The 119,226-nt window shown below is 36.9% G+C and overlaps 2 protein-coding genes across 2 annotated transcripts; one reads left to right on the top strand and one right to left on the bottom strand.

Moving 5' to 3' along the window:
- Window positions 1–20,714: 20,714 nt before the first annotated feature.
- Window positions 20,715–76,093, bottom strand: LOC140162703 (uncharacterized). The gene is made up of 27 exons (XM_072185975.1): window positions 76,001–76,093; window positions 65,097–65,158; window positions 63,853–63,936; window positions 61,647–61,722; window positions 60,191–60,310; window positions 57,633–57,734; window positions 56,200–56,301; window positions 51,631–51,732; window positions 50,052–50,153; window positions 49,081–49,182; window positions 48,495–48,596; window positions 48,233–48,340; window positions 44,865–44,966; window positions 44,244–44,345; window positions 42,856–42,957; window positions 40,931–41,032; window positions 39,369–39,446; window positions 33,952–34,068; window positions 33,180–33,407; window positions 32,488–32,599; window positions 31,572–31,732; window positions 28,824–29,003; window positions 28,458–28,693; window positions 26,010–26,593; window positions 24,620–25,059; window positions 23,461–23,628; window positions 20,715–21,109 (listed from the first exon to the last, which is right to left on the bottom strand). Exons 3-27 carry the CDS (start codon window positions 63,879–63,881, stop codon window positions 20,822–20,824), a joined length of 3,945 nt encoding a protein of 1,314 aa, XP_072042076.1. The 5' UTR covers window positions 63,882–63,936; window positions 65,097–65,158; window positions 76,001–76,093; the 3' UTR covers window positions 20,715–20,821.
- Window positions 76,094–95,788: 19,695 nt separating this feature from the next.
- On the top strand, window positions 95,789–111,116 carry LOC140162708 (uncharacterized). Its single transcript, XM_072185982.1, has 16 exons — window positions 95,789–95,981; window positions 97,284–97,391; window positions 98,104–98,265; window positions 99,045–99,186; window positions 100,076–100,258; window positions 100,777–100,899; window positions 101,529–101,645; window positions 102,533–102,661; window positions 104,281–104,394; window positions 104,702–104,875; window positions 105,908–106,012; window positions 106,869–107,117; window positions 107,509–107,613; window positions 109,410–109,442; window positions 110,111–110,155; window positions 110,416–111,116. Exons 1-16 carry the CDS (start codon window positions 95,949–95,951, stop codon window positions 110,802–110,804), a joined length of 2,211 nt encoding a protein of 736 aa, XP_072042083.1. The 5' UTR covers window positions 95,789–95,948; the 3' UTR covers window positions 110,805–111,116.
- The last annotated feature ends 8,110 nt before the right edge of the window (window positions 111,117–119,226 follow it).

Here is a 119,226-nt window from a genome sequence, read left to right as displayed (position 1 = left end):
CTATGACGCGTGAATGGTTCTTGTTATTAGTAAGTGTGTGCTATGAAAAGTAAAACTTATTCTATTTCCTATATTAACATTGTGTAAGTTACTATACCCAGAAAGGTTTATTATGTAAATCAAGTACCATGTTGTGACCTAATTCATGCCTGTGATGCTTAAGGGCTGGGGTATGAACGTTTGGACAGTATTTATTTTGGGACATTAGAGCACATCAGACATATCGAATTGCATTCTGAATACGAAGAATGTCATTCTGATATCAAATAAATTTATACACATTTTATGGCAAATCATTAAAATTGATATTTTGATATTTAACAGTACTTGAAGTAAACTTTATAAATCTGATGATTTATACTTAAAGTGTATGTAGGTGGGATGAAAAGTCGACGATCAATTGAAAATTTTGACCTTTCAGTATTGAAGATATGGATTTTTTTCCCAAAACACCAAAAAAAATTAGGTCTTTTTGGGAAAAAATCCATATCTTCAATACGAAAGGTCAACATTTTCAATTGACCGTAGGCTTTTCCTCCCTGCTACATACACTTTAAGAATATATCATTAGATTTATATAATTTACTTCGAGGACTGTTATATATCAAAAATTTGAAAAATATCAAATTTTTATAATTTGTCATAAAATTTGTATTATATTGTGATTTTCAAAAATGAAAATTATTTGATATCAGAAAGACATGCTTCAGATTCAGAATGCAATTCGACAGGTCTGAGTGCTCTCATGTCCCACAAAAAATACTGTCGAAAACGCAATAAATGCTCATTTTAGATCCCTTAAGTCACTCATGAAATGAAGTCCAAATTTGACATATTACAAATATAAACAAGTAATGTAAAAGTATATTGTATCTGAGGCCCTAATAATCATAAACTGGTTTAGATGGCAGTCTTAAACCAGGTTTTGATGGTAATCATATAATATTGGACATTTGACCAAATTCAGTTGTCAATGTGTACTGAAAACGGTCAAAAATGGCCTAAATTTGTATCATGGTGGCCAGCATCCTACAGGGGGCAAGATCTCCACCCTCTGGGTTACTGCTGATTTGTAGTTGAAAAAAATTACACCACCTGAAACAATGCAATTTAAGATCAGTTACTAACATAAGTCACACTGATCTAACACTGCCCACAGAATGTGTGAGTACATTAAGTTTACCTGTTCAACAGGAAAGGTACTGGCAGATGTTAAGCTATAGACCTGGCAAGCAGTTGTTTGTGTAATCAAAGAACAGGGTCATGATATTTGAGTTTGGCAGACTACCAAATATCGATTTGCCTCTTTTTAAAATTCATTTTACACATGAATTTTCTTGAATTTGTGAAAAGAGCACTGTTAGTTTCATGCCACCCTAAATCACAGTAAAATTATGGATATGCTGCTCTCTGGCTCTTGAACAAAGATCCCTTGTTTGCTAATTCAAGAGAATTTATGCATAATTTAACAAAGAGGCAAATCGCTATTGTATGGGCAGTCTGCCAATTGTGTAATGATATAGATGAGGTGACCTCAATGTTTATCAACAAAGGCAAGGGACTGGTAATATCGATATGCTTGAGTGAACACAATGCAACCACTACTGTTCAAAAGCCTTTTTGTGATGTGGCGGGAGTTTTAAAAACACAAGCCCTGAACAAAATATGATGTGCACGCATACTGCCAGGCAAAAACAATGGAAATTGTGATGATGCGTGTGCATACACTGACATCAGAAGTCACCTCATCTATATTTCATGACTAATTATGGGCCTTGCATGAGTCACCCAAGTAATTCTGTAATCTTGACGATATTGTATAAGTTAATCAACAATATCAGCAGATTTAAAATGCTTTTGTTTTGCTTCACAAATAAAACTGAAGGAAACGGTAAGAATGTATCTTGTTAAGTTGTTTTATTTTAAGTATCAACTGGTTCACTGATATGAAGTGATTAACTATTGAATCAATAAATTAATGAAGGGTTCTCAAATTGTTGGTTATTCAAGTTGAAATCCAGACACCCCTATGAAAGGCATGACCTTTATATTATGCACAGGGGCAGTAGTGTGAATTTCGAATGGGGTTAAGGGAACTGGAATGAGCGTTTCAACAGTATTTTTTGTGAGACATGAGGAAACATCAGACATCGAATTGCATTCTGAATACGAAGAATGTCTTTCTGATATCAAATAATTTTCTTTTTATGAAATTCACGATATAATACAAATTTTATGACAAATTAATAAAATTTGATATTTTTGATATTTTTAGATATAACGATCCTGAAAGTAAATTTTATAAATTTAATAATATATTCTTAAAGTGTATGTAGCAGGGAGGAAAAGCCGACGGTCAATTGAAAATTTTGACCTTTCATATTGAAGATATGGAAATAACAAAAAAAGACCTAATTTTTTTTTTGTGTTTTTGGAAAGGTCAAAATTTTCAATTGATCATCGGCTTTTCATCCCACCTACATACACTTAAAATATAAATCATCAGATTTATAAAGATTGCTTCGAGTACTGTTAAATATCAAAAATATCAATTTTTAATGATTTGCCATAAAATGTGTATTACATTGCAAATTTCAAAAATTCAAAATTATTTGATATCAGAAGTACATTCTTCATATTCAGAATGCAATTCGATACGTCTGATGTGCTCTAATGTCCCACAATAAATACTGTCCAAACGTTCATACCCCTTCCCATGCATGTCTTCCATGGTATATGGATTTCAACTGGAATAGCCCATTTTACGGCTGGTGTATGCCAGCCACCACTATGTCGAAGATCAGCTATGTTGAAACAAAATTGGTCAAATTGCTTTAGTTGATAGCTGAATCAAGATCTTGTCCACCCACAACTGTAAAATCACTGGCATGTGACCATTATTAAGGACATTGTGGCTATTTTTGTGAGCCTTGTAAAAATGTAATTTTATCACTTCCTTTACAGTAATTGACAGAACCCCTTGCTGACGACAGAGCTGCCAACATTGGAACATGTAAATGCAGAAGATTTTTGCGAAGTTTAAAAAAAGCTTATACTGTGATAAAGATCAGAATAAGGCCAGGGAATTCGGAAAACAATAATTAACAATAAATAAGTGACCAAAATTAATTATATTAAGCAGCAATCTACAGTTTGTGGGATAGGCTTTTACTACGGGAGTTCATAACAATTAGGAGTAGCTTTGATTTTTTCAGAACAAAGGCCTATCTAAGAATAATACATCAGCCGCCCCTTACCTACTGATGGCTCTGAAAAGAGCCGTTGTCTGAAGACCCCCCTTGTCAACAATCGCGCCCAATATCTGTGAATCTATGAAATTTAAGTTGAACAATAATGCCATGATCAATAGCATCAACAGCTTTCGATAAGTCCAAAAATATGTTTTTCTACTGTGTTGCACACTTTGGAAGAAGATGGTGATTAAAAAGTAATTAAGTAAGTAATAAAATAAATAAATAAAAAGAAGTATTGTATTGTATTGCCTTACCGTTTCGGGCTTGTCCACTGAATTCGTTCCAGGCAGAAAGTGATCAAAGATGAGCTGCAGGGTGTTTTATAATTTTTGACAACAATTGGAAGGGTCTGGCATCTAATCAACATGATAAGACAATCAGCAATGGATCACTTCACAAATGATCACTTCAATTTGAACATTTGCATCCAACCCCATACGATAGGCATACACTTTCTGACACATTCCGACAAAGACTGGAACATGTCAAAATTTTCTTTCTGAGATCGTGATTTAGAACCTTAAAAGGTTCTTAAGCTGTCTTATATAAGGAACCTTAAACAGATCTACAAAGAACTTTAAAAGTTCTGCAAAAGGTAGAAAACCCATTCTAGATATGAAAAAGGTTCTGTAAAAACCAGAAAGAAACACTTGGGGTTCTTGCAAACCCACACAACCCTAAATGACCTGTATCCACAAGAACGTTTTTTTCCAGGAATGTAGCAAATTATTGTGTCCTTGATTTCCATACTTTTTTGTACTATGGTGTGGATTGTAATTCACAAATGGGCGAAGCCATTTGAAACCTACAGCTTAAAGATTAAAGTCATGTCTTTCATAGGGGGTGAATGGATTTCAAATGGAATAGCACATTTTATCAATAATTTTGTGTGGTTCAAAATTAAGTTCAACCTCCGGAGTTCAACTAGAACATGTGCATCCCGTCTCACAGATAACCAAGCCATTGTTTTTTATCAATAATTATTTGCGTCAGTTGAGTTGTTTTACTAAGTTGTAATAATGTAGAATAGATAGGAGACAAGCCGATAAGATTAGATTAAAATTATGCCAATTCGCTGTTTTTTCTACAATGTACGAATCGCATCTTCTTACCCTTCCCACAATCCTTTGCAGCATGATACACCGCCTCATGTAAACCTACTGTGATGTAAACCGGAGGGTGTTTTTTTTCCAAATTTTTCTCGAAAAAGTGCCAATTTGTCATCGTTTTTAGCAAAATGTGCGAAAATTTCAGGCGTGTTCTTTGTTAAATTTGGTTTTAAGGAAAGTTAGATCAAGCCAGACAGTGGCCACACCCGGCCATGATTTTCAATATCTCACGGACGTCTAGAGTTAGGATTTAGGAGTCAGGTTTATGATCGTGTTAAAAGTTAGCTTTAGGTCTAGGCTAGGTTTAGGGTAAGAATCAGGTTTTATGAACAGATTCAGATTGGGATAAGAAAAAAACTTGATGTAGATGTTTAGAGTTGGGATCAGGGCTAAGATAAGACGTGTTATTCAGTTTGGATATATTGTATAATGTTATTTTTACATATTTTACAGGTTATTAAATGAATTCAATACAAATCGACATTATTTTTCTGTACAATTATACATTATCATAATAAACGAATCCATACTATTTTGAGATTTAAAAAAAATGTATTATCAACTTTTCCACCAAGTACTCGAAATTTCTAAATGGTCTAAATTTATTACAATTTTGGAATATTATACATCTTGGTAAATTTAGATTTTTACATCCACAACTGGAAACCATGGCAAACTAGTTATTATACATCATCAAACCTAAGATATTATCACCTATATGTACAATGTGCCATTTATATTGATCGTGATATGTTTGGATGGCTTCGTCAACAGTTTGTTTGTTTTATTTCTTCTTTACCCTGGGACACTCAATTAAATCAAAATAATAGACCCAGTTCATAGGAAAGGATTGTCTGATGCATTCACGTGTCAACGACATCTTGTAAAAGTGACGTCGTTTTTGCCCAGCGATATGTAAGAGGAAGTAAACGCTGATCATGCGTGAGAATCGCCATTGTGAAAAAGCGATCGATTATAAATTCAACTTTATGCAATGCCTCATTTCAAATGTTTAGTTTTGGTTTTGGTTTTGGTCACGTGGTTTCCTATTGTCCTGCCTAACCACTTGAATCATAAGATATCGAACTCATTGTTTCTACCTTTTGTTTAAAACCGAACATTTGTGTCAGTCAGTTTCGGTTTGGGTTTCAGTTTCTTATAAGTGGTGTGAATCGTAAAATTATTTGATTTGAAGCTACCTACTATAAGTATACAAAAGAAATGTTTAAATTTCGCAGTGCAATATTCACGAGGAGAGAAATCGAGCATGGTAATCTACATTGAAAGACGTAGCCTAGGCTAATTCACCTGTGAACAAAATAATATAGACCATCGAAATATTTGCATTCGACATTACAAAAGGGGCCACTATTGTAATTGTATAGGTGCTACAAACAAAATCGATTCATGTCCTTAATCCCATGTACCAGAATCGATGGAAGGCCATTATATGACCTCTAATAACCTAATGACTTTTACTGAAGCAATTTTTACTGCAAAAAGTAGAAGATAGAGGGGAGAAGAGATTGTGTGGGGTGTGTGTGTGTGTGTGTGGGGGGGGGGGGGGGGGCGGTGGTTGGAGGGCAAGGGGGGTATGGGCCGGGAGAGAGAGAAACAGATGGGAGAGAGCATTGGAAGTGAAAGAGAAGGAGGAGGAGAGCTCGAGATGAAGATATCGAATGTAGGGGAGGAGGAGGGTGAAAGGGGTAATTGAGGGAAGGGGTGGTTATATAGGGAGGGGAGCCCCCTCTTAAAGAGGTATGGGTTGTGCTTCCTGGGGATAATAAACTAATTCATAATCAAGTCATCTCCATGCATCGTTTATGTTTCATACAAACAAACAAATCCCCCACCCCGCCCCATCCTTCAATATACGCGCATGTATATGATTTCTAGGCCTAGAACTCGTGAGTGTAATATGCCACCTACCTTCGACAGAGAGCATCAACTGTCGTCCGCGGGATAGATTTCCGATATCAATCATGATAATAATTATGCTAGCACAATAGGCTATTGTATACTTCTGGTTATATAGCCTATACTGTGTCCTCCCAGCATAATAGTGTTATGATTGCAGACCAGATCAGCTCTACTTTTTAATCCCTTGATTTTTGGTTTCTGAACAAAAGAGAAACCAAAACTAAAGATTTGAAATGAGGGACTGTCTGAACAGTTCTATTAAGGGTAGACGAGGTATTGTTGGTCGAAGCAGCAAAACAAATAAAATTCGATTTTCATTATCTAAATCAATATATTATTGAAAAATAACTTTGATGTTTTGTAAAAGTTCATTCTACAAATCATACTTTGAAAACTTGCTTGATTTATTGTTGTTAATGAGTTATGTGCGTTTTACCAAAGTGTTAATTGATTCAGCCCTCTTTACCACATAACTCAAGAACCACAGGTCATACACAAGTATATCTGTGATATTTTAATTCTTCTACACACTCGCTATGAATGAAATGATCAAAGCAATTTTTGCCCAAGCTCACTACCATTCGCAAGATGATGTAAACTACCAAATTGCAACAGTTTAAAATAGTTGCTAATCTTAAATTTATTTATTACTTTAACATATGTGACCGTCCACGGCGAATGAGCCGTAAATTCCTCCCCCGGTCAATTTTGTTTTATTTCTTGTTTAAAAAATAAACATCATAAACTTAAAAATGGTATATCATTTGACTTCAAACGATATCCAGAAGCGGGGTTATGGTTTGTTAAACTTTGCTCCTTCAACAAAATTATATCTTTTTACGTGTTTACATGTGTCTCTTTTTCCACATTGTTGGCAATAAATATCAAACAGTCATAATTGGCGGTCATTTCAAATCATCCCCAAGTCAACGAGGTTTAAGAAAGTTCTCTCATTGTTAATTGTTGGTTATGCATACCTGTACAAAATACAATGCCTGGTAACCCACCACTTGAACAGGATTTAGCAATATAAGCAAACAAAGACCAGAGCTATTAAAAGTTCTATAGCCATCTAAGGTAGAAGCTTATTATCCACTTCAACAATAGGATTATTGATTAGTTTTGACTATCGAAATGAGACGGATGTCGGGCCAGCTTAAGTTACCGATGAATATGACCTTCGTACACATTTTACACCGTAATACAATTTAGGGAATTTACGGCTCATTTGTGCTGCCGGGTCACATATGCGGTTATTATGCCGGTCTTCATCCACCAGTCCTATAAGGTTCGCTAGTTAACATATTTACTAGTACTCCAACTTTTCCCTAACCTTAGGGGGGGGGGCCTACCCCTACCCTAACCTTTGGACTAGTGAACCTTACTTTTGGACTAGTGAAGCCTAAGACTAGGTCCTGCACACCATACTTGGAACAAATGCTTGTAAATTGGACATAATATCATGTTTACTAGTACTCCAACCTTTCCCTAACCTTACCCCTACCCTAACCTTTGGACCAGTGAACCTTATTTTTGGCCTAGTGAAGCCTAAGACTAGGTCCTGCACACCATACTTGGAACAAATGCTTGTAAAGTGGATCCACCTTGGTGTGGGGCGGACATTTTAAAAATGAATTTAGAAGAGCAGCAACGACATCACTTGCATTACATTCCAGATGTTAAATCTACATCATATGCAAACGTTGAGGAAATTCGCACGAGTCCGTTTTATTTTAGGGCCATTTGTCTATAACTGGTCTTTACATATAGCCCTATGGAGAGAGTGCCCGTTGAGGGCGCTATAACCCCCATTTTAAGAACAAAAATGTGATTAAAAAAAACGGACTCGTGCGAATTTTCTAAAATTTTCAATGTAGTATGAACATGTAGAAATATAATCAAGTAGTTGCCCTACCTGCTCTTCTCCGAAAAAATAAAAAGTCCTATACCTCAATGATAATGAAACCTAGCTATGGACATAATATCATAACCAAAAAATCTGTAAGTACACTGTAAAGGTTCTGTTTTCTGTTGTACTGTTTTCTGAAATAATTTTTTTGTCATGAATTTGTATGTTATTTCATTCTAATTGCTGAGTTGCTGTACGACATTTAGTATACAATCTAATTATGTGTAATATAGTACTTGTTTCAAAGTTTTACAAGTTCGTCTTTGGAATTTGGTTTTATAAAAACAAATAATGACATCGTATGATAGTGAAAGAAGTCGTAAAATATACAATATTAGACAAAGTTTCGAAGTACAACCAAAAAAATGGGGGAAATGCTTATTACTAATTACATACATATCAATGAATATCAATGAATCTTACTTTCAACAAAGTAATTCTTGAAACTAATAACAATCGATTTTGATAAAAAAATTCTAAATATAAAATGAACGTTACTAAATTCATCAGTGCAAAATGGTCATGAAGCCGACTACTTGCCTGTGATCTCGGAAATATTACAATTTTCATGACGTTATAATAATGATCAATTTTTTTTAATTGTTACTATCATTGATGAATGCTGAAGTGTTAACATGGGAGGGGGGATTAACCCGGGGAATTAAAGGATAAATTCAATATTTATTTATTTATTTATTTGGAAAACGCTTTTATAACAGCGGCACCCACCGTCTTGGTGGTGCATCCATATAAACAAAGTTAACAAGAATTAAAATATGATACTGAAAGTATTTACAAAAGTTAACAATACAAACAGAAATACTAAAAAGAATACTTAAAATACTAAAGTAAAAATACTAAAAAGAATACTAAGTTGGCTTGCATTCATCGTCCGCCCGTGGGTCAAATGAAGTGAGGAAAAAAGAATGAAGCAAATAAAGCCAACATCAAAAGCCAATTGGCCCCTGGGTTGGAAGCTGAGTGCCAGCCACTTAAAACTACATCAACTGGATATATACATTATACAATAGACAAGACTGTAGTCAGTGTGGTGAAGAATTAATTACTTGAGGAAATCATTACGTGCCTTCCATGTTCTTTTCAGTAAAGATTTACACGTGACATCAAAACAAACATTAGCAGTGTGAACTAAGTCACTAGGAAAAGTTGGTAAAAATTGGGTGCAGTCACCCCAAGCAAGATAAATAATTTCTCATCAATGTTGCTTGTAATAAATAATTCCCATACATATAATAGACCATTCCTTTCTAAACTTTCCTTCAATCTTTTGAACTCATTAGAACGAATATCATTGTACACTCGGCAAGAAAATATAAAATGCCTAATATTAGAGTCAAGCGGTAGCATGACCAGCAAGTTTTAAAAAAAACGACTGATAAAGAAGAATAAGCAGATGCACCGCGGGACTATATTTACAGTCAGACGGCAGGTCACGATCTATGCATTACGAGGTCACAGTTTCTATGCTCGCAATTTCTCAACCCAGTCACCGCGCTGATTTTTCCGAAGTTTGCCGAAGTAAAGGGCCATCTTAAAACCATTTTCTGATAGTTATGGAGTAGTCATCAGTTGTGTTAAAAGCCTCAAAAGTATGTTTGTAGGTTTTTCCTTGTCTTATCATGCAAAAAACTGGTATTCATAAAATATTTCTGGAAAATAATTGCGTTAAGATAATATGATAAATTTGAAGGTTTTATGAACTTTTATGAACTGTGCCCAAATAAACCGTGGACCTGACCGTTTACAACCTTCCCCTAGAAAATAACCATAGGTAAATTGCTCATAAAACATTGATCTGTCAGTTAATAACAAAATCAGAAGTGTTTAACGGGTTTTCATTAGGACAAAAATGGTAGTGAAAGTATATAAAATTACGACTAGATCGGCTTTTTACGCCATAGAATATTATGGAATCTGCACCCTCATAAACATGACAAAGTCGGGCAGTATCACAATGGGTTTTGTCTAATAAAGCCATTGCGACTTTATGCATGTTTTGTTGTAGCAGGTCTGATATTACACAGTTTTCCGAATACCACGAGTCAATCCGATCGGTTGAATTCACGCGCCTGTATAAACTCCACGCACGATTGGTTCTATGTCCTTGTCTACTACAAAAGCAATATTGATTGATTCCGTGGCTTCCACACAGACGAATTTTGACAAAATATTTTATATGCGTTTTTTTGGACTATTTTCGTGGATTTGACCAACGCTCTGCAGGGTCTATTGTTCTATTGTTTCCGATTAGAGCGCTGACATATTGGAAAATGTTGCCAATCAATATTCATGAGAGTGTACATTCAACGTCCAGTTTGCGAAATTGGGTGAGTTGTGTTTGGTAGGTGTGAAATACATTTGACTGGGCGTTTTAATTACGTAACGAATAAAGGTATTCACATCATCGAATGGCTGCCCAGTGCTGTTATGTGGTTATTATATAGGCCTAATAATTATTATTAGATGTATTCATCATTCCTTTTTTTCCCTTCTCTGTACTTATTCTTTCCTAGGCCTACACTTTATCACTCCCTCGCTCTCATTGTCCCCTCTTCGCTCTCACTCTCTCATTCCCATCATTTTCCTTATATTTCTATTTATCTACTTGTCTTTATTATATCTTTTATTTCTCCTTCCTCCAGCCCTCTCTCATTCTCCATATCCCTCCTCCCCTCTTCCTCCCTCCTCCACTCCCAAGACTTCTCACAGAGGTGAATCTGCCCCTCCCCAACCCCCTTCCCTCTTTGGGTACGCCACTATTTCTATACCAATCTCCTTCTTAAAATGATTAAATGGAAATTTCTTAAAAACAACCTTTATAGGCCTATACTTATACTTACATGTATACGTATAGCGATTACCATTATAGTGTAATATAGATATATGGACTGGAAATGGCAGCCTTCATACATTCTAATGTGTAATCGATCACCAAGAGCATTCAATTTATTTAAATGAAACACCTATCGTCAGGTGGGTGGTAAAGATGATTGCATCGACAGCTAAAGCCTCCTTATAGTCTTCAGACCCACACAAGCACACATTTGGGATACATTGAGTACAATGGTACCACTTTACACATGACTGCCCTTACACATGACTGTAGTGTGGTCACTTATTGATACTCGCCTGTTGTGTAGAGCGTTAATATGATGCCGGATCAGTGACCAATTTAATGGCGGAACCCTTTATTCAAAACAATGGTACCACTTTTATGAAGTGCCTGTCTCAGCTTCTAATCGGCATCAAACGAACAAAAGATTATATAATCTATTGCGACTCTATTTCTATTTAAAACCTCTTTGGATTTGACCGTTTGCAACGTTGATATGATATCATTTTCATGGCTTTTGGAAGGGAATGATGTAAAGTTTGTACACTGAAAAAACCAGAAGTATCTGTCTGCTGGAGGTATTCTTTAAGACAAAAAAACTACCCGACTTTGTACCCAAAAATTGAGCAATCTGTTTGTTCCAAAAATCACATTTCTTCACTCATTTTCGCTAAAGTGAAATCTGATAATGATAGATTGGACCCTTTACAACCAGAAAACGTTTAATATTTGTCATTCGAAAATTAATAGCATTGCAAAATTAAATAAATACAAGGTTATCTCCACATAATTTGTCATACTGCAGTTACTGTCCGTTTTCCTATACACAATACACAGTGCTCTCACCATTGACGCGTGACCCTACAAATGATGTATGTTGGGAGAATGGACACTTGCCTAGTTAACATCACTGTGTGAAAAATAACCAGCCAATATTTTATTTATTCTCCAAAACTTCTAGCAAATATATTTCTCTAACATGACCTAAAATTACAGCTAGGTTAGATGTTCAGAAATGGTCGTACTTTTGTAAAATATGAGTGAGGGCAAGGCATAGCTAGCCAACTCCCCGTGTTATTTGAATGGAGATTTGACCGAAAATATTGGTATCGGACCGCTCACTTCTGAAGGATGCAACAAAAAAACCGGTAAAAGCTACATTTAAATTATTCTAAATAGGTTCTAGAAAATAAAGTTTTGTAACATGTCCTAAATTTTTAGCTAATTTAGGTGTTTGGAGAGGTCGTACTTTTGTGTTTTAGGAAGGACATGTAAACGACAGATAACACCAAAAATATGAAGAAATTATTTCTAAACCGTGTTAAGTCAAAAATCATTATGTTGCTCATTTTCAAGAATGCTGGTTTACAAAAAGCACGGCATTGTCTGATTTCGTGAACAAAGCCACACATAACATTGTTTCCTTTCGTTTCCTTTATAATCGGTTACCCAACTGAAGCTATGAATACCAGTTTTATTGCGATATCGCACATGAAAACAGTCACTTGTGCACAACCAGAGAAGATCCGATTTAATCAGTTGAGCTGTTTCAATGAGTGTTATCTTGGTTTAATAGCTTTTAATGGGGTTAAGTCCTGCAAAGGTCGAGATGAATTCTACTGTAGACATGACTGCATCATGTGCAATTTCACAGAGGATAGACCAAGTCAGATGCACTCGGAAAAAAGAAACCAAGGCCTATATCTGTGACCGGCCGGTTGACTGTTTACACATTTACACGAAACAAAACGCTATTGTTCTATGATATTTTTCGCTGGGTACAAAATATATCTAAAACCATGCTAAATCTAATTTACTGTCCAAAGTGTAATATTTTAATAACTCATTAATTCAAAAAGTTACACCAATCTTACAGTCAATCCGATTGTTTGATAATAAACAAACATTCTTGCTTCATTTCACGCGGTATTTTATAGCCAAATTTAGTGGCAAATCATAGCTAATCATACTGATATCCAGAATCTTTCGTCACTGCTACAGCCATACATGGCTGGCACTGTCGCACTACTTTTTGATATTCACTTCCAAATATACCCTAGCATTTTCCTGGATACCCTCCATACAAATTCTGGATCCCATTCGCTAAAAAATCAAGTTTTTCACAATTCTTTTATTCTTTCCGGACCACAACATACATTCATATTAATAAATACTCCACTTTTACACGTCGTTATATCGAGACGTCCCCGTGGCGAAGCGGTTAAGGCCATGGACTTCTAATCCACTTATGAGTTTTTGCTCAAGTTCGAAACTTCCCACCACTTTTTTTTCAATGTTTTATTAACCAATTTATTGTCATAAATCAAGAATAACACCATTTTGAACACCAATTGCTATGGTGATATTATTTTTTTTCATCAAACAAACAATTTATCAGTGGCTCTGTTCACAGACCAGACTGAAATTATATTTGGAATAAATATTAAAAATTGTCACAAATTAAAATCACAAACCGCGAAAGGTAGCCAACAACTGCCGCTAAATATTGATATCCAACTAGATTGCCCCGCAGGTCTACAAAGAATCACACACCACGAAATATGGATATATCCAACAAGCTTAAATTATAAATTAGCTCCCGATAGAGGGCAGGGCTTGATAAGGGAAATTCAAATCACAAACCGCGAAAGATCGCCGACAACCGCCTTTTAATAGGGATATCCAACTAGATTACCCCGCAGGGCTACAAAGAACCACAAACCGCGAAATTTGGATATCCAACCAGATTGCCCGTAGGCCTATCGATTATAAAGAACCACAAACCGCGAAATATGGATATCCAACAAATTAAGAACACAAATCGCGAAAGATCGCCAACAACTGCCGCTCAATATTGATATCCAACTAGATTGCCCCGCATGGCTATAAAGAACCACAAACCGCGAAATTTGGATATGCAACTATTGCCCCACAGGGCTTCAAAGAACCACAAACCACGAAATATGGATATCCAACAAGCTTAAACTATAAATTAGCTCCCAATAGAGGGCAGGGCTTGATGAGGTAAATTAAAACCACAAACCACAAAAAGATCGCCGATAACCGCCGCTTAATAGGGATATCCAACTAGATTGCCCCGCAGGGCTACAAAGAACCACAAACCGCGAAATTTGGATATCCAACTAGATTGCCCGCAGGCCTGTCGATTATAAAGAACCACAAGCCGTGAAATATCGATATCCAACAAATTAAGACCACAAACCGCGAAAGATCAACAACAACTGCCGCTCAATATTGATATCCAACTAGATTGCCCCGCAAATCTACAAAGAACCACAAACCGCGAAATTTGGATATCCAACAAGCTTAAACTATAAATTAGCTCCCGATAGAGGGCAGGGCTTGGTGAAAACAACAAACCACGAAAGATCGCCGACAATCGCCGCTTAATAGGAATATCCAACTAGGTTACAAAGAACCACAAACCGCGAAATTCGGACTGCCAAGTAAATTGCCCCGCAGGGCTACAAAGAACCACTAACATTAAAACACGATTATCTTGCCTAGTCGGGGCATTTAGACGCTTCCGTAGTATAGGCTTAAATATATGCGCATTAACCAGTTCCGACTTGAAGTATGCCTAAATCGGACTTACTCGCTGTGTCTCTCTGGCATTGTCTACATTGGGTGTGTGTTGTTCATATTTATATTTTCTTTACATATTTACGTTGCCTTGAATAATTAAAGTGTATTAAAATGTATATTAACATTACAGTCACGCGTGACGAGCAAGTTTAAAAAATAAACGACTGATAAAGTTTAGTTAATTTATTTTTTATTGTCATAAATCAAGAATAGCAATCTCAAACATCTATTTTTCGTTATACGAGGGGCAGTCAGTATGTTTTAAGAGTTGACTCGTGACGTCATTTGTGGATCGTTTTCATGGCATTTCTCAATGATTACATAAACACTGTACCTTTGTCTTTCAAACAACACATGTACAAATTCTATCACACACATGATTACGTAACAGCATTAACATAAAATCAATGGTCTAGAGTCACCTGGTGAAATTGAGGCGTTTTTGTTAAGGGAAATAAGAGGCTGAAATGAGGTATTGTTGTATTTTCTATATTTTCTCGGGAATTAAAGAATGGAGAATGCTGCCTTTTGGAACAGTAATAGAACACAAACTACCAGTTCATTAAACCATGTTTTTTGGGCTGTAAATGTTTTAGGTTCTTTAAAATGCGTGGTAAAATATGTCTTATTTTTGACAAAAACAAGGCATTTCTTTCTTTAAAAATCTTGATATTGCCAAAAATAGCAAACGTGGAAATTTAAATTTTTTTGCCAGTTCTGTTGACTAATCTCCAAACATTTAAACGGGAGTCCCCCTAGAAAATATTTGAATCTGTGATTAAAATATAACTGTTATTGTACCATTTTTACATTTATACAAAAAGTAGTGGTACAAAGAGAGAGGCCATCGTTTGAATGAGAAATTTATTTTAAAAACTTTTCTGTTCATTTCAGGTTCAGATCATCTATAAAAATTCATATGAATATTTAAATTACAATTTTCATAGCATTTTGTTATATTTTAGGCCCTATTTACATGGATTTTAGCAATTTTCGTGCATTTCCACCATATTGTATCGGTCATCCCACCTGCGCATGCGCAGATTGTTGTTTCATTTGCACCAGTTATCATCGCACTGAGTACCAGCTCTCACACGTGACCAGTCATTATATTTTAGTCTGTTTCATTTTGGAGATAATTAATGTCATTTGTAATAACTGCTTTTTCATTTTTGCCATTTTTGCAGAATAATTTTGCTTCCATTCAAGCCCTAAAGTTGTTGAATTTTCCAGACGTCCCATTTCCACCAAAGTTTAATGGCAAGTCTCATATTTTACCAAATGCAAACGGAGGACCTAGTGTTTATTCCTGCCCAAAACTAGCCATATGCATCTTGTACTTTTGCTGTTTTCGGACATTGTAAACACGTGTTTTTTCTGTAATTTAAAAGGCCCGCCTTTTTGCATGATTTGGCAGTGTCCCTAGTATATTGATTTTATGCTAATGCTGTTACGTAATCATGTGTATGATACAATTTTTACATGTGTTGTTTGAAAGACAAAGGTACAGTGTTTATGCATCGAGATAAAATATTTTTATCTCGATGGTTTATGTAATCATTGAGAAATGCCATGAAAACAATCCACATATGACGTCACGAGTCAACTCTTAAAACATACTGACTGCCCCTCGTATTATTCGTTTTATGGAGCACTTCGTAACCTGATGACTTTCCAAGCTTGGAGCTGATTGGCTACATTCATAAAAAGAAAAGAAATCTACCAAAAAAACGTTGACAACGTAAAGAAATCAGCAAGTTTAAAAAACCCACCTCGGCTCACTTTTTGAAACTTGGTCCCATTTTGAACACCAACAGCAAATCAGTGTTTTTATTTTATTTCAACAGAATACAGCGTTTCCAACAAGATTACAAGCCTACTTGTTATTCGTTTAATTCAATCATTAATCATAATTATTATAAAACAAAACACAATAGGATATTGGTTTACCATGCAAGAACAAGATAATAACCTTTTAGGTCGTTTCAGAAAGCTTACAAATTAATATCGCATTTGCACATTAAAGATACATAACACTTCTGGAAATGTTTTAAATTTATATAAATATGATAAAGTTGAAATCAGTACCTTTTACAAATGGGACCAAGTTTCAAAAAGTGAGCCGAGGTGGGTTTTTTTTTTTTTTTTTATTTCTTTACGATGTCAACGTTTTTTGGTAGATCTTCTATATTACTATGACACAAATCACATAAACCAGAAGTTTTACTATTATGCCAAGAGGCAAGTCTACCGTTTAGAGGCAGTATGTTTGATCTTGCCTTAAACTTTAAGCTGGCACCATAAAAATCCAATTTATCTTGAAGATAATTCTCCAGGTTGGGCTTATTCTTAAAACGTATGTAATCACACAATTAGGATTTATTACAAGCTGTATTGTACCAACTTCTATTGTAATGATCTTGATTTGCATCTTGAAACAATCTAATCCACGATGGGTGAGGAATATACACAGACCGAAAGATTTGGTCAAAACAACTGTCATTAAAAGTCTCTTCAATGCAATCGATCCAATTCCATCTTAAGTGCTTGTTAGAATTGTGAATTGTAAAAATTGCATTGAAAAGAAGTTTAGGCCATCTATGAGAGTCCATATTAATTAGACGATCAAAGTACTTAACTTGACTAATCCTATGTGAATTTCCAATCGTATCCCAGCCTAAGTCTCCTAATAGGGTTACTGAGGGCGTATTTCGTGGGGCCCTAAGAATTGACCTAGCCATTTGAAGCTGAAGATTTTCAAGTCTCTTGTAATCACTCGTACTGTAAGAGGACACTGAGCATGCGTAATTGATGGCAGGTAGAGCTAGGGTTTTCCATAAAATATTACCATAGTACACTCTGTTGAAGTTATCTTGGCTATTGATAATTGATTTGATGTAGCCAATTAACCTGTTCCCTTTCTTGATCATTTCACTTGCATGAATATGGTCTGAAAGATTTCTTGAAATGTAAAACCCAAGGTACTTATAGTGGTCGACTTCTTGAATACGACTATTACCCAGGTTCCAAATTTTGTTTTCATCCTTACGTTTACCTACAATTAGAACATTAGATTTGGAGTGATTGAAATCAAGTTTCCAACGTTCCGAAAAATTACTCGCAAAATTAAGCATTTTCTGAAGATCTGTTTCATTATCTGCAATTAGAACTACATCATCAGCCCAGAAAAGACAATTTATTTTGACATTAAAAATACTTATACCAACATTTTCATCGTGATGAAACATTTTTGTCAACTCATTAATGTAAATACAAAATAAAACAGGGGACAAAACACAGCCTTGTTTCAGGCCTTCTTCAATATCAAATAAATCAGTTTCGATATCACCAAGCTTTACATTACACTAAACATTTTTATACAGGTTATCCAGAACATTCCAGACTTTGCCCCTTATACCAATATTCCAAGCGATTGAGAGAAGTCCTTCTCTCCAAACAGTGTCAAATGCCTTACGAAAGTCCAGGAAGGCTAGATATGTTGATTTCTTCCCCGCCGAACGTGTGGCAATAATGCTCTTAAGTGAGAAAATATGATCATCGCATCTGTGGTCTTTCCTAAAACCTCCCTGAACTTCCGTAAGGATGTCATTGTTTTCAATATAAACTGAGATTCTGTCACACACCAAATGGTTGAAAATTTTTGATACGCATGACGTTAAGGTAATGCCTCTATAGTTGTTCAAATCATTTTTGTTACCTTTCTTAAAAATTGGAACAATAATACCTTGATTCCAGTCAACTGGAGAATTTTCAAGGAAGAGAAATCTATTGAACATATCAGTCAAACTGTAAATAAGGTAATCACCACCATTTTTCAGTAATTCGTTTGTTATACAATCTATACCAGGAGCCTTATTGTTCTTAGCTCTGCAAATGCTATCTTTAACTTCTTTAAGGGGTACTACACCCCTCGATAAATTTGTGTCTATTTTTGCATTTTTCTAAAAAACTAAAAACACGCTGGTAACAAAAGTTATGTATATTATACGGGCAAGAAATCCAGTTACTACACTGACATTTCAGTGTCCCACGACAAGCGGTTTGTTATTTATGATAAGAAATAAGGTACCGCTAGGATGTACCTCATTTCCTGTCATATATACTGAACCACTTGTCTTGAATCACTGAAATTTCAGTGTAGTAATTGGATTCCTTGCCCCAATAATATACATAACTTTTGTTACCAGTGTGTTATTATTTTTGAGAAAAATGCAAAATAGTCACAAATTTACCACAGGGTGTAGTACCCCTTTAAAGTAAATTGCATATTATTCAAAACGTTTGGTGAATCAATATTATATACAATCATTGTTAAATTCCTTTCTTACGTTACTGACATGTGTCTTTATTGATATGTCGTTATCATTCAATTCTCTATTCATTTTTCCAATAATTCATAACAGAACTTTTTATCACCTATTTGTCCGTTGTAATTTCGTTGGAGTTAGGTATTTTTAAAGAATGAAATTCATCCCTTTTCTTTTTACCCCTTAAATCTCTACAAGAGGGACCCCCTGCCTGAGCGATTTTAACACTCCTGTCAAATCTCATTTCAGTAATTTTTTGCTTAATCAGATTTTTTGCATGAGTCTTCTTAAGTTTATAATCTTCCCAAAGGGCGTCTCCTCTTTCTTTGTCTTGCCGCTCATCCTTACACCACTTACGGTGTTCTTTACAAGCTCTTTTCCTTTCTTGAATTGCCGTATCAATTGATTTGTCCCACCATTGTTTACCCGTCTTGTTTCCTTGTTTACAACCAATAGTATCAAGTGCAATCCATGAATTCCAAAGAGTATTAGCATCATTGAAATTGGCAGCGTCCCATTGATCAAAATTATTGGAAATTGATTTTTGATAGGCTGACCAGTCTTGATCGTGAGAAATATCCCACGTTTTACAACCCAGGCCTACTCCGGATTCAGATCTATCGCAAGAATTCAATTTTAGGTGCAAAAACAAGACGTTATGATCGCTACCCAAGTGAGAGTTTCTTTCTTCATCCACAGTCATTTTTTCAATGTAATCGTTCAAAACATTTGAACACAGAAAGTATTATCAATGCAACTCGAATTAAGTGTGTCGAAACCAAGTTATTTTCCCGTGACACTTTTTTCAAAAAGAGGTTTTTAAAACAACATCAAGATTCAAATTACAAATAAGTTCTATAACAATATAATACAAAAGTAATAAACTACAATAGATAAAATCATACAACATGCTACACATAACCAAGGCAGTAATAACATCAAAACATTACTTAAAAAGTTATACCATAGAATAATATTTCTTTATCATTTCAATCAAAAACATATATAAGGCAAGCATATACATAAAGTTGTGTTTCTTCTTTCATTAAAAAGAGTGCTCGATTCTAGCCCTGTGAAGGCAAACATATATTATTGTAATAACAATTAATATACACTACTGGAAAATGATTATGCGAGGAAACGTTCACGTTTTCCTGACCCATGCAAAAACCCATCCGGGGACGATCAAAAACAAAAACCAGTGGCCGATGCATGCATCAGAAAAAAGCAAAACGTAAAAACATTAATCAAAATCAAGCCATAAAATTGTTTCTGAGTAGAAACAAGGGACAACAAACCAATGCCAAGGAGCAGACACCATGAACAAGGGAACAGAAGCATAATACAAACAAAGCAATACTGATAACTTAGCTGAGCAATCAACTTTCTAATATCATACAACTTTGGCATCACACGATTTACATTGTTAAACGCAATATTGACCATAATAGATGTACCCTTGTTGTTACCTTTTTTACATGACCTATTTTTACTGTTACCACGTCTAACATTCTTATGCTTACGTGAGTGTTTACGGTTGGATTTTGGAGAACAATTATGATCATTAAGAATACCATTACGTTTTTCACAAGCATCATGAACATTAAAAACACTAGTAATAGCACTATTATTATTACTACACTGATCATTTAGAACATTATAATTATTTGAAACATTGCAATAATAAAACTCCGGGATGAAACCAATAACACTTTCCTTGTTTTGCAGTACAAAATTAACGGGCTCACTATTTATGTGATATTGTGTATTTCCTTAATATTCTGAGAATTATGGTACAGCTTCAAACGGTCAACACCTTGTATACCTTACGGTGGTACGAATCACTGCCCTTTTTTTTGCTCAGCTAAAATAGTCTTGATGTCCGTCACGTCTTGCTTCATGTCCGTCACGTCTAGATTCAGGTCCGTCATGTCTTGATTCAGGTCCGTCATGTCTTGCTTCATGTCCGTTACGTTTTGATTCATGTCCGTCACGTCTTGCTTGATGTCCATTACGTCTTGCTTCAGATCTTTGAAGTGATCATCTTCCCAAATAGCTTCTGCAATTCCTTTCTTGTTCTCGTCCAGCCACTTGTCCTTCATTTCTCTTGTTACTGGTGATTGCCGTATCTGTAACAAAAACAAATACATGGACAGAGACTTACTTATTGCTGAAAACAACATATTTTCGGCGACAAAGGCGGCGGAAGCGGGGAAGGGGGTTCCCCTATTTTTTAAAAGGAGGACCGCCCATTCAAAATCATAATAGACCAAAATATATATCAATAATTGCCATGTGCATTTTCATTTTGTTGTCCAAAAAACACCGTGTTTTTGGCTTCGCATACACTGGCCCATCAAATAGCAATAATCGTCTTCATTTTGGGTTAAAACAGTCTGATATTGTAAATATTTCGCGCGCTTCGCTCGCAAATGTCCCAGTAAAACTAGAACAAGATATGTTCGTCTCCATTTTAATGCTTCCGCTGTCACTGTTTGGCGAGCATGAATAGTATATGTCTCTTGAAATTCCTACACCCCATATGGACGAAAGGTATTGTAGATTTCAAATGAAGGTTATGGGGCACCCATTCAGGTTAAGTCCATGTCTTCCATAGGGGGTGTATGAATTTTAACTGGAATTGCCCATTTTCTGTCCACTCAAGTAAGATACTGCCTTTTACTTTTTCAAAATAGTTGCCCATATTAATTGCTATGTTTTTTACATAACCTGACAATATGGCATTTTGTGATGACAAAACAGAAGAAAAACAGAGTATTTTTGATTTAATAGCCCAGGTCTGAATTCCGTTAAAACGGCTCGAAGGGATACATTTTTCCCCACATCCTTTTATCCCCAAATTCTTCCCTAACCGGAATCCAACAGAAATGGACCCAAACAGGAAAATTTTATGCTAGTTGCTATCTACATGTGACGTACTTTTCATTATCGTTTCTTTTTCACTCCCTTCCCTAACTGAATGTAAGTATTTGTCAGACCCGGGAACTTTTCGTCGTTGCTACTGTTACTGTACTCAGAGAAGATCTTCTCTGCCGTAATTAGTAACATCAAATTCTTCCCCAGATGGGACACTCTGAACACTAAATCATTGCGTCTAAGGACTAATGGTTCAAACTTGGAATATATTCTGCTGAATCGTGGTGCACTAGTTAGGCCTAGATTCTGCTGAATCGTGGTGCACTTGTTAGGCCTAAATGAATAAAAACATAATTAAATAAAATATCTGGACATCAAAAATTAAGCATCTTTAGTTATTAGTGTAAAGAGGTGTAATTACGACCCGCAACGTTGTAAAAATGTCCACAGTTGCTTTACTTCGCAGAAGTTTGCTACACTGCTCGCTCAAGTAAAATCAGGCCATTTATACGGGAACTTAACATGCTTAATATCCTCGGCATTGGAATCAGGACAAAACTTGGTTTCGCAAGATGAATTTGTGTACGTCATGAGCACACACAAAAGTATATACCAAGCTTGACGTTTGCAACAGAATTTTTTTAAACCTGTTTAAATCAGTAAATTTCAGCAGCATGTCGCATGTTTTTCGGACTGTCAAATTTACAAAACAAATGTAATCCAATTCCCATAATATATCCTTGCTACGGGCCTGCCTTCAACCGACACACCAAACTATAAAGTCACTACTAAAAATGCTCAGTATTCTCTGTAGTGGCGGACAACAAAATAAAGGAAGATCGAATGATTGTACCCTTTAGGGACTTCATTAAATTAGTATCCTTATGACTAGGGCCGTAGTCATGGGAGTGGGGTGTGCGACACCCCCTGGTGATCCCTAAAAAAGGAAAGAGAGAAAGGAAGAGAGAAGAGAAGGGATGGGAGCGAATAAGGGGAGTGAGGGAGAAGGGGTAGAGGTGGAAGAGGGGTGAGAGCATGAGACGTGTCTCGACGGCCCTACCTATGAAATACACCAGGCACAAAAAGAAACTCGTCAGTTATATTCATCCTTGCTGTTCAATAACTTGATAATTTTGGATTATTCTGAAATATACATTTTCCTTTCTCATTTGACACCCTGTTCGTGAACATTGAGCAAGAATTGACCAAGATATGCGCCTCCAAACTCTCAAACCCCAAAATGAAAAGTTGCAATTTTAACGATTCAATTATGCCTGTGACATCGTGTGCTTTATTGATTGGCCCGTGGTGCTTGTGTGCAATACAACGATGCGTTCCCATTGAAAATCGTTGAAAATGCAACTTTTGATTTCGGGGTTTCAGGCTTTGGAGGCGCATGTCTTGGTTAATTCTTGTTTGTTTTTCACGAACAGGGTGTCAAATGAGAAAGCAAAGTTCAATTAACAAAATGTATATTTCAGAATAATCCAAAATTATCAAGTTATTAAACAGCAAGGATGAATATAACTGACGAGTTTCTTTTTGTGCCTGGTGTAGATTGGTAACAGCTTCTTTATATAATTTAGATAACATATTATCATACCTGGGTGAGTCGCATTCTAATGTCTTTGGCTTTCAATCTTGGTTGGTGAGGCTCCAGCGATGTAACGAGATCATCAATGGTATCAAAATACTGATCTAGTTGCTTGTCCGATATGGCCATGTTATCCTCTACCTTCATGTGGGACAGACTGTTTCTAATGGCCAGAACCTTTGAATTAAAAATGGTATAATTGAATACCAGTGAACATTACCTCACATGGTGGTTGCTACGGTAAACGTTGAAAAGTGTACTTTTTAATTTGTACTTTTCATCGGTTTTCGTTTAATAACATCTGCATTATTTGTTTATAGTTACTGAAATTTCAGATTAGGCCGTATAAAATTAATGTTTTGGTTCTCGTCCAGAGGATTTTCATGAATTGATGAGGGAGGGAGGTGTTTTGTTTTTGTTTTTTTTAATGTAAAATTAGCATTGTCAGTAGTTTTCGGTCTTCTCCAACAGTGCTCGAGGAAACGATGAGGCCCTTTTTTTTTTTTCAAATGTGAGATTCTGAAGTATAAACCCCTAGAGTACCACAAAAAGACTTGGAAGTGATGCCTGTTCTCTAATAAACTTATCTATATGTATGAAGATTTCATAAATCATTCCAAAGTCTAAAAAATTGAAAAATCTAAAAAAAAAAAAATCTGACAAATCCCAGAAATTGAGGAGGGAGGGACGAGAACCAAAATATTAATTTTACACGGCCTTAAAGAAAATCTCACACACACTATGGATACATGGATTTTCTAAATCTACCTCACCAAGTCGACGGGGTCGTGTTCAAAAACTGGTATTATTGTACATTGTGCAGACTGCCTTTTTCTGATCCAATCACCATGTTAAATATTTTAATAGTTCATCGCTTAGATAAATTATGATTAGTGGCAAAATTGTCTTAGAGAGATTTCCTTATTTGGATTTTATATTATTTTCACTTCAAAACGGTGTCTACAAAATCAACACTTCTCTTACAAAAATGGTTAGGAATTACATAATGTCTGGTGATTTGTGATGTGTGTTTAAGTATTAAAATGTTTAGAGTTTGATGTTTATAAATCGATTACAAGATATGTGTATAATCTCCAGACACTCTTTTTGCAGTGTCGCTTTAGCTAATCATTAATCAATACTTAATTAAGTTTTCTTTTTTCATTACCTGTTCGATTTTGTTGTAACATGCTTGATCTCCTTTATGATAATAACGAAAGCTCATCATAAGCTTTAGAATGCCGCCGACGTCAAATTCACCAAACTTCGTAAATTTCAGACCATGCGGCATTTTGAACACAAAACCTTTGGCTACTTCCACAGGATCTGTGTGAAACAACGATGCATTCACATTTCTCCACTCGACGTCCTTTCCTATTGGATAGCACTCGTTTTTCACAGCATTTCCCCAATCAATGCAAGGTTGGCACGCCCCCGATTTGTCTGTTGGTTTCCTGCATGGTTGGCACTGAGCTGTTGCAAGGCATGGATGCATTAACTTCTGTTGCTTCTCATGCCATGTCTCAACACTTACTTGGACAGTAGGAAGGCTGACATAACACAGAACTTGAACTGCTTCACACACCTTTGCGTAATTGTCAGGTGCATCTAAAAAATCGAATAGACAATTTAGTAATTGACAAATTGACAAGTTAGGAATGTTCAAAAATACACACTGAAATTAAATCACGGTTGTTTGATAGCATGTAAAACTGTGCCATCTAAAAAATTGATGATGGCGCTATTTACCTTAAATCTTGTTTACATCTTTACAAGGGGTAAATACTTGTATAATGGAATTAGAACATAAAAAGACTGAAAAATGGGAAGTAAATGTTCAAAAACATTTTTTCCATGAAATGTAAGGAATAACTCATATTAATTAGCTAATTTAAATTTAAAATATATGTAAATAACGTCCTCAATTTGCACACAAATGTACAGAAATAACCACTTTTCCCAAAAATGACGGTTTCAGAAAGAGTTTTATTTTATGTGACAATAACTCAGTCACCCATGAAATCACCTTAGAGTATAAAACAATGATTCATTGACATGAATTTTTAACATGAATGTGGTATTCTTAGAACTTTTACAGCAGGTGTTTCAAAAATGGTAAAATCACTGGGGAGGAGACATAAGGTTTGCAACGCGATTCTTAGTTCTTTTGTAAATTTTATTAAACAGTTGTAAAGATCATTCCAGAGAGACGGCTCTCTTGGACAAAACGTACATGTCCAAGAAGTGACCATCAGAGATTGGTTGATTTAGAGGTTAGATCCAGCTTCCTATCTGTAACAAATTTCTTGTAGCCACATCATGATTGTTACACCTTTATCCAAGAAAGCCATTGTTAAAAACAATCGCTGATTAAAAACCAGACAGAAAACGTCATTCATGTGAAAATTAATTTCAGCGAATCATTATTTTTGAACTAAATAATGGTTGCATGGGTGACCGAGGGATCAGAGGCAAAAAGGTAAAAACTTAATATATGTATTCAATGTACTCGTATATGATACAGCTACTAATGATACATGAGATTATTGTGGCAATACCTGTTGCTTGGTTTTTCATGCTTGGATTTACATCGCGAACAGATTCTCGATCAAGTGTAGACGGATTGATAAGATCCTCACGATTCTTAATTGCATCTTGCACTGCTTCATCATTGTAGAATCTCACACCATCATCTAAGTTGCTGCTTTTCTTCAGGTCATCTGGACTCAGGTAGGATACAGACACTTCTGTTCCTCTTGATCGCTGTGTTATTTGGTCAAATACTAACGATTCCATCTCCTGCAGTTGGTTTATTCCTTTCTTCACCTCTGCTACGCCTTCCTTAACACGAACTGCTATATGGATTGCACGTTTGTCTCGGGTTTGTTGAACCATTCCTTCAACTGCACCGACAGCTTTCACGCAAGATCGTGACAACTTTGGTTTGACGTGTTTTGTTCTATAGCGATTCATCGCACTCACTTGTAGGCAAGGAAATGTGTCTATGGAGAACATGTCGCTCTCATCTCGGCATTCAATCCTGAGCCCAAAGTATCTCTGTGTCCTTGAATTGTCAGCCCATGCAATTTCGTCTGTACTGTCAGGCAACTTGGCAGGTATGATGAATGTTCCATCATCATTTCTGTTACCACGGGAAAGTAACAAAATATTTAAAAAGGTTAAAAGGACATGCCCCACATGCCAGTTCAAAATAACAGCATTCGCCAATGCAGGGACAACAGTGCAAAAATAAACAAACACGTACAAAATGCCAATAAGCAATGTTCTATTTGCAGTAGTCGATATATTCCAAATACTATACGAGCCCTACAAAGCTGATTTAGAAATTTCTTTTGTGACCTTTTTAGTGACTGTAGCTTTGCGAAATTTAGAACGCATACGAGAAACATCACTTTTGCTGACCAGGCCACGAGAACCAACCTAATTAGAAACAAGATTTGCATTCCTACCCCATGTTATGATCAGAAAGAAGATCGGTATATTTGTTTTGCTTACGATCATGAGCTTTTTTATATTTTGCTCAAAAGGAACAGTGAGTTCGGCAATCAAAGCTTTTTAGGCGGATTAATTATACAAAAATATGTCCGCGAGTTGACATGTAGGCAGAATATTAGGAGATACACCCGGAGGCGATCATGCCCTTGATTTGCGCAATAACATAGACATTGCTGTTTTCAGTCTATAGAGAGAACAAACACAAAACAATGTTTAGGAGGATATGGTGTAAAATATCTTTGTTTTTGCAGAGCGGACACCGCACATTACTCAACTACCCCAAGTTTTAAGTTGGAAAGAGTGGGCAAAAAGGCAATGGAGGAGCAAACAGCAAAACACGTTAGGCCTAAATGAATAAAATAAATAATTAAATAAAATATCTGGACATCAAAATTAAGCATCTTTAGTTATTGTATATAGAGGTGTAATTACGACACGCAACGTTGTAAAAATTGTTCACAGTTGCTTCACTTCACAGAAGTTTGCTACATTGCTCGCTCAAGTAAAATCAGGTCATTTATACGGGAAGTTAATATCCTCGGCGTTGGAGTCCTGACAAAACTTGGTTTCGCAAGATGAATTTATGTACGTCATGCGCACACACAAAAGTATATACCAAGCTTGACGTTTGCAACAGAATTTTTTTAAACCTGTTTAAATCAGTAAATTTCAGCAGCATGTCGCATGTTTTTTACCCAAACCGAATTAGATTTCCAATAATTGGCGTTTTAACTAGATAATACATAAACGGCAATTATGTAGTCAATGAGGAAATATGAAAGAAATATGAAAACTATTGTTCTTAAATTGACGTATTTTCATTCATAATTTACGGCCCATTGTTTTTCGCGTTCACCTCGACTTCCAGAGGCTTTAATGATAGAGAGGTTTTGAATACATAATCCTCTAGACGTTCCAGTTTGTGCTTTTGAACTGCATTTCACAAACTCTCTAGTGACAAATCTAACGTGTGTATAATTGTTATAATTAAAATGCACTTTTATTCATTATTATGTTTTGATGAATCAAAGTGTGTGAAAATATTGGATCCAACACATAATAATGACAAAATTGGATGCTTTACGCCCAATATTTACTGGTCTCGCTATGAGTTTCAAATATTGGACTCGACTAAGTCTCGTGACTCTCGTCCAATATTTTAAAACTCATAGCTAGACCAATAAATATGGGCTCAATCGATCCAATTTTATACGTATATCTCTGTATTATGCATCAACTAGGCGTGTTAACTAGGTCAGCAATATTTCAACTATCGGTAGTTTAATTTTCAGAGATCTTTTTGGAATGGTCGACATTGACTTTAAGAATGTAAGACATAATTACAATCGACCTTGATTGAGTCATGGAGTTAGTAGGGTTTTACACAATTATAGGCCTACTATGAAGGGTCTCCTACATGAAAATAATGTCGACGTTCACACAGTCATTGAATTCATAGGCACTATAGCATTAATAAACATCAATATTACCTGTATGCTAGCTCAAAATATTCCAAAAGATCTAGCAGGGTGTTCGGATCTTTAAGTTTAAAGTAGTCTTTCAAGTCGTCAATAGTATACTCTTGCTTCAACGGTAACCCAGAGAAGTCCTCTCGAAAATCTGGTGGAGCAAATACTGGGCCAAAAATGGTTGTTGTCAGCCAGTTAGGATGCACAATAATAATGTCGCCTTCGGGTTTGCGACCCCCCAATCGTGCATGATGTACCTGCAAAACGAAAAGTTCAGTACGTTTTGTGTAAATTTAAGTTGGAAGGGCGTAACAACCATGCTACTTTACTCGAAAGACTCCAAAGAGCATATTTTCATACTATTGAAAAATCATTTTAACAACATACCTGACCCATGTCATGCAGATAACCAAGTGCCAAATTCAAAGTCTCATGTTTGACCATACTGTCTATTTCCTGTCTAACTTTCTCTGTGAAGTCTTTGAAGTACATCAGCGGAAGCTCCGAGTTGCACCATGAGGATATTTGCTTCATGATTTTGTCACAGATCTTTGGAATAGGTGCACCCTGTTATGTTAAAAGATGACATAAAATATTGTGTTATAGCTCATGAATAGTAACATACCAAACACCCACCAGGACATCGACAACAGGAAAGCCTTTGAGAAATGTATCTATGATTGTGTATAATTCGCCGTAGAAGTGACGTAATCAATCGGATTAACTACCATAGCAATAGAGGAATACAATTTTGACTATATCGCCCTGTACTAAAAAGTTCACGCAGTACCGATGCATTGAACCATAGATGTCAAAAAAAGGCTGACCACTCGCACCTGTAAGATTAGTATCTTTGAAAAGAGCGGTATTGTATTCAATCTATGTTTGCTGACATTAGCAGGAGATTAGTGCAATCTGCTTGTAGTGCAGTACGATCTATTCACAAAAATTGTATTCCTCTATTGCTATGGTAGTTAATCCGATTATGACGTCACTTCTACGGCGAATTGGCAGACTAGTCGAGTCACCAAACTAGAGTCACCAGTCGAGTCAGTCATCGAGTATTGTGCATGGAAGCAATATGTAGATTACATTGTTAATTGCAATTAAACGGGAACTTATGAAAAACTGCGATTTGGCAGAATGATGGTATGAAATCGTAGTATTTTTCCTCACACAAAAACAAAACAAAACAAAAGAAAAAAAAACCTTTGTACCTGTGACTTAAAGGCCCATTCAGTGATTTGCTCATCCGGACGATCGTAAAAATCATCAAAATTCAATTTTGGTACCTTTGTCATTGTCATAGATGTGCTATCATAGCCTGCTAGTGGTTCAGCCGAAAGCCGTGTATTTAAGACAAAATAAGACATTTTACATGAATCTGTAGTTTATATACTGACAGTATATAAATTAGCTACATGTATTTGAACGGGGCTTCAACTTCGTCAATACTGCTGTTTTCTTCGTTCTTTGCCAATTTTTTTTCATTTCAAAAATACCGAATGACAATTTGAATGACTTATCTTTCACTTTTAGGCAATTTATAAACATTTATTTTTTTTACACTGCGCTGGGATCACTGAATGAGTCTTCAAGTAGGATTCAGTGAAATATTGTGCTATAATCATGGAAATTGGACTCTGCAACATCGATTGGTGGGGGCGGGGGAGTGGATGGGAACAAGAAGTAAAATTGACCACGTGTCCCAACACATTTTTTCCATGATTGTCTGAGCGATGTCGAAATATCATGGAAATAGGTCTTGGGACAGTTTAGAACCATGCACTGAACTTGACCCCCTTCACCCGTAACAATGTTGATCGAGGTCTTATCATCAGGATCAGTGTTGGACTCTGCAACATCGATTGGTGGGGGAAGGGGAGTGGATGGAAACAAGAAGTAAAATTGACCACGTGTCCCAACACATTTTTCCAAAAAGTCGAAAAAAAAAATCAAATCAATTTCATTTTTGTTTATTATTACTCCTATGCTATTGAAGCCATTTTTTCACCACATAGTGTTAATGGCCATGTGTCCTGAACTCGCCACCCTTAGCGTTACATCACAAATAGTATGAATTTTTACACCAATTGAGTTTCTAATTAGATTATCTCCACAATTATCAACCATAAACTAGCAAAAGTATACATTTTTGGAAAGCTGAAGGCATAAGCAATTCAAATATACAATTTTCAACTCATTATACAGGGTGACCTTCAAGTTATACAGGGTGGAATAAAAAAGATTCGGATAAAAAATGGGTTCCTTAATGCATTGCTTATTACCAGCTTGCAGTAACAAACTGGAAGTAAACAACATTCATTTGGTTAGAGGATAGGGGGAACCCACCGACTTTGGAAGAAACCAAAATTACAGCTGTTTTGTAATCTCGGAATACAGGGTGTCCCAAAGTATGTTAGAATTTTTTACAATTCAACATATTTTGAACTGAAACATTTTGCCCCTAACCCATACAGAAAAAGTAAGTCCATATTTAGATTCCTCATCAAATTTCCCTTCAGAAAATCTATACTTTGACTATGGTATGATAAATAATTACAGTTAGGCCTCCTTGTGCGCGTGCTTGGGCACATTGATAAGATAATCACATTAAAAACAATACATTTGATTTCGTCTTTTTTTCTTTAAGTTTAATGTGATTTAAAAGCTTGGAAAGTTGGAAATATAATCTAGCAAAAAATACAGGGAGCAGGGATGCAGCGAGTCTCGAACGCGGGATCTCTCGGGTGACAAGCGAGAATTCGAGCACTGAACTATTAAGGACGATCTATATGGGCACTGGAAAAGTAATGGCATAATGATATATTGTTGACATACATGATGGTTCCGCAAAGCTTAATTCGTCGAAGACCTCCCAGGCAAATCAAGGAATAAAATCCAAGCAATACCATTGGTAAAATCAGGAACCTGGCTGTACTGGTGTATATATTCGTCATGCCAATCTTTCCAATATAATATTTTCAATAGCCCCAATCCCCAAGTGCTGAATACTAAATTTCGGTACAGTACATCTCCTCTTAGGGGCATAAATTTCCAGCCCTCCATGCCACCAGGCCCCCTAAGAAGTATTTGTGAACGTTCCTTTGCATAATGTCATTTCTGTTCACTTACTCGCAATGGCTCAGCAAGCTTATTGAGGGCGTCTCGCAGGTTTTCCAATGGTTGTGATCTTACTTCACGACTGTTTAGCAGTATTACATGCTCATTCAGACAAAAGTGCTCATGAAATATGCGATGAAGGTACTCATAGTGTTTTTTTGATAAGGCCAACGCTGGGAGAAGAAGAAAGGGGAATACAAAAAATACATACTGAAAAGTTAACATCTATTATGGATGATATTATGTTCCTTATATTTGTTATTTAGAAATATTATAAACCTATCCTAAAAAGAAAGTATCTAGTTTGATTTTGGTCTATAAGTCAAAGCGGATGTGGTCTTAAATCAAGACTTACCAAAAGTATATGAGAAAGGTTTTTAACACAAGTCTCCACATACATAAATGACAGCCAGTGAAAAAATTTCACTGACCATCCAGGAGTTGAACCTGGTACCTTCGGATCACCGGACCGATGCTCTACCAACTGAGCTAATGAGTCAAAAGTATGTTACAGATAAATATTTATTCCGTACAGTGTGATACCATAAGTCTTGATTTAATACCCCATCTTTGACTTACGGAACAAAATTAAACTGGATACTTTCTTTTTTGGATGGGTTTATTTTTATTTCAAAATCAAAGAACACAAAGAACAATATTGAGAATAGAATATGCGGGAATTGCATTGCTGCATTATTCGAAAAACACAATCAAACTACTACTGACGAATTCACTTGATGCTTGTTATAAAACTAATTTAAAGGTAGTATTCGACATGTGGACGGTATGTACTGAATGGCCTCTACAAAAATAACTGCAGTCGTATCAACAGTATTTGTTTACATGATTCTGTCCAGTAGGCATATTAATGTACTGTCTTGTACTGGTTGTAGAAAGGGTAATGAACGTTACAAATTAGATAAAATACCCTTGTCAACATCTTCAGATTGGTCTACGTGTGTACCAACTATTTGGATCACTGGTTTTATGTCATCTGATGGGTCGTTGCAAGCTTTGATGAAGCAAAGCCAGTACTTGAGCTAGAAGAGGTAAAGATTGATACATTTGTCTAAAATGAGTAATGACAAATCAATATTATCAGTTATATCTCACAATTATTTTAAACACTTACCAAGTTCATGTTATGCTAATCAAATCGCTATTTACCGGTTTGAAGCAAACACGTTTATAGGTATTTTAAGTCCCGTTCCGGAATTCCATCTGACAATTGCAACGTGCCTGCGTATCATCAGGGAAGTGCACTTCCCTGTACCATCGAGGAGAAAACACTGCCTCCACATTTATAATTTAAATTCTTTTTCATTCATTTTTTCAACAAATACTCTTAGAAAGATTGTCGTTAAGAATTTGTAACAATAATTTGAAACAGACTTTTCAAATTAGAGATATGAAACTTTGAAATTGGGTAAAGTTGTTTTTGGACCACCCTGTATTGTTCCAATGTGTTATGGAACTAGTGTCAACCAGGCCAACGGACTTACAAGTCCAATATATACCGTCCAATCCGGTATTACTAAATATACACAAAAATAAGAGACGAATTCCCCGTCCCGCCGCGACTTGTTTAATTGAGACAAACTTATTATTAACGAATCTGACCTGTTTTTTCTGTTCCTCTTCTGGATCACAACAACTGTAGACAGCAATAAATATCCCTCGTCCTGTTCCCAGAAGCATAGCATGGGTTATATGGAACTCTATTTGACCAGCCGTGTCCCATATCATAAAATGTCCTGCTCCTCCAATTGTCTTCTCTTTTACCTTTATTCCGGGAGTGGGAATTCGATTATCATGCCGACGAATTGTGAATAGCGACTTCAATGCCCCCTGCGTATGGCATATAAGTTTATAAATATATCGATCGATCAATCAATCAAATTTTAATCAATACATACATATCAATAACAGATAGTGATATTCTCAGCTATTGTTGTTGATGCTGTTGTTATTGTTGTTGTTTAGATAAAATGCAAGCACACTTGAAAACAAACCTTCCCAGCCTAAGGAATACAAGGAATGTTCATCTGATATCAAAAAAATTGGATTTTTTTTTTAATACAAATTTTATGACAACTTATTAAAAATTGATTTTTTGATATTGAACAGTCCTCGAATTAAACTTTATAGATCTAACGATGTGTACTTAAAGTGTGTGTAGCTGTGAGGAAAGGCAGTCCATCATTTCAAAATTTTGACCTCTCGTGTTGAAGATATACCTTTGGTTTTTGCTAAAAAATTGGTAGGTCTGATGTGCTATCATGTCCCGCAAAAAATACTGTGCAAACGTTGCTATTCTATCACTTAAAAATGATCGATTTCAAGGCTATAGTTTACTTATATTGTTGAATTCCGATCAGTTAGCTCTATTTACCGTTGATAAAGATCCCTTCAATGTGGATTTTCCTTTTCCCGGATGTCCAACTAAAAACAACTTGATGGTTTCTAAAGGTGTGCTACCGGATTCCAACAAAGCAGATATCTGTGAAATCTTTTAATATTTTAAGAACATAATTACATTAAGAAGGGGTCGAACAAATGTGTTTCATTACACGTGCTTAACATAAGTTTTCCTTTAGAGAAACTTAAAAACAAACCAAGATCTTTATCTAATGATTGATAAAGAGGACACGTGTTTAAAGAAGGGGAACAATCAATCCATCAACCCCCAAAAAGTACTAAAGGGCAAACTTTAAATACAATGTTCAGTAATAGAACGCATGCAATGCATTCGTTTGACTATTAGTATTGTGCGCTATGTGGTGATATTTGAGTTAGCATTTTGTCTTGCTACATTAGCGGAACTAATGATTTTTGGCATCCTTACACCTCAAATGATAAAACTAGAATTGGTTCCATTTTTTCTATGCCCCACAAGGGGTCGAAGGTATAATGGGGGCCAAAATGTAAAACGTGTTCTATCGTGTTATAATATATCTCAAATAGTTCCTCTCATTGCTATGAATATAAAAGTCAATTGTCATATTACACTAGGGTGCTTACTTCAGAAGTTATATAGTAAATTAAGTCAAATGTCAAATATCTCATGCATAGAGACCATATTTTCAAAATGGCCCGATTCAATCGCGTTTTGTCTCAAATTACTCCTTTCGTCAAACGAATAATTTGTTTGAGAAATAATTAACCTCGGAATCGGATGAAATCATGGGTCAAAGGTAATTCATGTACATATTTATATTGGACTTTAACTGCATAAACTCTGAAGGGGGACAGAACAATTATTGCACCAAAATTGCAAATTGAGTATATGTTTGAAATTCCTTATGTTAAGGGGAGTAATTTGACACCAGTTTCGATGAACCTTATAACTCCTTAACCAAGCTCTGTAGAAAAATATGACAATTGACTTTTTTGTTCCCTCTGATGAGAGGAACAATTTGAGACTTTTTTTAAAGTTTTGACTCCGTGACCTTTGACTCCTCGTAGGAACCACATGGGGCATAGAAAAAATGGAACCAATCGAATTGTTATCCTTTCAGGTTTAAGGATGCCAAAAAACATTGGTTACACTAATGTAGCAAAAGCAAATCACAAACCCATAGCGCCATGTACGATATGGTATTTACTTTGGAAACTAGAGTCATATCTGGCACGCTTCAATTGCATACCTTTAAGTATCCGAAGTTGATTTCTCAACACTTTGAAACTTTGGTGAGTTCACGGAATCCCATAAAAGTTGAACAAAGTTAAAAAATCAACCTAGTTGCACTACACTCTGGAATGGGGCTTATGACTAAATTAAACTCAAACAAGAGGCATAAACTTTAAAATACTCGAATCGTTTCCACTCTTTGATTGAAAATTATGTTTGGTGGTTTTTAAAGGGACCTTTTGCCTGTTTTAAGGACAGTCAGAATTAATAGGTAAATTTTCACGGGAAAATTTTCTGGACACGTGACACCCATGGGCGCAGACATATTAGCATTATGGAATGTGACCCCGAGCACAGCGGGTGTTCTTCCAATGTATTTGAATAGGAAGAATTCCTTCTCTGATGCAAAATAAGTTACTTGTCGCAAGTTAATAATGTTATGGTAAGAGTTTCCGTAGATAAATATTTTTTTCCGTAGATAGATATTTTTGAAATTACGTTTTGATGATATTGTGAAAAAATTAAGATAACATAATATTTAATAAATTTGCAATGCACAAATTTCTATCAAAATTGCGATCAAAAATACTATTCCAATTCAAAATTACTAACACTTGAATAGCGAGGTCACCGCCGCGGGGGTCAGAGATCAGGCTCGAGGTTACACTCACATTGATACGCATTGGTCACGTGTCCAGAAAATTTTCCCGTGAAAATTTACCTATTAATGTTGACTGAAGGAGGGATCCAGTCTTCTTGTCCTACGAGAATATGGTCCTTCATAAGTGCCAGTAAAACAAACATCGAGTCTTGAAAGCTAGCGCCGTTCCTAGTCCAAAACAAGGCAAGTCTATAATTTAAACTTTAAGGAATTTTCAGTGACTCTGCAAAAAAAATGACCACATTTGGAAATGTTAATTATTAGAATTGCTTGCCCTCGAATGGATTTTAAAAATTGGGTCGGTCGTCCGGGAAAAGTTCTGTTTAGATGGTCTTTTTTCCAGGTACCAAACGTTGAATATTCCGGATTTACATGTATGTTATACAATCTGCCAGCAGCAAGACAAAAAAAAACACATACAAACATCTTTCGTTTCTTTTCCTGATTCTCTTTAAAAACAATAATAAACTTGCAGAAATAAAACAAAATAGAACAAAAAACCTGGAACTGTTGCCATGTTTCACCACCATGGCCAGCGCAATGTCGATCATTCGCGTCCGCCATGTGGCCTTGTCAACATCGACCGTATCATTTGTGCTTTATAGAAATAGCGTGTCAAAAATTCAGATTTACATAGAAATAAGCATCATTTGTATATCATGGACAACTAGATGTTTATAAAATTAATTTATAAACAATACAATAAAGGATTCGTAGTATTTTTTTTTCAGTCTAAATGAATTTATTTTATTCAATTTATTCTTGCATTGTCTGCACGGTCGAAAAATGTTTAGTTCCCATGCCGCTATGCGCCGTTCGGGGAGTTTTACATGGTTCAGTTGCCATTTGCAGAATGAGGCGCTGGGGATGATGTTAAAACTATACGTTTTACAAGGTCTGACAGAACGCGAAAGGTTTTGAATGCGGAAAAATCGTTTACGTGATCAGAATTTTGTAATATATGAGAAAAATTGAAAAAAAAACACCTTTTGCAAAAAAAAAAAGTTTTTGGGTCGCGGCGCGAGAGACGGTCGGTCGGTCCAGGGCAAGCAAACATATTTTTTTTGCCTAATCACTGCCCAGCCACGAGCAGAGCTCGTCGGCGATTGCGTCCTCGTGCCGTGCGTGTCACGTTGCGTGTGCCTCGTCGCGCTGACGCCGACGCGTTGCCTCTCATTTACGCTACGCGTTTTGTAAATATCCTTAGTTCATACTCTTATCGCTTGCCGCTGCGGCATGGCGTATCAGCTAATGACAAACCTTGATTGTATCCGTTTGTATGCAATTCGCATGCGTCATACAAGTCGCATGACAGTATGATACGAACGAACTGAAAGACAGGGGTTATGTACGGGTGCTCGTCGCACCTAAAAATATGCAGGTCATGACATAATGTTGGTGCTCTTCAAAATTTTGGAATTAAATTGAAAGCTTCTTTTGATCTAAAGTTATAATATCTATATTTAAGTAGGGATGACCAATGAACCATCAACTTGATTAGAACACTCCCATAGACATGTAGGGAGCTCAACTGTGCACTGCTCGCACAGACATTTCTAAATTGAGCTCATTCTTTTTTTTTCATAATCTTTCAATACAAATTGGGGATGTTAATGCCAATTATGTTTAGTAACCTGCAAATTACAGCAACATAACTTATTTGGTTTTCCTGTAAGTGTGAGTCAAAAGTGGTGCATCGCCACAATGCGCTTAATTGCCAGTGGCCAAGTACAGCACTGCTCAGAATGGCACAAAATATTCAGATCAATAAGATCAGGTGAAAAACTTGACCTCTATCATACCCTCTGTAAAAAGGTTAAAAAAATGCACAAGTAGATCTCGGGTTACAAATTAAATCACCAGCTTTCCTTTGGAATTTCTATACACCTTTCGAGTCATGTTAAATAGACACCTTTCTGAACATAAATGTGAAGTTTCGTGCTCATTTGATGTATTTTTCACCTGATCTCAGCCCTAAACATTTTCTAATATTTATACCATCTACACTGACTTGCTGCTATACACGCACAGGAGCTGTACTTTTAAAATCCGCGCCTAATCAATAATGAGACTTTCACTCCATTGTTAAAGTACTGTGCTCCCTGTAGCATTATGGAGTGACCAGGTCCGTCCTACAGTGTGATGTTTTGTAGCAGATGCCAGTGTTCATTCAAGCCTATCAAGGTCAGCATGGTCAGTTATTAGCCACTTGCTGAATGGCTGGGCATTATCAGCTATCAATGCAGCTGCCAATCACAGTAGAGGTTTGATAACATTTTGTTAAAAATCCAAAAGTGATATAAGGACAAAGCTGTGCATGTTGGTACTTGATTGTTTGGATTCCTATGTTGAAAATCCCTTGTAGTAGTATTTTTTATGTGTAGTGTATATTTTGATTTTGTGCCATTTTGGCCATTTTGGATGATTTTTGGCAAATGTTTTCTAAAAGCATGATTTCAGTGCCTCGGTTTGAAGAAATAATTTATGCTATTGACTAGTAAAGTGCCATTTCATAAGAAACCCTTTGATACTTTCACAATATGCTTGTTTAATGTTTGCATATATATTAAAATAAAGAAATATAAAAAGGTAAATATATGCTTGTACCAATTTTGCTCCCATTGCTATTTTTGGACTTTGTCATTTTATTTGGTTCCAATGACCGGTCAGAATGGGAAACTTTGAAAATTCATAATCGAAAAGTTTATGACCGATTTTGACCATTTAACCACCAAAATACTTCTGCTGATGAGTTATTTCCAGAAAACAATCTTTTGTAGCAATAGGGGCAACATGAAATTTTGATGGTCATCCCTAATTTAAGTAGAGATATTATACAGTAAGCCGAATAATTAAGGTACCAGTTACGTTCACCCCGTGTATATCCTAAATAAAGGCAGATCTGTCATAATTGGAACCAACAGCCAATAGCTGCCTATTTGAGCTCGAATTTAAGACCTCATTTGTTGAAATTGTTCAAGAAATAAAGACACGACGATCCAAAAACCCAAGGAAGATGCAAATGAAAAAGTTGCAGTTTGCCACATTGCATGCCCTATTGATTTTTAAACAAAGCGTTCGCAAACAAGAGAAGTATCGCCGTGCTTTCATTGATTAGCACGAAAAACTAGCGTCGTGCTTTCATTGATTAAAAAACAAAAGTGCAACTTTTTATATCGTATCTTCATTAGGTTTTGGATCACCGTTTCTTTAATTCTTAACCAATTTCAACAAATAAGGTCTTAAATCAGAGCTAAAGAGTACAGGTTGCTTGACACATTTGTCATTATTTAGGATATACAGGAGTGAACACAACTGGTACCTTAATTCTTTTGCTTACTGTAGTTTCATGCAAACATTGTCTTATTTTGTCTTTTGGCTTAACCAGTTGTAATGTTACCACATCTATAGTCTGAAATGGTGCAAAAAACTGAGCTTTGATGATTTTTACGATTTTGAGCAAATCGTGAATGAGCCTTTAATGATCAACTTTAACCTATACAAACTGATGACATACCTTAATACTTTTCACAAATTCCCGCCGCTCAAGGATGTTTTTGTTTGTGGGCCAAAGGTCAATTGGAACTTTACCATCCTGTGTACGATGCAAGCATAAATACAAAATTGCATTATTTTTTATTTTCAAATGATTACGTATCAAAATAATAAAGCTTTTCAACTTCACTTAAAGCCTTTTATTAAACAGATAGAGACCTTTAAATTTTCTCCTTCCCCGTAATAGCCAGAAGTGCTGTAATTGTGACAGAATGATTGAATGATATCAATGATTTGTAAATTAAAACTCGGGATCCGTAGAGACGACGTTAGCGTTGTACTAATACAATTTCCTGTCATCTCATTAATACGTCATGTGCAGGGGTTGGGAGAGAACATTTTGTGAAAGATAAAATCAAAACAAGTTTGAAGAGGCATGTTTTTATTTAATCACTCTTACGCAGACACATCATTGCCATAAATGTAAGGATCTCACCATGTTTATTTCAAATTATGTTCATTTTGATACAACTGGTTTGCAATAATATACAAGGTGTCCCAGAATGATTTATACCGTGTTTGAACAAAATATCAAAAATATATAGTCAACAGTGTATCTAATCTTAATAAATGCAATACAATGCCACACATGTCTCCTACTTATTCTGTGACTTTCATGGAAATAGCTTGATTCGATTTTGCATGACATTGCTATTACTGAAAATGGACGAAAACTGCATCATAACACATGGATCCTTTATCACCATCGTCCAGCCGCACTGTGCAATATATTGGAGAAACCCTACATTCTTTTATAGGAAATACACCAAATTTGGCACAGATGTAGAGCTTACAATGCTAAACAATAATCTTTGATATGGGATTAAGTAAAACATTTCAATATGACATCAGATGTTTAGGCAGAAAAACATACTTTTTGTGTGATTTTTACCCCAATTTTTACCCAAAAATGTCATTATTACAGAGGATATAACTTCCTCAAGGATCCTCCGCAGTAAATTTTAATCTTCTTCTTCAAGTAGCTGTGGGTTTGCCAATATACTATGGACATAAATGCAACCTTCTCTATACTTTTATGAAAAATCCATCTCTGCCGGCATTTCAAATGATGAAACACGCACACCTCAATAATTGGCTTCAAAACTGCCGCCAAAGAAAGAATAGTTTAAGGTCACTCAAGCGTAGCAGATCATTTATTCCATACAAGGATTGCTTCGTAACATCATAAATAAACGATAGATATCGACTATTTAGTAGAAGTAAGAACAGGACATAATAAATATACTGCATAACATTTTCCAAATAACTTTGTGCTGAACGGTTAGTAATTTTACAGATTTTCAAAATTTGGAATTCACCATTTTTACGTAATCCTCTCTAGAAACGTCCAATTTTTTCTAAAACATCTGAGAAAGCCAAATATATGTAGAACTTAAAATGCAACACAATATGACCAATTGAAATGCCGTTCATACCTAAATAATTCCATCTTTTCCGGTATAAATCATTCTGGGACACCCTGTATATATGTTTTTAAATGCTCATTCTTTCCGTTCCACTTACTTTATCGACTTGACTAGGATCTGCATGTAATTCTGCAATAAGCATCTTGCACGTAGCTATGTGTTGATGATCAACAGCTGCATGAAGCGGTGTACGTCCGTCCTTTTTTTTAAAACAAAAACATAAAACAATTCAATAGATGAATTTGCTGTCAACGTAAGCGCTATATATTGCTATTTTGTTGTATGTAACTACTTGAGCTAAAAGATTTATCACGAGAACATAATGAGAGACTTTACTATCGGATTAGGAATCATGTCGAAAATAGCACCCTTCCTTGTCAGCACCCTTCCTTGTCACTTTCGAGTTTCATTATACAGGTTGTATCAAGAGGAATGCATGGATCATATTCAAGAAAATATTAAAATATAAAATCGATTTCATATGAAATGCAAACTATTCCAATTGACATAGCTTTTAAGTAGTGATTGATCTGTTTTGTTTTTTTGTTGCATTTTATTTGAGTGATGGATCACACATTTACCAGTCAAATTACGTTAATGTTTCTCCTAGCCAATTTTGTGATATAAAAATATGTAAAGAGGTCCTTCCTTTAAAAGTGCACAATTTTTTCACAGAATGTGCTATTTTCGTAAGAATTTGTTTATTAAACCTGGTATTCTTAGCAATTTGAATATTTAAAAAAAAACTTTGATAACAAATCTGAGCAGCATGATTATAAAAGTTACAAGAATAGAAAACTTTCTGAAAGCAATCATTTTGATACGGCCTGCAGATCCACCTTGTGTAAAGGCAAGGCAAAGGGGACATAATAGAGACATTGCGATTTCCAAACGTAGACATCGGACGTACGTTGATCTATTCAAAACCACTCTCCTGTATCGAAGCGATGTCACGTATTTAGCTATTTTTGAAGATATTCCACATGCGAAATCGACGTAGATACATCGTTGAAAATGCACAAAATTTGTCCATTTCAAAATATGTTAAAGACAGTCAAAGATAATGAACATACGAAGGAAATTCAAATTATTATTATGATCCTTTTTGTTTGTAACAAATCATTATAATACAGCGATGTGATAAAAATGGACTTTGAGCAGAGATTGCCCATTGAAATGTGTGTGATACTTTGCGTACAAAAAATGACATTGCGATTTCCCATTTTGGATTCCAACGTAGAATAAAACGCAGATGCTACGTTGAAATATGCTGATTTTACCTCATGTCTAAGTCCATGCAACGCGCCCAATTTTCAGGACGAAAAAGTCTCATTTTGAAAGTAAAGTCATGATGTATGGATGTAGTGATCTTTAATCTACCAAAATATATGTTTTGGGCAACTATAATATTTGGGGAGCACAAAAAAACAATTAAATTTAATCAGCATGTAGGTCAAAATTTTAGTCAAAATCAAAAGCGGCCTGTTTGAACTAGGCAGAGACTAAGCTTACTGTTATTTTTTCAATCACTATGCCCTCTAGCGACCTACAATCCGCGAAAAAAAGGTTGGCACACTTTGCCTGTCTTTTGGTATATCTCTGCCCCCGCTCCCCCAATTCAATGTTGGACCAAGCCATGTTGTCAACAGGTCCTTGAGACCCTCCAACATTGAAAGATGGGGAGTGGGGAAGGGTGAGATATAGGGGGAGTCTGTACTTTACATATATTGCATGCATGTTTCACTCACCTCCCCAATTTTAATAGGGCACGCATTTCCATTGTTTAGTGCAAGTGTGCCAACTCTTTTTTTCCTGGATTGTAGATTAGATTAGATCAAATATTATAGTCTTTTTTCCAGCTGAATTGATCTCCAGTTTGGAACCGAGACTAGCAATATTTAACACCGTATTAACGTAAGTGATAACGTATGTTCCGTTCCACGTGCTGCGTTTGGAAATCGCAATGTCTCTAATGTCAGTTTGGCTGCGTAAATTAAATACATCGAAAATGAAGAGTTCTACCTGTTGAGCCTTGTTGACGTCAGCTTTACCCTTTGTAAATAGAATCCTGCACACATCTTCAAAGCATCTCGATGATGCCGCATACAGGGGTGTTTCTCCGTCCTGGGGCAAAATAGAACAATATTAACTATTTTAAAACTTGCACAGAACTTTTGCACACGATTAAGGCCCTTAATTATTACTTATTTCTCATTTTGAAAAAATATTCAAGTAAGGAAACAGAAAAGCGAGTATAATGCATCATAGTATACAAATATTGATGCTATGAGGGGCATGGTTAAATTATAGGCCCAAGGTGATCTCAAAACCATGACTATGCCCCGAGGCGTAGCCGAGGGGCATAGTCATGGTTTTGAGAACACCGCGGGCCTATAATTTTAACCATGCCCCGAATAAAAAGCAGTCAATATTTGTTTTATATACCAAATCTTAAGATTCTTGTCATCTGTTTGGTTAAAAGCATCGATTTTGGGAAGAGAAATTAATAGTTTCAATGCGAACGGCACATAGATTACAATCTGCGATTTCTGCGTAATTATAACGCGTGAAAACATTAACGCGTGCGTATATCATTTTACGCTGGGAAAAATGCGTGTTTGATCGTGCACGCACGTGACCGGTCCATAGTTCATTTCCATGGACCGGTCCATAGTTCATTTTGCGGGCATAGTTAATTCAATGACTGCACTTTCAACCAATCAGATGACAGGAATCTATATATGAGGTATATAAAGTGAAATATTGGCATTGTGAAATAGTTGGTATTAATAATCAGCGTTGGAATATTAGTGACTTGGTGTAGCAAAATGCTATTCAATTTAATAAATTTGCTACACAATTTTGAAAATGAATAGCATTTTTATGTCATAAACCAAAACACACTGAAATGTGTGAAATATATAAAGAGATATTTTGACAGTAGATTTTGCTACGCATAAAAATATTCTAATTCCAACGCTGTTAATAATTGAGGTATGAATATCTACTGTGAAGCTTTTCTGATATGCATTGTGTACCAATTTGATTTTTTTTTACCGATTCACGATATTTTGCACGTTAGCTTGACTTGTAATGTTAGACTAGTGAGATGAGAAAAATGGATCACTAATTTCAACCAACGTTTCTTCCAGTAATCTAAGCTTTCTTCTCGCTTATGTTTCGTTATGTTTAGATTAAAATAGAAAAAGCCTTTTGATGAACAAACAAACACACAAAGAAACACTCGAAAAACACAATACTTGCCTATTTATAGCAAGATGACTAAAATCACCAAAACATATTTTGCTCCTCCTTACATAGTATCGGTTGTTGTTTTTTTACAGCAATTAGAATATGTTCAATTTAAAACTGGACTAACGATACCCATACTCGAAGAGGAATCAACGTACCTGTTCTACAATGTTGACATCAGCTTTACCCTCTGTCACCAGAATGTTGCACACATCTACATGACCATTCTCTGATGCTCCATATATTGGTGTTTTTCCGGTCTGAAGCCAAATACAGAAATAATAGGTAATAGTGTTGCAATATGTACCATTACATACTTTGTTAACAAAATAAGAATTATCTAAACAATCATAGCATAAAAATATGCAAAAGGAATTCGTTCAGAAAAGCGAAAGAAGAAACAAACGCCTGAAGAGCCGCAGTTCCTGTGGGTATAATGTCTGCAATGTCGTTGATTTAAATTTAACTAACATTCTCATCAACTATTGAGAAATTGATGAACTGTCTATTATGTTTGACGACTGTAAATACTTAATTGACGTTCTCAAACTCAAGATGAGAAGATGACCTTTGAGGAGAACGCATTAAAACCCTGTGCTGCCATCACTACAACATCAAGATGTGATGGCAAGTTCAGTAGGAAGATCACATTACCATGCTTTTCACGTGTCTGAATATATTCTACCCGATTTCTCATCTTATACGATTAGCCTAGTTGTACAGGAAAGAGCGTTGGTTTGTCTCCGTGAAAAAATACAAGGAAAAAAATACTTTTCAACCTGCTCTGCTTTATCGACTTCAACTTCACCCTCTGTGACTAGAAAGTTGCACACGTCTGCATAGCCTCTCGATGATGCCGCATACAGGGGTGTTTCTCCGTCCTGAGGAAAAATAGAATAAAATGAGCGATTTTAGAGGTAAGGTGACTTGTGGAGGGGTGTGGTTTTGAAGGTAACGGGGATTTGCCACGGTTTGGTGGTACATTTTCAGCGATTTCAGTATATCGGTGGGGTTTCAGAGGACACAAATGCGCCAATGGTCAAAAGTGCCAATAAAGACCCCAATTAGGGCAAATTTGGGTGCCCTTTGTGTAAAATTGGTATACTGATGGGTGGCAAAAACAACAAAAAGTAGGTATAGAGAAAGTCAGTTTCCGAAAGTCTGCAGGGCACATTCCAGTATACAAGTTTCCGTAGACCCCCCTAAGCGCGACTCATTTACATATGATTAGCGCTATAACTACTCGTTTGCATTTGGTGTTACAGTCTACCGTTTTGCGAAAACATGCAAGTAATGGAACAGAAAGGCGTTAAAACGTTGATCTATATCCATAATACAGTAAACTATATGTACAGTTGTTATGTGCCCCCAAATATTCCATAATATTTGTTAAAATATTTATTAGTTATTTTTCAGCATACATTACTTTTGATATTTATATCCATTTGTTTCTACGTGGAATATTCTGGAATGCTAATGATTCAAGTAAACAAGAAATTCATGTAGAAGTTTCTGGAAACATAACGGAGACCTCTGTAATAATCATGACTGCCACAGTAGTAAGTGGTGGTGCTATTACAGTAACCATGTAATACAGATTAATAATTCTGATTGGTTTGTGTTGAGGTAATGTGCTATATTTAGAAATGATGTACACAGATTAATGATTGTGATTGGCTTGTGTATGCATTTTTATAGGCTGCCAGTTCTGGGGACTGGTGAACACTGACAGACAAGAGTAATACTTGAAATGAGGCAGTGCTGTTAGCGTAGTAGGTTACTCGCCTGTTGAGGTATCTGGTGCCATGAATTTTGTATGAAGTGTGGTGTATGTCGAAGTCTAGACCATGATGAACTGCAACAAGGTGCAGAATTCTGCAGTCAGTAGTTAAGCTTACACCAGTGTCTGAGGAGCTGGTGAAATGCAAGTCTGAAACAGTTATTGTGAGAGTCCAAACAACCAGCAGGTGTGTAAAACTGATGATAATCATCATTAATCCAGGTGGAATCCCACAAACATGCAAAGTCAGTACAGATCCAAGATGATATTTTCAGACACAGACATGACAGCAGCTCAACCTCTGGTAGCCATTTTTTTAATCAGAATGTTATGTGATATACAGTTCATGTGGTGATCTAAAGAGCTATATTTAGAAATTATGTAATGTATAATAATTGGCGGGAGATTTAATTGTTCTGGAATGGCGATAAAATAGATATAAGGCCTGGAGATTAAATAATTTAGGCAGCAGATTGAAGTTCCAAGAGGGAACTCTATAAAATTTATGTTGGCCAGTAGTGGTACAAAAGTTACCATAATTTAAGTCTTCAAACTTCAGTTCGCGGTGTTTGTGAATTGGAGATAATAAAATACGCCAAAGGCGGTAGTAGAAGCTAAGACTGCTTGATTTTGTTGACTCAACGAAGAGGCAGACTGAAATATCTCCATCAACGAACCGTGGTATTTTACTGGACTAACAAATTGCATTATCTGCCTGTCAAGTGGAGCAGAAAGCTTGCTCAAGAGAACTCCGAACTCTCGGAACTTATGATCAATATAGAAGACCATTAGGAAAACAATATAGTCATCAGGACTTTGGACTGAGACTGTGGTAGACCAGGTGTATCCCTTGGGTAGACAGGATCCTGGACAATGCCGGGTCTTGGATCAAGAACTGATACCATCAAAGGAATCTCATCAGAAAGTCAGCCAATCAAGATCTCCAGGCTTAGTTATTTTCAGTTTTAAAAAATCCCCAACAAATATTAAAAAATGTTTCTTCCAATAGGGACATTTATCAATTTCGACTACTGGATACTTGTTAGATAATCAATTTAAGACTAGTATTTCAATAAAATATTAATTTGAAGTGAAAAGCATTGATTTTTTTGAACATATCTGTAAATATTGTTATTCAAATATTTTCAGGATTTAGGGTCGGTCGGTGAGGGCAACACAACAATAGTGCCATATCTCATTAACTAATTACATTTATGTCTCAAAACTTTGTGAATATATAGAGTTTCATTCACAGATTTTGAAAGTTTATATAACTCATTTTGCCCCAAAATCGTCGTACGACAGTATGTCAAAACAGCGACGAATTGATGACTTGCAGGAAGTGCAAGCGCGATACTGCGACCTACCATATGTGTTGTTTTAAAGTACTTCTTAACGTTCTCAAAGATTTATGAAGAGAACATCAAAACATAGTACAGTTACGTCCACGGCAAATTCACCGTGACCTTTCCAGCCATAAACCCGCTTATTGAAGATTAAACCGATATAATGCAGTAATAAGCCATTATATAGTAATCTATTGTCCAATGCAAATTTATTACCACCTGATAATATTGATCCAATGAGCGACCGAATTTTCCGCTACGGACGACTAATCCAATCGATAATGACGCTATTGACATGTACGAGCGGAGCTCCACTGACCGAGTTTTGGGGTATTTTTCACTGGTTTGCAGCTGTTTGCTGTCATTTACTCATCAAGGCGGACCACCGTTATTATAAGGACTATGCCAATTATTTAAAGATTGACATGTAGAGAATAAGCCATAATTGATTGACAGAAAGTACTAAATTTGTACCTATGACGGTTTTATGACACCAATCTTCCAAATACGACCAAAAAAGGGCTGCCCGGTGAAGCAAAATGTGCATTGGAATAACACGGCGAGTTTGGATAGATGGTAGGATTTCTTTTTAATAAAAATGTATGTTCCCCCGTCATTAAAGCTTGTACCGGGTTGAAGATTCAGATATTTGGAAAAGAATAAGTAATTGAAACATAGAGCAAGTACTAAAATCATAGCTTTTATACTTTTTGATATATGATGCTAACTAGTTCATCCCCTATAGCTACAACACAGCGCTACCAGTAGGGTTCAATTGCCTATTGTGAGTGCCCCTGTGTTGTGTGCATACATGTAGTTAACAATAACTGCATGATGACCAGTGCGTCATTACTATTATATCAAAACCTGATGTGAAGCAGATTGATTAGGAAGAACAGAATATCATTTTTTCGCCAGTTTCTCATATATTCTCAACGATAATTAATGATATTAATGACGTAGAGGAGAGCACGTCATTTTGCCAGAGTGCAATAAATACACCGTAGGTAAATAGTGCTACCTTTTGTGCCTTGTTGACTTCAACTTTCCCCTCACCCTCTGATACCAGAACCCTGCACACGTCTACATAACCTCTCGATGATGCCGCATAAAGGGGTGTTGCACCGCCCTGAAGCAAAATAGAACAAAATAAGCGATTTGCAATAATTACTTATCATATCTAATGGCCATATGGACTCCATTTATTGCAGAAAGTTTACTATGTCCAATTTAAAAGTGGATTAATGGTAAACAGAACAGTACTCGAAGGGAACAAATTCTACCTGCATATGAATGTTCACATCGGCTTTACAATCTGTGACTAGAGTCCTGCACACGTCTACATGACCTTTCTCCGATGCCGCATATACTGGTGTTTTCCCGGTCTGAAGTCAAATACAACAATAAATCGATATAAGTGTTGCGATAGCGATATGTACCTCTGCATTATATTCTGTTGTTCTTTAGAGCCGAATTTCTTACGGGTACATGTCTTTTTATGTTTATACTGCCAAAGACCAAAAACAAATAAGCAAACATTTCAACTCTCCCTTCATCAGAAAAAGTGAAAGGGGCACGTACTAATCACGATCAAAATGGCGATTTTGGTGCCAGTAAAAATGTAACGATCTTCTCAAACATGAACTATTACTTACTTAGGCAAAATGTTTTGTTAAGATTTAGAAGGCAAATTGGGTTAACTTATTTATATGATCCATATAGTTATCCTCCGGTTACGCTCCTGTTCGTTCGTATATAATGTCCTTATGGTCGCCATTTTACTTATTTTACTTACTTACTTAATTATATTATGTTCAATTTAAAAATGGAATAACGATAAACATAATACTCAAAGTGGAATAATTATACCTGTGCAGCCAGGTTGACATCGGCTTCACCTTCTATGACTAGAATCCTGCACACCTCATCATGACCATTATTTGATGCCGCATATAATGGCGTTTCTTGGTCCTGCGTCAAATACAACAACAATCGATAATAGTATTGCGGTGTGCATCTCTCTCCGGTCACATGAGACAATTTCTCACTCAGATAGTGCAGATTGATATTGTACTCTATGACGCGGAGATATGAGGAAATTGGCTATCCATGGGATAAGCTCGCCTTTGACACCAAAGTGTCAATTTGAGCCATTTTAACCATAGTTGGTGAGAGGGCATCCATCGGTAACTTTGGCATTACATTGCAAAATAACGTAACCTACACACATACGTCATCTATAGATACACATAATTGAGGTCAAAGGCTATTTAGGGGTTAGTTTTGTAATAATAATGTCTTCAAAATACTGCGGCTGCCTCAATTTGGTGATACAACAATGCCACTTGGTGATACATCAATGTCACTTGGTCACTAGAACCATTAGTTAGTGACATAAGTGTCACATAACCAACCCGAGGTCAAAGGTCGTGCTTCCTTAAATTGGATAATACCACGACGTCGCTTGGTCACTATGATCAATCGGTGGCGATTAATGTCAAGTCTCGAGGTCAAATGTCTTGCAGAGGGCATTCTTAAAGCTATGACTAAGGTCGCGTATACGTGTATACGCAATCTTTACATTTCATCTTCACTTTATTACAATAAAAATGGAGATTTAAGTAACAGTGGTGGAAAACCCTGTACTTCTCATTTACAAAACATTACCTTGGATATATATTTTCTTGGGTTTTAATTGAAGAATCATTCTCATATTCCTATACGCATTAAAACCTTAAAGTATGATGATTTTTACCAGTTTTTGACACAATCCTATTTATTATCTTAAATTAGAATAGTGCACACGGGAGCAATAACGGTCTGAGTAAAATATACCATACCTTTTGTGTATGATTGACTTTAGCTTCACTCTCTGTGACTAGAAACTTGCACACGCCTCCGTGACCTTTCAGTGATGCTACATACAAAGGTGTTTTGCCGGTCTGAAGCAAAATAGTACAAACTGAGGTGATTAGAGCCTTAATTACTTACTTTTATTTAAATATAAAAATTACCATTTTGCCTATTATGTATGTTGCAAATTCAGTTTTGGACAAAGGTTGGAGTCGGGTTAGAATTAATCTATTTGTTTATCATTTTAATCAGGTTTGACCAAAATGCTAATTTTTTATTTTAATGAAAATCTATTTATTTGATAAGAAATGTATTTCAATATATTAAGCGGGATGTTCGAATTGAAAAAAAAAATGTAGTGACATATTTTTGTGACACATACTTTTTGACCTATGACCTCCAGAAAACCATAGTCTCGGTCCCACCCGAGCTGTGCTCCTTCGTCACTAAACAAACTGTCTAGCGACAACCTCATAGTTTGTCTTTTCTGATTGGTCAATCATTGTCAGAAAATGTTAATGTTGAGAATTGGCTGTCAATCAGCGCTGGGCTTCAGCGCATGCAGCGTTTGATGGACAGCTATGCGGTTACGTAAATCCACACAACGTATGTGAGTACGCGCTGCGAGTCGCTAACATGAGAGGCGATATCAGACGATTGGCGCCTCAGTAACTGTGAGCTATAGCGTACGTTTTGTGTTTGCGGTATCTACAAATAGTGTGTGGGGGTGGGATGTGTGTGTGTGTGTGTGGGGGGGTGTGTGTGTGGGGGGGGGTGACTTATACACAAGTCACGTCCTATAACCAATTGAAAACAGTTTTATTTGGAAATTCATTAACCAAACAGCGATCGCCATTTCACGGTTGTCGCCAGACGGGTTGTTTAGTGACAGAGGAACCAGTAGCGTAGCCAGCTGGCAGAGTGCCCCTCTGACAAAAAAATGAAAGAAAAAGTGATTATTGTTTACTTTTAAATTAAATGTTCATTATAATAATGATGACATTATGTTTGCAATGTCGTTGATTTAAATTTAACTAACATTCTCATCAACTATTGAAAAATTTATGAACTGTCTTTTATATTTGACGACTGTAAATACTTGATTGACGTTCTCAAACTCAGGATGAGAAGCTGACTTTTGAGAAGAACGCATTAAAACCCTGTGCTACCATCACTACAACATCAAGATATGATGGCAAGTGCATTATAAGTAATGACAAAAAAATGAAAGAAAAAGTGCCCCTCTGACAAAAAATGAAAGAGAAAATCAGGAGGGCAAAGGAAAAGAAAAAGGGCAGGGAGCCTTTTTTCTAGAAAATTCAGGGCCAAAATAGTGTAAAATACAATTTTTTCCGCGCTACGTTTACTCTATACAAAGTCCAATTATTTTCCACTAGCTGTAGATCTATTAAAACAGCTCAATTATCTACTGTAATTTAGTGTCCAACCCATGCACTTGTTGTTCCAAAGTTTTTGGAAACTGTGGACCGCCTCCCGCACAGAATTCCCTTTGTCCTCAGGAAAATGTTTTATTCAGGCCTAGTTTTCGAAGCGAAAACATTCTACCTGTGATGGTGTGTTGACATCGACTTTACCCTCTGTGACTAGAACCCGACATACGTCTACATGGCCATTCTCTGATGCCGCAAACAAGGGTGTTTTTCCGTTCTGAAACAAAATATTTTTCAGTGAGCGATTTTTAGAACTAGCGAAGCTCATTTGCACATGCGTGATCCGTTCCAATCTTCACTCTTATAGTTTATTTATATATTCAAGAATCAAAAAAGGTTCCTTATAGAACTAATTGGGATTTTAAAGATTCATTTGGAAAACACGCGAGAACAGCCAAATAACAATTGTAGCACACCTTTGTAAGAGTTAACATGTATTGAAATTGTAATTAATTAGCGAATAAAACGTAATTTATACATAATATAGTGAAATAGTAGTACAGTAAAATATTACTGTTAAGGGGGTACTACACCCCTGGCCAATTTTGTGCCTATTTTTGCATTTTTCTCAAAAATTATAGCACATTGGTGACAAGTAAGTTATGTATATTAGAGGGGCAAGGACTACAACTACCGCACTGAAAATCCAGCAATTCAAAGCAAGTAGTTATTGATTTATTGATCAAATATTGGTTTTCCCTCATTTTTGACTGTGACTCCACAACTGTTGTCTGTGCTGAAATAAAATTTCCAATGCAGTAGTTGTAGTCCTTGCCCCTATAATATACATATCTTACTTGTCTCCCTTACGGGATTTTTGGCGAAATCTAGTCAACCGATGGCTATTGTTGTACAAGGCTCACTCAGTCATTTAACGAGGCAAACAAACGTTCGAATTTGGTGTTGAAATGAGCAAAATTTTAAGTTACACCTTTTCACCATAAAATTAATTTTCTCGGCCAAATAAAAAGCAATAATTTTCATTGTTTCAGTAAATGTCAGAAGAAAACTGTAATGCTTGGTATTGTATATTTTTTTCAAACCCTGATGTTAAACTTATGTGTGATATTTAGGCTTCTACTGTAAGATTTTCGATTTTCACAGACTTAAACTTTTTTGGGGTCAACGTTTTTGCTTTTCAAATGAACATAATTTGCTAACAAAAGGTATTTCCCAACTTTCTAAAGCACATCATATAAATCTATTATTATAGTTTTTGTCAGAATATCGGTTTTGATTGCACCATTTTTTAATTCCTACTTCCAATTTTGGCAAAATCAACTCGCAAATGTACTCATGGATGGATGATTTTGCAAGCCACAATAGAAATATCGATTATTTCTGCTGGTTATATAAGAAATGAAGTACTGGTTGGACATTTTGGCAGTCACCGGCAAGTGAAAAAAGGTGGAATAAAAACCAAACTATATAGACCCACACGATGTACCTTACAGAGGAGGGAAATATCTTTCTTTAGCAAACTATATTAGTTTGAAACGCTAAAAAATAAAATGAATTCCGAAAAAGCTTGCGAGCGAAATTAAGGCCTATAAAAATATAAAAAAAACCTTACACTAAAAGACACAATTTCATGCCTAATTTTAACACCAGGATTTTAAAAAATATATAAATATCCAAGCACTATGTTTTTAACTGACACCTTGAAATTAAGCCACAGACTTGATAATTGGTTATAGTACACTTCATCCTGTGTTAAATTGAAATTTTAAAATGATATTAAAATTCTTAGTACATTTTTCAATTTTTACAGTCACGGCTGGCAAAATACGTTTACAGACATATAAACCTTTCCAACATGATATTTTTGAGACAGTTTTGACCACCCATTGCAACATTTCATAGGGTCGAAGAAATAGACGTTTTGTAACAGATACTTTCACTTTCTGTAGTTTGAACATAACTTTCTAGAAAAATGTTAGCTTCGAATTTCTAAATAATTATGTTTAAATTTCCATTTTAAAATGCTCATAATATGTGACGTGTCATGTCAAAAGGAGACACTTTTGGGCAAGATCATAAATGGAGAAATAGCCAAAAATCTGCCCAAGGGTGATTTTTTCACAATTTGAGTTTCTTGCAAATTTGTGATCTTATTAATGTTAAAAATATTGCCTGATAGTTTCAGACCGGAATATAAATGGCATCTTGTACTTTTTAAGACATTTTTCAAGGTAATTCCTACTCTCAACATTGTCAATAATATTTTTAAAGGCTGATATCTCAAATTCCAATTTTATAATACCATAACTTACAAACTCAATATCTTCGCTTAGGAATGTCCGATTTCATTGGGGGAAAACGGCGATATGTAAAAAACTCATAATTGATAACCTGCCCAAAAGTGTCTCCTTTTGACATGATACGTCACATATATCACTTCTGCAAACGATATTAGCACTAGATTAGTGATACTTACTTTTTTGGGGCAAAAAAGGAAAAAAATCCAGCGAAAGCCAAATATCCCTATTCCACACGAAACACGTGGTTGTTTATTTGATCATTTACATATGATTTACTGCAACTTTTAAAATATGGTAAAAGTTTCTGGAAGAGGTTCATTTGCATAGTTCCATGTTCAATTTGTAGCAGTTCCATAAAAGTTCCATAAAACATATCCATGTACAAAGTACTCATATTTTATGGAGACTCGACGTTTCGCAACCTACTTGTCTGGTTTCCTATTCATGAGTGATGACTTGATCAAGCAATACTGGTGGTGTTTCTAGAAGATGTAGTGTTTCTAGAATTCGTCGGGTGCATTACATAGTGACGGATGTTGATTTTGATCATTTTATGAAAATTGGCCAATGTATTTTAAATAGTGAGTAGTCTAATATTACCAAGATTTGAAGCTCAAGTTTGCATCATTAATTAGTTAATTAGTTAATTAATTATGCAATTGACTGATTTCGATATAAGACATTACCCGACGTTTTAGTTGCTGAACTGTAATAAGGCTAATTCATTTAAATGCATGTACATGGTTGCAGACATGTCACTTTTTTCTGTTTTTGCCTGAATTTCCGAATTACATTTTACCCCAATTTCTATGTTTGTAAAAAAAAAAAAAAAAATGACTAAAACTCTGATGATTTTGTATGTAGATATAGCATGTAAATATTTGTAAATATTGACGTTCTGGTTGCGCAGTGTCCTCATATGAGGACATGTGCATAATTAATTAATGAAACGCCCACCCCCCAAATAACACTACAGTGGGTGTATTCTTGTAATCCCTTTAGATGTAAAATAACACAATATAAATTTTTGTAGGAATTTAAAACTTAACTCGTGCATGAAAGGGTTGCACGATCATTTAAGGGGGTATTACACCCCTCGATAAATGTGTGTCTATTTTGCATTTTTCTCACAAACTAATAACACAGTGGTAACAAAAGTTTTGTATATTATAGGGGCAAGGAATCCAATTACTACACTGGAATTTCAGTGACCCAAGACAAGCGGTTTGTTATTTATGATCAGAAATAAGGTACCGTCCCAGCAAACACAAAAGTTTTCGACATCATTCGCAAAAGGTTATAAAAGGTTGTCAGAAAACGTTTAAATGTCGGGTTATATAAAGGGTATATTAAGAGTGATAACCTTAAAAAACAATTTTTGATAATCTACTGCTCATCAAACAAAAATGTTTTACAGAAAACGTTTAAATGTCGGGTTATATAAAGGGTATAAAAACGTTTTAATAACATTCCAAAAACATTTTTTTAAACTTAATACAAAACATTCTAAACAGAATGTTATTTTGGGGTTGAAAAAATATTTTGCGAAAAATGTTTGCCCAAAATATTTTCAATAACGTTTTAAAAACGTTTTCATGACCTTTATATAACCCGACACTTAAATGTTATTAAAAGGTTTTGAAAAAAACATTTTGAGAACATTTCTGTGTTTGCTGGATTCAAATATTTTAACATAATGTTATTTAAGTATTGACACAATATTTGACAAAAATGTTTGCAAAAATAGTTTACAATAACATTTTTTGAAAACATTTAAAAATATTGCTGTAGTGTGTTTTCATAAGAAACGTTTTAAAACGTTATCATGACCTTTATATAACCCGACATTTTAATGTTATTAAAATGTTTTTACCTAAACCAAAAGCCAAAATATAACTTATTTAAAACGTTTTTAAAACGTTTTTGTGTTTGCTGGGGTTAGGATGTACCTCGTTTCCTATCATATATACTGAACCGCTTGTCTTGAGCCACTGAAATTTCAGTGTAGTAATTGGATTCCTTGCCCCAATAATATACATAACTTTTGTTACCAGTGTGTAATTATTTTTTGAAAAAAAAAATGCAAAAATAGTCACAAATTTACCACATGGGTGTAGTACCCCCTTAATCTGCCTGAAAAAAGCATGCAATGGGGCAAACTGCAACTTTTGAGTTTGCATTTTCCTTAGAGTTTGGATCACCATGTCTTTATTTCTCAATCGATTTCAATAAACGAGGTCTTAATTCCGAGGTACGACATGTTTGTCTTTGTTTAGGATATGCAGGGGTAAATATAACCGGTACCTTACTACTCTTGCAGACTGTAAAGTGACTCTGTGGTATCCATTTTGAAAGCAATGATACTATATTCAATTTCAACTGGACAATCGATAAATATAATAATCGAAAGGGAAACATACTACCTGTTCTGCTATGTTGGCATCGGCTTCACACTCTGTAATTAGAAACCTGCACACGTCTACATGACCATTTTCAGATGCCGCATAAACTGGTGTTTTTCCGGACTGGAGTCAAATGCAACAATATTCAGTATTAGCGTTGCGATATGTTTGTACCTCTTTTTGGCATTAAATCAGTTTAAAAATATGCAAGAAATGCCCTTACAGAGAGTAACCCCGAATGTCTTGCGCATACATGTACATATAAAACAATAATCGGTAACAATTTTATCGATTGCTCCATATCCAAATAGGTATAAAATGGGGAGGTGTTAGAAGGGATTCATACTGGTACCATTCTTGTTGGTTACCAAATGGTGTGAAGTATCCTAGTAGCAACGGAACAGAATTGCAAAGCACTTTTTATAAAAGAATATAAAGGGGACGAACCTGTGTTTAGAAGCGACTGGACCAGACTGTTCCATTTAATATTGCTGGGGGCGGGGGGCTACACCTCCTCAACAGTGAGTTTTTTACTTTCCCGGAATTGAAGAATGCAAGTACCCAATTTTACACTGGGGTGGGGAGAGGTAAAAGGGGTGAAGAGCACTGCGTAAGTGCAAACCACGTTAACGCCATAGGGACTCGAACCCACAATCTAGAGCTAGCTCGCGATTATCAGTCGAAATCTTAGACCGCTGCGCCACCGTAGTTACTTCCTTTATTGTGTTACCTAACTGACTACTGACCAATGTTCTCAAATAATAGCCCAAGGCTTTATAGAGGCGCTATGTAAAAACCCAATAACAACATTAAAGGTTCTGTTTGCATTCATGCCTGTATTTTCTTTTTCTTCGGGATCTTCCAGAGCATCAATGTACATGTAGATAGCAAGTACCATTGAGGCCTATTGACCTTGACTTATCAGGCGAAGGCTGAACATAACAAAGCTATTGTGGAAGAAATAGCCCGAGACAGAAGAAATGGTTGGGGACATGTTTTCTGACCACGTCCAACGCTAACTTCGCTGTCCCTAGACCAACGGTCACCGTTTACCAGATGAAAAGTCTAAGTACAACAGAATATAGAGATGTAGCTGAATAAAATTTTTATGACGTCATAGCGACATTATGTGGCATATGGATGTTCTTATTTTTGTTATCAATGGATAGAACAGACACATAGATATCCACTGGTACCAAAAACAACGGCAAATGGGGTTTAATATAGATCCCCCTGGGTAAGGTGTGCCAAAAATACCTTGTCAAGAGAAGGGTTAAAATCCTGTGTTCGCATGACTACCTCGATGGCGAAAAGCTAATTATGAGGAGCGAATGACCATTGTTTGCCCGTTTGTGACATATTGTAGCTGGTTTTTTTCTATTTAAATTACCCTACTGTATAAGAAAGTACCCAATTGTCTGCATGAAACAAATAAGTCGTGGAAGAAGTTGTACCTGATGTAGCTTGTTGACGTCAGCTGACCACTCTGTGACTAGATTCCTGCACACTTCTAAGTGACCTCTATCTGATGCCGCATACAGGAGTGTGTTTCCGTACTGAAGTAAAATACAACTAGACATAGCTGTGGTCCATGACCACGATCACGACCTTTGACTCCAATATCTCTGAACACACAATAGACACTGAGTAATGCCAAAACATGCGTGCACGTGACATCACTTTGCTATGCTATTTGTGACAGAAGAGGCAATTTGAAGGCATTAATTAGTCTCGGACTGGAAGTCACTATTAATTCCTTTGACCCCAAATCTGTAAACATGGTATAGACACTGGCTGAAGTCGATGCATGTTTATATGTGGCGTCACTCTGCTATGTTTTTTGTCGTAGAAGAGATATTTTGAATGTGTTTTGTCTCGGGCCGGAAGTGATCGCCTTAATGACCTTTGACCCTAAATAAAATACCACATATAAGGTAATGTAAACCCATATCGTCTCTTTGCTGTGTTTTTGCTGGCTGATTAAATTGTTGAATGTATTTTGATTTACCATTGAAGAGACCCCTTAACGACCTTTGACCCAAATGTATGTACACATTTCCTATACACTGGGTAATATCATTCCATGTAAAATCAGGGTATTTTAAACCCTACGATCCCTGTACGAAAATGTTACCCCGCGAATTTCATGTGACATAACATGGTCCTAGTCAATAGCGGTTGTGGCCACGTTACCTTAATTGGTAGCAATACTCACAGTGAAATTTAATATTGCCATAGCAGTACTATCAATCTATATACATTAAACCACTCAACTGGACACCATACTCATCATGAAGAATGGGCAACAACCAAACTGAAAACTGAGTTATTTGAATGAAATGCAGCAGGGACATATATAATCCCACAGAAAGTGGATTGTTAACTCAAATTGCATTTGTTTTAAAGTAAAATAAATTTTGGATTTATAAAGCGCCTTTCTCCAGATCTTAGAGGACTCAAAGCGCTGTAATTTCACTGCAATGGTGAATCATCACAATCAGATCGCATCAACTAGGTTGCTGCCGAACGGCGCATACCTATCCGCATTTAGATTGTAACGTCCACCAATTATCTGTGCAGCTCCCCAAATTCCATTGGGTAAAGGAAGTTTTTGATAACCAAACAACTAATCACCGATTTTTGCGGTACAGGAGGAAACCGGAGATCCCGGAGAAAACCTGCGAGAGCGAGCATGGAATCGGGATAAACCAAGTGCACATGAGTCCTTGGGCCGCGCCGGGGCTTGAACCCGGGACCTCAGTGGTGCAAAGCGAGGGAATTACCGCTGCGCTAACTCGCCCTCCCAGGAATTTAGGAATTGAAGTAGAAAAAAGATTACATACCAGTGTTTTGAGCTAATGTCATCAAAGTGGTTCATGTTTTTAGAGTAGAGAAGGGAGTCAAACCCAAGCGTAGTAAGCTTACAAAAGTAAGCTTACTTTAGAAGTTGCACAAGACAAGCAGAATAAAACCGAACAAACTTTCTGCTTATGTGCTTGCAATTTGCAATGTGTGAAGCTAGAAACAGATGATTAGATTAGACAACACAAATCACAAAGCTTAGCCTCAGCCTCGAGGCTTATGCCTTCATCAGCCCAATGTCTACGCTAGTGCTAGTTTTAGTAGTACTGCTAGCCTATGCGTGGTGAGCAATTAATTCTTGAATATAAATCTCATGCATTCCTCATCTAGGCCTTTGCCTTGGTTCATCAGCCTAGGCCTTTGCTTTTTACTCTATGCTCTGCATAGGTGTAGTCTTGAGTCTAAGCTTTGATGAGCCTCAATCATACGAATACAATGTCAAAGCCTGAATTTAAGCCCAAGTCTAGTCTTAGGCCTAGCCTAATGTTGGTTTCATACTTTCTGCCGCTTGTCGTTTCATCATGCTGCTTGTATTTTCTGCAAGCGGAGCGGCAACGGTAGCGGCATGACAATGTTGCTGCTCAGCACTGCCGTTATTTAATGTTCTCATACGTCAGAGCGGTGCAGCTCCTGAATTGACTTGAGTGTAACATTTGACCACAGGGGGACATTCAAACTTTTTAAGTACGTTTTAATAGCCATATTTTTAAGCTTCTGACAAATGCCATCAATTACTGACGAAGTTTAGTAAAATATCACCACAAACATAATAAATTTGACAAAAACAAAACATATTGCATAAAGTCCGAATTCTGTCCCCCACAAAGCTCAAGCTCAAAGCTTCGACCTACCTAAATCCACAATTATGAGCACCATAATGTAAACTCATGGAAAACACATTTTCTATCCAGAAATTATTTTACACCATCTCTCGACACACCCCAGTAAATATATTTATTTAGGCCGCGCAGTTAATGCAGACCGCTTCCAGACTAGTCATGGAATTTTGCGAAAAAATATTCCATACTTAATGTCAAGTCTGTAAATTTTGTACATTTGACTTATATATTTGTCCAGTCTTGATAGTATATTTTTGTCAAGTGTTGATCTTAGAGTAATTGTTTTATCAATCTTATCATTTTATACATACCCTCGCTGTTCCTTTCACCCATTTCTTACTGGCGCTAATCAATGCCTCGCATGCATCGATATTTTTAGATAGTGCGTCAACTAACACGTCCAGGTAAGAGCTGTCGTCAGATCTAGTTTCCTTTAATAACAAAAAGGAATAACCCAAGTACCATTGAGACCTATAACCTTGACCTATTTTGCTCTGTTATCTAGGTAACGAAACATCCCAGATGGTGCAATCCTATCCTTATTTGAATTGATTTATCAAAACAAACATTTGGACACCTCTTTCGGTAAAAGCGGAGCACTTTGCTGATTTTGACTCCATAGAGCCAAAAGACGTGACCTTTGACCTTTTTGGTTATAACTCGGTACACCCTAGAATGGTCAAACTATACATTTTCTGAATCCTTGTGCAACTTCTGAGCAACTTCGAAATTTAACCCTGTGTAAAGTTCGATGACCTTTTCCCGCCAACATGATTAAATCTGAAGGAGTCTCACTTCAGAGACGATGTTACCGAAGTCTGTCGTAGGTGGTATACTTTCATGACATCGCATAATTACACCCCGAGTTCTACGGTCCCGATGCCTAGAAATCATGCGCGTAATTGATGGGATTGTTTGTTTGATGATATGATTATGAATTAGTTTATTGTCTCCGGTAAGCACAAACTATTCCTCTTACCTAGGTCTCTCTAACCTCCTGTTCCCTCTCCCCAGTGAAGTTCTCCCCCTTCGCCTCCCCTACATTCGATTTCTCCCTACACACTATTCTACCCCACCCTTGAGTTCTCCTCTCCCCATCATTCCCTTTCCACTTCCAGTGCTCTCTCCCACCTGTTTCTCTTTCTCCCTCCCCTTTAATACACCACATACACTTCCCCCTCTCTCTTCTTATTTTTCCAGTAAAAAAGTAACTAGCTTATATATTGGAAGTCAAATAGCCTTCTATCGATCCTCCGACATGCGATAAGGACTTATGTCACCCCTTTTGTAATGTCGAATGCAAATATTTCGATGGTCTATATTTTTTCACAGCGAAAATAGCCAAGGCTTTAAACCATGTTTTTAAATGTAGATTGACATGCTCGATTTCTCTGCTCGTGAATATTGCACTGCGAAATTTAAACATTTCTTTTGTATACTTAGATCAAGTAACTTCAAACCAAATCTTCTTCAAACGATTATATAACAAACTGAAATGAAAACCGAATCTCCTTGCTACATATTTGAAGTTTCTAACAAAGGGTAGAAACAATCCATCGATAATCATGTCAGTCAATTAAAGAGCTCAGGCAGAATAATAGGAAACCACGTGGCCAAAGCCAAAACCAAAACTAAAACGCAATATTGAAATGAGGGAATGAAATAAATATATACATACGTATCAAGTAGTCAAAAAGTACCGTATGATTATGGTATGATTTGTTTTGCTTTTTGTTTGGTACTATATGGGAAATAATTTATACTTACCCAAATTGCTACACAAGTCCATACACTATTCTGGAACTTCAGTACATCTCTATTTTTAATAGCTGCTGTAACATCCCTGCAAAGATTCAATAGGAAACGAGATGTGCTGAGGTCTTATAAGACCACGAAATTATCTTTCGTGAAAAATGTAGGCACTATATCTAATTATAAAATGTAACCATTGGTTGACCACTGATGACCTTGAAATGACATCCATCATATTTTGGATTATATTGGCATCACATATACTGCACTGATTTTCATTCAAATTGGATAAACTTTTGGATATACACCTTGGGTCATTGTTGTATACAATGTGACCTAGTATATACAAGAATTTCGACTTTTTTCGACGCGAATTCGAGCGGGCAGATTGCCTATTCATTTGTGTGTGGAGAATGCCGTCCAAAAATCATCTTGCGAAAAGGCGGTTTAGGCAAGATCGTGTCTTCTTACGGCATTTGGACGGGCAGCAGAAGTTCGTACAACGTCCTTTTTTGCTATTGCTATTTCGTTGCGTTAAACAGTTGTCAAAGTGTTTTGCTCATAGATACTATTCAGCAAACACCAAAATGTTTTTAAAACATGACAATGCATGTGTTTTTGGTTTTAGTTAAAACTTTTTGATAACATATCAATGGATATAAAAATCATGAAAACTCTTTTTTACAACCTGTTATAGGCCTACTGAAAAAGATAATACAACAATATTTTAAACCAAAATTCGAAATGCTATTGTAAAATATAATTTTGGCAAACACTTATTTTGTGTACTTAAGTCTATTATGTTAATGTTTTGCAGCAAGTTTTGAACAAAATGTTTTTTGAATGTTATTAAAACCTTTTATACCCTTGACCCTCATATACCCTTTAACCAGACATTTAATGTTTTCTGTAATATATTTGTGTTTGCTGGGTATTTATCGAACTAGGCATTTATCAATTTTGCTTTAAAAAGTAAACAAGGTACTATTATGATAATGGGGTTTGTTTCTTGTTTCTTGTTTCATCCAAGGCATTCAACACCAAACTATGTTAAGGTTATTTAGACAAATAGCATACACGTGTGAACAATAGGCCTACTCATTGTCCAATAACCCGCAAAACTCAAATATCGCTAATCTGTACTAAATGCTTAGAGCAATAAATACAGCCAGTCGTATTTGTATATCAATACCGAGGAAAGTGGGTTCGATGAGAGAAGATGAGACCCAAAGTATATCAATGCGCGCTTCCTATATCTTTGGATATATTTGTCTCAGCATAGCGCCACCATGAGCTTATTGCAATTGCGTTTAGATGTATTCTCGGGTCAGACTGTGTGCGGCTATCATGAACATACTAGGAACGACGAGCGTTAGGACCCACACAAACTGCCTGTGTAGGAGACTAGTTTGGATGTGAACGGGACAATGACATTGTACGGCACAATGTCGTAATACGTAATCCGTATGGCGTTAGCAGTGAACGCCATTTCGCAATCTCTCTAATGGGGTATGGCTAAAATGACCACAGCTGACATTTGACCCCATATCTGTAACTCAGTACACATCATTCAATGGCCATAATAAGGTTGTCACAATTTTTATTACGATCGAGTTTGAGGCCAATCCAAGCATTTCGGTGATTTAACTTTTGACCTCTTTAACGTAAACGCTGGGTCACGGATGGGGTCAACTGTATTTGTTTTGTGTTTAAGATGTCACCTGGATTATTCCTGGTGAATGTCAGCTCAATCGGAGCTTGTTTGTAAATTTTGACATTTGACCTTTGGGTTCAAGACTATCATGACCTTCCATACCATTAATGTTGCATCACTGTAGCAATAACGGGCCCTATCTGTCTTCCATAGGCTGAGATACAGCCAATTTGGCTCAATTTTAAGCATTTTATCGGGTGCCAGAAATGACCTTAGATGACCTTTGACCCAAATCTGTGACTACAGTAAACATCGGTGATGCAGTGGCTAAGACTTCGACTCATAGTCGCGAGGTAGCTGGAGGTTTTGTGTTCGAGTCCCGTGACGTTAACATGTTGTGTATTTAAGCAAGGCCCTTCACCCGTATTGCCTCTTCCCAACCAGGTGTACCAATTGGTACCGAGTCAATATTAATTCCTGAAGGTTAACAGACTCGATCGAGTAGGTGTATCGATTTAGATGGAGGAGTCTGGTCCAATCGCTTCCAAATGCTGAACACATACTTACAGTTGAAAGTTTCCAATGAGGATGTCCATTGTCACTTAAAACGGACCAACGCTGAAGCCCAATTTCTTCTCGTATTTTATCATTCTGTTGGAAACAGGAAAACGAAAAAAAATGTGACGTGATGATGGAGGTATAACCTTTTTGAATGAGCCTCGTTGATCTCTGATATCTTACATGCTGGAATATTGAAATTACTCATGACTAAAGTAATTTTTTTATTACTTCCGTGGTCCAAGCTGTGCGCCAAGCGTAGACGAGCATACACACATAAGAAATAAACAATCACGCTGATTGGCTGATCAACGCACTTGACAACAAGCCGGTTGACCCATTGGTCGTCGGCGCGGCGCGTAGTAGGCTATCTTGTCACTTCTACGCGATCGCAATTCACCAGCGCGTACCCTGACCACGGAAGTAATAAAAAATTAACTTTATAATCTTAAAATCTCGGCTACAAAGTAAAAGTTATTTGATGAAAATGTGTTTTTTGGTTATTTAGATATGTTGGTTAAATCGAATACAGAGGTACATCGAAAACGTTTTAAAACTGAAGCCAAAAGTTTAGTTAGCACCATACTGCAGCTTTGGATAATCTCCATAAAAATGTTTTTTCTTAAAGATGGGGTTGTCCAACTGCTTACTTGAGCTTGTCTTGGGACTTCAAAACAAAATAAAACATACTTTATATGAGACGAACAGATTAAAGGATTCAACAGACACAAACATATGTTTAGTGAAATTTGCCAGATTTCGCCTAGACCACGTTTAAGGTTATTTCGTAATCGCGTCCTTATTTCATGCAATGGATACATATTGACATCGAAATCAGTTTGTTAATAACCCTGTATGTACCGGGTTTCCCAAAAAAGTTTACATGTAGATTTTTGAAAAAAAATCTAAGATAATGTTAACAAATATAAAATGACATAATCTATGTACCCTTTACTAGTACTCCTGTGTACTTTACCCCTCATTCCATGCATTTTTGGGTACTTTGATTCGCTTCATAACACGACGAACATAACATTTTCTGCATTTTTGTAATGCCTTTTTTTGTCATTTTGGAACGTCATTTTTTGCTACCAACCGCAACGTAACCGTCTTACGGGAATTCCATGATTGACCATAATTGTACAATGGATTTCACACTCTAGAGGGCATACTAACTAATTTTCGACTAATGTAGCATGCGGTTGGCGTTCCCGTATCACGTCTCACGTAAATTTCGCAATCTCTATATTTACCTGCTATAGACGCTGTGTGGTGTATTCGTCTTCGTCATATCATAACACCTCTATTCAACTCTCTGAAAATCAAAAGAAATTAACAATAATGTTTACGTTCTTTCCCATAGCGATTTCCAAACGTAAGTATCGAACGGCAGTGGAATCTATTCAAAATCACTCTCCTGTGACGGGGTTTTGAATATAATGCACGGGCGTTCGATGCTTATAGTACGTTTGGAAATAGCAATCTCTGTAATACACACTTCAACTCGTAACGTTTTTTATGAATCCAATTATAGTACTCTCTAAATGTAAAAGAGTGACAATCTCATTCCCGAAAAGAGTGATTCACTTATAAGACCACTCAAAAAGGAGTGACATGCGTTTTTTAACTTTAAAACCACTCAAAAAAGAGTGAAAACCACTCTTTAAGAGTGAATTTTAACTCTTTCAAGGAGTTAAATGAAGGACAACTCTAAAAATGTGTTGTCCTTCATTTAACTCCTTGAACGAGTTGAAATTCACTCTTTTATAGTGGTTTTCATTATTTTTGAGTGGTTTTAAAGTTTAAAAAACACATTTCACTCATTTTGAGTGGTTTTATAAGTGAATCACTCTTTTGGGGAGTGAGTTTTTCACTCTTTTACATTTAGAGAGTACGTTTAAGAGACCTTTGGACTATGTTTGCCTGACAAGAGGTAGAAAGTTGGATTTGAGGTGCATGTGCTTGGTTTATAATGGTATTTAGAATATTAAACGGAATGTTAAACTTTCGTACACGCTTCACACATAGCTCGTTTATTTACACACTCCACCAAAGAGGCATATTGGAAAGGCTAGCATCGGGCAACGGCGATAGCGGCGATAGATGCAAGTATGAAATCCAAATCTGTGTTTACCCAATAGACATCAGCTTGTGTCAATGCATATGGGTCACTCCATATAAAATCAAGGAGGCGCCCCACCTGACCCCCTCAGATTTGCTTTATATTTTAGTCATATATTGTACCTGTAAAAATATTAAAAACCTGCAAATTTGAGGTCTGTAGCTCTCACGGATTTTCTGTGGCAGCCATTTAAAGTTGGAGGGGGGGGGTCTAAATTTGGACCCAAAAGTTGCCCTTTAAATAAATTTCATCTTTGGGAGTCTGTGCCTTCTTTATAAAAAGAGGAAGAGGTCTGAAACTTTGTATACACACTAACTGCATGCCCAATTTGTCAAAATATAAAAAATAATGTAAATGCGCGTTGTGTCACGGGGTCATTAAATATGCAAGAAAAAATGTAATGTTTTGTAAACTGGCAAGTTTAGCCCCCCTAAATTCACATTTTTTGTCAGATTAATTATGTTTTTTTGTCACTGATGCTATATATAGGATAAATACAATGCATATCCAAAAAATTGGGGTCACAACTCATTTACATCTCGAACAGCGCCCTCACGAAGATGAAATTTATTGCAAATTCAACATTTTCAGGGGGCCCAAAGTCGACGTGGTCCACCTTCAAAATTTATAAAACATCACTTTTATATGACTACTAGTCTTAAATTACAACTTTGCTAAGTCCCAGTAATTGTATAGGTTGACTTCATATAAAATAGCAAGCCCAAATTTGACCATTTTCTTATGATTGCATGTAGTGCAAATGTGCCGAATTTGGAAGGCTTGAAAGTCAAATTGGCCACAATATTGAAAATAAATGATTAGATGAGTAGTTATTGGCCCTATTTACTTTTATTTCCATTTCATTTTCAATATATACAGATTTTCTATGGCAGCCATTTAAAGTTGGAGTAGGGGGATCTAAAAGTTGCCCTTTGAATAAATTTCATCTTTGGGAGTATGTAACTTCCTAATAAAGAGAGAGAGAGAGAGAGAGAGAGAGAGAGAGAGAGAGAGAGAGAGAGAGAGAGAGAGAGAGAGAGAGAGAGAGAGAGAGAGAGAGAGAGAGAGAGAGAGAGAGGTCTGAAACCTACCTTGTATACACACTAATTGCATGCCCAATTTGTCAAAAAGTTTTGTATACTGGCAAGTTTAGCCCCCCTAAATTCACATTTTATCTCAGATTAAATGTTTTTTGTTGTCACTGATGTGATATATGTGAATTTAGGGGGGCTAAACTTGCCAGTTTACAAAACATTACATTCTCTTGATTATTTAATGACCCCGTGACACAACGCGCATTTACATAATTTTTTTAATTTTTTATATTTTGACAAATTGGGCATGCAGTTAGTTAGTGTGTATACAAAGTTTCAGACCTCTCTCTCTTTTTATAAAGAAGGCACAGACTCCCAAAGATGAAATTTATTTTAAGGGCAACTTTTGGGTCCAAATTTAGACCCCCCTACTCCAACTTTATATGGCTGCCACAGAAAATCCGTAAAAGCTAAAGACCTCAAGTACAATATATGACTAAAATATAAAGCAAATCTGAGGGGGTCAGGTGGGGCGCCTCCTTGATTTCATATGGAGTGACCCATATGTGTCAGCCGTATCTCTGCACCATGTAATCTATACGAAAAGCAGTGTTAAAATCTGTGTTAAATCCCATAGACCCCAACTATAGCCACGATGGCGTGACGTTTGACCCCACATAGGTCATATTGATGTAAAGGCTGGGGTAGTGAAGCTTTTTTCATGCGTATAATAGAACTGTTTTTTGAAGTATTTAGTACAATCATTTTGTTGCGTGACATTATTCCGTCTCTCTGTTGTTTACATTATTTGCTGCATGGCTTTTGCTTAGCGTCGGATTGAATTTTCAGTCCAATCCTGAGATCATCCCTTACCTTGTAGTTAGTGAGCAACATGTCGCAAAGCAAAACCCCGTGAGTCTATAGTGATACCTTTTGAGGGTCATAAAATGGAAAAATGTTGCCAAAAATCAAGTCGGGGGAGGGGGGGGTTGTGTGCCGCCAAAAACATCAAAAATACCAGAAATATGCTATATTGAACAGGGTTATTGTAATTAAAGCACACCAAATGTCTAGCTATTATATATGGAGGAGTCCCACCAAAACATGACAAAAATGTGGTCACACTGGAAAATCCAATATGGCTGCCTTAAAGGTGGGTAACCCTATTGGTATTGGATATGGATTGTCTTTAAAATTACATAATAATATCAAATATCGCCCCCTTTATGCTGCTTTGTGAAAAAACGAGAGCATTTTAAGCATAAATGTGAATAAATAGCCAAATTTGCAATCCAATACCTTGGTATGCGTGAATTGCATTCTGGGCAGGCAAGCAACAACAACATGTGCCGTAATTTCCGTTCGTCATGTGCCGTGCAGTGCGTGCGTGATGCGATTGTACTGACAATCAAGCTCCAGTACACGGTCCGATACATGCATGCGATACATTCCGATAGTGGTGACATTATAGTTTTCATATAGTCTACTACTCACCACAACCAGTTTTTTCATTTTGACCCCTATGAAAACTGGAAATTAACCCATAACTTTTTAACCATAGGTCGTATTGAGAAAAAAATACATAATCGTGATCCTTGGGCCTAGGCATATAATATGATATACTTTGAAGTGATATTTGAACATTTTCAATTTTTGACCCCTGTACATTCCTCTATGGGGTTATTTTGGGGTCATTTATTTCAAAATGCTTAAGGGTGCCAGAGTGTCATCCGCCAAAACAAAACACCAGAAAAACAAACATGCGGATGCTTCTTTTGAGTCACGCCAAATTTCATATTTAAGCACCAGACTGTTACCTTTCTGATCGTTCGAAAAACCTTACAAATTTAATATCGCAATTGCATATAACACTTCTGGAAATGTTTGAAGTTGATATTAGAGGTGGTGCAATAATTATGTGTACCCCGGGTGGTGAATTCTCAAAATGGTCTGCCAAAAATCGCTTGCCCCCCCTCTGGCCGTGCCAAAAATCTTTGTCCCCTTTCGATGTGCCAAAAACCTTTGCCCCCCTTTTGATGTGCCAAAAATCTTTGCCCCCTTACACATGCAAGATTTTGGGGAACCCAATTTAAAACCTTAAATTGTCTTATCATATAATGCGAGCGCATTGAGCAGGAAATTGTGCATATTTGAACGTGTTCCTAACGTTTTCCTACGCCTTTTTAGGGCGTAATATAGAAACGGCGCTCAAAATATCTGTGCCAAAATTGCTTGCCCCCTTCGACCTGCCAAAACTCGCTTGACCCCCCCTTTTGACCTGCGCAAAAATGCTATATTGAACAGGGTTATTGTAATTAAAGCACACCAAATGTCTAGCTATTATATATGGAGGAGTCCCACCAAACATGACAAAAATGTGGTCACACTGGAAAATCCAATATGGCTGCCTTAAAGGTGGGTAACCCTATTGGTATTGGATATGGATTGTCTTTAAAATTACATAATAATATCAAATATCGCCCCCTTTATGCTGCTTTGTGAAAAAACGAGAGCATTTTAAGCATAAATGTGAATAAATAGCCAAATTTGCAATCCAATACCTTGGTATGCGTGATTTGCATTCTGGGCAGGCAAGCAACAACAACATGTGCCGTAATTTCCGTTCGTCATGTGCCGTGCAGTGCGTGCGTGATGCGATTGTACTGACAATCAAGCTCCAGTACACGGTCCGATACATGCATGCGATACATTCCGATAGTGGTGACATTATAGTTTTCATATAGTCTACTACTCACCACAACCAGTTTTTCATTTTGACCCCTATGAAAACTGGAAATTAACCCATAACTTTTTAACCATAGGTCGTATTGAGAAAAAATACATAATCGTGATCCTTGGGCCTAGGCATATAATATGATATACTTTGAAGTGATATTTGAACATTTTCAATTTTTGACCCCTGTACATTCCTCTATGGGGTTATTTTGGGGTCATTTATTTCAAAATGCTTAAGGGTGCCAGAGTGTCATCCGCCAAAACAAAACACCAGAAAAACAAACATGCGGATGCTTCTTTTGAGTCACGCCAAATTTCATATTTAAGCACCAGACTGTTACCTTTCTGATCGTTCGAAAAACCTTACAAATTTAATATCGCAATTGCATATAACACTTCTGGAAATGTTTGAAGTTGATATTAGAGGTGGTGCAATAATTATGTGTACCCCAGGGTGGTGAATTCTCAAAATGGTCTGCCAAAATCGCTTGCCCCCCTTCTGGCCGTGCCAAAAATCTTTGCCCCCTTTCGATGTGCCAAAAACCTTTGCCCCCTTTTGATGTGCCAAAAATCTTTGCCCCCCTTACACATGCAAGATTTTGGGGAACCCGAATTTAAAACCTTAAATTGTCTTATCATATAATGCGAGCGCATTGAGCAGGAAATTGTGCATATTTGAACGTGTTCCTAACGTTTTCCTACGCCTTTTTAGGGCGTAATATAGAAACGGCGCTCAAAATATCTGTGCCAAAATTGCTTGCCCCCTTCGACCTGCCAAAACTCGCTTGACCCCCCCTTTTGACCTGCGCAAAAATGCTATATTGAACAGGGTTATTGTAATTAAAGCACACCAAATGTCTAGCTATTATATATGGAGGAGTCCCACCAAAACATGACAAAAATGTGGTCACACTGGAAAATCCAATATGGCTGCCTTAAAGGTGGGTAACCCTATTGGTATTGGATATGGATTGTCTTTAAAATTACATAATAATATCAAATATCGCCCCTTTATGCTGCTTTGTGAAAAAACGAGAGCATTTTAAGCATAAATGTGAATAAATAGCCAAATTTGCAATCCAATACCTTGGTATGCGTGAATTGCATTCTGGGCAGGCAAGCAACAACAACATGTGCCGTAATTTCCGTTCGTCATGTGCCGTGCAGTGCGTGCGTGATGCGATTGTACTGACAATCAAGCTCCAGTACACGGTCCGATACATGCATGCGATACATTCCGATAGTGGTGACATTATAGTTTTCATATAGTCTACTACTCACCACAACCAGTTTTTTTTTTTTTTTTCCTATGAAAACTGGAAATTAACCCATAACTTTTTAACCATAGGTCGTATTGAGAAAAAAATACATAATCGTGATCCTTGGGCTTAGGCATATAATATGATATACTTTGAAGTGATATTTGAACATTTTCAATTTTTGACCCCTGTACATTCCTCTATGGGGTTATTTTGGGGTCATTTATTTCAAAATGCTTAAGGGTGCCAGAGTGTCATCCGCCAAAACAAAACACCAGAAAAACAAACATGCGGATGCTTCTTTTGAGTCACGCCAAATTTCATATTTAAGCACCAGACTGTTACCTTTCTGATCGTTCGAAAAACCTTACAAATTTAATATCGCAATTGCATATAACACTTCTGGAAATGTTTGAAGTTGATATTAGAGGTGGTGCAATAATTATGTGTACCCCAGGGTGGTGAATTCTCAAAATGGTCTGCCAAAATCGCTTGCCCCCCTTCTGGCCGTGCCAAAAAATTGTTTGCCCCCCCCCTTTCGACGTGCCAAAAAACCTTTGCCCCCCCCTTTTGATGTGCCAAAAAATCTTTGCCCCCCTTACACATGCAAGATTTTGGGGAACCCGAATTTAAAACCTTAAATTGTCTTATCATATAATGCGAGCGCATTGAGCAGGAAATTGTGCATATTTGAACGTGTTCCTAACGTTTTCCTACGCCTTTTAGGGCGTAATATAGAAACAGCGCTCAAAATATCTGTGCCAAAATTGCTTGCCCCCTTCGACCTGCCAAAACTCGCTTGACCCCCCTTTTGACCTGCGCAAAAATGCTATATTGAACAGGGTTATTGTAATTAAAGCACACCAAATGTCTAGCTATTATATATGGAGGAGTCCCACCAAAACATGACAAAAATGTGGTCACACTGGAAAATCCAATATGGCTGCCTTAAAGGTGGGTAACCCTATTGGTATTGGATATGGATTGTCTTTAAAATTACATAATAATATCAAATATCGCCCCCTTTATGCTGCTTTGTGAAAAAACGAGAGCATTTTAAGCATAAATGTGAATAAATAGCCAAATTTGCAATCCAATACCTTGGTATGCGTGAATTGCATTCTGGGCAGGCAAGCAACAACAACATGTGCCGTAATTTCCGTTCGTCATGTGCCGTGCAGTGCGTGCGTGATGCGATTGTACTGACAATCAAGCTCCAGTACACGGTCCGATACATGCATGCGATACATTCCGATAGTGGTGACATTATAGTTTTCATATAGTCTACTACTCACCACAACCAGTTTTTTCATTTTGACCCCTATGAAAACTGGAAATTAACCCATAACCTTTTAACCATAGGTCGTATTGAGAAAAAAAATACATAATCGTGATCCTTGGGCCTAGGCATATAATATGATATACTTTGAAGTGATATTTGAACATTTTCAATTTTTGACCCCTGTACATTCCTCTATGGGGTTATTTTGGGGTCATTTATTTCAAAATGCTTAAGGGTGCCAGAGTGTCATCCGCCAAAACAAAACACCAGAAAAACAAACATGCGGATGCTTCTTTTGAGTCACGCCAAATTTCATATTTAAGCACCAGACTGTTACCTTTCTGATCGTTCGAAAAACCTTACAAATTTAATATCGCAATTGCATATAACACTTCTGGAAATGTTTGAAGTTGATATTAGAGGTGGTGCAATAATTATGTGTACCCCGGGGTGGTGAATTCTCAAAATGGTCTGCCAAAAATCGCTTGCCCCCCCTTCTGGCCGTGCCAAAAAATCTTTGCCCCCTTTCGATGTGCCAAAAAACCTTTGCCCCCCCCTTTTGATGTGCCAAAAATCTTTTGCCCCTTACACATGCAAGATTTTGGGGAACCCAATTAAAACCTTAAATTGTCTTATCATATAATGCGAGCGCATTGAGCAGGAAATTGTGCATATTTGAACGTGTTCCTAACGTTTTCCTACGCCTTTTTAGGGCGTAATATAGAAACGGCGCTCAAAATATCTGTGCCAAAATTGCTTGGCCCCCTTCGACCTGCCAAAACTCGCTTGACCCCCCTTTTGACCTGCGCAAAATGCTATATTGAACAGGGTTATTGTAATTAAAGCACACCAAATGTCTAGCTATTATATATGGAGGAGTCCCACCAAAACATGACAAAAATGTGGTCACACTGGAAAATCCAATATGGCTGCCTTAAAGGTGGGTAACCCTATTGGTATTGGATATGGATTGTCTTTAAAATTACATAATAATATCAAATATCGCCCCCTTTATGCTGCTTTGTGAAAAAACGAGAGCATTTTAAGCATAAATGTGAATAAATAGCCAAATTTGCAATCCAATACCTTGGTATGCGTGAATTGCATTCTGGGCAGGCAAGCAACAACAACATGTGCCGTAATTTCCGTTCGTCATGTGCCGTGCAGTGCGTGCGTGATGCGATTGTACTGACAATCAAGCTCCAGTACACGGTCCGATACATGCATGCGATACATTCCGATAGTGGTGACATTATAGTTTTCATATAGTCTACTACTCACCACAACCAGTTTTTTCATTTTGACCCCTATGAAAACTGGAAATTAACCCATAACCTTTTAACCATAGGTCGTATTGAGAAAAAAATACATAATCGTGATCCTTGGGCCTAGGCATATAATATGATATACTTTGAAGTGATATTTGAACATTTTCAATTTTTTATTTTTTTTTATTCCTCTATGGGGTTATTTTGGGGTCATTTATTTCAAAATGCTTAAGGGTGCCAGAGTGTCATCCGCCAAAACAAAACACCAGAAAAACAAACATGCGGATGCTTCTTTTGAGTCACGCCAAATTTCATATTTAAGCACCAGACTGTTACCTTTCTGATCGTTCGAAAAACCTTACAAATTTAATATCGCAATTGCATATAACACTTCTGGAAATGTTTGAAGTTGATATTAGAGGTGGTGCAATAATTATGTGTACCCCGGGTGGTGAATTCTCAAAATGGTCTGCCAAAAATCGCTTGCCCCCCCTTCTGGCCGTGCCAAAAAATCTTTGCCCCCTTTTGACGTGCCAAAAAACCTTTGCCCCCCCTTTTGATGTGCCAAAAAACCTTTGTCCCCCTCCCCCCCCCCCCTGTTATACATGCAAGATTTTGGGGAACCCGAATTAAAACCTTAAATTGTCTTATCATATAATGCGAGCGCATTGAGCAGGAAATTGTGCATATTTGAACGTGTTCCTAACGTTTTCCTACGCCTTTTTAGGGCGTAATATAGAAACGGCGCTCAAAATATCTGTGCCAAAATTGCTTGACCCCCCCCCCTTTTGACCTGCGCAAAAATGCTATATTGAACAGGGTTATTGTAATTAAAGCACACCAAATGTCTAGCTATTATATATGGAGGAGTCCCACCAAAACATGACAAAAATGTGGTCACACTGGAAAATCCAATATGGCTGCCTTAAAGGTGGGTAACCCTATTGGTATTGGATATGGATTGTCTTTAAAATTACATAATAATATCAAATATCGCCCCCTTTATGCTGCTTTGTGAAAAAACGAGAGCATTTTAAGCATAAATGTGAATAAATAGCCAAATTTGCAATCCAATACCTTGGTATGCGTGAATTGCATTCTGGGCAGGCAAGCAACAACAACATGTGCCGTAATTTCCGTTCGTCATGTGCCGTGCAGTGCGTGCGTGATGCGATTGTACTGACAATCAAGCTCCAGTACACGGTCCGATACATGCATGCGATACATTCCGATAGTGGTGACATTATAGTTTTCATATAGTCTACTACTCACCACAACCAGTTTTTTCATTTTGACCCCTATGAAAACTGGAAATTAACCCATAACCTTTTAACCATAGGTCGTATTGAGAAAAAAATACATAATCGTGATCCTTGGGCCTAGGCATATAATATGATATACTTTGAAGTGATATTTGAACATTTTCAATTTTTGACCCCTGTACATTCCTCTATGGGGTTATTTTGGGGTCATTTATTTCAAAATGCTTAAGGGTGCCAGAGTGTCATCCGCCAAAACAAAACACCAGAAAAACAAACATGCGGATGCTTCTTTTGAGTCACGCCAAATTTCATATTTAAGCACCAGACTGTTACCTTTCTGATCGTTCGAAAAACCTTACAAATTTAATATCGCAATTGCATATAACACTTCTGGAAATGTTTGAAGTTGATATTAGAGGTGGTGCAATAATTATGTGTACCCCGGGGTGGTGAATTCTCAAAATGGTCTGCCAAAAATCGCTTGCCCCCCCCCTTCTGGCCGTGCCAAAAAATCTTTGCCCCCTTTCGATGTGCCAAAAAACCTTTGCCCCCCCTTTTGATGTGCCAAAAATCTTTGCCCCCTTACACATGCAAGATTTTGGGGAACCCGAATTAAAACCTTAAATTGTCTTATCATATAATGCGAGCGCATTGAGCAGGAAATTGTGCATATTTGAACGTGTTCCTAACGTTTTCCTACGCCTTTTTAGGGCGTAATATAGAAACGGCGCTCAAAATATCTGTGCCAAAATTGCTTGCCCCCCTTCGACCTGCCAAAACTCGCTTGACCCCCCCTTTTGACCTGCTCAAAAATGCTTGCCCCCCCGTTGGCCTGCCAAAAAATCTTTGCCTCCCCTATAATTCACCACCCGGGGTACACATAATTATTGCACCACCCCTTATGATAAAGATGAAATCAGTTATACCTTTTACAAATGTTTCAAAAAGTGAGCCGAGGTACATGTAGGGACTTGTTAAATTTGCTGATTTTTTTACATTGTCAACTTTTTTTTTTGGTAGATTAAAAATGTACGTGTTAGATGCCATCAGCTCGCAGAATGCCATATTATGTACGTACACACATTAAACCACTTTGAAGCCAAAAAACAAAATAAAACACCACTCCACCACCCATAAATTCCAATTATCTCCTAAAACAATATGCCCATATATCGGATAATATGTATAACTTACTTCACAAACCAAAGTAGAATAGTCAATTGCCGCTACTTCCTCTTCAAAATGGCGGCATAAATCAGTTACATGAACAGTTAGCCCTACATGGGAATGCCGAGAGTGTATGTGATGCTTGAATGAGTAACTTTAAAAAAAGTCTCAAAATCCCCGCTTTATGAATGACACTATATTGTTAAAGTTAATGATCATGACCTTACTACCAAAAGAATATTATTAGGTGCCGTCCATAATGTTCATAATTTTAAGTTACGTACAAATTCTATGTAAGGGGGGGGGGGGATTTTGTACACGTGTACATAAGAAAACTGGCGATTTGTTTGAGTAATAAAAATATAAATGTGAACAATCATGGTGTTTTCTAATATTTTCGTCTATAACCAATTGACCTGAGAAAATTTCAATTTACTGTTCATTTCAAGGTGACAATTCTATGTGCCAACAGTGATGTTCTCTTTTTAGTCTATTATGCATAGCGTTCCTATACCTTAATTAATCAATTTCATACTGAAATACACAAAGAGCGTTTCCTATCCTGGATTAGTGTGATCAATGATTACTAGGATATGTCGCAACCATGGCAACAATTGTTACTGTTGCAACAAAAAACACGAAGCCCATTAACTGCAAGAACATTATTGTAAAAGAGATGTTCCCTTTGGCTGTCCCCATTATTTGATGTGGTCCCGGTGGTTCTTAGTAGAAATGAGAGTAGTTCGGCAGATTTGGGCTGCATTTTCTGCTATCTGTTGTTTTAATATTTATTGATGGCTCTCTTTTTATGAAAATATGGTTCAAGAAATGACGTTTTCCAGCATTTCGTAACCAATCTACGACATCTTACCTTAATTTCCAACAGAAACTTCCTGAAAATTGGAATAAATTCGAATCTCTCTTTCGTCAAACATGGTTTGAATTCTAGGTAATTTTTTGAGACCCAAAAACACCCACGGGTTTATGATGCAAAGAATGATGCACACCTAGATTTCGGATATTTTGTTTGATAAGTATTATAATTTTTTTATGTTTTTTTTAATGGAAGTTTCGTATTCCGAGAACGTCGAACTGTTACGCTGCAATTTGGAATACAATTTTGATGTAATGTGTAACTAAGTTTTTTTCTGACATATGGGTGGAAAATAGAGTTACAAATAGACCTTTACAAATATCATTCTTACAGTTAATTTTGATTTATATAGTGGGCGCTCTCGCGCAAAAGTGGAATCGTATATGCACCCACATCATAGTGTAGATGTTCACAGAGTATTTTGGGTATCATATTCGATTTATTTGACGGTTGTGGTTTAGGAAAATGGTTGGACATTACTCATGGCTACCCTTCTTCATTTTATGTAAAAATTCACGTACGCTTTGTACGTAAACAAGGTAAATTAGAAGTCTTCTTCTCCTTCGTCTTCTTCTTGTTTGTTTGTTTTCCACTTTCTCATGGTTCAAGTAAAGAAATCCAGAGCCCATCTCCAGACCCCCCAAAATCGGATTCCCTTGTAAACTCCCACTCCCACTGGCGTAAATATTGAACGGTCCCTATGGGACAAATTATAGTTTATGCAAGAGAGACACATAGACTGTGAACCTTGAAACGGATCAGGGTCATTACATTTCAATACTTGTTTCAAAATAACAAAATCATACGATTATATACATTACCTAATTTTGGGTTTAGAGTGAGAAAAAAAGTAGTGTAGAGATGACCATAAGTATATAATACTGTTTAGTTGACGTCTACCACCATATGGTATCTGGTGTTTAAAACAGGGGAATATCAGTACCCTAGTGCTTACTGATTTTTTTAAGGCCTTTGATCTGATCAATCATAAGATTGCTGCCAACAAATTGCTGGATTTGGGTGCTCTTCCCATTTTGGTTCAATGGATGGTTGACTTACAATAAAACGTATTCAGACTGGGTCTTGCTTAATGGTGGTGTTCCTCAAGGCACTGTCATTGGCCCTTTCTCATTCCTCGGTATGATCAATGATACCTTGGATATGCTCCAAGCCAAAAAGTGTGGAAATATGTAGACGATTTTGCCATTGGCGAGAATAGGGCTTATGGTGGTGCCAGCACCGTGCAAACCAGTCTGGATTCTCTGTGTAAATGGGATGATGAAAACAAATTAAGGCTGATCTCAGCTAAGTGTGAGGCTTTGCCAGTGTACTTTGGCAGTAGGGAAGCACCTGCGGTTGGCCATCATATTTCAAATCATCAACTTGCAGTTGTTGATAAAGTCAAATTACTGGGTGCCATGATTCAAAATGACTTAAAATGGGATAGCCAAGTCTACAGCATGTGTACCTAAACAAACTTGATTGGTAATTTTTGACTAGAATCTAGTCATCGTATAATAATAGAGAGGACCAAGCGAGAGTGCACCAAGCGAGACAAACTACAATAATGTTTGTAACATGTTCACACCCTCCATTATGTTGCATTCAATTGAGTTAGGTGAATGACCTCGGTGAATGACCTCAACATGTCATTTTGATGAGTCATTTTAAAGAGAAGTCTGTTAAGTTTCCATCTGTCAAATTTGACACATTTCTATTCAAAAATGCGTAGGCCGTTTTAAGAGTGTACATCGGGTGATGCTGCCTTGAACACAGCTGCAAATTATTTTGTAAATAATCATTTTTCGCGGATGTATATCAAACCATATACCCTAAAGAGAGGATACTAGAATCCCAGAGGAGATATCTTACCCTTCCCAGAATCCTTTGCAACATGATATAGCACCTCATTCCATCAAATAACACCCTTTGTTTTCCTTTGTTTTGAGATACCGGCTAAACAATGGCTCAATAGTCAAGATATAAACACATTTTGAAGGATTTGCATGTGCTCTGTCCATTAACATGATTAAGGTACATTTCTTCACTATCGACCCATGTTTCACTAGGTAGCAAATCAATACAGAAATGGAAATGGGAGAAATGCATTATGGGAAGTGTAAGATATCTTCTCTGCTACAATCCAACAATTCTCTTTTAATTTGCGCATGTCAAAATAACACGTTATCTATTAGAAGAACAATACGATGATCTTTGTTCAGACCACATCCTTATTAAGGTGACGCGCTGAAATATCTTTTATTGAACCGGCAGTATAGTAAAGCGTATAATAAATACCATGACTGTTATATGCGTCTATCTGTACAGAAATGCGTCGTCATACTCAAAACGATTAAATTTTGAGCACTAAAATGAGTACGTCAATGTTAATATGAGGGCAAATTCCCAATGGGTACATGTTGTGATTATAACCTTCTATCAACGTTGACCAACGTTGATATAACGTTGTATCAACTTAAATGTAAAGTTACAGATACAACGTGAAAATTCAACCTAATTTCAACCTTGCCATTTCGACGTTTTTAATGTTTCAACATTGACACAACGGCCCGCAGCTTGGATGTGTCATATTTATGCACTCCTATTGTTGAAAGGAATGCAAGTGTTACTAGAATGGTTTGTTTTATTTTTTTTACCCTGTAGATACAATGATACAAAAAAGTAGATCGGCTAATTAAGATATTGGCGCCTGCTTCGTTCACTGTCACCTTAAGTAAAAGGAAAAAAAATAACAGCTGACGCTCGAAACGTTCATAAATCACTTTATTCGTTCAAATGTTGGTACATTTGTGTCATTTCGTTGGTTATTGTTACCTCTTACGGATCGAACTTTTCCACACTGATTTTTGGGCTGAACTGATACGAGGGAGGATCATTGAAGATCACAAGGTAAGAATCTTATTGCAAATACTTGAAAAGGATTCTCTCTCTAGGCTTGCCTATCCTAACGGGGCAAGAAAATTATCCAACATAACAAAAGGTGCAGACGGGTAAGATAAAAAGGAGGTTGAAAAAGGAGAAGATAAGATGAAGATAAAAGGAAGAAGAGAAAGGAGTGAAGGAAGGAAGGGAAGAAGACGAGGAAATATTATGTTTTAAGAAAATCACATCTTGCCCACTCGAGCAACGAAGCTGGCTACGCGCTTATGGGTCCACACTTCTTAGTCCCCTCGTAGTGAAAACTCGTGAATCTGTTTCCATGCTTACAATAAATAAGAGTATATAATAATTATGTAAATGATCGGTATCATTTATTGCACAATATATTGCCAAAATGTATTAATAAATATAAAATGGATCACATTAAGTCACATATTTTATGTCAACATTGCACGTGATTGCATCATGTTAAATCCGGGTCGCTATAATTTTAAAGTTGCTTAGTTGGTGATCACCGATTGTGGTCAAATGCGATGGTGTACCAGGGTATTCATATTCTCCAGGTAAGAGAACAACCCAAAAGTTCAACGAAGTCCTTTCGTTATAGGAATCTGAACCCCTCCCCTCCAAGTAAGTGTGAAATATCGAAAATGGGGTTTGGGTTATGGAGAGGAGTGTGACAATGCTAGAATATTGATGACGCTTCCCATCAGGAAAGTATACAGAACATCAACACTTTACAATGAGCATGATGAGGGGATTGTGCTGCAAATAATAGGTGTTTTACAAAAGGCAGCTATTACATTCTACTGCACTTGTTGCACTCTGACCTTGCACTTGACTCTGCACTTGTTGAACTACTGAGCCATATTTTGTATACGAGGGGAGGTGTTGCAACCCCTAATTTTCAAGTATAAACGTCATATACCGTTATATTAGGTACCAATGTATAGCTATGGGGCTCTTCTATCAAGTGATACCAAAATAAGTACAAAATTTCCCACATAATGTCGCTATGACGTCATAATGTGAGCGTGCCCATGCAAATTTCGATAATACAAAAGTATAGGTAAAATTTATTTTCGGCTACAAATTCTACCAACATGCAATTTTCACGGAATTTTCTCTCAAATATAAAAAGAAATGAATATTTCAAGCTAACTAACAAGTACAAAATCAGTAGCATGAAAATCATGAGTTTTACCGTAGAAACCAATGGTGGGCCTCACCACCCCATGGTCATTTTTGAAGGCCGGCTCTACTTCCGGGTAAGATGCTGGGGGAAATATTTTATCACCAAATGAGCGCAAAGAATGGATCTACGATTACCTTAATCGTTTGGGCGTAAACGCGTACGGTTTTTTTATGACGGATAAAAACAAACCCCTCGTTGTTCTATGGTTAAAGGCCCATTCACTGATTTGCTCATCCAGAGGTTCGTAAAATGCATCAAAATGTAAATGTTGGCAGCTTTGTTAGTGTCATGTACGTGCTTACTTAACCTGCTAGTAATAAAGCTGAAAACAGCGATTAATTAATTCTAACTATAGGTAGCACCAAGAAAGCAATCCCGCCCTAGCGAGCGATACTCTGTCTAAATACTTGTACTCCACAGTGGCGTTTTTTCATTTTGCCGATATATTTAAGTTTATTTCCTATTATAAAATGTGTACAAAAAGGTGGATACGCCACTATGGAAAACACAACATTTCACCCTGTAGCCACACGCCAAATGTGGTTGATTGATTATTGCCGACATTAGCTAATGTCGGCTGCCGAGACTTAGCAAAATGTACGAGAATATCATTAAAAACATAATGCCAATTAAAAAAACCCAACAAAACAAAAACCAAAAAACCCTGCGCACAGAGACATTGCGTATATTGCTCTCCAATGGCTTATTAAAAGTATTTTTTTCTTCTGACGTTTTAATACAAACAGGCTTGAACAGGTTTGGAGGGTTCAGAAGTGACAGTCAACAATGTTTAACGCCAGATTTGTAGTCACGATACTGCTTATTGTCGTCACTACCTCTGTGGTAGCCGAAACATATGATGAAAATGAATTACCTACTTTGGATCTACCTCCCATTTCGATGAGCGATGAGGACGATTGTTCAGGTGGGTACTTGTGTATGTTTAGGCTAATGAAAGTTGAGTCACAGTTTCTCGTTACATTTTTTTACAAGATTTAGTAGGTACTTTTTCATTATTCATTATTCATTATCAAACAGCGTGTTTATAGTGGGAGCAGATGCGGTACCTTGCGGTATAATTTCTATCCGGTCAGAAATTATCCGGATACTTGACAACTATTCGCTACTTGCACGGTTCCGCCATTATGCACTATGTGCGGGAGAGCCTCGAACTGGCAGCATACATGAATGGGAATTGAACTAGTCATAACGTTCTGTGTAAGGTTACATAATTCTTCCTTTCATGTATGCTGCCAGTTCGAGGCTCTCCCCGCACATAGTGCATAATGGCGGAACCGTGCAAGTAGCGAATAAACACTAGCAGTATGTACGGTACATCGATATCCTTTCAACCGAAGGATATTGTCGCGAGATATTTGCACTATCAACACACCAGTATAAATTCACACCACTCTTCGCCATACATACATTCTCCCAGCCACATTTCCCTAACATAATATGAAATTTAAAAAAAAAGAAGGAAATTTAATTAGGCAGAGGGGGGCTCGAACCCACGCTGCACTGCGCCGCTATCACGTATACCATATGACCAGCGCCTTAGACCGCTCGGCCACGAAGGACTTGATAGTGTCGTCATGAAAATTTAAACATATAATATTAATAAATCGCAACTTCATTACTACATCATATTTTGGAATTTTATCTGCTTAAAACATTAATGTGTATTATAATAAAGCTACCATTATTTATATTGTTGAATTCTCAAGCGCATAGAGACAATTAATACGAGGGTCCTATGAATAGGCCTACATACACAATACATAAAAATACATAAAAAACCAGGGTTTTGTTTCCAGTACACTAACTCGAAAAGCAATACACTAATTAGCGGGGTAAAGATTTTGAAATCCAAAGTAAAAATTGTGATATATTTAATTTTGAGAATTACAATTATACTTTATAGGTATAGAGGAACACGTTTAGCCCATTCAGTTAAGTTCCAGGTGCAAGTCCTATAACACAATGCATATGTAAACTTTCTTTATCTGTGTCAATAATAGAATATTGATTTCAACGGAGTATAATTGAGCTGTATGGAAAAAATATTTATAATACAGGGTGTTGACACTGTGTGCTGTGCATGCGGTTTCCCGCAAGTTGGCGGAAGTTGTATTACGAACTGCATCCGAACTCCATTTTGAAGCAAATGCTTTTGGCAAGGCATTGGATTGTTCCAGTTTGCATCCTAAATCCACATTAGACCCCTAATTTTATTTACGAAATCAAAAGATTAGATTATCATAGCAACAAAACGGTAATCTTTTGTGGGGTCTAATGTGAAAATTACATAACAACATTACAGTTTTTACAGAATTCATTTTCACTTAATTCCAAAAAAAAATGGCGTATATGTAAGGCCCATGAAATTTATGCAGGCTAAAATCTGTATGTCAAATGTTTTGTGGAAAATCAGCCACCCCTCACAAATTTTGGTACAGTCCAGTGAGTTGTGAAGATGCTGAAATTGTGATGTCATCACTCTACTGAATGGCATCACTGATTACATTTCGTCCTTGCATTACAGGTATGTGCAAATTATTTGATTATTTTAATTAAAGTGGTTTAAATGTGATTCTTATCATTAAAATGGATAAGGATATTCTGAAAGATGATTTTGAACTGTTGATATGGTAAATTTGGAAACAAAGTGTATCAGTACTGATATATCTATTTCAAAGTATTTAGAAGTTTATGTTTGCTACATTATAACTTAAGTTGGAAGTTGATCACTCATGATTATGTCTCAGGACCAAAAGTATAAGAAGGAATAATATATCAGTACATGATGTGCTTAACAAATTTAGGACATGCTATAAATGAAGTTAATATTATTAACTTCTGTAAGTCATTTCATGTTAGTCAGAAGACTAGTAGTCATGGTAATAATATGAACATGAACATGTAGGCCTTATAACATACTAGACTCTCGATAGAGTATTATTACACAGGCCTAATATTTAAGATAACCAATAACTATGCAAAATTACTTGTTAATAAGATTGGATTTTAAGAAACAGTTTATATAGATATTTTGGACCAATATCAAATTGTGAGTTTCCATTATCGTGAAAGCAAAACCTAGTAAAGTAATATGAAACAGAAAAAGATGCTATTTATAGATAGGTGTGGTTACTGCCACATAGGTAAGTAGGAGTAAATTGGGAGTATTAAGCACCCAACTTAAGGTGTATTATCTAAGGAATTGTCCTTAAGTTTAAGCAGTCATGCATAATGAAGCACCAGGAAAACAGAATAGTGTTGCCACTTAATACACCCAAGGTGCATTGTTCCACCCAGAAAGTATTAAGAGTAGCCCAAGGTCTTTCTATTGTAAGTGATTCAGAAGTTAGAAATCTCCTATTGTGGCAAGATAATTGTATCAAAACATTGGCTGGCTATTTTGAAAAGAGGTTTTTCTACTCAAATAAGAGATTTGCATTTTATCCTACCATGACTAGTATGCATTCTAATACACAGATACATTTTGTGCTCTATAATATTTGGCTATTTTAAGGAAGTAAAGATAAAGTCATAACTAAAGAAATATTATTTAGAAAATTAATGAACATGAAGAAACAAAATCTAAACCTGTCCTTACTAATTTAAAGATGCATAATTAATGTATACAAAAGGTCTAATTATTCTTAAACATTACATTTAGTTATGAGATTTGTGAACAGGAATATAGGCCAAGTGAGTGATTATGATTAACAAAAGAAAGATATCTATTAATTAAAACATCGACTTAATTGGCAACAAATCATGATTAGTATTCTTAAGCTGAAGTCAGATGCCCACGTCTTGTTAAAGTATCAAGATTTGTTGCTGAGGCCGTATACATGTATATATATATTAACACATATTACTAACAATACTTAGTAAACAGATACTTGTTAGTTTTAGATAAGTTAATAAACTCTACTGAATGGCATCACTGATTACATTTCGTCCTTGCATTACAGGTTCATCTTTCGCATGCCACCCCAACATTTTAAACCTGGTTAATAATTACCGCGAGGGTAACAATTTGGCGATCCTGCCAGGACCTGTTGGTATGACGATGGTAACTGGAAGGAAGATGGACCACTCCCTGTAAAGTAGACCACCTCAGCTGAAATTGACAGTGGCGACAGCGCTCCGACTGTGACAGCGGCGACAGACACCAACCAGACATTGTATAGGTAAGGGTCTAGGTTTGGTAAGGCCGAAAGACAGACATGGAGGCATTAGAGGCACTTAATATTAAGGTGAGGGGGTCCCTTTATGGGTTGAAGAAGGAACGGCTACTCGAAGTTGTGAAGTTTTTGAAGCTCAAGGACTTGGAAGGAACATCCCATCTGGGGTTAATAACTGCAATAATTTCTCATATTGACAGTGACGAGGTAACTAAAGCAGAAGATGGCGGTTTGGGAGTTTTAGGTGCCATCGAAGACCTGATTACACTGGTTACAGATGAACCAGGACCAAATTCAAATACGGCGACCTCAACCACGACGACAACTTCCACGACAGCCCCTAAGGAAACGACACCATTGACTGGACTGAAAGTTATCAAAAATGAATTCAAGATCAGCGGTCAGATTGGTGAGGCAAACCAGAAGAACAGACTGGCTTACTCCAGTCTGATCCATCAGATTGATAGTGGGATCAGTAAGAAGTACCCAGAAAAAGAAGTGGTAGAAGCTATCATCAAAGCTATTTCACCAGGTGTCAGACTTCGAAGCTATCTGGAGAGCTGCCCTAGTCTCTCGCTAGCACAAGTGAAACGGGTACTACGTAGCCACTATCAAGAGCAAGCTGCTACTGAACTGTATCATGAGCTCACAGCGGCACGACAAGAGAAGAGTGAGACGCCTCAGGAGTTTGTGATGCGGGCATTAGATCTGCGACAGAAGATCATCGTCGCATCAACCACGGATGACTCTGGCATTAAGTATGATCCTGCCACAGCCAGAGACCTCTTCCAAATGGCTGTGAAGACTGGACTACAGAATGACAACATCAGAGCTGAAATAAAAGACTGTCTGGCAGGAGATGTCCCTGATGAGGTCTTGTTGGACCGGCTAAATGTAGCCACCAACACAGAGTCCAAACGACAACAAAAGCATCTGGGGAAAACCGCCAAGATCCATGCAGTAAGAGCAGCTGAAGAAGAGGAAACAGAACATGCTACTGCTCGCAAGCTAAAAGAGCCAAAACCTAGCAAAGAGATAGAGGCTCTGACGGAAGGGCTGACTGCTCTGAAGGCGGATCTTGCCTTCATAAGGGAAGAACTATACAAGACCCGGGAGTCAAAGAGCGGCATGGGTAATAATCAACGCAGACCTTACCGTGAACGAGGCTGCCAGGAGTGTCAAGACAAAGGTAATGGTTCTTCGTGCTCCCATTGCTTCCGGTGTGGCAGCAGTGAGCACTATGCCAGGGGATGTAGGAAGCAGGGAAACGACCGACGGTCACGTCTGGGGGACAGGCAGTGACCCAACCAGCACATTCGTCCCCACAAATATGCCATTTAACCCCAAAACAACATCACAAACTGGTCAAGCTTGTAGGTCGCAAGTGTACCATTCGTTGCAGTATTAATGGGAAGGCGGTGACAGCCCTTTGGGACACTGGAGCCCAGGTATCGGTGATCTCTCGAGGATGGTGGAAGAAGAATCTTCCAAATGTTCAACTCCGACCCCTCACCGACCTGTTGGACCCAAACACTGATCTTCAGCTGAGCGCAGCCAATGGTACACAGATACCATATGATGGATGGATACCCGTCGACTTAGACATGTCACTGGATGGAAAAGGAGCCCAACTGATTTCAGTTCCATTTTTGGTTTCCGTAGACCCACTGTCTGACCCCATCATCGGGTATAATGTAATCGAAGAAGTGATAAGAGGACCCACCATTGGTGTTGAGGCACAACTTCGTCGTCTCCAGAGTACATTCGTGGGCTTACGAAAACCAACCATCAAGCCATAATAAACCTCATCAAAACAAATGACCCTATGACTTCTGTGAAGTTAAAACTGGAAAAGCAGATATTGTCGTTTCGAGAGGGCAGCAAACTCTCATCTCTTGCTGAGTACACACCGGACCAATCACTGAACAGTTTACCACACTCTTCGTTCCTGACGAGCTGGAAGGCTGGCCCAGTGGGTTACAAGTACCAGAAACACTCCTCACCCTACCGAGGGGTTCTTCCTGTAAAGTACTCATTCCGGTTGTAAATACTACAAACAGGGACATTGTTTTGAAGAGACGCACCACTCTTGGAAGACTGGAACTTCTGCGGACTACATTCCAAGAAGTCCCTTCACCACTCCTTGGAAAACCAGATCCAAATGAAACAACAACCAATAAGAAATACCCACAAGTCAACCAAGTTGCAACAGCTTCAGACCAGTGGGATCCACCAGTAGACCTCTCCAACCTCACGCCAGATCAACAGAGACTTGCTCAGAAGATGCTAAGGGAAGAGTCCCTATCCTTCGCTGCAAATGATAACGATATAGGACGTGCAGAAGGCCTGGAGATGGATATCAACCTAAGTGACAAGGAACCTGTACAGAAATCGTATATATCGATACCCAGGCCACTATATGCTGAAGTGAAGCAGTATCTGGAAGATCTGATAGCGAGAGGATGGATAACAAAGTCCAAGTCTCCATACTCTTCACCAATTGTGTGTGTGCGCAAAAAGGATGGTTCTCTGAGACTATGTTGTGATTTCCGGGGTCTGAATCAAAAGACCATACCTGACAGACAGCCCATTCCTAAAATGCAGGACGTTCTTGACGGCCTTGGAGGGAACTCCTGGTTTAGTACTTTGGACCAGGGTAAAGCCTACCATCAGGGATTTATGGCTCCAGAAAGCCGTCATCTTACAGCCTTTGTCACTCCTTGGGGCCTGTATGAATGGAACAGGATCCCATTTGGACTAAAGAATGCACCTGCAGCTTACCAACGGTTCATGGAGTCCATTCTGGAAGGACTGACACACGATATATGTGAAGTCTATTTGGATGATGTCATCATCTATAGCAAGACATTTGATGAACATGTCCAACATATTCAAAAGGTACTCCAACGATTCAGGGAACATGGTGTGAAAGTTAAGCCCGCCAAGTGCAGCTTATTCAAGCATGAAGTCCGCTATCTTGGGAAGATCGTGTCCTCTGAAGGCTACCATCCAGATTCTACAGATACAGCTGCATTGCAAGCATTGAAGGAGAAAACAAGCACTGTAGGTGATGTAAGGAAGCTTTTGGGAATGACGGGTTATTACAGACGATATCTACAAGACTACTCAAAGCGTGCTCGACCTTTGTTTGACCTCCTTGTCGACCCCAAGGACAAGCATGGAGATCAAAGAAAACGAGCCAGACAGAACCAATCTAAACTCAAGAAAGGAAAAGGACAGGTGCCATCTAGTACCAAAATCCAATGGACATCCGAACACCAAGCAATCCTGAATAGTCTGATAGATGACCTAGCAATTGCTCCAGTCATGGCATATCCAGATTTCTCTAAACCCTTCACTCTACACACCGATGCTTCGCAAGAAGGATTAGGCGCGGTACTCTACCAAAAGCAAGATGGAAGACTGAGGGTCATTGGATATGCTTCAAGATCATTGACGCAAGCAGAGAAGAACTACCACCTGCATTCGGGAAAACTGGAATTCTTGGCACTAAAGTGGTCCGTAACTGAACACTTCAGAGATTATCTGTATTATGCACCATCATTCACTGTATATACAGATAATAACCCTCTGACATATGTGACCGTACAGCACGAATGAGCCGTAAATGTCCTCAATTGTATTCTGAGTTACAGTGTAAAATGGGCATGAAGGTCATATTCATAGGTATTTCAATTTGGTGCTACGTGTATCTCATTAAATGAGGTACACGTAGCACCAAATTGAGGTACCTATGAATACGACCTTCATGCCCATTTTACACTGTAACTCAGAATACAATTGAGGACATTTACGGCTCATTCGTGCTGTACGGTCACATATGTCCTAACTACCGCCAAGCTGAACGCCACAGGTCACCGCTGGGTAGCAGAATTGGCCGATTTTAATTTTGACATACGATATCGACCTGGGAAGGCTAACATCGATGCCGACACCTTATCCCGTTTGCCAATGGATATGGAGGCCTACATGACCAGCTGCAAAGAGCATGTCTCTCCAAGTGAAATGAGCGCAGTGGTGGATGGTATCCTGGCGAATGAGACTGGTGAGACAACATGGTCAGCTGCTACTGGCATCGATCCTAGTCAGATCAACACCATTGACTCATCTGTTGCACAGCTAGGCATTCTCTCACTAGAAGACATCCAAATGGCTCAACAGGAAGATCGTGCAATTGCCCGAATGATAGCGTACAAAAGGAAACACCGACTGCCATCAAAACAGGAGCGTGCAGGTGAACCAATAGCAACGACTGCCATGATGCATGAATGGTCTAGATTGCAGCTGAGTGAAGATGTTCTGCGTAGGACAACGAAAACCGAGTCCCAGTTAGTCCTACCCAAGAAGTACCGCCAGTCAGCAATGCAAGAGCTCCATGACAACATGGGCCATCTAGGAGTGGAGCGTATTCTCCATCTGATCCGTGACCGCTTCTATTGGCCACATATGCAGACTGATGTAGAGAAGTATGTGGCTGCCTGCACCTGCCTCAAGCAAAAGAAACCAGTCAAACCCAAGCGAGCACCATTACACAACATAGAAACAACTCAACCCTTTCAGTTGGTAAGCATTGACTTCTTGCACTTAGAAACCAGCAAAGGCGGCTACGAGTATATTTTGGTAGTCATGGACCATTTCACAAGATTCGCTCAGGCCTATCCAACGAAAAACAAAAGTGGAAAGACTGCAGCGGATCTGATCTTCAACGATTATATCTTGAAATTTGGGTTTCCAAAGAAATTGCACCATGACCAGGGGCGTGAATTTGAAAACCAACTTTTTCGTCAGCTACAGCAACACTCTGGAATAGCTGGTTCTCGCACCACACCATACCACCCAGAAGGCAATGGTCAAGTAGAGAGATTTAATCGGACTCTACTTGGCATGCTGAGAACCCTAGCTGAAGACGAAAAAGTTGATTGGAAGAGACACCTTCCGAAGCTGGTCTCTGCTTACAACTGCACGCAACACGATACAACAGGATTTTCACCATTCTATCTTCTGTTTGGTCGACATCCAAGATTGCCAATCGACCTGAGTTTTGGTGCAGCCACAGCAGCGACAAGCAAGCAGCCAAAAGACTACCGCCAATTTGTAGCAGATTGGAAAGACCAAATGAAACAGGCATATGAAATTGCAAACCAGAGGGCAACAGCTGTGGCTTATAGAGGGAAACGCTACCACGACAGGAGAGCATCTGCGCAAGACCTTGCTGACGGTGACCGAGTCCTTGTCAGAAATGTTACCAAACATGAAGGACCGGGTAAACTTAGATCATACTGGGAGCAGAACATACATGTCGTGAAAAGGAAACTTGGTGATTTACCAGTATACGAAGTGGTTCAAGAAACGGGAAATGGGCGACCGAGAAAACTTCACAGGAATCTCCTATGTCCTTGTGACAGCCTTCCTCGTGAAGATCAAGCTCCACATCAACCGAGTCAGAATCAAACCAGAAAATCACTACCTCGACGATCACAAAGACATGTTAGTTTTACTCCTGAACCAGATCACAACAGTACGTCAGACAGCAATAGTAGCTCCGAAGAGGAAGAGGTGTATTATGGGTATTCTTACGACAATCAAGTACACGGAGCAGAAACCAGTGCCAAAAGTCAGGACGCTGAAGAACCAGGGTCCTCTGAAGCAGCAGCTTCACCGAATGATGGAAATGACACTGGAAATGATATGTCTGATGACCCACCAACAGCAACTGAAGCGACTACACATCATAATGATCCTTCTGATGAAATCCCAGTCGAGAATCCCACCGCTTCAACAGCAGAGGACGAAACTACAGCTTCATCACCAGTGGATGACGAAACTACTACAGGAACCACTCCAGAAGAGGCGACCGCACTCATCAGTGAACACCCCACCAGACAGAGGAGACCACCAAACACTTTCACATATGACACCTTAGGAGAACCAAACGCTAGTTGTATGCAGCTGCAAACCAACTGGTATAGTCCGAATGGTACCCAAGGGACATTCCCATATCCCCCTCACCTTACAAACCCCAGCCTCATCAGTGCCAATTATCTTATGCCTCCTCACATGTCTTTTAGCCAATACCACCAACCGCAGCCCTTACTGCAACAACCACAGCAGATACCACCATATTTTCCTCAATATGTGCCACCTTATCAACAGCAGCCCCCTATCTTAATGTGATGTCATCAGTTAAAGCTAATGAATTTGTTGAACTTGAACATTGATTACTATTAAACTGCCAGAACTATGAACTTTGCACATGAAATGGAATATAATGAATAACCTGATTCAACAGTGTAGCAATTACATGGAATAGTAGTGGAAGTGACAGAAATTCTAACTGGAGATAAATATTGCTACGCGTAGTGTGTGTGAGCTAGGCGACGTCAAGGGTGATCAACAATAACATGTAATGTCACAACTTACTACTGTTGATGCTGAAGTTTCTGATGTCAACTAGAAATGATATTGAAGAATTGACTGTCTATTTGGTGTTTGCTACCTATTGCTACACTGTCTCCTAAGGCAAACTGTGCATATAATTTTGACGTCCAAGACTCTTGAATCATGAAATACATGTCAGCTCAGGAACCAACATTGGAATTTTACTGATCCGTAGCGGTCAACGATGACGCTCTACCTGTGAGAAATGGCCATTCGAACAGATGGATGCACCTGTTTCCATGACACTACCGGGATGTGTGGTTGGTTGCAGCTTTGGGCATTCTTGCTCTTTACCAATGAGAACCCGTTCCTGAGATGTTTCCGGCAAGACGATCTTTGGACCAATGAACATTGCTATATTCTTTTATCTATGCCCGTGCTATGATGCATAGATATGTGTGTTTTTCAAACACAATGCCATATAACTGATGTTATTTTTTTTGTGCATATAGTTTACGTATACCTGTAAATGTCGGGACGACCCTTTATTTTTCGGGGGGAGGGTGTAAGGCCCATGAAATTTATGCAGGCTAAAATCTGTATGTCAAATGTTTTGTGGAAAATCAGCCACCCCTCACAAATTTTGGTACAGTCCAGTGAGTTGTGAAGATGCTGAAATTGTGATGTCATCACTCTACTGAATGGCATCACTGATTACATTTCGTCCTTGCATTACAGGTATGTGCAAATTATTTGATTATTTTAATTAAAGTGGTTTAAATGTGATTCTTATCATTAAAATGGATAAGGATATTCTGAAAGATGATTTTGAACTGTTGATATGGTAAATTTGGAAACAAAGTGTATCAGTACTGATATATCTATTTCAAAGTATTTAGAAGTTTATGTTTGCTACATTATAACTTAAGTTGGAAGTTGATCACTCATGATTATGTCTCAGGACCAAAAGTATAAGAAGGAATAATATATCAGTACATGATGTACTTAACAAATTTAGGACATGCTATAAATGAAGTTAATATTATTAACTTCTGTAAGTCATTTCATGTTAGTCAGAAGACTAGTAGTCATGGTAATAATATGAACATGAACATGTAGGCCTTATAACATACTAGACTCTCGATAGAGTATTATTACACAGGCCTAATATTTAAGATAACCAATAACTATGCAAAATTACTTGTTAATAAGATTGGATTTTAAGAAACAGTTTATATAGATATTTTGGACCAATATCAAATTGTGAGTTTCCATTATCGTGAAAGCAAAACCTAGTAAAGTAATATGAAACAGAAAAAGATGCTATTTATAGATAGGTGTGGTTACTGCCACATAGGTAAGTAGGAGTAAATTGGGAGTATTAAGCACCCAACTTAAGGTGTATTATCTAAGGAATTGTCCTTAAGTTTAAGCAGTCATGCATAATGAAGCACCAGGAAAACAGAATAGTGTTGCCACTTAATACACCCAAGGTGCATTGTTCCACCCAGAAAGTATTAAGAGTAGCCCAAGGTCTTTCTATTGTAAGTGATTCAGAAGTTAGAAATCTCCTATTGTGGCAAGATAATTGTATCAAAACATTGGCTGGCTATTTTGAAAAGAGGTTTTTCTACTCAAATAAGAGATTTGCATTTTATCCTACCATGACTAGTATGCATTCTAATACACAGATACATTTTGTGCTCTATAATATTTGGCTATTTTAAGGAAGTAAAGATAAAGTCATAACTAAAGAAATATTATTTAGAAAATTAATGAACATGAAGAAACAAAATCTAAACCTGTCCTTACTAATTTAAAGATGCATAATTAATGTATACAAAAGGTCTAATTATTCTTAAACATTACATTTAGTTATGAGATTTGTGAACAGGAATATAGGCCAAGTGAGTGATTATGATTAACAAAAGAAAGATATCTATTAATTAAAACATCGACTTAATTGGCAACAAATCATGATTAGTATTCTTAAGCTGAAGTCAGATGCCCACGTCTTGTTAAAGTATCAAGATTTGTTGCTGAGGCCGTATACAGTTATATATATATTAACACATATTACTAACAATACTTAGTAAACAGATACTTGTTAGTTTTAGATAAGTTAATAAACTCTACTGAATGGCATCACTGATTACATTTCGTCCTTGCATTACAGGTTCATCTTTCGCATGCCACCCCAACATTTTAAACCTGGTTAATAATTACCGCGAGGGTAACATATATAACATTGAAATAAATTCTCTACCTTCTATACTAGATCAATTGTGACGCAAGTTGTTATCAAAAATTGTTATGATAGATGTACAGTTAATATTCATATATTCCATTACCTATCTGTTGGTACAGTTTTTACACAGAAAATATCTATTTGAAAAACCTGCCACTCGGCTTTTTCCGGAAAGGTCACAGGGTTGCCGTGACCTGTGCAATAATTACAATTAAAATTTTTCTTATTCTAACAGCAAGCGTTTCTAAAATGCAGTATGGCGAAATGTGGTGTAGTATAAATTGTATACCAGTATTACCGGAAGTAGGAGTTTCTTCATGGTGGGTAGAATGCGCGCAGGACATGCACCCCCCAAGAGTTATCCACTTGCCAATTGTGCACTACTCTGGCTATTACATTTAAGCTTAAAACTCTGATTTAATTAATGAGTGCACAATTGATAGATTTTCACAACTGATCTTTTCAGTCACCGTACGCCCTCTGTTTGTTAGCTTCCCAAGTGGACTACTGACTTTGCCTTGAGAGTTAGGCCAATTTCTGTCCTAACTAAAATTGGTGATGATGTAATGCATCTTTAAAAATGAATCTGGCTTGTGATTGGTCGCCCAGATCTCGTTATTGTTTAAATCCTCCCGACGCGTACTGGTACCATTATAACTATACATGGTACACAACTATCTGGGGAATGCGGCGCTTTTGTGCTGGTGGATGAACGTATGCATCTAGCGCGTATTGTACCACCATGCTTAGTCTTGTGGTTAGATTTTATTGATAAACAAGTATGATTGACAGTGTGTGAGTCCCGGGGTAAAGTTCTGCTTAAAAGTGAAAGTCCATAGTCGGTTTTTCGGATAATAAACTGGCAGATTCTAAAATTAGAATTGTTCAGTATTGAAGTGTCATTATAATTATGCCATTATGATATGTTGCATTCAATAATATAAGCCTACGTAGGGCCTATACTTTACTTTTACTGTCACAAATTAATTATATAGCCTAAACTTTTTCATAACCATTTTATTCTAGTATTTTGATGTAGGCCTACTAAATATCAGTATAATTTCGAGTTCAACTGAATGCGTTCATCATGATTAATAACATTTTTATTTATCAAAAATCGACTATGGCATAGTCTACATGTTTGCCGCCATGATCATATTGTTGAATGGGCTGTTTATTGCTCGCGCCACAATATTTACACATTCCCCGTGTGAACTCGGGGTCATTACAAATGTACGGTAATGTTAGATGGTATAGAATTTGTGCGGTAACTGTGTCTCACTTTAAACAGCAAGAGTATCGGTACACATACAGGGATTATCGTATACGATATACTCAAAATGCGGTATATTCACTATAAACACCCTGAATGTGATACGGTAAATGCCGCATCTGAACCAACATGTGACAAAGACTAGTATTAAGAAATCAATGTATCGGTAATACATGGACAGGAAAGTGCGTATCGGAATATTGGTATATACTGAGGAAGACTGAGGAAACGTGCCCTAAAATGTAATAGACTAAAATGCAGACCTGTTAAATTTACTGTGATGCGAGCAATGTCATGATATCAATTGAGTGCATTTATACCCCTTATTCATAAAGGATGCATAAAATGCGTTTTTGTTGATGAGGAATAGTGTCAAATAGTTTTTGTTTCTCTAAAACTTGACAAAATATCAAATAATGAAGTATTTGGAAATGATGAATTATTAGACCAGCAATTTTGCGGGACCGGGTCGGGTAACGAAAAACTGGGACTCTACTTTCATTACCTTACCCAGTTTAAAATAATCCAAGACTTTTCAAGCTTTTGGACCCCAGAGTGGTTTTGTGTGCCTATTGAAGAGACTGACTCGAGACTGCGGAAACTTGCTCTAAAATTTGCCAGGTTTGCCATATTACGTATCACATGTTTTTGCCTAGAAATAATCATCGAAAATGGGAAATGCCCGTATAATTATATTCCTTCATTTATCTTTTAAGGAAACAAATGCATAATTACTGACGATCCTTTATTCAAGACTTTTGATTGTGTCCACTATGAATATCACGGACGATGCAGCTATACATTGATAAAACCATGTGGAAATGCATCGATACCGCTGGAAATAATAGGGAATTTGGAAAGACTTGTTTACCAACCAAAGATATCCGTAATGAAATCACTAGAGATCCGCATCGGGGATTCTGTAAGTTATATACGTTCAACAGTTATGTTTTGTCTTTTGCTCACTCTTTTCTGTAGTGCTGCTTTATAACAGATGACTGTATATACATATGTGACGTGTCATGTCAAAAGGAGACACTTTTGGGCAGGATCGTAAATGGAGAAATAACCAAAAATCTGCCCTGGTGTGACTTTTTCACAATTTGGGTTTGTTGCGAATTTGTGATGTTATTAATGTTAAAAATATTGTCTGATAATTTAAAACCAGAATATAATTGGCATCTTGTATTTTTGAGACATTTTTCAAGGTAATTCCTACTCTCAACATTGTCAATAATATTTTTAAAGGCCGATATCTCAATTTCCAATTTTGTAATACCATAAATTATGAACTAAATATCTTCGCTTATGAATGTCCGATTTCACTGGGGAAAACGGCGTTGTGGAGCAAAATATCTCTATATTTAAGATATGTAAAAACCTCAAAATTGATAACCTGCCCAAAAGTGTCTCCTTTTGACATGACACGTCACAAATATACTCCTACACACCTACATTCACTTTACCCCACCTATACCCCCCACACCCCCTCACTTTACATCCACCCAACCTACCATAAAATACCCCCAATACACCCCACACCAAGCACACGCCCCTAGAAAATTAAAATACCAGACGTGTTCTGAATCCGTTTCAGGCAGCAATATAAATTCATGACAAATGGTCATACATTGCCAGGTATAAATACTCCCGTATAATATTGATTGCGATTAAAAAATATCCTGTATTGCCAACTGAAATATAGCAACATCATATTCCTTTAGTCATGTTAGTTAACGCGATCTGGCAATAAAAGCCAAATTTCAATATTTTTTATATAGATATGAGGACCAAAACGTGGGTTTTAGGGTGTTTTTTGTAAGCTATGAGATGAATATCAAGCCAATGATAAGTTGTAAAAATACTAATTTCAGTTTAAGCATTTCAGAAAAAAATATCGGATCTTTTCCAAGTAAATTTATAACCAATTGCTAATATTAATAAAAGATACTTAGACCTAGTCAAGCCTTTAAAGTTCGTGACTGCAATTATATATAAAAAAATGCAAAACTGTTTTTGGCCCATTTTCCCTCAAATATATAGCAAAAACACCAAAATTTGACTTTTGTTGCAGTTTAGTGCTAATTAAGGGATTAGGATTGAGCTATGTTCCATATGCCGAAATGGGATACTGTTAATTTAAAATCAACATCTTTAAATCCAAACAAATATATTATCATTAGAATATTAATCAAATTTTATTTGTATTTTCACTTTTCTTCAGATTATTGTCCTAAATGGAAAGTTTGAGACTTTCCTTGATGATCAACTTATTAAAACCCAAACTGCCGAACTCAAATGGGGTACGATTGAAAGATACAGAAATGCCGTAGTAAGTCTTTATTCCATGGCCAAACCGTCATTTTCAATGTTTAATGAAAATTCATATCAGCACGAGCCATCAGATACATCATAGATATATTTCTATTGTGTGATTATTTGTCCCCCTTTTTAGATATTTGAATAAAGACCCGACTGGCAACTAGCAACAGGTGTTCAGCTTGCAATGTACTAACGCATTCTTTGCATTTTGTAATAAAATCTCTTTTAGTGGGAACATGGGGACAGGGCCGTCGCTAGAGGGGGGGGGGGTATGGGGGTGACACCCCCAATACACAAATTTATCGGCAAAATTTGACTGCTGTCGGCAAAACCATGTGACTGTCGGCAAACGTAGTCAAAGGTATGTGTGATTGTCGGCAAATTGTGAGAGCCATATAACATATAAATGTGTTACGAAATTGTGTTGTTGTAACGTAATAGACATACTGTGAATGGTATAGTAGTTACTAGTTAAAAAGTAAATTGAAAATCCCCCCCACTTTTTAGATTTCTGAGCGCCGTCCTGGCTAAAAAAAAATTGGGTCAACAAATTACAAAAAATTTCCGCCGGCAAACCATACTGTACACCCCCCGAATCATATTGGTCTAGCGACGCCCCTGTGTGGGGAAGGACTAAAGACAGTGTAAAGCAAACTGATGAAGGAAATAAGCTTATAAAATACATTTAAAATTGTAACCTTTATAATTATTGCATATTTCAGAAAGTGACTTTGAATATTGGTTTAACCATCACCTGGTCTAGTCCATTTAGGGCTGTATTTGAAGTGGATCCGGGTACCCAGCTGGATGGTATATTGTGTGGCCTTTGTGGCATTAACAATGGCATCAAAAGAGATGACTTAGAAACAGGAAACAGAGAGGTGGTAAATGTCATGTGTTGCTAAAAGCTATATTAAACTCATTAAGGGGGTACTACACCCCTGTGGTAAATTTGTGACTATTTTTGCATTTTTCTCAAAAAATAATAACACACTAGTAACAAAAGTTATGTATATTATTGGGGCAAGGAATCCAATTACTACACTGAAATTTCAGTGACTCAAGACAAGCGGTTCAGTATATATAATAGGAAATAACGTACATCCTAGCGGTACCTTATTTCTTAGCATAAATAACGAACCGCTTGTCTTGGGTCACTGAAATTCCACTGTAGTAATTGGATTTCTTGCCCCTATAATAAACATAACTTTTGTTACCACTGTGTTATTAGTTTTTGGGAAAAGTCCAAAAATAGACACAAATTTATCGAGGGGTGTAGTACCCCCTTAACCAATCACCCTAGAGATAAATGCGACATGTTTATATCGGCATCATAACACTTGATAAACACTTCAACGCGTTGTAGCGTTTATCAATATCTTAATCACATTATTGTTTTGATACTATAGCTCTGTCCGATTTTAACGGAATCTTGCCACAATAATAATAATAATAATAATAATAATAATAATAATAATAATAATAATAATAATAATAATAATAATAATAATAATAATAATAATAAAGAGATTTATATAGCGCATCATACAGAAGCCAAGCCTTGGCAGTAACCTAATTTTGTTTCGTGTATTATCATGCCAATTATCGTTGCACATGAAGGCGCTATAACGCTAAATGCATGTATACTGTACATTCTTTTCAGGTAACCGACATAGTAAAGTTTGCCGATAGCTGGCGTACAGATCCTAAATGTGCCGCATGCCGAGACTGTCACAACACAATATGTGATCGGAATAAACATAATCATCGTCATGCTATTGAATATTGTAACATCTTTGTGAACGGTAGGTACCTATCAAAGAACTTCAAATGTTTTACTTTAATTTATTTAGATTTATTTCATTCGTTTAACCCGAGAACTACGACGGGGGTGGGGTTGTATCCCCTAAGATGTTTTATCAGTCATAAACAATGCACGTATTTACGCCCAAACGACCTAAGCTAATCGTAGATCCGTCATTTGTGCTCATTTTAGTGATGAAATGTTTACCTCAGCACCTTACCCGGGGTAGGACCGGCCATCAACAATGACCATAGAGGGGTGGGGAAATGGTTGATGAGGCCCGCCGTTGGTTTCTACAGTAATATCCATGATTTTCATTTCGCTCTTGTAAATTTATTCCAAGAGCTACTGACTTTTTACTTCTTCTTTTATATAAGAAGAAAATTTGGTGAAAATCGCATGTTCGTAGAATTTTATGCCAAAAATCTATTTTGCCTATACTTTTGTGCATTGCCAGAATCGCCCAAATTTGCATGGGCGCGCTTACATTAGGATGTCATAGGGAAATTATGTGGGGAATGTTTGTACTTAATATGTTGGTATCAATAGATGTTATGTTATGTGATGTTGATTTATTTTGTTAATTTCATTTGATTTAGGGAAAAGCTAACTTTCAGATCTTTTTGGTCTTCCAGCCTTTTCCTCCATATGTACCGTGTTTGTATATATTATTTTTATGCAATGTCTTTGATTTTTATGGAAATAAATATGAATGAATGAATGAATGAATGAATGAATGAAAAGAAACCTATAGCTATACATTGGTTAAGGTTCACAGTGCATCTTAAAAGTAAATGTCTAAGAATTCCTACTTTAGTAATCGTTTTATTTTGAGCCAAAGGGGATCATTTAAAAAACCGTAAATCATCCCATATTTTTATATATTCTAGATACATTGCCAATTTGCAATGATGATCTCGACCCCAAGATAACCTACCAACAATGTGTGGATAGTGTATGTGCATTCTTCCCTGAATTTGATGCCATGTGTTCCCTGGTATTGGATTATGTTGTACCATGTCTCTTCCTCGGCCAACAGGTGGATTTGACAACTATTGGAGTCTGTGGACTTTGTAAGTATATTCATAATATTTTATTTATTTATTTTTTAAATTTATTTATTTATTTATTTATTTATTTATTTATTTATTTATTTATTTATTTATTTATTTATTTATTTATTTATTTATTTATTTATTTATTTATTTATTTATTTATTTATTTATTTATTTATTTATTTATTTATTTATTAATTACATTCGACCGAAGCAAGGCTAAACCCAATAGTTCTCAGAAGCTACTAAATTCAAGGGATGCCTCCGGATATGACGGGACAGGGATATGGGAAGAGGTCCGATTTTAGAAGCAGGAGAAAAACCGGAGAACCCGGAGAAAAACCTGCGAGGACGAGCATGGATCGGCAACCAAACTCACATGTGGCACCGCAGGGAATTGAACCCGGGCCACAGTGGTGAGAAGCGAGTGAGAAGACCACGGCACTAACCCGCCCTCCCGATACAGAATAAAAAAAAACATATTCCCGAGATATCATTGCATTTGCGATTATTGTTTGTATATTTTTAATTTTTAGGCTCTGAGGATGAGTATGTTTGTGCTAATGGTCAGTGCATACCATATGATTGGCACTGTGATGGGTTCCATGATTGCTTCGACCACAGTGATGAAAATCAAATTGAGTGCCAAGAATTTGAATGTAAGCTCTCACCTGTAATCAATTTAAATGTAATTTAGAGTAAAGGGTTCAAGAAAAACAATACAATATTTGTTAAGTACATTTGGTAAGGTTAGCTACCCTAATAGCTTTCCATGACAGTTTGACCTATCGGAAATTTAAATCGGCTAATCAGGTTTTCAGCTAACCCGTGTTCCGTAAAGCCAGGGCAGATGTTACGAACATGTTGGGAATGATGCAGTCTTATTATAGTCTTTGCAGGGATTTTTAGGTTGAATGTTGCCGTTATGCTAGAGGCATTTTGTCACATCTATGGTCCCCTTTCATGTTTTATTAACAAAGGTAACGGGTTAATGTAAGGTAATGAGTTGTGTATCAGGCAATATTATAAACGTCGACGGTCCCTACCAGGTACCTCTGAATTAGTACATCTGTGAATGATTATACCTTAGTCCCAAACGAGCCCTGAGGAATTCTTCTATTTGGAACACGATTAGTTGCAAGTCTTTACTATGGAAGTCGACGGCCTTGATATTTTTAAGATATCAGCCTATCACTGCACTAAAGTGATTCATATAATCAATTTAAGAATGTCATATTTGCATTACTAGTAACATAAAGTTTTGCCATTTTATTTCCACCTATTGTAGGCAACAACGACTCCTTTGTTTGTCTCAACGGTGACTGTATACCACCTTTTAAACAATGTAATGGAATTTCAGAATGCCGAAATGGAGAAGATGAGGCTGATTGCGAGCCTCCTACCTGTAAGATTCGACACAGACCTAACATTTTACTTCAAGTTCTCTCGATGAACGATTAAAATAATAACCCCGTATATCGTTATAAGAACTTATCAGAGGGTCGAATATCGGTTTGTCTCTTTGTTAACTTAATGATACGCATGACCTACTCACTTACCATTCTGAATCACTTAAAGGGGCATTTCGTGATCCACAGCCTCATCCCCACACTTTTCTCAAAAAAAAGTTGAGATTTTTATATCACTGGCAACCTCTGGCTACATAATGTTTATGTACAAAATATTTCTTGCAGATTAATTCGTTTTGCAAAGATATCGTGAAATTTGAATTTCGTTCTGGTGCACCAGAACGAAATTACAACACATGTCTATGGAGCAGTGTAATACACATAATAATGCATAACTCGCAAACGCAAAATCGGAATCAACTGAAATTTTGGGAATAGGCTTTTTTCGTGGATATGTACTGAAAAATGTCATAAAAAGAGGATGCTAGCTATAGCTAGGATCACGAAACACTCCTTTAAGAGTTATCGATTTGATGCCCTCTAGTTTTCTCTTGATCCTTTGTTCTACAATGTAAGATAATTCATGCGTAACATTGAACTTAACAAGGGGACTATTAAATCGATAATTGACACTCTGCCAAACTCATAATGCGCCATTCAGAAAAGAAATACAGGGTGTCAGACAGTAGTGTAGCGTATTGAGCAAGTGTTCTAACATTGTTTAGAAATGCATAAATAAAATTTAACTTAAATATTAATCAATGTCTACAATATCTTTAAATACTGACTCAGCATAGTGTGTAAGATTGTATTTGAATATGACATTTTTTTAACCCAAACAATACTCACTAAATCTACACTTGGGCTTATGTGTTTTAAACAGGTTATCCCGATGAGTTTCAATGCATTGACGGTACCTGCATACCAGGGAACTGGGTATGTGACGAGTTTGATGATTGCATCGATGGCATGGACGAAATGAACTGCGAGATAGCAGCATCCCCGCCGACATGTAAGTTGGGGATTAAAAAAATCATGATTTACACTTTACTTGGGTATCATTGAAATCTGATGGACAAAGTATTACTTCTGCGCGTTTCAGACCCAGCACTCAACTCATGCTGTCGACTTATCACTGGATGCCTCCGATCAACACCAACAGAGAGTCTCTACACCTTAGCTGTTATAGCCCCTCCAGATGTACGCCGACAAGTGACCAGCATGAAAGAGCGTGAGCGTCAGACCACTGATATGAAGCACCCCATGTTCAACCAGACTGCTGCACCCAAACGCCTTATATCCAGAGGAAGCTTCCTAAGCAAAGTTCATCCTCTTGGGACAGTCTCCAAGGAAGCGGAAAGACTCACCCGGTGGAAAGAGAGATCTCCCAATTCACCAGCTATGGGACTTCAACCCAGTGAGCAACTACCACCTGGAGCTGATTCCACATGGCTTGAGTGGCGGTGTCTCAACAGACTAAGCTCAGGGGTCGGAAGGTGCAAGGTCGCTTGGCAGAAATGGGGATACCTACCAGAAGGACAAAAAAGTACCTGTGAGTGTGGAACGGTTCCACAGACTATGGAAAACCTGTTGGTCTGTCCACAGATGGGGCAACATTGCACACATAAGGACCTAGCTGAATTCAACGATTCTGCTCGTCACTGCGTCAGCTATTGGCTCGGGCGCATTTGACCCTGCGCTTGGACACGCTAAGAAGAAGAAGAAGTCTCCGTGATTTCTGCGTTATAGAAGAGTCATATTGAGGTTTTTCGTGACCACGAGAGCAAAGGAAGATTTGAGAATCGATTCTTTGTGATAATAAGAATAAAATAAGCGCACGCTCCTCCCTTCATGATCACACACAAAATTATATACCAAGCTCGACGTTTGGAACTAAGAAATAATTCAAATACTAATTTTCGACATCATGTGGTTGTTTTTTACCCAAACCAAATTAAATTGCCAATAATTGGTCTTTTAACTAACTATATAATTATTTTATTTTTGATAGACAAATCTAGAGAATAAAAACTATCAAAAATAAAATCCAGAGAATAAAACTATCAAAAATAAAATAATTATTACGAACAATCCTACAGATGAAACTTTTCAGAACTACCTATATAGGCTACATAACAAGTAAATTTGCAGTTAATAAGGAAATAATATGGAAACTAACGTTCTTAAATTGACGTATTTTCGTGCAAATTTTACTGTTCACTATAGATGTTCTAGAGGCTTTAATGGCAGAGTAATTTTGAATAGATAATCTGTATAATTTTCTACACGTTGAAGTTTCTGCTTACGAACCGCATTTTGTAAACTATCAAATCACAAAGTTGACATTCGACCTTTTCATAAATGCCCACAGACTGATGAGTCGTAGGCATACCTAGGCAAACTATTGTTTCCCGAATCCTTATTGCTAAGGTAATCATTTGAATTGTGTTCAACAACAAAAATTGATGTATGAACTTTGACCTTTAAATTCTTATGGCATGCGTCAAGTTATTCATCTGAAATTGAAATAAAATTTGATAGTCATAAACAAGTTTATACTTATGTCGATAATTTGGGTTATCTGTTACTTTATGTTTAGTGATCATTACTCTTTATTCTATGCATATACAGGTGTTTTTGGGCAGTCGCCTTGTTCAACCAGCGGGGAATGCATTCCTTATGAACATGTCTGCGACTCATTCACCGACTGTAGCGACGGGTCAGATGAGGTCAACTGTGGGGCATGTATGAGTTATTTACCAGAATTCTTTTAAAGCCATAATGTGTGATTTGCTACACAGCAACGCCCTCAATTTTTTTTTCAAATTTCTACTTTTTGCACCATTGTAATGGCCATTGGTGTACATAAATGTCCATTGAAAGACTAAGTCTGATGTGCTTTAATTACAGTAAAATTTAACATTAATAATAAAGCCGGGTATCCCCGGTTTTATTCTGGGCTCACCGATCGAGTGCTGAATAAATACGTAAAAGATCCAAAAAGCACTCGTAGCTTGATTAAAACCTGACAAGCTGTCTTGATTTTTCCTAGGCATGGCAAACGAGTTTGAATGCGTTGCTGATGGTGGGTGTATTCCAGATACCTGGTATTGTGACGGTATCGAGGATTGTTCGGACAGTAGCGATGAACCCCTTGACGTATGCCCGGATACGTCATCGTACTACTACGATTATTATATTGACTATTTCTCATCCTACAGTTACGGTGAGTTAACTAACGTCTTGTGCGGATCTCAAGCCTCTTTATCACCATGACTTTGGGCACTTCATTTAAATCAATTGAATTCCCTTGATGAACGATTACACATAAGAATGCATTTAGGCTGCCAGGTGCTTTATATCTATATAATACTGTATGTGTATTTTAATTACATGCTACCCAAATAATTCTGCAAAGATAGTTGTTTGCTGTTCATAAAAAGGTCTAAGGTCGATTTGCTTGTTGTGTATGGCTGGAAAGTGAAAGTTGCTCCAATTTCCGTTGAGGCAAATTGTTTGCCTAGCTCAGATGGTCCAGAAAAAGAATACTTTGCACTATCTACATACACAGCAAAGAGTTAAAAGATGTGTAGGATTCCATAGGATCCAATGGCATTTGTATTTATTTATTTATCACCTATCTTCTGAATTTCACATCGCAGATAGTAAAAACTATTCTTTTCCTGAATACCCTGGATTTGAGCAACAGCTTGCATCCATTTTTACGAAAATCGGAGCAGCTTTAATTTTCACCCCCTGTACAACATGTGAATTAACCTTGGACCTGTTGAGCCTTATAACTTGGTAACTATACGCTCAAATGTGTAACATGTTTGTGATTCTTCGGCCCAGAAAAATAATTTGACAGCAAGTTGGAGCCAGTTTAATTTTCCCCTGTATGATCATGTAGGTGTGGGGTGGGGGTCTTTGGTAGGGTCCTGGGGTTCAAATACAGCTTGACAGACAAAATATTTGAATTCAGCATACCCGAATTAACCAAAGTAATTTGGTTGCCAGCTATGACGCTTGATGCTTAAATAAGCACATATTTCCAAAATAGAACCAGTCTAACATATAATTAAAAATGTCCAGTCAGGTATATTTCACACCTGCCTAACACAGGACGGACGTTGATTGTACAATCTCGTTAATATTGATTGGCTAAATGTTCCGATACGCCAGCCCTCAAATCGGACATAATAAAATGATAAAAGCTTCAGTCCGTTGCCTTAACTCAAGTGTGCATTGTTTCTGTTAGGAGATCCATTTGTGTGCAACGATGGTGAAACCATACCGGGGTCTTGGTATTGTGATGATATAGTTGACTGTCCCGACAGTGAGGACGAAACAAATTGTGGAGGATGTGAGTATTGTATTGACTATATCGGTATGATTTCCATTCTACGAATAGCAATTTATTACAAACCACCCCTTAAAAACCATAGAAGAGTCATTCGCTGAGCGCGAATAACGCCGATGGCAAAAAACGGCTTTGGACTGCAAAACGGTTTGTCGACGTCGACCGCCCTCTACAGTCTAATGACCTATTTCTAAAGTTGTCTGGTGTTTGTCACGCACGAAACAACGTATACTAAAAACTGGTCATAAAACGGTTGCCGAACCCTTATGTAACTTGACATCTAAGGTATGAATGCCTGGCATAATAATGAAGAGTGCATGTCCCCGATCACCCCCCCCCCCCCACACACACACACACACACACCCCTACCCCTACGTGCGCGGGCATTCAAAGCCAGGACTTGTTATACACACGTGTGTATTATGTGTCTGTCTCGGCATTCAAAGCCAGGATATTTTAGGTACAACACATTTAAAGTGAGATCACCTCACTTTGTCGGTAAACGCGCATACATAGGGGGTATACCCTCCTATACCCCCTATAGGAAGAGAGTTATTCAATGAACATAGTCAAAATACGAGGACTCGGATTTTGACCTCACTTTGTCAAAATGTCCTCATTTTGAATGTAAAAAATTATATCTTGTCCTCGCTTTGAATGACTCGGCGAACACATACACACACACCCCACATACACCCCCTAACCACCTTTCCTAATCTACTCAAACACATCCCCGAGCGAAAACGTACACATGCATGTTTTCTCTTATCTTCAATCCATTTTTTCCTTCGTTACTTCTTTCCTTTGTTCTCCTTAGCATATAAAATTAACTAGCATAACGAAATTCACTTTCACACAGGTGATCAAGATCAATGGACTTGTGATAACGGCCAATGTATTGTCTCATCCTGGAGATGTGATGCTATTCCTGACTGCAATGATGAGAGTGATGAAACCAGCTGCACTGTAACATCTTATCAATCATCATCTTATCCAACATCACCTAACCAACCATCAACACCAACTGATACATCACCATATGACAAGACCGTACCACCATCGTCATCTACTGAATCACCACCGCCTCCTTATGAAGACCAAGTTGAAGGTTAGCAGAAATAAGCACATCCTAAAACCTAGTCAACGCCTTTTTTTAAGATCACAATTAAAAACCTATATAATAATGCATGACCTTTTAACCTTAGTTTTACTGACATATTTTGGTTTCACTCCTTATTAACTGGTTGTATAAACCCTGTGGAATTGTATAGCACCTCCTATGCACTTCTGTTGGGTACCGATGTACCGAAGAGAGATTGATAACTGACTACTGATTGTGATAGACCACTTATTGTTTTTATGAATTCAACCACACGATAAACACTCTCATATTACATTTATGATAGAAAAATGAATCAACAATCTGATAATGTGAATAGAAAAAATATTTAAATTGGTCAAATTCCATGTAAACATATTTCTTGCTTGTATTTCATAAGGAGAGGAATTCATATGTGATAATGGTGCAACATCAATTCAAAGTAACTGGAGATGCGATGATCAAGAAGATTGTGATGATGGAACAGATGAAGTTGGCTGTGAAGGTAATAGGAGATTATTACAATTACTTTGTCTTTGATTATGAAGTGAGTTTACTGTGCTGCTCCGCCCTCTACCTCGTTGCCTCCTTAACGAATACAGGTTTTAGCCATGGTCCTTATTGCATCGATTGTGTTGCGCACAGCGTCATCATTCATATACATGTATCTTCATGTCAAAAATTGCCGTCATAGTAGTGCGAATCCAATAGTTCTTTAACAGCTACGCATGGTGATTTTGTTCGAGATAGGCCGAGCGACTTAGGCTAAGCACATCACCTGAACAATATGAGATACGACAGCGTCTCCATTCATTAGCTGAAATGACACGTTTTTACGATCTGCACATGCTCATTACCCTAACTGACGTTACCAACACAAGAAAATTCGATTTGTTGTCAGTTTTTATTTGTTTTCAATACCCTGACTGGAAGTTCAATCCCCTGACAAGAGTCTTAAAACACATATATTCAACTGCAAGTCAAACAATGGATTAAAACATAAACCAAAAATAAAAGAACATTTTCTCCGATCTGAGATTATAATCACACATTGACATATCAATGAAAAATGCACCACCATCAACATACATTTAAACATACTTTAACGCTGCAACATGCTATGAATAAAAAGTATCGTCAAGTGGCGGTATTTTCAAATCACAAACTCATGTATGTATTCTATGAATTAAACTGTGTGCGGTCTGTGGCTGACAATGCTATAGACACAATGAGAGAGTGCAAGCCTCAATGATCCTGGTCAATAGGGTTATGACTCTTCATTAAATGGAATGGAAAGATATCTCTAGGTGAATTCTATTTTCTTAATCAATTTATTTGTAATCTAGCGATTGACGGTGCGTTTACATTTACACGTGATTCCGTCTGTACAAATGTAATTATTGACCTGGTGGTGACGGTGTGTTGCATATCATCCTTATGCGGCAGATACGTGCGTATGCAGCACTAATATGGTTGCGAAAATCTTGGAGGCTAGCTAGTGGTCCTCGCTCATAGATGTTGCTTTCGATTTTGCCCCAAAGGAAGAAATCAAGTGGTGTGAGGTATGGTGATCTTGCAGGTCACTCCACAGCATGACCCATCCCGTTGACAGAGTGAAAGGCAGTTACATTTCTTAAAAGGGCATATGTTCAAAAATTATTTTGCTTTATTCAAGCTAACGATAAAAGATTTCTTTTACATACAAAATATATTTGATCAACTTTTCAGAAATAGGGCGCAATGAGGGCCTTATGAGGGTTCTGTTTTCTTTTGGGCCACCCTGTATTTCTCCTCAATTGGGCCCTTCTGTTGACCTTACTTACACACACAGGTGGTGTAGATTTTAATGGAGTTATCCCTTCAGCTGACCTTATTTGAAATTCATGTTCCTTGTGCGGCAATTTAATGTCTGTTCTTCCATGGTGGGTGTGTGGACATCAAATGGAATAGCTTATCAGCAAAACATAATCATGACAGAAGTCGGAGTCCTTCTTTATGATGCACAACATCTTTTTGGTACTATAGCGCTATCCATGCACGAAGAGGTACCGATGGCACTTTTTTTTATCGGACCCTGAACATTTGTACAGTGTATTTGTTTTTTATTTAAATGAAAAACAATAACAACTGTAAATCGGTATGTTTGATACAATTACTTACATCTCCAGGGAGTGATGTTAAGAGTCGTCGGGCACCGATAGTTCTATCGGACCAAATTGGATGTGGTGCCTAATATAAGTTTCTGTGCAATTATAAATTCAAACCCTGACTGTGCTGTTTTGACTTATTTTCCCAAAATAGGTAGAAGGAAGAGATCCGTCATCCAATATCCTGGTAAGAGCAATACTTTGATTGGTTTTTCTATATACGCGTACATAACCATATTAAAGACGAATAAATTATACCACTTACAACTTTCCTACACTGAACATTGTTTATGTCGCAACATGAGACGTACGGAAACATGTGATTAAGTCGGGCCATCATTATCGTCAATATTAGGGCATATCATCCTTATTTAAGGCCAAGTAAAAAATAAAACATGTTTCACGTCCGGGTTTTCGAAAAAAAAAGGAGGAAGAGGGGCTTTTTATTTTCTATTTTTATCGCAAAATTGGTGTAAATACCCATACTTGGAGCTGTTTTAGCGTATACAATAATGCCTGGAAAAAGGAGGAGGCCCTTTTTATTTGTTGTTCTGAGAGTTACACCCCTCTAATGATCACAAAACCTTCCTAAAATGTTTCTTGTATCTTAACAAGGCTATAGAAAGCATCACAACTTCTAGACATATTTTTTGAAAAGTTATAACTGAATTTCAAAAAATAAAAATATATTTGAGGAAACCTCAAAAAAGGAAGCGGGAGGGGACGTGAAACATGTTTATTTTTTTATTTGGCCTAATGCGTTAGTTGTGGTTGCTGTTGCGGTTGCTGTTCGCGTTGTTGCTGATTACAAATAACCATTTGAAGTATTTGTTCACTTTATGTTTTTGTCTACAGCGTTTTCGAAGAGATCTGCCATTGTGGACATCCATCCAAATAAACGTAACGATAATAAGCTTACTTAATCGCTTATTCACTTATTTTAAATTTTTTTACAAATATATTACTCTACAAATGCAGCTTTAATCTTAATACATGAAATACTCTGTGCTTTGAAATCTAAAACAATACTAGATTCTGGGTTGTGTTTTTTTAACTAATCGCTACAAGGCGAGAATTATCAAGTTACATTTTTTGTCACGTTTTCCTTCAAGTTATCTTCATCATTAATCATTGTTTTTCTTATTTTCATGTTTTTTCAGGCTGCTCAAAAATATGGCGCCTTGAATGCGACGCTCTCCTACCGTATAGCTCGACAAGTATCGTGAACCAGTTGCTTCGTACAAATAATAGAAAACACGTCGACCGTATCTATAAACACATCATGAGCGCCACCAACGTAAACAAACCAATCCATCAATTTTTCGCATGCGCAGTTGCATTCCCCGAATGCCCGGATGAAAAAACCGGAAAATACACGGTCCCCTGCCGCCATCTCTGCCGTAATGTGTTTGCGGCTATTGGGCATCATTTCCACGGGATGAAGGAATCGGCCTGGCCAGTACACTGCAATGACCTCCCCGACGAAGAGAGCCAATCTGGCCTGTGCACCGCATTTTTTGAAGGAAAGCGTCCTCATAAGCTTCAGTAAATTTAATGGACGTCGACACTTTTACTTTTCCCTTCCCCATAGCTTAAATCATATCTACGGCATGCAACTGTAATAATAGTAAATACAGTAGTCAAAATAATACCACCTTCAAAACAAAACTTCAACTTCAATTCAAAACATTATTAAAATGAACTATTCACATAGAGAAAGTCATAACTTATGTAACCCGTCTTACACCAAAACCTGATCGTGTTTTGTTTTGATATCAATCTTTATCAATTTAGAGTGTTTGGTATCAAATTTGGTATCAAATTTGAGTTAACAAGATTCTGCACACGCTCGCATCAATCAACTATCAGGTTTTGTGTAAAACATAAGTGCGGATTTTCTTTATGTGAGTAGTATAATGAAACAGAGAAAGAAACGTAAATTCACTCATAAAATTTACAAATTATAAACAATAAAAAGTCTAATGTCAGAGCAGTGAATAATTTTAATTCTCATAGGATGATGCTGCACCAAATTCTGTTTTCCGTTCATGCCGCTATATGTGTATATATACATGCATGTGGCATTCTGCGACTGCATGAGAGTTTTGCTGCTCACATTAATTTGCCTAACTGCACCACCAGCAGCATGGAGAGGGATTTTCTCTAATCTTGGGCTTTGCCCCCACCTCTCTAAGTAAGACATTGGGAATGTTCAGACTTTGTAGGACAAAATTGACCATTATGACCATCTTGCCTCCTGCACCTGCGTAGCGTTAAACCACCACACGATAAACGAATATAGTATTGACTGTTTTAATCATATCTCGTGATTCTTGTAACAGTTAAAAAGCCCTGGGAGTGTTAATTGATATTCTCGGTCTACTTACCATAGCGTACCATGCCGAATTCGACAGCTTCATTCGCGCGATACAAAGACAATTTGAAGTACGATTGACACATATGGCAAGTCATTTTTGGGGAAAAGATGTAGTGAACTTTCTTTTAAATTATATATCGAGAAGACGGCTCTTGGGGAGAGAGGGCAAGGTTAATATTTGGGCGGGAGTCAGAATTGGGAGGAATCTAGGTTAGGCAAACAATTACACATTATTATTATTATTATTATTATTATTATTAGATTGTGCAAAGAAATTGGTGAACCATAAAATCAACTGCATAATCTATATTAAAGGCAAATTTACAGAAAGGTAGTGAATAGGTTAATATTTGGGTTGGAGTACAAAATTGAGAAGAATTTAGGGTAGGCAAACAATTACACCCTTTTATTATTATTAGATTGTGCAAAGAAGTTGGTGAACCATAAAATCAACTGCATAATCTATATTAAAGGCAAATTTGCAGAAAGGTAGTGAATAGGTTAATATTTGGATGGGAGTACAAAATTGAGAAGAATTTAGGGTAGGCAAACAATTACACCCTTTTATTATTATTAGGTTGTCCAAAGAAGTTGGTGAACCATAAAATCAACTGCATAATCTATATTTAAAGGCAAATTCACAGAGTTTGTGAGAGTGGTCGGCTGATTTCATGATATGGTGTATTTATATAAAAGAACAAAATGAAAGTTGCAACAATATGTTTATATTTAAGATGCAGCAAGTTTTGAGGTCAGCCCATACATTGTATAAAACTTTAAGGCAATTTGTGATGTAAGCTCATTCTGGTACTACATAAAATAAAAGTCTACAGCTACAACCCAAATAAACTGGTATAATTTTGATTGTACTAAATGATGGCCGTGTGACATGTCAAAATCTGTTAATGTCCCTTTAATGGTAATGATTACGTGACTAGTATGATCCCTTCAATGGCAACGTTATGGCTATTGTACAAATAAAGTTTAATATGGTGACCTCATGCATCTAAAAAGTAAATAAACAACTGGTAACATAAATTATATTTCATTTTAATTTAGCAATATTGGTAGTATTCCATTGATTTGAAGAAAAAAAAACATCTAAAAAAAAGTAACTAACCCCCATTAAATAATAGACATTATTCAAAAACGGGCTATTGTATTACAAATCTGTAAAATGTGTTGGAAGCAGAATTTATTTCTGCGCATTTTGATACCTCATTTGATATGATAGCCCAGAAAACAATAAAACACCGGTCAAATTAATGTAGTGAGGTCCAGATTTGAAAGTTGCACTTACAACAATACAAAAACACTCAGATATCATTGCACAGATTTTCTTCCATTATACTGAATACAAATCAATAAAATTTACTGCAACTTTTAAATCTTGGGTTACATTGATTTAAATGTACGCTGCGACGTCAATAATTAGTCAATTGCTACAAATGAGGTGTCAAAATGTGCAGACATAAATTGTGCTTCTTTTTTCCCCTTTTTTTATGTCGGGCATATCTAGGCATTAACAGCTGAAATCTAGGAGATAACGCTGCCGAAACTTTGGATGTTTTGTTTGAAAAACTAATAAATTATCTCATCAAACAACCTTGATCAGAAGCGTGAGGCTCACATGACTGATTACTGATTGATAACCATCTGATGAATCAGCCAGTCATCAATCAGAAGGCACAACTTAATCATAAACATCTCAAAAAAGGTAACAGGGGCCATTATTCAACAAGGGGCTATTGTATTACAAATCTGTAAAATGCGTTGGAAGCAGAATTTATTTCCGCGCATTTTGACACCTCATTTGATACAATAGCCCAGAAAACACTAAAACACCGGTCAATTTAATGTAGTGAGGTCCAGATTTGAAAGTTGCACTTACATACAAATTTTTACAATACAAAAACACTCAGATATCATTACACAGATTTCCTTCCATTACACTGAAAACAAAATCAATAAATTGTTTGTGTGAAGTCCAAAGGCACATACTGCAGTTACTGTCCGTTTTCCTATACACAATACACAGTGCTCTCACCATTGACGCGTGACCCCTACAAATGATCTACGTTGGAAGAATGGGCACTTGCCTAGTTAACATCACTGTGTGAAAAATAACCAGCCAATATGTTAGCTATTCTCCAAACTTCTAGCAAATATATTTCTCTAACATGACCTAAAATTACAGCTAGGTTAGATGTTCAGAAATAGTCGCACTTTTGTAAAATATGAGTGAGGGCAAGGCATAGCTAGCCAACTCCCCGTGTTAATTGAATGGAGATTTGACCGAAAATATTGGTATCGGACGGCTCACTTCTGAAGGATGCCACAAAAAAACGGTACAAGCTACATTTTAACTATTCTCTGGCAATCATCATGATGAGTTTCTTATATAGTATGCCGAAATTGGGTACTGTAGGTGATTGACAAATGGTCGCACTTTTCTGATAAATAAGTGACAGTGAACATGAAATATCAGCGCCCATAAACCCAAGTTAGTAGCTAGTTAGTGGAGGCCGTCACGGGACTGATTATTGATTATTGAAGTGCCTTATTAATAGATACGCACGATTTAGGGCAAGAAAAACAAACCGGGACACTTTTGGAGACATCATCATCATCATCATCATCATCATCATCATCATCATCATCATCATCATCATCGACATCATCATCATCATCATCACTTTCTACATTTTTTCAAAACAACATAGGGCCTACCGTTTTAATAAGATTTTTTTTCTTGCAATGCATGTAACTATAATTATTGTTTAGAGCGTGATGAAATAAAACATCACGATTTTCATCACAAAACAAATATAATGCATAAGAAATCGTTTGTTTTAGAGCGTGATGATGAAATAAAACATCACGATTTTCATCCCGAAACAAAGTAATACATAAGAAATCAATTTTTCGTGAGTGATGAAATAAAACATCAAAATTGTCATCACGAAACAAAGTAATACATGAGAAATCGTTTGTTTTAAAGCGTGATGAAATAAAACATCACGATTTTCATCACAAAACAAAGTAATAGGCCTACAAAAGAAATACATTTTTCAAGAGTGATTGAATAAAACATCACGATTTTCATCACGGAACAAAGTAATACATAAGACATCGTTTGTTTGATTGCAATCAACCGCGACAGTTCGTCTCCCACACATAACAATGCACTGCGATCAAATAGGTTGATGACAACATTTGATTGAATGGACTGCACTGCGCCATGATTACGTGCACGGTTCAAATCCTTTGTTTGGAGTCAATCAATAATTTCACGTACAGCCTCTATGCAAATTAGAGTTTACACACGCAGCAGCTGGGGTAATCGACCGAAGCTGGTTGCCGTTAGTGATCGAATGCATGAGCTTATTTGCTTTACTGAATCGATTTACTGGATTAATTTCCTGTTAACTGGGTTTAATGCCACAAAGGTCGAATCGCCTTTGCCATGGACCATGACTGCATCATGAGCTCCTAGTTGCAAAATGATCTTAACCAACTTTTTACTTGCTGCGTGTTTTCTTAACTTCATTCTGACAATTATTGCTCAGTAATTGATGAACACTTATGGAACAGTATTGGGAAAATGAGGTAGTTATTATTATTATTAATTTTTGTTGTTGCTTATTTCGCCAATGATTTTAAGGTTATTAATTATTTTAAACTGTTGTGATTTGGTAGTTCACAGCATCTTACGATTGGTAGTGAGCTTTGGCAAAAACTGCATTGCTCAAGTCATAGCGAGTGTATAGAAGAATTAAAATATCACATATATACTTTTATAGGTTCTTGCGTTACGTTGTAAAGAGGGCTGAAACAACAACACTTTTGTAAAACGTACATAACTAATTGTGTGGCACCATGGAATATGTGACCGTCCACGGCGAATGACATAACTCATTAACAACAATAAATTAAGCAAGTTTGCAAAGTATACGATTTGTAAAATGAACTTTTGCAAAACATCAAGGTGTTATTTTTCAATAATATATTAATCTAGATAATGAAAATCGATTTTAGGTTGCTTCGACCAACAATACCTTAATATCTCTAATTTGTTATTTGTTTGTTTTATTTCATTTTGCAGCTGCTAATCCCTGCTCTCCATCCCCCTGTAAGATTGGAGCCACATGTATTCAGGGTGAACACACTTCTGTATCTGCGCTCCAGGATACACTGGAGAGATCTGTGATGAATTACGTATGTACATACCCCACCCAAAAATGCATCCCATGCACAAACATGCAAAATTTAGTTAATCCTTAATCACAACGGTTTAATGCTCTTTGAGCACAAACTAATTGTGTGGCACCATGGAATATGTGACCGTCCACGGCGAATGAGCTGTAAATTCCTCCCCGGTCAATTTTGTTTTATTTCGTGTTTAAAAATAAACATCATAAACTTAAAAATGGTATATCATTTGACTTCAAACGATATCCAGAAGCGGGGTTATGGTTTGTTAAACTTTGCTCCTTCAACAAAATTATAGCTTTTACGTTTTTACATGTGTCTCTTTTTCCACATTGCTGGCAATAAATATCAAACAGTCATAATTGGCGGTCATTTCAAATCATCCCCAAGTCAACGAGGTTTAAGAAAGTTCTCTCATTGTTAATTGTTGGTTATGCATACCTGTACAAAATACAATGCCTGGTAACCCACCACTTGAACAGGATTTAGCAAAAGCAAACAAAGACCAGAGCTATTAAAAGGTAGAAGCTTATTATCCACTTCAACAATAGGATTATTGATTAGTTTTTGACTCAAAAATGAGTCGGATGTCGGGCCAGCTTAAGTTACCGATGAATACGACCTTCGTACACATTTTACACCGTAACTCAGAATACAATTTAGGGAATTTACGGCTCATTTGTGCTGCCGGGTCACATATGCAAGCTTATTTTCAAGATATAAAATTTCTTAAGGGGTGGGGTATGAACGTTTGGACAGTATTTATTGTGGGACATTAGAGCACATCAGACATATCGAATTGCATTCTGAATACGAAGAATGTCCTTCTGATATCAAATAATTTTGATTTTTGAAATTCGCAATGTAACACATATTTTATGGCAAATGATTAAAAATTGATATTTTTGATATTTAACAGTACTCGAAGTAAACTTTATAAATCTGATGATTTATACTTAAAGTGTATGTAGGTGGGATGAAAAGCCGACGATCAATTGAAAATGTTGACCTTTTGTATGAAAATATGGAATTTTTTTCCCAAAACACCAACAAAATAGGTCTTTTGGGAAAAAAATCCATATCTTCAATTAATCGTCGGCTTTTCCTTCCAGCTACATACATTTTAAGAATATGTAATTAGATTTATAAAATTTACTTCGAGGACTGTTATATATCAAAAATGTGAAAAATATCAAATTTTGTTAATTTGTCATAAAATTTGTATTATATCGTGAATTTCAAAAATGAAAATTATTTGATATCAGAAAGACATTCTTCGTATTCAGAATGCAATTCGATATGTCTGATGTGCTCTAATGTCCCAAATAAATACTGTCCAAACGTTCATACTCCACCCTTAAGAAATGTCCCACAAAATACTGTCGAAACGCTCAAAACGCTCATTCCAGATCCCTTAAGTAATCTTAAACAATTTTGAGCACGCGCTGGGTTTTCTAACAATTGGTATAAAGCCTTAAACTTTGCCACTGTTTGCAATCTTATGTAATTGTTGCTTTAATTTGTAACCAATAAATGCTTTATCAACTGCACTTTAAACTACTAGTTATTCTAAATGATTGTATACATTTGTTGTTTAAGATACGGTCAACCTAAGCAAAATGTATGCTGAAGTCAACTGTGAGATTCGTTAATACAATTCCATACATAAAGTACTGTTGTATTTCGTTTTCTTTTTCATCAGTACAACCCGCTATGTATTAGATTTAAAAAGAAAATCTAGCCAAGCTATATATCCGATTTAAAAAGAAAATCTAGCCAATGTTCTGTGTAAAACTTTCTTTGTCTGCATTTCGATCCTGGCAAAACAAATATGCTATAGAAAACGTATAGGTCTATACTAAAGTAATGCATGTTCAGTGCGAGTCCGGGGTGAGTGGGGTGAGGTCATCATTAAATTCCAGTATATACCGGACTAATTGGTGTGTTCGAAGAAAGTGTGGGAAAAATAAAACTGTATGAATGGACACAAAATCTTCAAGGGTGTTAATTCAAACAAGAAAAGAACAATTACCAGATACTGTTTTTTTGTAATGTCGTTATACAAGTATGATAGGAAATGAAATTCTCAATATTTTTCTCTTTTAATCTTTTAATTATAGGTGTGAAAAAGAAATAGTCGGATCATGCATCATCTACCAAAGCGTCGTCCAATGGTAACCAGATATTAACATATCATAAAAAAACATACCAACCTTTAAGACCATATGAAAGCCTATTATGCATCACATTTTACAAAAAGAAACCCTATTAAATTCTACATACCTCATTTATGTCAATAGCCCTCATATTGTTCACATCGCTACCCTTCTAACATGTTGAAATATAGTGTAAAGTAGGCAATAAAACAACTGCTTGTTTGGCGTAACCTGACCTATCCTGTTGCCGACCCTAAATATTGTTTTCATTTATTATTTTGAGGGAGGAAAAGAAAACACGTAAAAATTGATACACTGTGATAATAAATGCTATATAATGTCACAAAGTAGTGTATGACCATTTAAAGTAAAAAGAAGTTATAACACTGACTTCAAATCAATACAAATAGCTGCAACTATACAAATACAAATAGCTGCAATTTTCACCTAACTAACGAGTAAAAAGTCAGTAGCTCTTGGAATAATTTCACAAGAGCGAAATGAAAATCATTGGGGCCTCACTAACCCCCGCTATGATCTTTGATGGCCGGTCCTACCCCTAGGTAAGACATGGGGTAAAAATGTTATCACTAAAATGAGCGCAAAAGATTGATTAGCTTAGGTCGTTTGGGCGTAAATGCGTGCGTTTTTTTATGACGGATAATCAAATCTTAGGGTGTGCTACAACCCCCTTCACCTCGTAGTTGTAGGGTTAAATAACGCATACTATTTATTTGCAGGGCCTTTTTTAGTGGTATGGTTAAAAGCTTCACTTGAATTGTATTAGTATCTGAAATTGCAATTAAAAGTCCAATGTCCATGGAACAAAATGTTAGTGTAAAATGTCTTTACTTTAATAAGCAAATTTCGATATCAATTTATGACAGACATTTAAGAACATGCATTAAGACTTAAAGACATATAGTTCTGCTATCATGGACTAACACTTTCAAACTGGTCAAAATGTGCCCTAATTTGATAGGATTGCCATATTAAGTATGGAATGTGTCCTAGAAATGATCATCGGAAACATGAAAGTTATAGTGCTTATAAAAGGTTTACAGATTATAGACAATTTTTCAAACCCGGTCGATTTAGACACCTCGGTACTCCGAATTCAGCCCGTTTGCACTTCAACAGTAAAACATGTATTCGGGACAACTGTGTTACTTTGTCATGTTTGTGGCAAGTTGAATGGAAACGCTGTCCATGTGAGCTATACACTC

The sequence above is a fragment of the Amphiura filiformis genome, chromosome 10 (genome assembly GCF_039555335.1).
Source record: "Amphiura filiformis chromosome 10, Afil_fr2py, whole genome shotgun sequence".
NCBI classification, from domain to species: domain Eukaryota; kingdom Metazoa; phylum Echinodermata; class Ophiuroidea; order Amphilepidida; family Amphiuridae; genus Amphiura; species Amphiura filiformis.
Note: the sequence above shows the minus strand (reverse complement) of the source record. Positions and strands in the feature narration are given on the sequence as shown.

Excerpts from the sequence above, each read along its gene's own strand:
- LOC140162703 (XM_072185975.1), bottom strand. The coding sequence starts at position 63,881 with ATGGACATCCTCATTGGAAACTTTCAACT. Across the intron at positions 44,346-44,864 it reads AAGTCGATAAAGCAGAGCAG|ACCGGAAAAACACCAATATA; the intron begins GTTGAAAAGTAT and ends ATTTGGCTTCAG. Across the intron at positions 34,069-39,368 it reads AATTTGTGAAAAGTATTAAG|ATTTCACAGATATCTGCTTT; the intron begins GTATGTCATCAG and ends AAATATTAAAAG.
- LOC140162708 (XM_072185982.1), top strand. The coding sequence starts at position 95,949 with ATGAAATCACTAGAGATCCGCATCGGGGATTCT. Across the intron at positions 101,646-102,532 it reads TGATTGCGAGCCTCCTACCT|GTTATCCCGATGAGTTTCAA; the intron begins GTAAGATTCGAC and ends TGTTTTAAACAG. Across the intron at positions 110,156-110,415 it reads GGACATCCATCCAAATAAAC|GCTGCTCAAAAATATGGCGC; the intron begins GTAACGATAATA and ends ATGTTTTTTCAG.